Source organism: Diabrotica virgifera, chromosome 9, assembly GCF_917563875.1.
Source record: "Diabrotica virgifera virgifera chromosome 9, PGI_DIABVI_V3a".
NCBI lineage: Eukaryota > Metazoa > Arthropoda > Insecta > Coleoptera > Chrysomelidae > Diabrotica > Diabrotica virgifera.
This window is the reverse complement of record NC_065451.1, coordinates 225,744,933-225,889,111: the sequence shown is the minus strand read 5'-3', so window position 1 is coordinate 225,889,111 and position 144,179 is coordinate 225,744,933. Positions and strand designations below refer to the sequence as shown.

General features: G+C 33.3%; 3 protein-coding genes across 3 annotated transcripts; 1 reads left to right on the top strand and 2 right to left on the bottom strand.

Annotated features, from left to right (window-relative positions):
- Nucleotides 1-30,488: 30,488 nt before the first annotated feature.
- Nucleotides 30,489-58,523, bottom strand: LOC114335162 (uncharacterized). The gene is made up of 5 exons (XM_028285341.2): nucleotides 57,868-58,523; nucleotides 50,785-50,978; nucleotides 50,405-50,679; nucleotides 46,923-47,216; nucleotides 30,489-36,619 (listed from the first exon to the last, which is right to left on the bottom strand). Exons 1-5 carry the CDS (start codon nucleotides 58,393-58,395, stop codon nucleotides 36,426-36,428), a joined length of 1,485 nt encoding a protein of 494 aa, XP_028141142.1. The 5' UTR covers nucleotides 58,396-58,523; the 3' UTR covers nucleotides 30,489-36,425.
- A 1,161-nt stretch (nucleotides 58,524-59,684) lies between these two features.
- Nucleotides 59,685-105,336, top strand: LOC114335164 (valine--tRNA ligase). Its single transcript, XM_050662648.1, has 14 exons — nucleotides 59,685-59,931; nucleotides 65,649-65,822; nucleotides 65,880-66,007; nucleotides 71,332-71,496; nucleotides 76,504-76,705; nucleotides 77,412-77,602; nucleotides 79,278-79,500; nucleotides 79,739-79,884; nucleotides 81,125-81,338; nucleotides 86,657-86,955; nucleotides 91,689-92,018; nucleotides 94,655-94,862; nucleotides 98,027-98,357; nucleotides 102,136-105,336. The coding sequence occupies exons 1-14, from the start codon at nucleotides 59,770-59,772 to the stop codon at nucleotides 102,516-102,518; spliced, it is 3,156 nt and encodes a 1,051-aa protein (XP_050518605.1). The 5' UTR covers nucleotides 59,685-59,769; the 3' UTR covers nucleotides 102,519-105,336.
- Nucleotides 105,337-110,251: 4,915 nt separating this feature from the next.
- On the bottom strand, nucleotides 110,252-129,457 carry LOC114335160 (uncharacterized). The gene is made up of 3 exons (XM_028285340.2): nucleotides 129,307-129,457; nucleotides 120,783-121,959; nucleotides 110,252-110,724 (listed from the first exon to the last, which is right to left on the bottom strand). Exons 2-3 carry the CDS (start codon nucleotides 121,957-121,959, stop codon nucleotides 110,363-110,365), a joined length of 1,539 nt encoding a protein of 512 aa, XP_028141141.2. The 5' UTR covers nucleotides 129,307-129,457; the 3' UTR covers nucleotides 110,252-110,362.
- Nucleotides 129,458-144,179: the final 14,722 nt, after the last annotated feature.

Genomic DNA, 144,179 nt, shown 5'->3' with positions numbered 1-144,179 from the left:
TTGATTTTAGCAGTTAATAGTGTGAGGTAGGAATTTTTGTGTTGTACGTTTCCTATTCCGAATGTCTCGAAAAAAATCTCGCGAGAGCGAATGTAGTATACTATGTGTTACGTGAAAGCACTGATGTGTATCGAGTTGAATGAAAATTTTTGAAAGAATCTTGTAGGATGATTGTTTAGATAAATATTACCTTATAATCTTTTACAAACTTCCAAAAATACATAGGTCCGAAATGTTGATGACACACTTGTCTATTGGAATAAACTGTTTCAGTATCTATTATATTGTTTTTTTTAATGTGGAGAAACACAACACGGGATGATCAATGTAAACTAAAAATTCTACTCATAAAAATGGAGAGGAGGTTAATACACTTGATTAAAATTGTGATTAAATCTAATTAAAAACGTAACACCACTATAATAAAATAATTAAGCCGCCACAAACTGTAAAATAAAAAGTAAATAACAAATTAATTTAATTGTCAACTGTCGGTCGTTAAAAATATGACAAGAGAATTGACTGACAGCGACATCTCTGGATTGGAATGGTAACTAATTTGCTGTCTTGACCTTGACAATTTACGTGAAACGTCAATAGCTTTGATCGCGCAGTACGTCCTGGGTATACCCAGAGGGAGAACGCCTGCGCATTACAAAATTGGGCGTTCGCGGAGTCCAAATCTTTCCCTCTGAACGCCCTCCGGATTTTTAATTCCGTGTTCGCGCAGTACAGAAAAAAGATCCTGAACATGTCCGGGATACGCTCTCGACGTTCGAGGATTTTGTTTCGGATTTTAAGTTCGCACAGGCGCACAAAATATTTGGGAAGAATTTCTTGACATTCTGTTCTTACTCCTTCCAATTCTTAACCTAAAATATTGTTTTGTTAAACAGCTTGTAGATGTAGATTCTGGTTTTTAAAGTTTTAAATTTTAATATTTTTTATATTAAAGCTTTTTTAGTTGTTTTGTCAATGTTTTCCATTTCGTATGTTTATAAATAAGTAGGTACCTTTTCTAGTATTATTTTCATTCGATATTCGATAATTATCTATTACGGTAGTATGTATTACAATAAATTGTACTCTGTTTTTACTTAATTTCTTCTATCTAAATGAGCTTATAAGTATCTACCTATTCTTGTGGTTTATTTTTCAGTTTAATTTATGAGTTAAATTAGTCTCTTATTGAATATAATGAAACATAAACAATACATCACACTTATTCTGAAACTGCTTCTTGTGTCTTGTTATATTTCATTATTTTTGTGGTGTAATAAACCACAACACAATGCCACAACCCATTAAATTCAATACATAGATATCAAAATTGGAAATGATTGTTTTACTAAATTATTCCTTCCTTCAGATAATGTTCAACCCCCATGAAGTTAAAGGTAATTTTTATATCTAAATTATCAACAATCTTTTACTCTCTACAAGAATGTAAGCTGGATTTCAGAGTGGAAATAACCACTGTGGAAATAATAAAGAAAGACTCGTAATCAAATTTTTACCTTCTAAGAAAGGCATTGAATTATTGAATAGAAAGTAGAAAGTTAATCGTTTGCCTGTTGCCTTTATTCTCTTTCTCTTTGTTGACATACAAATTTGTTGCATTTGCATTTTTTTTGACATTTATTTCGAAATAAGAAAGAGACAACAAAAGGCTTCCTTCTCTAACCTTAATGTATGCAACCCGTCATTACATTGCGAATCCGAAAATTGTTCGCGGAGCAAAAAATCCTGAGCATGTCCAGGATAAGTTTACGTTGACGCCTGCGCATTGGAAACTAATCCCGAACTTACTCTGGGTATGTTCGATTTGTACTGCGCGAACACTACTTATGAGTATGTATGGTTTGTGAACAAACCAAAAACTGGCTTCACTTTTGGAACGTGTCATAGAGAAATAACAACAACTTGTTATTTCTCTATGGAACGTGTGTTTTAAATGAGTGTTAGTGTTACCCGTCCTCTCTTTTTTCCTTGTGTAAGCTTATACCTATTTTAAAATAAAAACAACAAAAACCAATTTTATTTAAAATATAATAATTTTATATTTACATAAACAACATAACTGAAGCATCTAAATTCTAAAAAAATAATTTAAAAAAATGTTAAATACTTATTCTATAGAAAAATATATCCTCTCTAAAGTGGTGAAAACAAGAGAAACAAGTTTGATTTAACTAATACAAATTCAGGCCAATACCATTGCTTGTACCCTTTTTTAAACAATGCTAATACATTTTGTGCATTTAATTTTTTTTAAGTCACTTTCTTGTGCTTAACACAGTTTACTATCCAAAATTTTACTTCAAATTAAGTTAGTTTAACGTTTCGAAATACATATGTAAAACTTATTTTAATGTAAAATTATAGCGTATTACCAGTAAAAATAGTGAATTAAAGTTCATTTATAACTCTCAATAAACCCCAACTGATAAAATGCTGCAAGCATTGGCAATTTCATCTGATTGCACATATCACAAAAATATCCTCTCCAAGAAGAATTTGGTAAAAATAAGTTTTATTTAACTGAAAGGAAAGTTCTACATATATAAACATGTAAAAGACAACTATAATTTCTAGGCAAAAAATATTAAATAGTATATATTTTGTAAAAAGTTGATTTTTAACTTAAAATATTTGCGATTTTCTCTAATTCTAAACCTGCAATGTAATGGTATGTTTGCTGTCTTTTGTAATGTCTATAAAGGTAGGTATATCGGAATTAAAATAACATTTGTATATATTTTTTTCTCCTTATGAACTTGTATTTACAATCAATTTCTTAAAAGTTTTAAGCAAGTTTGAATGAAATTTTAAGCAAGGAAGGAGGAGCATCAAATGATGCTTCGCCTTATAGGCTTATTTCACTGTTGTATTAAATCTTGTAGCCACGTTCGCTTGAGTCTTCTGAATTATTGGTCCATTGGGAGAAATGTTTGATCAGTTCGTTGTCTTGGTTTCTTGTTCCACTTTCATGGTTGGTTGCTGTCCGCTGTATTTCATCTCTTACAAAGGGAATATTCAGATCAATGTGAGATTACTGACATACTAGGGTGTGCCAGTAATTGATCTATTTTGGAATAAGACACACAGAATTTCGAAATTGTAAGTAAATTATTTACAAACGTTTTGCCACTGTGATAAATTTATATACAAAATTGTAAAGTCACACATCTTTATTTGTTAACTTAATTTTATTGAATAAATATTAATAAAAGATATTTTTGTATTATCCTATTTAACCTTCCTAACACCAAGTCAATAATAATAATAGTATGTACCAAGTGTTTTTTTTTTTGTATATTTATACAAAATTATTATTAAAATGATTTAAAAGCGATAATATTTTAAGATGTTATAATTTTGAATTGTTTATTAAAAATTATGCTTTGTTTTTAAACCAGGAGTAAACTAAAAGACAGATTCACACCCAAGAAAGTTACTAAAAAGCACATTAGGTACCTCGTACAGCATCTTTGATGCAATATTCGTGTTCACGGACCTCAAAAACCTCGTGAAAATAGATTTCAGCTATTTTCATAACGAATTTTCACAAAACTTCAGGAGATGACTTAGATACCGGGCACCAGGTACTTCGTACAGCATCATCGACAGGACTAGTCAACACAAATGGAAGAAATGTTGTTCTGAAGCTATTTTCTTGTGGCATTTTTACAATTTTAACTATTTAGAATGGGAAATAAGCCACAATATTATTAAAAAATGATTTTTATTAACGTTTCGACGCCCAAATCGGGTGCCGTTGTCTAAATACAAAATACTATTAATATAAACAAAAATGTTGTTGCTTAGTAAAAAAATTCTTCTAATAATTTATTTAATTTGACTCATTTATATCGGCAATTCAGATACATATGATACATTTTAAAGTAGAAGACTTTAAAATGATATTGCCAATATTTATGAGTTGCGTTCCTGGGACGACTTTACTGAAAGATAGTTCATTCGATTACATGAAATCAACCCCAACTCAAGAATATCCGTCACAAAAAAATCATAGCATGTGATCTGCCTTTAAAAAGACAACCACATGCAACGGTGACATTAAAATTCTCGCGTTAGAGATCTCATAGTAAATCACGAGGGAAAACCAGGAAAAACCTCGTGATACTATCCCGACATCGTAAGTATTTGGTCTTACATTTAATTTATTCTCAAAATTAATACCAAATTCTGACTTTACTATAATTTTGTTTAAATTATAAATAATATCAATAATACATGGGTATATAAGTAATACTAAAATATAAAATATGTACTAACTCGACTATTGACTTACTAATTGTGGTATTTTCTTTCTATTGACTTCCTCTTTCAGTATGGGTATCCACATCCTACTGCATTCCACCGAGGAATTTGCGACACAATTGGTTTCGTTTAGCATAATTAGAGCCGCTTCTTTGATTTTTCTCTTTTTACTATCTGTTTCTTTCAGGACTATACTTGAATCTCTCCACTGAACTCTATGTTCATTATCCCATGCATGTTGACATATTTGAGATCTATCAAATTCTCTATTTTTAATATAAGATTGATGTTCACTTATTCTAACGTTTAATGGTCTTGATGTTTCACCTATATAAAACTGTTCGCATTCACAAGGTATTTTATAAATACAATTCATGTAATCGAATGAACTATCTTTCAGTAAAGTCGTCCCAGGAACGCAACTCATAAATATTGGCAATATCATTTTAAAGTCTTCTACTTTAAAATGTATCATATGTATCTGAATTGCCGATATAAATGAGTCAAATTAAATAAATTATTAGAAGAATTTTTTTACTAAGCAACAACATTTTTGTTTATATTAATAGTATTTTGTATTTTGACAACGGCACCCGATTTGGGCGTCGAAACGTTAATAAAAATCATTTTTTAATAATATTGTGGCTTATTTCCCATTCTAAATAGTTAAAATGGAAGAAATATTGATGGTAACGTAGGAAGTTTAGAAGTTCCTGAAAAACATAATATTTTAATTGGCGATAACTTGGTGAGTGTGTTCCATGTTAATGTTCAATGTTTAGCAAATAAAATAGAAATGATTGATTTATTTTTGTTGGAATTTAACTTTGACGTTGTCTGCTTCTCAGAGCACTGGCAGAGTGAAGCAAATCTCAGATACATAAATATTGATAGGTATTTACTTGCTAGCAGTTTCTGTAGGAAGAATAAAAAGAATGGTGGTACTGTAATCTATGTTAATGACAATTTAAAATTTGAAGCTATAAACTGCGATAGTTTTAATATTGAACAAACATCTGAATTTTGTGGAATTTTTGTTCAAGATATTAACACTGTTGTATTGGTAGTGTATAGATCTAGTAAATGTAACGATTTTAAGTCTTTTTTTCAAAAATTTTGAAAATCTATTGGATCACATTATGAGGCCAAATTTGAATCTAGTGATTTTGGGAGATTTTAATATTAATTTTAAAGGAAAAACGCCAAACATTAGTGAATTGACTTCTATAACATCATCTTTTGGTATAAAACAAACAATTTATGACTATACTCGAGTTACTGCTACATCTGCCACTTGTATAGACAATATTATGACAAATTTTGAAGAAAATCAGTTTCAGACAAATGTCCTTGAACCTTGTTTTTCAGACCATCGCGGACAGTATATTAAGTTAAGCAAATCATCAAATAAATTAAAATCAAGTGTTTGCACTAGAGACTTTACACAGGAAGGTATTTTAAAAATGAGAAACTTTTTATCAGAGTTGGACTGGAACATTTTTGATAGTGATTTTGATGTAGATTGCTTAGCAACGTTTTTAATAGATAATTATAATTATGCAGTATCTCATTATTGTCCACTAAAAACATTGGTTATTAAAAATAAACAATGTCCTGTAAATTGGTTTAATGACAACTTAAAAAATATGAGAAATTATTTGCACTCTTATAAAATACGTGCTGATTCTACTAAAAATCCAATACATTACAAAGAATATAAAAAATACAAAAATCATTATAATTCCGAGTTGAAAAACGCGAAAAAGATGGCTTATGAGAAATTAATATTAACATCAAAGAATAGATCCAAGACGTGTTGGAAGATAATTAACTATGAGCGTAACAAAACAAATAGTTCACATAATATAACAACCAATTTATCTTGTGACACTTTCAATAACTTTTTTGTTGAAATTGCTGAGAACATTATAAAAACCCTTCCTAATACATCAGACGACATAATCTTGAACTATCAAAACTTCCCAGCTCCATCGAGTTCATTCTTTCTATCTCCAACTACTCAACAAGAAGTATCGGAGGTTATAAATTCTAAACGCTTCTTTTATAAAAAATACTTGTGAAATAATTACTGATCCTTTAACACATCTCATTAATAACATTTTTTCAATCGGGATATTTCCAACTGGATTTAAATACTCCAAAATTGTTCCTGTATTTAAGAAGGGCGATCGTGATCTTGTAGACAATTATAGACCAATTTCTATCATTTCCATATTCAGTAAAATAATAGAAAAAATTCTGAAGCAACGCATAATATCGTACTTTGAAACCAATAACTTTCTTACCAGTTCACGATATGGGTTTAAAAGGATCGTGCCACAACTCGTGCACTCTTAGATGTGATGAGTGGCATAGTGGATGGCCTGGAGAAGCATAACCAAACTGCTGTAACGTTGTGTGATCTTTCAAAGGCCTTCGACTGTGTTTCTCATGAAATTTTACTAAAAAAACTGCACTTTTACGGCATCAGAGGTACTCCTCTAGAACTAATTAAATCTTATCTAAGTGATAGATACCAAGCAGTCAGATACGGAAATTGTCTCTCTGAATTTAAGCATGTTAAGCATGGAGTTCCACAAGGTTCTGTTTTGGGCCCTCTATTATTTATTATGTATGTGAATGACTTGCCCAATTTTATGGCTCCATGTAAAACAGTACTATTTGCAGATGACACTACTTTTATTTTTTCTGACAGAAATCGTTCTCTTTTAGAAACCAATTCTAGGAACATAAATTCAAATGCTCAATCATGGTTCGCAGCAAATAAACTTAGACTAAATGACACCAAAACTCAAAATTTATTCACTTCAACTAATCCATCCGATGCTCATGTGGAAAAAAATACTGTAAAATTGCTGGGCATGACAATTGACAACACACTGACTTGGTATAACCATATTGACCATCTCAAAGGCAAACTTTCCAGTAGGTACTTTATTTTTACTTAGACAACTAAAACTTGTTACAAGTGTTGATACCTTAAGAACAATTTATTTTTCTCTCTTCCATTCGTTTTTAAGCTATGGCGTTATTTTGTGGGGAAACTCTTGCAATGCACTAACAATATTTAAATTGCAAAAAAAAGCAATTAGAATAATTGCAAAAGTTGGTTACTAGGAATCTTGCAAACCATTATTTATTAAATATAAAATAATGCCCTTGCCAACACTATGGCTATACAATGTTCTCGTGGAAACACACAAAACTGCAGATACTTTAGTTAAACAGTCTGACTTGCATAATTACAGCACAAGAGGTGCAAATAATATCAGAACAGTCAAATATCGTTTGAGTAAATCACAAAAAAACTCAATTGATTTTAACATATATAATGTCCTACCTATAGATTTTAAAAACCTTACAATCAATAAATTTAAAGTCATTCTGAAAAAATATCTACTGAGATTTGCTTTTTACTCTGTTAGTGAATATTTCGATCATTTTAAAGCAGTATCATGGACATGAATATTACTCACTATGTTTTCCGATGTCATATTTTGTAAATGTGCGTGAATGTAATTATATTTCTATATGTTATATTGTATATATTTACACATTATCTCATGTATTTTATATATATCAAATTGACTTGCTACAATTCAAAAATTTTTTTTGTAAACGTAGTCAATAAATTTTTGAATCTTTTGAATCCTTGAATCATCGATGCAATATTCGTGTTCAGGGACTTCAAAAACCCACAGATAATAAATTTTAATTATCTTCATAACCAACTTTCATAAAGCTCCAGATGACATAAATAACGAGCACCAGGTAGGCCAGATACCTCATACAGCATCTCTCCTATGGCCACTATGGCGCTACAGCCGAAGTCGGGCCAGCATCCCCCAAGTAGCTCAGTCTCTGGCTGCTCCCCTCAATATCTCTTTAGCATCAGTTCTCACTTCGTCTATCCACCTCTTCCTACTGGCCGACATCCTACCATAGTTCCGCTAAGCGTTCTATTAGGTATTCTGTCGTTATCCATTCTTATAAGGTGACCTGCCCAACGCAATCTTTGTAATTTTGCATAGGTAATTTACCATAAAGGGGTTCTCTGTAATATTGGGGTCTAGGAAAGTTGGTCGACAACATTTGGTTGACAAACAGTTGGTCGAATACACAGTTCACAGGGCCGTGCGGTGCTATGATGCGGTGAGGCAGCCGCATCAGGCGGCATCACAAGGAGGGCGGCATAATCAGTAAAATCGAAATATAAATTGAGCCATTCAATAATTAAAAATATATAGAATAGGGCCAAGTGTCAGCCGAAAATATTTAACTGGTGAATGTTTAACAGAACTTATTTTGGAAAAATTAATTCTTGATTTAAAACGGCTCCGAGGACAAGACTATAATAACGGGGTTAATATGAAAGGAATGTAGGGTGTACAAAACAGAATATTATTTCTTCTACAGAAACAACAACCCTTTTTTGTATTATACAAGAACTGTGCGCTTTTTTCTGGTTTTACAAAGCGTTGAGAAGTTCTGAAAAAAACATGTTTCACAACAACACTAAAACCGTTGAGTACTACACCAGATGGTTAAGTCGAATAGATTCATCGAAACCTATAAGATTTCAATTTTGTGAAATATAATATAATTCTTTATTCGAAATAATAGAAGACGTCAACAATGATTCAGAAACTAAACTCAAAGCACGAGTATTAGTAAAAAATATTAAAAATTATAAATTTATATGCGGTGTAGTTCTTGGCATGATATTTTATTTCATATAAATTCAGTCTCGAAGATGTTTTAACATGTAACTATAAATTTGACAGATTGTGTAAAAATGTTATTAGAAACTATGGAAAAAATTAAAGTTTGCTGACAATTTGGCTATGACCAAATGAAAATTACATGAAATTGCAGAAAATCTTGTAAATAAGTTCCGAATTTCCTGATGAAAATGAATATTGAGGCAAGAGAAAAATACGTCAATTTGATCTGTGGATCAGCTCTCAATAGAGGAAGATAAATTTATAGTAAATTTTTTCATCTATATTTAAGACATTGCCTTTAATTCTTTGATTGATCGATTTTCGCTTTTAGAAACTCATAATAAAAATTCTAATTTTTTATATGATATTTTTAAATTGAGGTAAATATAAGAAAAGAGAAAAGGGAAAGATGATAAAATACTAGAAAATCTTCATTCAATACTTTTCATAGAAAAAGAATCGGATATAGAGGAAAATGATTTTCTAGAAGAATTATTGCACGATTTATCCCAAATGATACCATACTCTATGGAACCTTTTGAGCTATTTGTACCAAAATAACTTAATTTCTTTATACCCAAATATAGTTGTATCACTAAGGGCCGGTATTATCTGTCCCGATTAAACCCCGGTTAGAGGAATTTTGTCATGCGAGGCGTAGAAAGTACCGGCCGTAGAATTTTATTAACACTCTCTGTCTCGGTAGCTTGCGGAAAGAAGTTTTTCAAAATTAAAAATGATTAAAAACTATTTACGAAGCTCCATAAGACAAACAAAACTAAAAAAAAATTAGCACTTATTTCAATAGAGTCCTCACTAGCTGCTACTTTAGACTACACCAATCTGATTGACGAGTTTGCCAAAATTAAAATCAAAAGGATAAAATTGTAATTTTCATAAATGTTATTTAATGTTAATACATATTTCATTTAATTTAAAGTATGTTTTGTTTTTAAAACAAAAGTTTTCGTTCATTTGGTGTAATTTCATTTAAGAGGATCGGTACGTATTTTCGGCTGCAATGCTATTCAAATGGGGATTCATTTTTTTCGAATCCTGAGAAAACTAATAAGTATTTTTGAAAAATTTAAACGCAGAATGAAAGATTACGTTATTAGCGAGGGCCGAAAGTCCCTGAGAACTTCTATAATGTTTATAAGTTACAGGGGTGAAAAACTAAGAGAAAATTTAGTGTGATTTTTAATTTCAAATGTATAATTCAAAATAAACTTTTTATTTCTTCTAAGGGACTTTCGGCCCTCGGTAATAATTTAGTCTTTCATTCTGCGTTTAAATTTTTCAAAAATATTTATTGATTTTTTCAGGATTCGAAAAAAATATACACAATGCCGTGGTAATATTTTCCAAATCTATCTTTGTCTTACAACGCACTCAGCCGAATATAATATTGTCAGCATATATTGTCAGTCAGACACTGACAATCAGTGACAATTTTAAATATTTGACATTGCATCGGGCATATGTTGAGTTATTGATTAAATATTATTGATATATAGTGTATTTGATAAATAATTGATTTAAGACGTGAACTTAATAAAAAGTTATTTATTGTGTATTATTTGTGGAAGATCCAAGCAGAGAATACATCAGGATAACATATTCTGTGATCCAAGTATTTTGTTAAAGATGTTCAAAATTGTAAGCGTTCCATAACAATATATTATTAAAAAATCACTTTAACACTTTTCCTCTTTTCTCGATTGAGTATTAGTCTTTGTTGTTCAAATAAATTATTACAATCACTGAATACATAGTTAGTGAAAAAATTATCACATTTATTAACTGAATTAATAATTTGCAATTATAAAAATAACAGTTATCCAAGAACATTCAAAACCCATCTCTTTAAATTAAGGATGACATTTTCAAGTAGAATGACATTCTAGCAATGTTTACATATCCATACCAGTGTGAATTTTACTACACGTAATTTGCCGTGTAAAGACAGAAAAATTAGGGATACACGTAAAATATTTGCGAATTATGTACCCATAGCCTTAATAAAAATAACTACTAATATGTAGTATGATTAATTAACTAGTTTTGATGGAAAATAAGCCACAATTTTACTAAAAAAATGATTTAACGTTTTGACGTCCAAATCGGATTTTGACGTCGAAACGTTAATAAAATCATTTTTTTTTTATAGTAAAATTGTGGCTTAATTCCCATCAAAACTAGTTAATTACAAAAATGACACAAGAAAATAGCTTCAGAACAACTAGTATTAAGTTTCAATAATATTTATGGAGCGGCATTTAGAAGACTTGCATCATATTGAAAAGATGTACCGCACGGCTCTGACAATTCATCGAATGTACATTGTACATACAAATTGTACATACAATTCGTCGACGAACATTTGATCGAATGGATTTTTCGTCGACAAACTGTTATTTATCTTTAGGATAAAGGGATTAATGGTGACAAACGACGGGTTGTTGGTTTTTATTTTGTTAACAGGAATATTGTATTATACATATCTGAATTTATTTATTTTTTGGGGTTTTGTTAATTTTTTTTTCTAAATCTTAATTATTTTTAAATTTAATGAAAAAATTGCCTGCGGTGGGAGAGTAGACAGCAAATATAAACCGATATTTTAATTAGTGATGTTTGATGTACCGTTTTTCTTTTTGGTGTCGGCGCACTTGCAAACGGAGCATTTCCGGACAATTGATACTTATCAACATTTTAGACACCAAAATCTTGAAAAAAAATAAAAAATTAATAATCCTTCAATTGTCACCATTATTCCCTTTGGGTACTTTGTCGACGAAAAATCCATTTGATCAAATGTTCGTCGACGAATTGTGCATTCGACCAACTGTTTGTCGACGAAGTGTTCTCGACCAACTTTCAGACACCGGTAATATTAGTATAACTCGTGGTTAAACCTAATTCTCCATATACCATTGTCGCAAATGGGTCCCAGTATCCTCCTTAATATCTTTCTTTCAAAAGTATTAATAAGGTTTATTGTCTTTTCAGTTATGATCAACATGATGCACGTTTCTACACCACATGTTGCTATTGGCCGTATGATGGTTTTATACAGGGTGAGTCATGAGGAACTGTACATACTCCTACCTCATATAGAGGCTCCTATGGGGAATAACAAATGGCCATTAAAAAGTGTCTGCTTCCATTGTTTATTAATATACAGGGCGAGTTTCGCATTTTGACAGAAATTTGTATTCGTCATAATTTTTGAACAGTCAGATCGATGTGTCTCTTATTTTGGTCAAACCTTACACTATTACCACCTAATCAACTGATTTATTCAAACTAAAAAAAATCAGGTCCGGCTTTAAAAAATTAGTTCGTTTGGGTCTTAGAAAAAATTTTACCCTGTATACGCTTTTTGAAAACTCTAATATGAATTTTACAAATTAGACAAATAGGCAATTAAAATGGCATATTTATTTTTTTCCGCACACGATTACTTAATTTTTTATAAAAAAATCAAATTTGACTATGAATTAAAAGTTTGGTAAAGTGAACCATAGATTTAAAAAATTAACTTGTATTACAAAAATTAATTTTTTTTAAACAAATATTTAATTTATGTTACCACCCAATCAACTGATTTATTCAAACTAGAAAAAAATCAGGTCCGGCTTTAAAAAATTAGTTCGTTTGTGTCTTAGAAAAAATTTCACCCTGTATACGCTTTTTGAAAACTCTAATATGAATTTTACAAATTAGACAAATAGGCAATTAAAATCGCATATTTATTTTTTCCCCACACGATTACTTAATTTTTTATAAAAAAAATCAAATTTGACTATGAATAATTAAAAGTTTGGTATAAAGTGAACCATAGATTCAAAAAAATATACTGTTATTAAAAAAATTAATTTTTTTTTAACAGATATTTAATTTATGTTACCATCCAATCAACTGATTTATTCAAATTAGAAAAAAATCAGGCCCGAATTTAAAAAATTAGTTCAGTTTTGGTCTTAGAAAAAAATTTCACCCTGTATACGCTTTTTGAAAACTCTAATATGAATTTTACAAATCAGACAAATAGGCAATTAAAATGCCATATTTATTTTTTTCCCCACACGATTACTTAATTTTTTATTAAAAAATCAAATTAGTCAAAATCGGAATCTTAACCTAAAAATGAAATCACGGTTTAACTCGCTACAATTCTGTGCCATTTTAATATTTTTTTTCTGAAATTTTTACAGCACATATCTGTTACCATTTGTCGTAGACTTTTAGTCTTTTTCTCGTAAAAGTTATGAATTTTTAAAAATAAAAGGTGCAGATTCGTGAATTTCAAAGTTAGATCGCAAAAATTAAGTGAAAAAATTTAAAATGATTAGATCATAGATGGTTAGATCAAAAAAATTTGATCACGTCTATGTTAAACTATAGAGTCCACAGAGAAGTGTTATGGGGAGTTTTAGATCTAGACGTGTTATAGAAAAAAAAATGGTGAAACTTTTAATTTTAAGAATTTTTTTTTATTTTTATGGTAAAATTGCGATTTTGACAAATTTGATTTTTTAATAAAAAATTACGTAATCGTGTGGGGAAAAAAACAAATATGCCATTTTAATTGCCTATTTGTCTTATTTGTAAAATTCATATTAGAGTTTTCAAAAAGCGTATACAGTGTGAAATTTTTTCTAAGACCCAAACGAACTAATTTTTTAAAGCCGGACCTGATTTTTTTCTAGTTTGAATAAATCGGTTGATTGGGTGGCAAAATAAATTAAATATTTGTCTAAAAAAAATTAATTTTTGTAATAATAGTTAATTTTTTTAAATCTATGGTTCACTTTACCAAACTTTTAATTCATAGTCAAATTTGATTTTTTTATAAAAAATTAAGTAATCGTGTGCGGAAAAAAATAAATATGCCATTTTAATTGCCTATTTGTCTAATTTGTAAAATTCATATTAGAGTTTTCAAAAAGCGTATACAGGGTGAAATTTTTTCTAAGACTCAAACGAACTAATTTTTTAAAGCCGGCCCTGATATTTTTTTAATTTGAATAAATCAGTTGATTAGGCGGTAATAGAGTAACGATTGACCAAAATAAGAGACACATCGATCTGACCGTTCAAGAATTATGACGAATATAAATTTCTGTCAAAATGCCAAACTCGCCCTGTATATTATTAAACAATGGGAGCAGACACTTTTTAATGGTCATTTGTTATTCCCCATAGGGACCTCTACACGAGGTAGGAGCAGGGGCGTAACAGAGGGCCCCGCAGCATGAAGCTTGCGGGGGGGCCCCAATCGCTTAAGGGCCCCATATTGTCATCTGATATTATGTAAAAATCTGTTATTGTTATATTATTTTTACGTTGTCTGTTTAAATTTAAAAACGTAAAAATTTCTAACTAGACGTATTTGCCAAGTGAATCATCTCAGAATATCTAGAAACTTAATCCCTTCCGGCCTACCGAAATTTTATGGCAGCGACAATAAACAATATAATGCTTTGTACGTGACTATTGAAAGATATTAGAATTGCAATTTGCCGAGTTTAAGAACAACATTTTTAAATCTAAAAATGGGTTTTCTTTCTCTCTGTTCTTTACCTACTTTTAGTATTCGGATACAATATTATCGCCAGTAATTTCATATTGGTTGTTTGCATTGAATGTTATTTATGTTTGTGTTGTTTTACGGTTATAGTTAGTTGCATCAGTTTGGTACGCATTTATTTAACATTATTGACGACTTTTCTTGTGTAATCATTGGACAATCTCCCAACAGATGAACGGTAAGATAAGGAAATTATAACACTTACGCTTTAGGGGAGTCAATGTAGAAAAACTTGCATTGTTTCGGTTTCGGAAAAAATCAAACAAGCTTATATTTTTCTAAAACATTTTTTGTTAGTTTATATACCTTATCATAAAGTGAAAAGTTCTACTGACAGATGCCTCTAATTGTTAATTAATTTTTTAAACAATAAAACTTTTTTATATTAAATAATTTTAAAAGATATCGGTGAATTCATCATTTTACTTTGTTCAAAAATGTTTCTATTTGCTTTTTGATTATGCTGAATTCGAATATGTCATTAAATCAGGGCCATAAGTACGATGTTGGGGGCCCCGGGGCAAACGTGATCTGGGGGCCCCCTACCGGGGGGTCTGGGGTTAATCACCCAGCGGAAGGAGTCCCGAAAAATTGATATTTAACCACTTGAAAACGCATTTTAATGTACTCCATGACTGAAGTTTCCTGTACCTACCTACATATTGCTATTTTAGTTGACCAACACAAAAAAAATTTGAAATCACATTATTTTAAGCTAAATATTTACCATCAATATAACATCTTTTCTGTTTTCATAAAAAATATACTACATAATGTTACTTACATTCTTCGGCTATACTGTAGGTTTTTAATCGCGTTATATTGCCTATTGGCAGTATAACGCGATTACAATCGCAGGGCCCCTTCGCCGGGGGCCCCGAGGCACTGCCTCGGTTGCTCCATGGTAGTTACGGCCCTGCCAGACATTACAATTTGAAAATTCAAAATAAATTTTTTTGAGCACTTATACAGTATGTCTGCGTGGCTTCGAACCATATGGGGAACATTGTTATTATCATTTTTACGAAAAAAGTTATTCTTCGTGAAATACTCTGAATGGTCTTAAATCTGAGATAAAAAATAAGCCAGATAAACCATCCGATATCAAAACTTATCAATTTTATACGAAGTAAGTCAAAAAATAGGAATTTAACTCAAGGATAAGGTACTTTTATATTTAACAATATACGATTTTAATTTTAATATGTAATTACATCCTTGTAAATAAAAAATTAATTTTTCCAAATATTTCTCAAATTACCGATAACCAACATCATTTTATTACAATTATAATAACTATTTTATTATTAATTGTTTAATTTTACGAAAAAATTCTTTATAAAATTCTTATCAGATTCTTTATAAAAAGCCCTGCATTATCTCAAAACGAACATTCAATCGTAATATATCACATTTTACCAACTTTATACCAGGTATGTCGAAAAATATGAATTTCTCTCTAAGAGTTAAGTACCTTTATAGTTCACAATATTTCAACTGGAATAATATACATATAATATATAGTCCGTCCGCTATAACTTTTCCCATGCGGTACGATTCATTTTCAATCAAATTAAGTCAAAACATAAATTGAAACGAACGTCGATGTGTATATACATTTTGTATACTGTATACTATATACTACACACATCGGCGTACGTTTCACTTTCTGTTTTGACTTAATTTGATTGAAAATGAATCGTACCGTATGGGAAAAGTTATAGGGACGGACTATAATTGCATATTTAAACATACCTAGTTTTTAATTGCGAACAACTTTTTATAATAAAATTTTTCAATATTGTAAAATATAAAGGTGGTATAGGTACTATTGAGCGAAATTAATATTTTTTGATATACCTCGTATAAAATCAATAAAATTTAATATCTGATTATTGCAACTTAGGTTTTATACCATGCAGAGCATTTTATGAAGAATAACTTTTTTTCGTAATATAGATATATGTAATAAAAAAGTTTCCCATAGGTTCCAAGCTACGCAATCACACTGTATAAGAACTCAAGAAAGAATTGTTTTAATATTTACTATTTTTAAAGCTGGTTATTAAATGTATGGTCTGTATACCAATAAAGATGAGAAATGTAAGTTGTTATGAACAGTGAATGATAACGCTAACATAAAAAAGTTTTTGTTAAATAAGTCGTATTTATAGGTCTGGATCCCGCGTATGAAAAAAAAGTTGATTAATAGCAAGCTGAAAATTTGTTATTAGCTTAAGGGTGTCTAGTCGGACAAACATTGATATATGGGAACACTGGAACAGGGGAAGTTTTAACTGTGGAACAGGTTAAAAATTTGGTACAGTCAGATTACGAAAACGGCACATGTATTTTGTCCGACAGAACAGACTTAAACTCTCCGAACAGAGATTGAATTCTGATGCAAAAATCAGACTGCTATTTATCACCAAATGGGCGTTTTAATGAGTGGAACATGTAGAATATGTCAAATGACAGGAATTATGACAGGTGATAAATAGCAGTCTGATTTTTGCATGAGAGTTTAATCTCTGTTCGGAGAGTTTATGTCTGTTCTGTCGGACAAAGTAAATGTGCCATTTTCGTGTTCTGACCGTTCCAAATTTTTAACCTGTTCCACAATTAAAACTGCCCCTGTTACAGTGTTCCCATATATCAAAGTTTATCCGACTAGACACCCTTAAGCTGTTAACAAATTTTCAGCTTGCTATTAATCAACTTTCTTTTCATACGCGGGATCCAGACCTATTAGTAATTGTTTAACGCGGGAGCAGTCGCGCTCACTTCTGTCACGTAAGCAGTCGCGCGTAGAACAAAATCTAACAATACGAATTTAAAACAAATTTCAATTTCATAATATTTTTATTTGCTTGTTATGTTAAAAATATCTATTTCTAACAATTTTAAAACTAATTGGTTCCCAACAAAGCCATAAATTCCACAAAAAAAAATAAAAATGAAATTAAAAAAAAATCCTACGCATTACTACAATCTTCTTCGAGGCACTTACAGGTGAAAAGTTATGTTGAAAATTTTTCATTAAGTTATCACGGAAAATGATAAAAAGTTAGATTTTTTCTAATGGCGCGACTGCTCCTGGATTAAAAGGGGCCCCATTTCAAATTCTGCGGGGGGGCCCCGACGGAGTTTGTTACGCCACTGGGTAGGAGTATGTACAGTTCCTCATGACTCACCCTGTATATTTTAAACTTTACTTCCCTATGGATATCTATGGATCCAGACATCTGCGACAGAGAGAAGTATGCTTTGTTAGCAAGAGCTTTATTACTCTGGGCAAATAGCAAAATACAAGGAAAAGTTATTTACCAGCAATTTTATTGCTGGAATCGAATCTTATTATTGTATGTACATATTAATAATATAGATATGCAAAGTCCGCAGATAGTGTGCTACTTTTTTTATAAACACAATGGCGCCCGAAAATCGTGTTTTTTTCAATTTTTGCTCTATAGCTCCAAAGATTTTAACTTTAGACCAAAAACACCCAAATAAAAATTCACCGCAATTAAATTCTGCATAGAGACGTGTTTTTTACGGTTTACTTCGACGAAAACTTTCCCCGGAAAAAGCGGGGTTTTCCAACAAAATCTTTAATTTTCAAATAAAGTTTTAGATAAGTAGTTGTTAATCAATAATTAAATAACTTGGTAACATAAAAGCCCTTTCCGTATATATTATAATTTCAGAAGTCTATGGAAATTGAATGAACAGTTTCGAACGGAAATTGAACGCTATAACGACAATAATTATGATGCATAAGAATAACTATGATTTTTTCATAAAAAGACACTATACCTATCTAATGTAGGTACTTTACATAATTGAAATTGGACGATTTAAGCGGCCTCAGGAATATTTTAAAATTATAAACAATTTTTTGGCTTATAAACAAATAGAATATCTCGGGAAATATTAAACCAAATTAAATTGTGAAAACGGTATTCGAAATACAGCGGCATGACGCTTCTTTTAAAAGAAAAAACATTTAATTATGACGAGTGGTTCCTGAGATACAACCGGTCAAAGTTGACCGAAATTTACGGCAAAGATTTAAACAATAGGATCATAATTTTCAAACCATCACCTTTTTATTTTTGTCCTCTTTCTCCACACCAATTTTCATATCTTTAAAATCCTCATAACATATATTATTATAATAAAAACTATCGATAATTCGTGTGAAAATTGCCAAAAATAGCAAAATTCCAATCAAAATTAGGTTGGAGAAAATGTAACCCTCAAAGTTCAAAATCGGTATACGTTAACAAAATGCATTTTCTCGGCTTCCCATGGAGCAATTTTATTCATTCTTTTTTTTGTTCCCTAATAACTCGAGTAGAGCCATCGAACTAACGCATTATTAAATGTCAAACTTGCTTTTGTTTTGTTATAGATTAATTTATTTATAAGACCACAAAATTACATATTTTTTCCAGTTGTAGGCTTTTTTTTAGATAAACTTACTACAAGTGTACCTTTTAAAGTTAAAAACATAAATATTCGCATTTGAAAGCTGTACAATTATTTAAACAATTTTTATTTAAACAAATTAAAATATTGTGTTATAATAAATAAATTAATTTATTATAACAAAACAAAAGCAAGTTTGACATTTAATAATGCGTTAGTTCGATGGCTCTACTCGAGTTACTTGGGAACAAAAAAAAAGAATGAAGGAAATTGCTCCATGGGAAGCCGAGAAAATGCATTTTGTTAACGTATACCGATTTTGAACTTTGAGGGTTACATTTTCTCCAACCTAATTTTTGATTGGAATTTTGCTATTTTTGGCAATTTTCACACGAATTATCGATAGTTTTTATTATAATAATATATGTTATGAGGATTTTAAATATATGAAAATTGGTGTGGAGAAAGAGGACAAAAATAAAAAGGTGATGGTTTGAAAATTATGATCATATTGTTTATATCTTTGCCGTAAATTTCGGTCAACTTTGACCGGTTGTATCTCAGGAACCACTTGTCATAATTAAACGTTTTTTCTTTTAGAAGAAGCGTACTGCTGCTATCTTTCGAATACCGTTTTCACAATTTAATTTAGTTTAATATTTCCCGAGATATTCTATTTGTTTATAAGCCAAAACATTGTTTATAATTTTAAAATATTCCTGAGGCCGCTTAGATAGTCCAATTTCAATTCTGTAAAGTACATTAGATAGGTATAGTGTCTTTTTATGAAAAAATCATAGTTATTCTTATGCATCATACTTATTGTCGTTATTATAGCGACCGTAAATTTTTAATTAACATTTTAATTGTTGCTAAACTGTTCATTCAATTTCCATAGACTTCTGAAATTATAATATATACGGAAAGGGCTTTGAAGTTACCAAGTTATTTAATTATTGATTAACAACTACTTATCTAAAAGTTTAGTTGAAAATTAAAGATTTTGTTGGAAAAACCCGCTTTTTCCGGGGAAAGTTTTCGACGAAGTTAATCGGAAAAAACACGTTTCTATGCAGAATTTAATTGCGGTGAATTTTTATTTGGGTGTTTTTGGTCTAAAGTTAAAATCTTTGGAGTTACAGAGCCAAAATTGAAAAAAACACGATTTTCGGGCGCCATTTTGTTTATAAAAAAAGTAGCACACTATTTGCGGACTTTGCATATCTATATTATTTATATATACAATCATAGGATTCGATTCCAGCAATAAAATTGCTGGTAAATAACTTTTCCCAAAAATGGTCTATTCTCCGATAATCAGCCCAGACTATATCCAGTGGCGTGCTGGTCATATAAATGAATCGGTGCAATCACCGAGAGGCCGCGGCCTCTTGAGGCCGGTCGAATAAATTTTTCCCCAAAAAATTTTGGACGTAACAATTTTTTTTTAATTTCTAATCGAATGATATTAACAAAACATTTAAAAAATATTTTATTTCCATACATAGTGATCGATCCATTTGAATAATATTGCATTAATTCCAGTTTCTGTTTTATACTTCTGTATTTCAGAACGGTTAAAATTAAGACGTTCAATTGAGCCATGAATAGGTATTATTCAGCTGATAATATAAACACACATTTTTACACAAAACACGACTCAGCAATTGTATATATTTTTTTAGATAAATATGTGTTTCTGGGAAAAGTTCGTTAGGTGTTTTTGGATGTTTTCGGTTTTGCTGAGTGGACAGAACCAGGCGATATATTGCGGTTATCTTGAAATTAGCGAGGATAGATTCATTAGAGATATATGTTTAACATAGATTTTATAATATTGTCTATAAATGGAGAAACAACTTAAAACAATCTTAAAACAACTTAAAAAAAGGCAAACACATTGTTAAATATATCACTTGAGAAAGGCACTTTGCCGAAACAGCTGTAGTAATAACATAGTTGTAATAAATTTTGTGGAAGTATAGAAAAACAAACGTTTTTCAGTGTTTTATTGTGAGTTAAAACAATCTGCTATGCAGACGATGAAATACTAATGTCTCAAAGTGAAGATGACTTACAACGTATCTCTCTCTCTCTCTCTCTCTCTCTCTCTCTCTCTCTCTCTCTTGTCGTTTCCCCATTACTGAGGATCGTGATTTCTTCCAATATTCCTAACAATTTTATTCCATTGGTCTCTATCTTCAGCTGCTCTAAGTGCTTTGCAGAATGAGTTTCCAGCTGAATTCTTAATTTGGTCGGACCATCTAGTTGGTGATCGTCCTCTTCATCTTCTGCCCGGAAGGTTTCCAGAAACAATTAATATCTCCAAACTATCGTCACCTCTGTGAACAACGTGACCGAGGAATTGCAGAATTCGTTACAGACATAATGTGGATAGACTTTTTTTAATTTCGAGTTGGTTTAGAATGGAAACGTTTGTCCTATGAGCTGTCCAAGGTATGCGCAGCATTCTTCTCCAGCACCACATCTCAAAGGCATCCGCTCTCAAAAGCACCACACTTGGACTCAAAGAGTCCAAGTCTCTGTCCCGTATAGAAATATTGAGAGTACAAGGGCATTCACCAGTCTCATCTTGATATTTTGAGACAGAGATCTGTCTTTACAAACTTTAGTTAGGCGACTCATCGCATTTTTTGCAATACCAATACGTCTCCTAACTTTTGCTTCACAGTTACCATCGTTAGTTGTACTAGACCCGAGATAGACAAAGGTGTTTATTATTTGGTATTCCTGTAACATGTTAGTCAGTTGAATAGTGTCCAATCTGTCGACCACCATTATTTTTGTCTTAGCTTTATTGATTTTCAGACCAACTTTACTGCTTTCTTTCTTTTCTTACAACGTATGCTGCAACAATTTAACATAACCGCCAGAAAATTTAACATGTTAATTTCCCCAAAAAAAGACAAAATGCATGGTTATAACAGCAAATTCAATAATATGTAAAATGGAGCTGGAGGGCTAATAGAACAAGTGATGGAGTTTTAATAACTAGACATCACATTATGTAGCTACGAAAGGGTCTAAACAGAAGTGGAAGATCAAGTGAATAGAACAAACAGAGCAGCAGGTTGTCTGAATGACACAATATGGAGAAATAAAAATATCAGAAAAGAAATGAAAGGCAGAATTTACAAAACAGTCATAAGATCAATAATGACATACGCGGCAGAAACACGACCAGACACAGAGAGGACAAAAAACCGTTCGCAAAATCGATGGTAAGACTCTATGGGACACAGAGCTAGAAGTACAGATATACAGCGGAAATTCAAGGTGGGCAATATTAATAACTGGATAAGAAACGGAAGAATAGAATGGAGTGACCACATACGCCGAATGACAAAATAGAGTAGTAAGGACAGCGAGAGACGGTTCCCCAATAGGAAGACGATCAGTGGGAAGACCACGAAAACGATGGAACGACAACTTACTAGAGGCACATTGAAAAAACAGACAGAGTCATGTTTATACAAATAGAAGAAGAAGAAGAAGTATTTTTGTCTTATAAATAAGAAATAAAAATTCTGATAATAGAAGATAAAATAAGGATGGGAGGCCGCTTTTCTATAAAATCACCGGGCCGCTTTAAAAGTTCCAGCACGCTACTGACTATATCCGTTTCCGTATTTCTTCCTCCTCGCTGCCATTCTGTTATCTGTACATCCAAGTATGTGAGCTGATCTACTATTTCCATATTAGTATCGTCTATTGATAAATTCTGCAAGTTTCGTTGGTTACTTGCTTGTATTAGGGCTTTAGTTTTATCTACGTTGACAGCCAACCCTATTTCTTTCGCATTTGCTTTAAGCTCCACATATAGTTGTGTGACGTCTCTTGCGGTTCTTCCCATTAAGTTTACATCATCTGTGTACATTGCAATCTGCTTAGACTTTTAAACAGTAATTTTTTTGGGTTTACGGACGTTTTTCTGACGACATATTCCATACATATATTAAACAGCGTCAGTGGTTCAGTTTAAACAGTTCATGGGTTTAGTATACACTCACATTATTTCCAATAATTCTTTTTTTAGTGAAAGATTAAGTTGATTTGAGCAGTTAATAGTATAACACCTGGGACACGTTTCCAGACGGTCTTGAGAAGATTCCCATGAGGTAGGAATTTTGGTGCTGTATGTTTCCTATTCTGAATTGCTTTTTTTATTATTTCATCCATGATCAAGTTGAACAATAGAGGACTCAGGGAACCCCCTGTCCTATCCCATTGCCAGCTTTAATTAAGTCGGTTAATTCTACTTTTGTTGTTTTGTTCTGGTAAATATTTTCGATCATTTTAATTATTCCTGGAGGTATCTCTCTTGCTTACAATAAGTGGGTCTTCTTTTTTACGTGCCATCTCCGCGACAACGCTGGCAACCATCATTGCTATTCTAACTTTTGACACCATAGCCCGAAAGATTTCAGTTGAGCTAGATCCAAACCATTCTCTGAGATTTCTCAACCAGGACATTGTTCTTCTACCTATGCTGCGCCTTCCTTGAATCTTTCCCTGCGTTAATTTTAGGAGTTCATATCTGTCACCACGTGTTATATGACCCAAGTTTTGCAGTTTTCTTATTTTGATATAATCCAGTATCTCCCTGCTGTTCTCAATTCTTCTTAGAAGGGTCATTCCATATCAATTCAACACACCTATTTTCCGCCCCCTCTTCAAATTTGGTTATAATTTGGAATACTCACAGTGGCTAATAAGAGCAACAAAAATACAAAATTTTAAATTTTTAATTTAAAAATAAAAATCGACCTGTTCCGGAATTTTTCCCTTAACTTATGACATTACGAATTTATTCCTTTCATTTGCACAATACTGTATATGTGTGAAATTTATTTTTTTATGTTGAACCCATCACCATCCCATGATAAAATTTTTATATGTTATTAACAACAGTACTATGTATTTGTAGGAATATTATGAAAATTTTAAATTATGTACTTTTTGGAAAAAAACTTACATCAAAATATATTTTTTTTGTTTGAGAAAAACTTGTTTATCGTAGCATCATGCTGTATATATCACTGTAAAGAGCTTTAAAAATGCTGCAAAATGACACCTCTCCCAGCATTCTAGCTCAATTAGGTCAGCTTCTACAACCATTCCAATAAAGTATGATCGGGGTGTTTTGGACCTTTTTGAAAAACTACATTTCGGAAACGGCTCGAGATAAAAATTTAAAATTTTGTATTTTTCTTCGCCTAATCATCTACTATTAACATAATCTAAATAGGTCAGGAAAAAAATTAATTCAAAGTGTGTTGATTTGACCTGGAATAGCTCAGTACTTCTTCATTGGTTATTCTGTCTGTCCAAGAGATTCTCAGCATTCTTCAATATGTCCACATTTTAAATGCTTCCAAATTAATTGAGACATTGTTTTTAGAGTCCGTGTCTCCACATCATACAAAAGAACAAAAAATACATAACACTTTAGTATGTACTCGTTTTCTAAGGTTTAGGCTGAGGCCTCTACTGCATAATATTTGTTTTATATTATTGAATGCACTTCTAGCCTGTTCTATTTTAACTCTAGATTTCTATGGTATATACAATCGTTTGTTTCATTAATATTTGTCCCTAAATGCACTCCTGGCCAAAAAAATCGGGACACCTTAAAAATGGGTCATTTTTGATGTATCGAATCTCCTAAACCTGTTGTCCGACTTTAGTGATTTTTTAATATGTTATAGCCTTATTCTCTAAGAATATGGATGTAGTAATAGTGTTGCTGAACAGGTAAATGTCATTGTATACCGGGTGTAACAATAATACTGTTTTTCCTGAAAGTTCGTAACACCCTGTGGAATATTATAGCATAGATAAAATTGAAAAATAGAATTAAAATTAAAACTCAATTGTAGCCTTAGCCTTTTTTAACATTTTGTTTTTGACTCATTCACTTATGTTGGATAATGAAAAAGTTAGGTACTTTGACAACTAGCCATGTTCTTCATCAATACAGGGTGTTTCTAAATAACTGCGACAAACTTTAAGGGTTAATTCTGCATGAAAAAATAATGACCGATTGCTTTATAAACATATGTTCGCAAATGCTTCGTTTCCGAGATACGGAATGTTGATTTTTTTCTTACAAACTGACGATTTATTTATTTCCCTAAAATCGGTTGAGATATGCAAATGAAATTTCGTAAGTTTTAAGAGGTAGTTATTTCATATTTTTTGGCATACAACTCATCATTCTCTTTGCCTTATCCCTATGCGGGGTCGGCTTCCCTAATTGCATTTCTCCACCCAATTCTGTCTTGGGTCATATCAATGTTAATCCCCTTTACCAACATGTCCTGCCTTATCGCCTCCCCCCAGGTCTTCTTTGGTCTTCCTCTCCTACTCCTTCCAGGAATCTGCACTTCAGCTATTCTTCGTATTGGGTGATTAACGTCTCGACGTTGAACATGACCAAACCATCTTAACCTATGCTCTCTCATTTTGGCATCAATTGGTGCCACACCTAGACTTCCTCTAATATACTCATTTCTAATTTTATCCTTCTTTGTCACTCCACTCATCCATCTAAGCATTCTCATTTCCGCCACATGCATTCGTTGTTCCTCTTTCTTTTTCACTGCCCAACATTCAGTTCCGTACATCATAGCCGGTCTTATGGCTGTTTTATAGAATTTTCCCTTCAGCTTCATTGGAATTTTTCTGTCACACAACACACCACTCGCTTCTTTCCACTTCATCCATCCAGCCCTAATTCTACTGCATGCATCTCCATCTATTTCTCCATTACTCTGTAATACCGATCCTAGGTACTTAAAACTATTGCTTTTCACAATCATTTCACCATCCAAAGATACCATTTTATTTGTAGTAGCTCCATCTTTAAATGAACATTCCAAATACTCTGTTTTTGTCCTACTAAGTTTTAAACCTTTTTCCTCCAGAGCATGTCTCCACTGTTCCAGTTTTTGTTCTAAGTCTCTTTCACTATTTCCTACTAACACGACATCATCAGCATACATTAAGCACCATGGAATGTTACCCTGTAGTTTCGCTGTTATCTGGTCCAAAACTAATGAGAATAAATACGGACTAAGCACCGAGCCTTGGTGCAATCCTACTTTCACATTAAATTTATCAGTCTCTCCCACACCTGTCCTAACACTAGTCGTAACTCCCTCATACATATCCCTCACAATCTTTACATATTCACCAGGGACTCCTTTCGTATTGAGTGCCCACCACAGAATCTCTCGAGGAACTCTATCATATGCTTTCTCAAGATCAATGAATACCATATGAGCGCTTGTTTCTTTACTCCTGTATTTTTCCATCAACTGCCTTATAATGAAAATTGCATCTGTTGTTGATCTACCCTGCATAAAGCCAAATTGATTCTCGGATATTTCGGTCTCTTCACGTATCCGTCTGTCAATTACTCTTTCCCATATTTTCATGGTGTGGCTAAGCAGTTTTATAGCCCTGTAGTTTGTACATTGTTGTATATCTCCCTTGTTTTTGTAAACAGGTACCAGTATACTGCTTCTCCATTCGTCTGGCATTTGTCCGACTTCCATAATTCTATTAAATAGACCTGCTAGCCATCTTGTTCCTGTCTCTCCCAATGCTCTCCATACTTCCCCAGGAATATCATCTGGTCCTACCGCTTTTCCTTTCTTTATTTTTTGAAGCGCTTGAGCCACTTCCTCGTTGGTTATTTTGGTGACCATTGCTGCTACTGTCTCCGTTGACTCTACAGGCTGTCTGTCAAATTCTTCATTTAATAAGCTGTCAAAGTACTTTCTCCATCTCTTTTTGACTTCCCTTTCGTGAACTAGTATTTTATTATTTTCATCTCGGATACATCTAATCTGATTAAAATCTTTTGCTTTCTTTGCTCTCTGTTTGGCTATTTTATATATCTTCGTTTCGCCTTCCCTGGTATCAAGTTGATCGTATAGGTTTGAATACGCTTCTGCTTTGGCTTTTGCTACTGCTACTTTCGCTTCCTTTTTCGCCACCATATAGTTTTGAAGATCTGTGTCGGATCTGGTTTCTTGCCACTTTTTATATAATTTTCTCTTCTCTTTTATTTTTCCTTGTACTTCGTTTGACCACCACCAAGTCTCTTTATCCTCGAACTTTTTTCCTGACGTTTTCCCAAGTATTTCAATAGCAGTCTCTCTAATACTACTGGCCATTTTTCTCCAAATTGTATTAGGGCTTCCTTTCATGTTCCAACATATTTTTTCTACTATTCTTCTCCTGAATAGACCTTCTTTCTCATCTTTCAGCAGCCACCACTTGATTTTTTGTGGTCCTCTCCGATATTTTTGTTTAGTTTCGCTTTTTACTTCGATGTCCAGAACAAGCAGCTTATGTTGTTGGCTTACTGTCTCACTCACTATTACCTTGCAGTCCTTGCATTCACGTATGTCTTCTTTCCTTATCATGAAGTAGTCTATTTGGGATTGATGTTGTCCACTTTTGTAGGTAATAAGTTGAGTTTCTCTCTTTTTAAAGAATGTGTTAACAATCACCATATCCAATGCTGTTGCTAATTCAAGCATGTCATCTCCAGCTTCATTTCTAGTTCCAAAGCCTAATCCCCCATGTATTGTTTCATATCCTGTCTTGGTTTGGCCCACATGTGCATTGAAATCACCTCCTATTATAACCTTCTCTTCTGCTGGAATATCACTCAGTACGTCTCCTAATTGATCATAGAAAGCTCTTCTTTCATTCTCACCCAGACCTGTTTGGGGAGCATACACACACACAACATTCAATACCTCTTTATCAATTACAAATTTCACTGAAATCATTCTATCACTCGTTCTTACAACTTCTACTACGTTATCTTTCATTTCACTATCAGCAATTATACCAACTCCATTTCTAGTGTTACTACTCCCTACATACCACAATTTGTATCCTTCACCTAGTTCTTTCGCCCTTTGTCCTTTCCACCTAGTTTCTTGAATACAAGCAATTTGGACTCTTCTTCGTTTGAGCGCATCCACTAACTCCAGACTCTTACCTGTAAGACTACCAAGATTCCAAGACCCTATCCTGATTTTTCTAACCTGTAATGGTGTTCCCCCTGAGATAGTCCTCACCCGGAGATCCGAAACGGAGGCTCATTTTACTTCCGGAACATTTTACCTCAGGAGATGCCATCATTTCAGTATAAGTTTTTATTGCGTTTGGAGAAGGTCTTTTCATTATTATGGCCTGAAAAGATTTTTGGATATTTGATGCCTGAATGCCTTTTCTATCAGCACCATACCCTGCCCTGCACGTTTAGCCAATACACCACCAATGCAACCAAAGTGCAGTATTACCCCACACCCGCCTGCATTTTTCTGTATAGGCCAGGATCCCTACTGTAAGGACTGCCCTATAAGCCAATGTATTGTTGCCCGTATCCCGCCGCTAGGAGGCACGTACTTTGGTTATTTCGGGATTTTTTGGCATACAACTAAAAATTTTATATTCGCCATTGGCGTGCATACAGGTAATATGACCTGTATGGTCGCCAGTGGTGAATATAAAATACATAATTGTATGCAGGGCCGCTCCGTCCACGTGTGCAATGTGTGCGGCGCACACACGCCAGCTATTAAGGGGCTCCACTAGAGTTGTTACAAAAATTTTACGCGGGTCAAAACAACACTTACCCTTTGCCGACCTTGCCACCCTGTAGGTATATCTCAACTTCAAAGGTAGGCACATTACGTATGAATTTATAATCTGCATAAACAAGAAAAATCTTGTAAAGACATGCAGCCAAAAAAACTTTAGGAGATAAAATATATCAACATTTACATTCATATGCTCAGTCCACATATTGTATGAAGTTCTGATGAAAGTTAACTTCGTTATCAAAATTTTACAAACAGCTGGGCTTAAATGCTTTACAAGAGTTAAAACAATTCTTGCTCGAGTTTCGGACAGATAGCAAATTTAATGAGATTATTACTACAGCAAATGAAACTGCGGAGAAACTGGATGTGGAGCCCAGTTTTCAACCAGCCACACAGTTACGGCGTCGGAAGAAAAGCAGACAGTTCGATTACGAACATAAAGATGAACCAATTTTGGATCCTACCTAAAGCCTAAAGATTTCCGAACTGAAGGCGCTAAAAGTGAATTTTTTATAAAATAACAATTTCATGTTTAATATGAAATGATTTAATGCTCGAATATATGAATTTTATGATAATAAAAGGCAGATATCAAGCACTGAATTTATTAAGTCCTGTCCAAGTCTATTTTTGCTCCTAGAGCATCATCAGGGGCGTTTTGTCAAATTAGGAAGGTATCGTTGTACTTCGATATGTACCTAGCGTAGTACCGGTATTTAATTTTTAATCTATTGGTCCTTTGTCCAGTGTGTGCTATATGTTAATTTCTGCCATTATTTAATTGAATCAAATGTTACGACATACAATCATACCTTCCAATTTCGCGACACGCCCCTGATGATGCTCCAGGAGCGAAAGCTGGGCAAGATTTAATAAAGTCAATGTCGATATCTGCCTTTTATTTCCATAATATTTTATGTTTACCTATATCTTTACTTTTTTATGTTGTTACGCCAAATATTTATTTTTATTTAATTATTTTAACTCATTTTATTTTCCTGTTGCATGTGTGATAATTTTTAGTTATTTTTGTTGGGCTGTAATAAATAATTGGTCAGTTTCATTTACAAATGCTCAATAATTGCCTCTTAAAATCCACCAAAATTCATTTGCATATCTCAACCAGTTTTAGAGCAATAAATAAATCGTCAGTGTGTAAGAAAAAATTCAACATCCGGTATTTCGGAAACGAAGCATTTGCAGACATATGCTTATAAATCAAACGGTCATTATTATTCATGCAGAATTACCCCTTAAAGTTTGTGGCACTTATTTAGAAACACCGTGTATTGATGAAGAACATGGCTAGTTGTCAAAGTACCTAACTTTTTCATTAGCCAACAAAAGTGAATGAATCAAAAGGCAGAATGTTAAGAAAGGCTAAGGCTACAATTGAGTTTTAATTTCAATATTTTTTAAATGCTAGAATATTCCACAGGGTGTTACGAACTTTCAGGAAGAAACACAGTATTATTGTTACACCCGGTATAAAATGGCATTTACCTGTTCAGCAACACTATTACTACATCCATATTCTTAGACAATAAGGCTATAACATATTAAAAAAATCACTAAAATCGGACAACAGGTTTAGGAGATTCGAGACATCAAAAATGACCCATTTTTAAGGTGTCCCGATTCTTTTGGCCAGGAGTGTAGTTATAATTCTGAACTCATAATAAGTGGGTAACATCTTTTAATTTGGTCTTATCAAATGCCTTCCCAGTAAACATAAATATGCCGATTTGTTGTATTCTAATAATTTAATTGATTGGTAGGAAATACATAAAAGGATACATTTATTTATATTAAATCAAACTGACAAACTTACAGAAATGTAAAAAATGTTATTTATATTATAATATAGTCCACAGTACATCATCGTTTTTCAGAAATGATTACAAAAGTCTTAAAAATGGTTTTAATTGCTTCGTTTGAATTAGTCTACCACTTTTGAAAAATTTCAAAGAGCAGGTTGGGCGCGTTTCAGCACGCCCCACGCCTAAACCTGTAGCTCTAACGCGGTTAGGTTTAATTGCAAAGCTATAATTTTTAATTTTAATCCAAAGATTATGCGTTAGAATAAAATAAATTATTTTTGTCGGACAAAAAAAGAGTCGAATATGACACCCTCAAGATGTCACTCTAGCGCGGTATAGTTTTGTTATTACAAAACTCTTAATTTTCAATTGAAAGTATTGATAAATTACTAACTATTGTCGACCTCTTGTCCGACAAATTTACAGTCTCGTTTATTTAGTCGAACAACGTAAATTCGTCATCCCGGCGAAAAGTCACTAACTGACATTTTGTGAAAAAACTCATTAATTTCACCGATCGAATGAAATTCACTATATCTTTCTATTATAAAAGTCACTACTTGCTAAATGTGTTTCTAAATGATTATTTCTGTGTGGTGAAAAATCACTAACCCGTTAATACAGAAAATATTAAGTAGCCAAAAATACCTGACTTAGTAACTTTTTACATACGAATAATTTGTAGAGATATGCGTTAAAACTCATTAATGGCACTTAGTGACTTTTTCCATAATAATTTTTTTTACATGTTTATTAGGCAATCTGTTATAACATATAACAATAGGCACATTTTATCTTAGAAATAATGACATGAAGAGAGATTGTGACCAGCGTCACACATCTCTACAGAGATAATATTAAATTACTGTATTACATAAATATATTAACTTAGCTACTGTAACAATGTTAATGTCTATGCGGTAAATCTAATGGTGTCTGTCTCTTTAACCGCCTTGTTTCCTGACTGTTGTCTAACAAATTAATTGCAAGCACATTCGCGTGGCTTTCAAGACGTACGATGTATTTTGCACTTAACTCCACTATCACTTCACTGACGGTTTTCGTTTCCAGATCATTGTAAATATCCCTGTTAGTAACAAACCACGGAGCATCGATTATTGAACGTAACACCTTGGACTGGAATCTCTCAATTATGGATACATTCGACTTGGATGCTGTTCCCCAGAGCTGCAGACCATATGCCCATACTGATTTGAATATTGTGTTGTAGACTAGCAGTTTATTTCTTGTCGTGAGCTTAGACTTACGCCCTAGAAGCCAATAATGCTTACTAAATTTTATGCCCAGTTGTTTCCGTTTGTTCCATATATGGGTTCTCCAGGTTAATCCCCTGTCCAAGTGCATGCCCAGATATTTTACAGAGGTAACTGAGGGAATTGCCTTATTATTTATTGTTACTGTAGGTGATTCACCGTGACATTTTGTAAAAACAATATGGTTTGATTTTTGTTCATTCAATTTAATTCTCCAATTTTGTGCCCAAGTATTTATTTGTCCATAATAATAAACCACTGCTGTGTTTGATTTTACTCTTCTATTTCTCAGTTATTGATATGCAGTTAGTGAGTGAACACATATTATTTTTCTAAAAAAATATTCCTTGGTGACGTTACTTGTTAGTATTGTTATAACAACTGATTGTTGAAGTTTAATAGTTAAACATATATAATTCTGTTGGGAATAATGATGAGAATACACCTCTAAAGAAAGTTTTTTCCCGATGTAGAAAAGCTGATCCCTCTAAATGGTCAAAAAATATTGAGAAGAATAATAAGTTTAACTGTTTGCCCTATAAAACAACGAAGTGTGTAAGGGTATAAAGGTTCCACAACGAGTAAACTGTCGATCTTGTAAATTTAAATCTAGTCAAAATTTTTCGGAAATGGATAGGATCAGCATTTGTAAAAAGTACTGGTCTCTTTCTAATTATAAAAGAAAGAAAGATTTCATTTTAAAAATGGTTCAAACAAAAGAACCGGCAAGACCTTTGGCAAATGTTTCAAATAATAAAAAGAGAAAGTGCAGCAGAGCATACTTTCTTATAAGCAATGAATATGAAGTCTGTCTGAATTTCTTTTTTCATTTTTCTTTCTGCAATTTTTCATTTTTCGTGTCGAAAAAGGATCAAGGTACCCTCTGTAGTAAATTTAGGGACGCAAAACAAATAGATTCTGTAATACCTGAATTAGAACAAAAATACAATGCCCACTTAGAAAGAAAAAGGCAGGCCACAATTGCTAAAGAAAAAGATGAGATCCGATCTGAAAAGTGACTTACAGAGTGTTCTTCAAATACCGACTGGTGAAGAATATCTGTTATATTACTGTCGTAAACTCTGCCTTTATAATTTCACTGTTTATGAGTCACGGTTTCCAAATGAAGCATATTGCATGCTGTGGTCTGAGGTGAATGGTAAAAGAGGCAACAATGAAATTGATACAGCTTTAATGCAGTGGATTAATGGACTTCCAAAGAATATTACAGAGCTTTCATTGTTTTCAGACACATGTGGGGGTCAAAATCGCAATCAGCACATCTCTTCGCTTCTGCTGTATTTGACCCAAACTACTCATATTGAAATCATAGAGCAGAAATACCTAGAATTCGGCGATTCTTTCATAGAAGTTGACAGCATGCATAGGGTCATTGAAAGGGAAAAAAGGCATGTGTCTGTTAGTTCTGTTATGGAGTGGATGAACATACTAAAAAAGGGTAGATCGAACAGAAACAAAAGCTCCGACAATCCCCACCCTGTCAAACAGCTGCATTTTTCTGATATCTTGGACCTTAAAGACCTCTCAAAACGCACAATTAAAAATCGTCTGAAAATCTTTGCGATATGGAAATGCCAATCCAGACATAATAAAATTTCGCTACAGTCACACAGAGTCCTACATTGTACTAAATGTACACGGAAGAGGTCGACAAAATTGTGTGAATGAAATTAAAGCTTACAATCAACTGCGGCCTATTTGTAACCAGAAAAAGGAGAATTTGATGAAATTATGTAAAAAAGAAATTATACCAGAGAAACTGCATGGATAGTAGGTATGCTTCTCTACCAACAGCCAATAATATACCAGATACAATAACCGAGCCAGCCGTTGCATAGGCGTAACTAGGGGGCGGTTTTGGGGTTATAACCCTCCCCCCCCATTTGGATGTACTTTGGGCTCTATACGTTTAACACCATTACTATTCCATACCCCCAGAGACCATCAAGTTGTTGTAACCCACGCCCCCTTAGGATCATCCTGGTTGCACCTCTGAGCCGTTGAGGATGACGAAGAAGAGGAACTTTTTTGATATTTTTTTTATTTTAACTTATTACGATGTTTTATGTAATAAATATAATAATATGTAATAATTATATTATGTATTATGTAATAAATAGTTATTACCAAAATTCATTATTGTTGTTTATGCAAAAGATCACTAACTGATAGTATTGCACAAAATACATAGTAGAGTAGCTTCAAAGTATTAGTAACTTCAGATTAATAAATATAACAGCAGTAAATACACCTTAAACCAGTTTGTGATAGAAAATTTTAAAAACCTGATTTATAGTGAAGATTTTATATTTACCTTCAAATATCTCCATAACAATAAAATGTTAGTTAGTGACTTCTCACCGGGATATGACGATATGTTAATTATGGCAGGTTATGTTTTGCGATTACAAAAGTCATAATTTAACTTTTTGTTAGATCCTTGTTGTAGTACTGTTCGGTAGTTTGGTGCCCTTACTATCAAAACCATATCGATACGGTCGAGATGATCCAACATAAATTTTTACGTTACTGCGCATTCAAATCTTATCTAACTATAGTTAACCATGATTACTCAACTGTTGAATCCCATCTCTCTCTACTTCCTCTCAGATTACGTCGTGACATCTCTGGTGCAATATTTCTACATAACGTCGGTCTAATAAGCAAATTGCCTAAGTCACAAATCGAAAATTTTACAGGAGAGACAAAACACTGTGGAACTTGCCATGTCCAAAAAACAACAACAGTATTAAAAAAGAAAATTGCCTAACTCCGTGAAATACATAATTGACCAAAATTAATTAAACAAAATATTTACACAAATGTTTTTACTTATTATACTATATCTTAAGGGTGTCCCGGAAAATAGTGCGTTCCTTTAAGGTATGTAGAGAATACACAATTTAGAACAAAAAAGTCCTATACCATTTTTTTCTTAAGTTAACCGTTTCCAAAAAAAAGATAACATTGTTTTCCATATACCTGTATTTTAATGTTTAGAAATTTTAATAAACCGGCAACATCGTACGCACTACGGAATATTAACAGATAATAAGAACTCGTTTGTGATTTACAGTATTTAAAATAATCCAACCTAATAGTATTTATGTATCATTTTTACTATTTGTTTACTAAAATTATTTTTTTGAAATGTATTGAAATACTTATTGCATAATTTTAAACGAATTACACATCTTTTAACATAAAAAACAAATCTTTTAACTGAACAAGGATTATGTATTTAGTAAGCTCTAAAGGTGTTGAATGCTGAGGGCTTTAACTGAATGACATAGTTTACAGTGGAACTTAAATAATTAAGTTGTACTTACTTGAAAATAATTATTATACCGAATAGATGTTCAAAGTATCCCACTTTCACAAACACCATTCATACGACGAGAAATACCGGCAAAACATTTTTAAAGAAATAATTATAGTATGCCTCTCCATTCAGTGATCTGCCATAAATAATCAACATAATAATATAATAGGTAATACACTCACGATTCGAAAACATTTTCGGCATTGACACTAAACAGGATTCTTTAAAACTATCTGTTTACTATCTGTCTTCTAACTATTTACATGGAACTGTCTATGCTTAAATTTGCGTACTTCACATAGTTGTCAGATTTAAATTTGCATACCAAAATGTATTTTAATTTTTTGGTCAAACGGTTGCATTTAGAAAAAAATTTTATAAGAGTTTTTTGTTCTACATGGTGTCTTCTACCTATACCTTTAAGGAACGCACTATTTTCCGGGACACCCTGTATATTAATAACAATATCATATTTATTTACTTACATTTTCTAACGTTTTCAATCAAAACAACTTCAGAAACACTGTTACATGCAAGTGAACACGTGATCAAACAATGGACATAGGCAATATTCGTATGAATGTGAACAGAACGTTGGATTTCAGCAAAATTTGTTTAGCGAAATTGGCGCGAAATAAAATAATAACGGCGGTTTTGGGAATTGCCAGGCTGTAGCTTTTACCGTCTACTACTAGATGACACCAAAAATCACTTTTTGCAAAAAATGGACTTGGACAATTTGCGTATTAGATCGACGATAAGTTGATTAACGCACAAATTGATTGTCCAAGTCTCTTAAGCCAAATTGATTGTAATGTTCTCTATCAGGCCATGCGCTATCATAAAACATTGAGTGTCTCTTACCACAGAATATCCTATGGTTTTCATAGCCCAGTCGATAGGTATATGGGATTATTGAATAGTAGTAATGTTGATGTTTTCAATATTTCATTGGATCAACTGAAGAGATCTCTGGCTTTATGATGTTCACTGTTGTAAAAACGTCTGTTTCGTTATTGTCAATACGTCTTGTTAAATTTACTGTTATATGATATATTTGTTACATTTTATATTTTACATATATTGTGATTGTTTGTATTATTGCATTGTATCTTCTTGTGAGAACTACTTTTATTGTGTTGATGCTAGTTATTATTATTATTTACTTTATAATTACACTATGAATGAGGTTTTCCCGTATGATTAATAAATAAAATAAAATAAATCATTTTTGAAAAAGCATGATGTACTGTGGACTAATAGTTCTTATTAAATAAAAGATCTACTGTCTTGTAGTAGTCGGTGCATCTCTAGCTGGCCAAGACCTCTTGAGAGCATCCATGAATTTATTGTCCGGTGCTTTTTCGAAAGCATGGACATTCAAAGCATCCAAATCCAGGTCGTTTCTTTGCAGACGCTTCTTAGTCACATCACTGGCCAGTTTATGTTGGTTGATATCCAGCAACATAGTGGGACCTAAAACAATGGAACGTGAAAATTTAGCATTTCGCCATTTCGCTCATCCAGAAGAAAAGTGACACAACTCAAAAAAATGCAAAATGCAAGTTATATTGTTAAATTAACTCCACTTTACTAGGAAAAGTGTCACAGATGTTTACTCCCAACTTCGTAAGATGGCGGTAGTGTCACTATTCATTTGACGGTGAAATGAATATTTTTATTCTGGAACAATGACAGTTTCCGGTTATGCTCTGATGTTCGACGTAAATGTATCGTTATTTATCACGAAAGCTGTTATATTTCTAGAAGTGTCCTACGTATGTTTCCTTAATGTTTAAAAAAGTGACCAATATTTTAAGAGAAAAGTGACATAACACAAAATGTTAATATTTTTCTTTGTTAAATCAGATATCATAGTTTTTTATTTGTTTTGCTGCTCATAAAGTATCTGTTCGTTCCATAGTAACAGTGTATTATTAATATCATCACTTTATCTCTTTTCTCGATTATTAGATTTTATTGTATAGTATATAAATTATTGTAATCACGGTTATCCAAGAAGATTCAAAACCTTAACCAAATAGCCACGTCGTTCGTTGCTGGTGACGACACCGCTGTCAACTAATGTTTACATCCAGTACACAATGTGGTATAAGAATAAACGGTAGATGTAGAACTGGAGGACAATAAGTGGAGCCAATTTTTTTAAAGTTTAGTGCGTGTGGGGTCTGCTAGTTGGACACAAATAAAAGGGCAAAAAAATTTAACAGAGATAAGACATAATCTTTACAGTCAACCAGATCGACCATGTTTTAATTGAGAAAAACAAAGAACACTGCCTAACAAAGGTGAGAACATATAGAGGACCCGATATGGACTCAGATCACTATTTGGTCGGAATATGGATGAAACAATTAGTACCAACTCTTCGAAACAAAAAGAGATTAAAATACGAAAGAAACAAATCAATCAAATTACAGACAGAATGTGAGCAAACGTTGTATGGAAAAATTATTAACAACAAATTAGAGAGCATAGTAGATGAATGGAATGTAGAATGCATGTAGGGAACATTAAAAGATTTAATTAAAGAAGCAGCAAATATTTCCAGCACCACTGACAACACAAAGAAAAAACAAAAAGAATGGTTTGATGAAGAATGTGAACAATCATTGGAAGCACGGGCCAAGCTACGATTAAAAATGATGACTCAAAGAACAAGAGAAGCGCAGAAAAATTACACTAAACAAAGAAATAGAACCAAAAAAATACTACGAGAAAAAAAAGGAAACATTATGAAGCTAAACTGAAAAATATAGAGGAAAGCTACAAAAATGATCAAATCAGGAACCTGTACCAAGGGATAAAAAATGAGAAAAGAGGGCACCAACAGAAAACTGTACATTATAAAGACAAAAATGGAGAAATGATTATGGGTGAACCAGAGATATTAGAACGCTGGAAGCAGTACTTTGATGAGCTTCTAAATGGACCTGAAGAGACAGACGATAATAACGAGGAAACAGAGGATCTAGTAAATGAAATACAAAATCAACAGAGTGAAGAGCAGGCTCCGACTATAAGCGAAATTCAGAATATCATCGATAAATTAAAAACGAACAAAAGCCCAGGAAGCGACAGCATAACGGCTGAAATGATTAAATTTGAGGGAAATCAGTTAGTAGATAAAATCCTTAAACTAATTAATAATATATGGGAACAAGAAATACTACCTGAGGAATGGACAGAAGCAATACTGTGTCCTATTCACAAAAAAGGAAATGTGGCTGATTGTCAGAATTATCGAGGCATAGCGCTGCTAAACATAACATATAAAATATTGGCTATGCATATTAAAAACAGATTAACAACGAAGGTTGATAAAAGCATAGGAGCATATCAATGTGGGTTCAGAAAATGCAGAAGTACTGTGGATCAGGTCTTCACACTATGAGAAATACAGACTGAAAGTTACGAATGTAATAAAAACACCATGGTTCTTTTCATTGACTTTAAAAAGGCTTTGAAGAAGCGAATTATTCACAGCATTGCAAGACATGGACGTTTCTCCAAAGCTTATTAGAATTATAAAATTAACTCTCCAAAGAACAATGAATAAAGTCAAGATAAACAATACTATAACAGAAAGCTTTGAGGTCAAACAAGGAGTGCGGCAGGGTGATCCATTATCGTCTATAATGTTTAGCATATTACTAGAAAAGGTATACACAAACAAACATTAATAGAACAGGTCTGATCTACCTCAAAAAACATCAGTGCTTGGCATTCGCAGACGATTTGGTAATCTTGACTAGGGTCAAAATAGAACTTATAGAAACAGTCATGAAACTCAAGGAGAGGGCAGCAACCAAAGGATTGTATATAAACGAAGTAAAAACAAAGTATATGGAATGGACAAATAAGCAATTCGTTCGGAGGCAATACATAATAATGACAACAGAGAAGGGAACACAGTATAAATTCGAAGAAGTTGAGAGATATGAGTACTTAGGAACTGTCTTCACAAGAGATCCTAACTGTGAAGAAGAAATACAAAAGAGAGTTATGTCGGACAACCGATATTTGCTCTTAATGGATTGTTAAGTAAAAATATATCACGAAGAGCAAAACTAAGAACTTACAAGACCGTAATAGGGCCGATAGTAACGTATGCTTCTGAAACATGGGTCACAACAAAAAAACACCAAGAGTTGTTATTAGTTTGGGAGAGGAAAATACTGCGCAAAATCTTCAGTGGGAAAAACTTAAATGGACAATGGGTAAGAAGAACAAATAAGGAACTAGCTGAGCTCTATCAAGATCCTAACATACTAGCAGTAATTAAGGCGCAAAGACTTAGATGGTTGGGCCATGTACAGAGGATGATTCCATCTAGAATTCCCAGAATGGTACTATCTAGTGCATTGGCAGGGAAAAGGCGAAGAGGAAGACCGAGGTCACGATGGAGTAATGGAGTTAGAGAAGATATGAGAAAAATTAACGTAAGGAACTGGGAAAGAAAAGCGACTGACAAAAGGGAGTGGAAAAGAATAGTACATCAAGCCATGAGTCTACTAGGCTCGTAGTGCGTACATATTATTATTATAAGACATAATCTTTGGATTTGTGGTTTAGAATAATTTCTGAAAATGAACAAATGAATTGACTAAAACTAAATTTATGACTAATCTGATTCCTAGCAGACAGCCGATTATATGTGAACAAGAAATAGAACTAGTGGAAAAGTACATTTACTTTGGTCATGAAATCAGAATTGGTAGAGATAACAAAACATGCGAAATAAAAAGAATATTAGGTCTTGCTTGGGCAGAGTACGGAGCGCTGAGAGACATATTTAGGAGCAGTATACCGATCATTTAAAAAGACAAGTGTTCTACCAGTAATGACATATGGAGCAGAGACATTGATCCTAACCAAGGCAACAGCGTCGAAAATGAGGGTTGCTCTGCGAAAATGAGGCGTATGAAAAGATCCATGATTGGTGTAACCCTACGGGATACAGACCAAGGCGCATCTGTAAAATTATTAGTACATTTGGACATTGAGAGGTGAATTTTTTTGCAGAAATTGCTTGAAAATAACTCAAATAATAATATTTGAGTTATCCTCCATCTCAAAAAGGTCCGGAAAATTGTATAATCAAAATGTCAAAAAATGAAGGAAAAATTCGATTTTTGAAGTTATACTTCTTTAGGCGCGATTGAGAGTAAAATTTCATAATTCTGAGCGCATGCGCACACAGACAGTATGGTATAAATGTTATACGGGATCTGATTGGATGTTAAAATCATCTGTCAATAATTGTTCAATATGGAGATTTTGGATAAACAAATTATTGTTGTGCATATTAATTTTTATTGTTGTGATGGCAGAGAAAAATGCAAGTTTATAATATTGTAATGACTTTTTAAATAGTTTTTAAAAGCGACAGGTACGTAATAATTGTAAATGTTTCAGTATCCTAATAAAACATTTCATAGGTAGGAACTACCTATTTGGAAAATTTAAAAAGAAGCTACTAAAATAGTATGTAATGCTTTGATTTACATAATTTGATTACCATCAAAATGTCTATCAATATTCACCCAATATATTGTTTTCTTACTCTATGTTTTGTTGTATTCTAATATTTCTTTCAATTCTAAATAATTTCGTCAGAAACCGTCAAAAGTTTAATACGTTTAGTTAGTTGATCTTCGCACATTATGACACATCGTCTCCGTGGGTAAAAGTTTAAGGTGAATGAATTTCAATACTAACTGCGCTGATAAGCGGGTTCGAACCCCAATGGAAACTTTTATTTTTTTTTATACATTTTATGATTGTAAGTTTATTATATAATTTTTTTTTCAGAAAATACGTATTTGGTTAAAATTTTTTCCTACATTGTTCAGAAATCATTTGTGGCATTTTTCAATGTGTTTGTTTGTGTGTGTTTTATTCTTTTATTATTTTAATTTTTGGCACTGTTTTAATAAAAATTTTTGAGTAGTAATTATTAAAATTAGTTTAATATTTAAATAAAATATAAATAAACTGTTTAAAGCATATTAATTTCGTTGAAATCATATAATATAAGTATAACTTCTTACGTGCATACAAAGTACACACACATTCTTTTTTTTTCTTCGTTTTTTGATTAATTTTTCCTTCGTTTTTTGATTATAACTTTAAAAGTATTCATTTCCGAGAAAAGTTGTACTGATGTAAAAGTTGCGTAATTAAATTTCCTACAATATAGAATTAGTTAAAAATTTAAAAAATAGTCACCCTTGTTGCAAAATAGCAATAATTGCAAAAAACCGTACGAAAACAAGTATTCGCATTTTACGTTTTTCATCCATTTATGCTACACATAGGACCTTCATCTTTTACCCAGAAAAACTTTATGATACAGTAAAGCAATACTGTAAATTTTATTAAGATCGGTTCAATATATTTTGCAAAATAAATTTTGCAATCCAGCTTTCGCAAAAAAAATTCATTTTTTTTTTTCAAAATATTACAGGACTAAAAATAAAGGATCCCCCAAACCGACGCGAAACTTTTGCGACGCGAATTTTTCGTTGCGGAACATTCGCAGGCGAAACGGTAGCGGACAAGGCTTTCCCACATTGGCGCGGAACCTGACGCAACTGTTCGCCATGCAAATATGAACAAATTATAATTTTAGGGCGGTCTTTTCATCTCCGGATAACTAATTAACGAGAAGTTTATCTGACAGATATTTAATAAAACTGTTAGATAAACTTCCCGATAACTACATAGTTACCCGGAGCACAATGGAAATAACGGCAACCGCATTGCTGACCAGCTATCTAGGAAGGCAGTAGGCGTAAGAGTTTTAGGCCTGCTGATCTTTTTGGCTGGTCAATTACAACAATCTAGGAAATTGCCAAAATGTCACTCCCGCACGCAAACCGTGAAAAGATGGGAACAAGGGCCTGAATGTAGACTTGTAAGGGAACACTAACGAACCTTGAGAGGTCAGCATCAGAAAACTACTTGAGAATGACCAGGAAAAATCTACGCTTGACAGTTGGTTTTTTAACTGATGTTATCTTTATTGATGTTATTATCTTTATTTCATAATCATTAATCAAATATTATTTCTGAGAATGGATGACTAGTTCATGAAAATTCATGCATTTTTACTAATTTAAAATATTCATTTTAATTCAATCATTTTCTCCTAATTCTAACCCTATACTATCCTAGATTTTAACCTTTTTCTTATATTTTTCTAATCTTTACTTAAATCATATATTATAGGATATTGTTTCACAATTTCAATGAGTTTTTCTGTAACAGACATTTTAATTCACGCGAAACTACAACGGCAGCGGAAAAAACCGTGCATGCAGCGTTTCATGAAAACAACGCTGATCTATCGCGACCGTTGCGGATACCGCCCCAACTAGTGTGAACACGCTCATAAGTCGCCGTGCCTATCGATTCGCCGCGATTCCGCGTAGGTTGCGGCTGCGAAAGTTTCGCGTTGGTGTGGGGGATCCTTAAAGCAGATAGCAAGTTGAAATTTTTTTTTGCGTATAGAAATGTACTGTACCTTTTATTTGCAATTTGTAATATTAAAATCGATTAACTACCACGGCGTCAGGAATTTTTTTAAATAAACATTAATTATTGGTGCTACGCGCAGGACAGCGGATAGTTTGCTCTGATTGGGCATTCCAATGACCTTTGATAATGACTGATACATTTTAATTTTTATTACGTTTCGATATAAATAAATAAATTTGTTTATTGCAAAATAAAAACACATACTCTATCCTTTGAAATAACACTTTTTTTAGCTAAAACTTGCTTTGTTCATATATTTTAACTTAGAGAATAAAAGTTTATTATTTTTAAACATATGCAATTATTTAAACAATATTTCACAAACAATAATAAAATTAGTTTGATTTTTGTGGAATTAAAATATTAAAATACAACAAAATATAAAGTAAGAAAATAATATATTAGATAAAGATTTGAAGAAATTTTGGTGGAAATCAACTTGTGTGAATCGAACACCACTGTCTTGCGCGTAGCACGAAAAATTAATGTTTATTTAAAAAATCTCCTGACGCCGTGGTAATTAATCGATTTTAATTTTGCAAATTGCAAATGAAAGGTACAGTCACTTCTATAATCAAAAAAAAAATTCAACTTGATATCTGCTTTACTTTCAGTCCTGCAACATTTTAAAAAAATGAATTTTTTTTGCGAAAGCTGGATTTATTTTGCAAAATCTATTAAACCGATCTCAATGAAATTTACACTGTTGTTTTACATCATAAAGTATTTCTTGGTAAAAGATGAAGGTCCTAAGTATAGCATAAATGGTTGAAAAACGTAAAATGCGAATACTTGTTTTTGTATGTTTTTTTTTGCAATTATTGCTATTTTGCAACAAGGGTGACTATTTTTTAAATTTTTAATCAATTCTATATTGTAGGAAATTTAATTACGCAACTTTTATGTTAGTACAACTTTTCTCAGAGATGAATAGTTTTAAAGTTATAATCAAAAAACCAAAAAAAAAAAATCGAATTTTTCCTTCATATTTTGACATTTTGATTATTTAAACAATGTTCCGGACCATTTTGAGAGGGAGGATAAGTCAAATATTATTATTTGATTTATTTTCAAGCAATTTCTGCAAAAAAATTTGAGTCACCTCTCAACGTCCATCTCAAAACAGATGCGCCCTGGACTAATAAAATAAGAAATGAAGATCTCAGACAAAGAACTGGTATCACAGATATTATAGAACGTGTCACCAAGCTCAAATGTAATTGGGCAGGACACATCTCCAGGCTGAAGGGCTCAACGAAAGCTAATGGATTAGAGACCAAGGGAAGATAAACGCAGTAGAGGAAGGCCACCTACGAGATGGACAGATGATATCAGGCGGATTAGTAAAAACTGGCAACAATCAGCACAAAACCGTGAAATGTGGAACACGTGTGTGCAGCAGTGGACGTAAATATTTGTTCACATTTCAACTGGCAGGAAAAATATTGTTCTGGGTGCAGTTTATATCCCTCCAGGGTCACCGGTGACTGTATATGAAGAATTTTCCTCGGCGGCCTCAGATCTTGTGGGTGTTTATACAAATTGTGAATTTGTGATTTGCGGTGATACCACAAGCTATCTGGGTTAATTCCGAGGATGGTTTGCAGGTTGAGGGAGCAGCATCTATAACATCCGCTAATATTTTGTGTGCCTTAAGCTAACTATCTTAACCTTAAGCAGGTGAATTCCTTATCAAATAGTTTTGGTGTGTTTCTAGATCTTATTTTTTCAAATATGTGTAGTGTTGTAGTTAATTATGCTTCTGAAAACCTGTCCACCATAACAGAGCATCACCCAGCATATGAGTTTATCATCCCTCTTAAAAGTGATTTAGATTTAAAATATGACGTTTTTTACTACGATTTTAAGAACTGTGATTTTAATGCTATTAACAACTATTTAGCTAGCATATCCTGGGATCATGCACTTGATCATGGTGACATTAACAAATGTGTGGAATATTTTTATAATGTTTTGTACTCTGCTATTGATCATTTTGTCCCGATTAAACATTTTAAGTCGTCTAACTTTCCATCTTGGTTTAGCAGGGAATTACAGAGGCTAATCATTGATAAGAAAAAAGCACATTGTAAATTTAAGCAGACTAGGAATTATGAGGACTATCAATTATTTTCACAAAGTAGAGATAGATGTAAAATTTTACGCAATGAATGTCACAACAACTACATAATGAGAATAAATACAGAATTGTCCGTTAACCCTAGTCTGTTCTATAAACATGTGAATAATTTACGGAGATCATGTGCATATCCTAATAGTATGTTTCTTGATAATGAGACTGCCGACAGTGGTCAAGAAATTGTAAATTTATTCTCAAAACATTTTGCTTTATCATATAAAAACAATGATGGGGATATTCCTGACTATAACTTTAATTATAGTTTGGATCTTAATACAGTGCAATTTTCTTTAACAGAGGTCTTTGATGGTATAAATAGTTTGCAGAGTAGGTATTCACATGGCCCAGATGGTATTCCCTCTGTGCTGCTGAAGAAATGTGTTTGTATGTTGAGCCAACCCTTGCTGCATGTGTTTAACTTGTCCATTTCCACTGGTATTTTTCCCGACTTTTGGAAAGTCAGCTTTCTTACACCTATCCATAAAAGTGGCAATAAGAGTGACGTTCGTAACTATCGAGGGATTAGCATACTATCAGCTATTCCTAAGCTTTTTGATAAATTATTTTCCACCCATCTATCCTGGCACTGTCGCAAAATATTAAATGACGAGCAGCATGGATTTTCTCAAGGTAGATCCACCGTGACCAACCTTTTAACGTATCAGTTTGACCTGTTGAATGCCTTTGAGAGCTCCAAACAGGTAGACAGTGTTTACACGGACTTCTCGAGGGCATTCGATAGAGTTAGTCATAAACATATTGTTGCCAAACTAAGTGCAATGGGTTTGGGTGAGAGCCTTGTAAGATTTTCTTATAGTTTGTTAACTGGGCGTACTCAGTTCGTTCGGATTAACAATTACTTATCTAGCGAGATTCAGGTGCTTTCAGGTGTTCCACAGGGGTCTCACTCAGGCCCTGTCTTGTTTAACTTGTTTATTAGAGACCTGAGTACTATAATATTACATTCTGCACTTCTGGCCTTTGCGGACGATTTCAAATTTTATAAGGTTATTGAGTCCGAACTAGACACTGTACTGCTACAAAAGGATCTAAATAACTTATGTGTATGGTGTACTGATAATGGTCTGGAATTAAATGTTAAAAAATGCTTTAGTATTACCTTCAGTCGCTCTAACAATACCATTGTAAAAACGTATATATTGAACAATACTGTTATTGAATCTGTGGACTGTATTAAAGACTTAGGTGTTTTGTTTGACAAAAAATTAACTTTTATACCACATATTACAGACATGATTAATAAGAGTATGCGAAATCTTGGATTTATAACACGTAATAGTTCTCAACTGTCACCGAATTGTTTTTTAAGGTTATATGTTTCTTTTGTGCGCTCATTGCTGGAATATGCCTCAATTATATGGTCACCTTACTATGATTGTCACATTAGAAATATTGAGTCCGTCCAGAAAACATTTCTTCGTTCTTTGGCATTTCGAGCTCATATCAATATTTGTCAGGGTTTTAACATTAATTATGATCTGGTTAATCAAACATTTAAATTGGATAGCTTGGAAGTAAGAAGGGCTAAATCAGATTTAACAATCATTTATAAAATATTAAATGGTCTATATCATTGCCCAACTATCTTACAAGCTATAAGCCTCAATACTGTCCAAAGATGGGTTTCCCCAATTTTTCTCGCATACCTTATCATAATACGAACTATTGCTTTTACTCCCCATTGTCACGCACCTTGCGTCTAATTAATCATAATCAAAACAGTCTTGATCCATTTGTGGACAGTCTTCGTGTATTTAAAAGAAGCATACATAATTCAGTAACTGAAGTAAAGCACTAAGTTCCTATAATTTATTAATTATTTATTATTGTTACTAATTTAATTTTGTTGGTTTTTATTGTTGTCATTGTTGTTATTTTTATTATCTTTTGTTATTTGTTATTTTAGGTTAAAATTGGTTATCTTTACTGTTTACCATAATATTTCATTTTTTTTTTATACATTTTTTGTAAATTGGCTCTGCCGTTTATTGAATAAATAAATAAATAAATAAATAAATAAGTTGGATGATGTGTACTAAATATCTGCATACTTACCAAGAGTTGTCCCTGTTTTTGAACCAGGATTTTCAATTATCAAACTATTAAAAAAATTGCTGAAATCATCTTGTTTGATTTTTTCCTTTGGACATTTCGGTTCCTCGAACTTATGTGGGACTGCGTAATCCCCATACGGCAATTGAGTCATTGTGAGGCATTTTGGCTTATAGTCCAAATTGGGGATGAGGGCAAAATACTTTGGCTTATTTCCTCTAGCATAGACTCTTTTACATATACCATATTTATTCGTTTCTGAGAGAACCTTTACCAAGTGGGTAAATGCTTGAAAAGCTGGAAAAAGAAACAAATAGATTTATTTATTTTACTTTATATGTACAGCATTTTAAATTCAGCAATATCTACAATGTGTCCTAGTCTAAGATCCGAATATAGATCGACCTGCACCCATATAAAATCATGTCATACCTATCGTTAAAAGGGGGGGCGTAGGGGTTGAAATCAACATTTCAAGCACATTTTAAAAAAAAAAGTAAAACCGGGCAGCCCTATACTTTATTACCAAAATGTTAGAGGACTAAGAACTAAACTGTCTGACCTCAGCTTGAATGTCAGCAACTGTTCCTATGATATCATTATCTTAACTGAAACCTGGCTCACACCTGAAATTACGGATGCTGAACTTCGGCTTCTCAACTACAATATCTACAGAACCGACCGCTCTAAGAACTCCAGTGTCTTCAGTAGAGGTGGGGGAGTATTGATTGCCATTAAGAACTCAATTCCTTCTTATCAAATTCAGTCTGATCCTTCTATTGAACAGTTGTTTGTTCTCTTTAATAACAAATCTATAATCGGTACAGTATATTTTCCACCTAAATCTAAACTGCTAATGCAGTTTGCCACTCAAAATCACAAATGATCATTCATCTGGTGAAGAGTATTATTATGACTTTGTTCATGCTGACTATGCAGCAATTCGTTCTTCCCTTGAAGCAATTAATTGGGATGGTGCACTTCAAGGAAAAGAGCTCTCTGACATGGTTTCTGTATTTTACGACATTTTTTATTCCATCATTGATCGTTTTGTTCCGCTAAAAAAAATCTGTGATAAGAAATATCCATGCTGGTACTCCTCTGAGCTGAAAAAGTTGCTTCACGAGAAGAAATCAGCGCACAAGATATATAAGAGCACAAGGTGTCCAGAAAGTTATGCAGCATTTAGTAACTTAAGAACTAGATGTAAATTTTTATCAAGACAGTGTTATGCTGATTACATTCAACGTACCGAATATTCTATTGTTAATAACGTTAAATCCTTTTGGAAATTTGTAAGTAGTAAAAGGGAAAATAACGCTATACCTAATACAATGACTCTTGGAGATCGTACTGCCTTCAATGGAACTGATATTGCTAACCAATTCTCTTCCGTCTATACTAACCAATCCTTACATACGCATGTAATCCAGATTTCACCTTTGGTTAATCTGTCTAATTATCACAATGAAATTTCAAAAATCTACGAAAAACTGTCTGAACTCAATACCAACAAAGGTCCTGGTCCTGATGGAATTCCCCCCACTTTCCTTAAAACATTCAGCTTCATTCTATCTCGCTCACTTTTTTATGTATTTAATAAGTCTTTATTAACAGGGGAATTTCCAGACTACTGAAAAAACTCTTATGTCACTCCAATACATAAATCAGGTCGAAAATCGGATATAGGTAACTATCGTCCCATTTGTATTCTTAGTGCTATTCCTAAAGTTTTTGAGAGCATTATTTCCGATTATTTAAGTTATGACTTCTCGCCAATTATAGGGGCCCAACAATTTGGATTTTCATCCAAAAAATCAGCAGAATTGGGTCTCATAACATATGTTGATTTTTTGACAGATGCTCTTGAGAGGGGTTTACAAGTTGACTCTGTGTATACTGACTTTTCCAAAGCTTTCGACAAAGTTAACCATGAGCTCTTGATTCATAAATTTTATTTATACAGAGTTGATGGCCTTATATTGAAGTGGCTCAAGAGCTATCTTACGCAAAGATCACAAATTGTCAGGGTTAATCATCACTATTCTCATACCATCTCTGTTACCTCAGGTGTACCACAAGGATCACACTTGGGACCTCTGTTGTTTAATATATTTATCAATGATTTAATACCCTGTTTCCAAGTAAGTGAAACTTTGTTATTCGCTGATGATTTAAAATGTTTTAAAATAATCACATGTGAGGCTGATTCACTTAGTCTACAAGGTGATATTGATCGCCTATCTAACTGGTGTATGCAAAATGGTATGTGTTTGAATGCATCCAAATGCCATATTCTTCGTTTCCACCGAACTCATCATCCAATCATCTTCGAATATAGTATAAATAATCTGACCTTACATTCTGCCTCTGAAACTAGGGATCTAGGTGTGATCCTTGACTCCGCCCTTAGCTATAAATCACACATTTTCAGTACAATACAGAAGTCTATGAAGATGCTTGGCTTTATAAAAAGAACCACCAGAGACTTTACAAACATCTCAGCTATTAAATCCCTTTATTTCTCCCTGGTTAGATCTCATTTCGATTACTGTTCCACAATTTGGTCCCCCTATTACTTTACTCATAAACTGAAACTTGAGGCTGTCCATCACAATTTTCTGAAATATACTGCCACTAAGATGCATGTATACTACGACTATTCTGTATTAGAGCGCATACTGAACTTACCTCCTCTTGAGGTACGCAGAAAACAAAGAGACTTAATAATTTTATTTAAAATTATCAACGGGCTGTGTAACTGCCCCGAGCTTCTCTCCAAAATATCTCCATTTGTCCCCAGTCGTTCGACTAGGCAGGTGCAAACCTTTCATGTCTCTTTTCATAGATTGAATTATTCTTACAACACATTTATTCCTCGAACTCTTCGATTAGCTAACTCATTAAATAACCTTGAAATTTTTAATATATCAGTTTCCCGCTTTAAAAACCATATTTCTTCCCTAACTTTTTAATATTTCCGGCCAGAGCTTTTGTATTGTGATTAGTATTACAGGACCTGTATGTATTAGATAACTCAAAACCGTTATACCTTGGAACATTTCTGAATTGATTTAAGTGATATCTTTTGTTTGTAATTGTACTGACCTAATGTTATCTTATTCTTTTTTTTTTTTTTCTTTTTTGTAACTGTACTACTCATAGCATTATTTTTTCTCAAACCACTTTATGTTATATTATGATAATTTATGTTATATAATTGGTTAACATTAATGTTATATAATTGTATAATTATGTTATATAATTTAGAACACTAACATTTATATCTGAATAGGGCTTGCCCGTGAATAAATAAATAAATATGTAATGTTCTTTTTTCCTTTAACTTATTAGCTTTGTTATCCAATATATATTATAATATTTGTTCTTCGTGTTGACACTGTTTATGGTTTTGCTTTTGCATTAGTAATATTTTTTTTGTAACAATATTTTCTGAATTGGAAATAAATAAATAAATTACTAACCTTCAGCGTTAAATTGATCGGGTAAAACATAAAATGTCTCGCCTCTTATGATTGTTTCAGGGAAAAATTTCTTATCACTGAATCCGATAATATCAAAACATCTATCAGTCTCTGTTCTAAACATATTGTCATCTACTATCATAAACTTTCCGTGACGTTGAATACCTCTTACAATTTCATCTTCTTTAACTATCACATCTCGATTTTCAGCCAGGGTTCTGACATAACTCCTTGAGGTTGAAGAAATGAGTTTCAAGTGGATCAGTTGGTCACTCCTATACAAGATAAATATGCCTATTAATACACTCATCAAAATAATCTAGGGGACCAAAAGAAAATGCTAAATGTTAACTAATATCAAAATATGTAAAATAATTCACCTAAATATTTTAAAAGTAGTCGCTGGAATGGAGAGCTTGGTGCCAAATGATAATGGTAGTTTCCAAGGCTGACCACCTGGTGAATTTTTGTAACTGAACAACAGATTCAGACCAATTTTAGTATTACACATAACACCGTTCCTGATACCAGTTATGATCTTTTTGGCAGTAGCTAAATTTTGGTTACCAGGAGGCTAAAAAGAGAAAAAAAATTAAAAAATAGTGCGATAAAGAAATTAAGAATGTAATGAATATAGTTATCCATTGATAATATCTGTACTGATAAGTAAAAAGGACCTAACATGTTTGGTGTTCATCTTGAACAAACACCACATAGCTGGTACTACACTCCTGGCCAAAAAAATCAGGACACCTTAAAAATCGGTCATTTTTGATGTCTCCAATCTCCTAAACCTGTTATCCGATTTTAGTGATTTTTTTAGTATGTTATATAGACTAAGAGCCGTATAGGAAAAATTTGCTAATCATTTTAGGCACCATAAGATTCTATAACTTAAATAGTAGAACCTAAAAGAAAACGTTTGAACACTGTGCCGTCACTTTTCAGTGGCACATGCGTCGACAGTGCCGCATCAAACTTTTCACTTTTGGACCGGATAAATAAATTATTTTTAAATTGACGGTATTAAGACACAAGGAAGATATTAAAAATATAAGACATAAAAACTATATGCCGTACAAAAATAATGGTTCTGCAACATAAAAAAAAATTTCATTTTCCGCATATTTTCATTGATAAAAAAATTATAGAAAACTGTACGGCATGCATAATATTAAGTAAATATATATATTTTAAAGTTATATTTTACTATGCCGTATGAATCTACTGGCTCAAACAGTTTCAACCCTTATGCAAATTTTCTCATTTCAACCCCAATTGACAAAAATTATTTAGAAAAGTACGGCACTGATTTCAGAGTATTACTTATGCTCTAAAATGATGAAAAACATGAGTGACGTACAAATTATTTGGCAAAAAAATAATTATTCCATAATTTTGAGTGTTCTATACTAAATGCCATTTTTTGTAGTGAAAAATTATTATTTCCTGAACGGCATAAATTTTAGAAGCTAGTTATTATACTTTATAAACTGTATGTGAAAAGGCCATACTAATATATTGACATAAAAAAAAATGATGGTGAATACAAATAATTATTTTTTTTTTTTTCAATTTTAATATTTGGAAAATCCATTTCCCAGCTACTATAATAATATTTAATATCATATTTCCACATAGTTTTAGAATATTCTATGACTAATAATGACAAAAATGTTCATGCCATACATTTTTAACTATAGGGTTTCCCAAAATAAGTAGGACTTCCAAAGTAATTTTCATCACATTATGAACTCATACATTCCTGTACGGCACACACTTAATAACATTAACAACATCAAATGATGATGAAAAAATATAATGCCGTTCATTTTTAATGGAACATTTATATACAGTGGGGTTCAAATTTTGAATTTTCTCGATAACCCTGTTTTGTCAAAGTTCCAGGCATTCCTAATATGCACACAAAAATTTGACAAATGTTTACTGTTTTTCTCAAAATATGTTTAATAATGTAATTGATCCCAGTTAATGAATATTTAAATGTGCTATTTTTACTATTAACTGAAGCAGGTTCACACCAATGCACAGAATTCTCAGATTCGTGGCTTGAGGTTCCCCATAACAAAAATTATCAATCGGTACAATTTCAAATAATCCACATAAAGAAGGTATACCTAATCCTTATTGAACACGGTAATTTAGTTTTTTTTATATGTCGATTTAAGCTCTTACCTTAGTAGGAAAGTTGGTAATAACTGAAATGGTTGTCAAAGTTAAAGTTCTTTTATTTATTCTTGAATATTTCCTGGCAGGCATGGGACAAAAACACGAAATTTCGTAAGCGGGGTTTTTTGAAACGAGAAATCTAAATTCTCTACCAAAAATGATGTATTACCCAGAGGGCGCCACATACGTCTTTCAGCGCTCATTTAATACCTCCAATTTTTGTATTTTGTATCCCGCACTCTACATACTTTTTGAGTCAAAACTTTTATTCTCTTAATATTTTTACTTAAAATAGATACCTATATGTCTACTACATTCATTTCGCTAAACTCAACCGTTTTCGAAATAAACGAATTTTAAATCTGCGATACTACAGTAGTTATATCCGAAAAATAAACTTGAAACCATAACTGTAATTACACATACTTTCAAAGTTATGCATCATCCCTCTAATTCACGATGTTTACACTTTTATAAATCCGTATCTTTATCACATATTTAATGGGTCTTTTTTATAAAAAATATACTTTTTTTGGTTTTTTATTTTATTTGAATACCCATTTAATTTATTTAATAAAAAACGAGGGTAGGTCGTCATACAGGAAGTAATTATTATAATATCAAAGACTCCTACGATTTCCTGTATGACTACCTCTCCTTGTTCGTAAAATGGACTGCTCCGGACTTACTTAACCTAGCCACCAACTAACTCCAGTGCAGCTGTACCTATAAATGCAGTGAATTTTAAAAATATTCACAGAATTCCCGCGCATCGTTTTCTTTTAGGTTTTACTATTTAAGTTATAGATTCTTACAATACCTAAAATCATTAGCAAAATGGTTTTCATCCTTGATTATTTTTTTAATTAATAATAATATTATATATAATAAATAGAATATATAATATTCTTATATTTATACAATATTATTATATAAAAAAGGAGGTACTTTGTGTATACGAAATGTGTACGAACGTAAGAAGTTGCTTTTCTCTTGATGAATAACCAATCGCGCCTAAAGAAGTATAATTTAAATAAAAATTAATATCAATTACAATACAGTATAAACATTAATCACAGGAGATTTATAACCTAACCTAAAGTAAATTTAAAAACTTTAATCATACAAACTAGGAACATTAAATAAATAACAAACATTAACAAAAAATGTACAAAACACAAGGATATCAAGTTATCACGCACAGTTTTTAAGCTGAGCTTTAAATTTATTTGGAAAACTGTAACAATCTAAACCTTCCGAATATTGGTTAGCAAATCTAGGTGTTCTGGACATGAAGGAGTTGTGTCCGTAGTTAGTGCGATGCGGTCTAATGTAAAAAGGTTGAATTAGCCTCGTTTGTCTACTGGGAACATGTAGGCTAATTTTCTCCAATAGTTGAGGACTAAAATTATTGGAGTGTAGTATATTATAAAACATTGTGAGATCCTTATGCATGCGTCAGATTTGGAGAGAGGTTATGTTGAGTGACTTTTCTATATTAGAATAGTTAATTTCATCAACCCTCTGATTTTGTTTAAATGCAACAAATCTTAAGAACTTGTGCTGAACTCTCAATAGCTAGAATATGGGTGTTATAGTGTGGAGACCAAACACATGAACAGTAATCTAGGTGAGGTCTCACAAGTGAACAATATGAACACTTATGTATTAAACACTTTCTTGTGTTGAATTATTTTAAAAATATACAAGGCTTTATTGAAAGTTAAAAAATAATTTGTAAGGCAAAGTAAACAAAATAGATTGTGAGGTAGCTGCGCGAACAAAAATTTAAAAACAATGCATGAAAAAAATTATTGCAGTTAATATGCAAACGATTTTGGAGGCTTTTTGCTTCATCGTGCCACAATATTTATACGGAATTAGCTTTTTAATAGTCTATTTTTAATAAATTGAAAAAAGACAATAATTTTTTTACTAAACATTAACCGGAAAATTAATTTTCCTACAGTGACCTCATGTGCCATTCAAAATGTATGGCATAATAATTTGGGGACTATTTTTATATATAACCTTCTAAATGTTTTGGTTTTAGGGTGCCTGAAATAAATTACCTTATTCTACGTAAAAAGTGAAGGTTGAGCAAGGGTTAAAACTGCATTTGGGCCAGTGAATTTGTACGGCATAGTAAAATATAGTTGTGAAATAAATACAGTCGGAAAAATGAAAGAATACCCATGAACGAACATATAAAACACGCTGTATTTTCCTGTCACAGTGTCACACAAAAAATTGGCCAGTGCAAGTATATGTAATAATTATTGTTGCATGTACTTGCACTGGACAATTTTCTTTGTGACACAGTGACAGGAAAATACAGCGTGTTTTATATGTTCGTTCATGGGTATTCTTTCATTTTTCCGACTGTATATTTACTTAAAATCATACACTCCGTACAGTTTTCTATAATTTTTTATCAATGAAAATATGCGAAAAATGAAATTTTTTTTACGCTGCAGAACCAATATTTTTGTATGGCATATAGTTTTTATATCTTATATTATTAATATCTTCCTTGCGTCTTAATGCCGTCAATTTATAAATAATTTATTTATCCGGTCCAAAAGTGGAAAGTTTGATGCGCCACTGTCGACGCATGTGCCACTGAAAAGTGACGGCACAGTGTTCAAACGTTTTCTTTTAGGTTCTACTATTTAAGTTACAGACTTTTATCGTGCCTAAAATGATTAGCAAATTTCACCTATCCCGGCTCTTAGTCTAATAGCCTTATTCTTTAAGAATCTCGATGTAGTAATATTGTTGCTGAACATGTAAATGTCATTATATACCGGGTGTAACAATAATACTGTGTTTTTTCCTCAATTATTTGAGTATTGTAGTATTTATATATTCTAGTATTTAAAAAATATTGACATTAAAACTCAATTGTAGCCTTAGGTTTTCTTAACATTATGTTTTTAGACTCATTCACTTATGTTGGATAATAAAAATGTTAGGTACTTAAACAACTAGCCATGTTCTTCACCAATACAGGGTGTTTCTAAATAAAACTTTAAGGATTAATTCTACATGAAAAAATAATAACAGTTTGCTTTATAAAACATGTCCGCAAATGCTCCATTTTCGAAATTCGGAATGTTGAATTTTTTTCTTACAAGCTGACGATTTATTTATTGCTAAAACCAGTTGAGGTATGCAAATGAAATTTGGTAGGTTTTAAGAGGTTTTACATTTTTTGACATACAACTAAAAATTTTATATTCACCATTGGTGTGCATACAGATTATATGACCGGGTTATATGACCCATATGCATGCCAATGGTGAATATAAAATACATAATTGTATGTCAAAAAATGCACAACAGCTACCTCTTAAAACCCACCAAATTTCATTTGCATATCTCAACCGGTTTTAGAGCAATAAATAAATCATAAATGTGTAAGAAAAAATTCAACATCCCGTAACTTGGAAACGAAGCATTTGCATACATAAATCAAACACTCATTATTTTTTTCATGCAGAATTTCCCCTTAAAGTTTGTCGCGCTTATTTAGAAACAACCTGTATTGATGAAGAACATGGCTAGTTGTCAAAATACCTAACTTTTTCATTATCCAACATAAGTGAATGAGCCACAAAGCAGAATGTTAAGAAAGGCTAAGGCTACAATTGAGTTTCAATATTTTTAAATGCTAGAATATTCCACAGGGTGTTCCGAACTTTGAGGAAAAAACACAGTATTATTATTACACCCGGTATACAATGACATTTACCTCTACAGCAACACTGTTACTACATCAATATTCTCAGAGAATAAGGCTATAACATATTAAAAAAATCACTAAAATCAGACAACAGGTTTCGGAAATTCGAGACTTCAAAAATGACCCATTTTTAAGGTGTCCAGATTTTTTTGGCCAGGAGTGTATATTTTAAATCGTTCATTTAGTAACGAAATACCACCTCCAACACTTATGTATGTTGCCAGCACCCATGATGAAACTCTTGTGCTGACACACTGTCTGCATGGGTGCCGAATGTGCTAAGTAAAGAAATATCAATTTTGACTGAGTTTTTTAGTATGTTAAAAAATCGATAAAAAGTAATAGAAATCAACTGATTTTTATCTCGATATTATTACTTCAAAAAATGCGTTGCAATTCAATTGCTTTTCATCTCTTTATCGATTTTTTTAAGGTAGAATAAATGAAGAGCATTCACTCAAAAGTTTGATATAGTCGATTCGCTAATCTGAGACACAACTGCCTACACTACAATCGCAATAAAAATGCACTATATAGAAATAAACAAACCAAGACACCAAGAGGAGCCCCTCATGCTTTTTTATTTCTAGTGCATCTTTATTGTGATTGTAGTGTAGACAGTGTCTCAGATTAGCGAATCGACTATAAGTCCAATTTCACCAATTCTGAGAAACTAGTTCTTCTGCTATTGCTCTTTGAAGCAACTGAATTTTTTATTCAGATAAATACCTTTGAAATCTTCATTACTTTGTATTCATGAAATTTGGTAGGAGTTTTCAACTTGTATATCGATTTCAAACAGGTGTTTGATGGAGTAGATCGACAAAAGATGTGAAAGCAACTGTTAGGGATATAAACTGATTGTTAATAAGTCAAAATGGTTGTAGCGCCATGGGTTGGAATAGCGTGTAATGGGTTGTAGCGCCATTAGAAGAAGAAGACCAACAGTAGGAGTTTTGATGAAAATATCGGTGGATATTTCATAGATGTTGCCCAACTTTGGATATCAGCGAATGTGTTAAAGAAAAAAATTGAATTGAAATTGAACACATTGTGTGCAGGTGTCTGATTCTAAGACTTCTACACATGACTGACAAAAAAATGTGTATAACCAATGGCATACATGAGAGGCATCATGTGGTTCACATGTATGCCATCCACACGGAACGTGTTAGCAGATACGCTGGTAATTAAATGAGACTGCATGCAACAAGGGTGAACTCGAAAATCCCTGTTTCAAGAAAAATGTAATATTAGTTGTTGCGTGAGGGTGAACTCAGTGAATTTGATTATTTAATTCAATAATAATTATGATTTTGAATAAATGAACGTGAAGAGATGAAAGTAGAAAAGAGTTCACATTGTTGCACGCATAGCCTCAAATGTATGTTTACTGTAGATATTTAGGTTTATTTTATGTTTTTGTTTTAAGATTTTATTACTCGACTAATTCTATTGAGGTTTTTAAACTGTAAATTGTACTAAAAGTGGACAAGGCCCGGCAATAAATAAATAAATATTGTATTACCAATTGTAGTTCGTTCATGCATTTTGATATACATTGGGTATTAGTTATGACAAATGGTAGCTTCACGTTGGGTCCAATTATGTACAAAAATATTTCATGTCCATTCATTCGTTCCATGAGAGAACTTAACTTTGCTGCATCGACATTTAACGGTTTTGTTGCATCTAAGGTGGTAAAAAATATCAGCTGCAACGTCACCAGGCCTTTCATTGATACAGCTTGGTCTAAATGATGCACACCCAAAGACAAGGCATCTATCCAATTTGACTGGCCAGGCTTGGCACCTTCTATTTCAGAAAAGATTGCGTTTGGTTCAAAGTCTTCTTCTTCAAGTGTGTGAATATGCGGATAGTTAAAATCGTTATCAGTTACTGCCGAGTTTACCAGAATTACTCGGTACATACTCCTGGAGTTCATGTACCACTTGTAACAACAGAATTTCATGAGCCCATTGAGGAGTTCGGTTTTTTTAGGCGATGCTACATCGAACAAGATTAGCCCGCAGTCTTTTTTCGCTGGTGGAGGCATATTGATTGATTTTTTGACGAATTTGTACTAATTATAATAAAAAATACTCAAATATTCTAATTTGTAAACAGCGGAACCGGCATTAATCGAAATAAATCGAAAATGGCGGTTGGCGTGTAAATGTATGACGTATGACATGTAATAAATAATGACATATGACATCTAGCCTTCTTTTTCTTACTCTTCTTATTGGGTTTCTATCAAAACAACAGCCCTCGTCTTAGATGTGGCAACACGGTAATGCTGTCAAATAGAGGGCCGATTTATAGATAAAATAAATAATAGTTTTTGATTTAACACAAAATATTATTTATTTTACCTATGGTTAATATAATTAGTTTATAAACATATTTTATTATATACGCTTAGAAATTATATTTGAAGATTTCTATTATTGTAAACTGAAAGAACTACTTATACCACAACTGTTTTTATTTAATTTGTATAAGTGGATTATAAAGCGTTTGTCGAAGTCAAAAATTTTTATTTATCTAGGCAAATTAAAAAATAGCAATATTAACAGTCTATTTTTTTATTTATATTTTATATTTTATCAATATTTCCCATCAAAACTATTTAATTAACGGTCTATATAAAAACACGTGCTCTTCATAGTTTGTGAATTACGAATAGACGGTAGAACTCGGAGCGGTGACGGTCACAAAAACCTGTCGTGAGTTCAATGCTTTTCCTCATTCAAAAAGTGCACAACGTCGCCAAAGAAGTTTTCATTTGTTCACAAAATTTTTCTAAAAATTGGATATACTTATTTTCCATTCGTTTTTAGCACTAGCAGTAAAGTCGACTTTACACTACATGATTTATCATGTGATTTGTCATATGATTTTTCCCATGACGAGCCGCATGACAATGCGGCAATTGCTTATGACAAAACGAGCCGTATAAACCTTAGAATATAAAAAACCTATTTTTATATTCTAAGGTATAAACAATGCAAAATCATATGACAAATCACACAGTGTAAACATGTAAATTTCACTCCATGACCAAATCATATAATCATATGATAAATCATGTAATGTAAAGTCGACTTTAGCAGTACTAGCACCATCTTCTTGCTTTGTCAAATATTTTGCAAGTCCTGGATATATTTTTGGAGCAGCATTTTCTCTAAAAGAAGATATCTTTCGTGGAGAAACACTAAACGCCATCAGAATGCTTTAATGTAAACAAACACAATTTTTTTTATAGGACCTCAATGCACGCTGCCAAATTTCAATGTTGTGGTCGTGGGTTACACCTGTCAACAGTCAGCAAATTTTATGAATCATACTTAATTGTAGGTTATGATAAACGTCACTGTCACTTTCTTTTATCGTGCTCGTGCAAATACACCAAGAAGTGCATTTGACCATGGCTGATGAAATAAAAAATGTAGTGGAAAATGGGGGCGATGCGCCTCCCAAGACAGCTAAACAGCTTGCCAAAGAAGCCGCCAAACAAGCTAAATTGGATAAACTGAAACAGAAATTAGAGAAACAGCAAAATGCAGCTCCCAAGAAGGATAAAGAAGAGGTAAGTCTGTTGGTTTAACATATGTTTATTGAATGAAAAGTTGATCGGCTTTGATCCAGTCTAATTCAGTTTTAGAAAATCCATAATATGTAGTACTTTGGTGTATATTTTTCTTGATGCAATGTATTTATTCCCTTACGCAATTTTGTTTTAAATTTTTGGGATATTCTAATCAATGTTTCTCTCCAATGGCGCTACAGTCCAAGGCGGGGGCCTTCCCCAGGACCCCACGATGTAGCTATGGCGCTACAGTGTATCTCTGTCCCTGGCTACTCTCCTCCAGTTACTGTTATTCACCCTCAATATCTCTTTAGCATCAGTTCTCACTCTGTTTATCCACCTTTTCCTTGGTACTATGTGTTCTGTCATTATCCATTCTTATAAGGTGACCTGTCCAGCAAAATTTTTGTATTTTTGCATAATTTGCTATAGATGGTTCTTTGTAATACGAGTATAACTCGTAATTAAACCTTAGTCTCCATATACCATTGTCACAAATGGGTGCCAATATACTCCTTAATATATTTCTTTCAGAAGTATTAATAATGTTTATTGTCTTTTCTATCATGGCCCACGTTTCTACACCATATCTATTGCTTGTATGATGGTTTTATATATTTTAAATTTTACTTCCCTATATTTGTCTTTGGATCCAAACACCCGCAGCAGAGCGAAGGATGCTTTGTTAGCAAGCAATATCCATTTCCATATTTCCTAATCGCTGTCCTCCTCAGTTATCTTTACACCCAGGTATATGAACTGTTTTACTACTTATTTATTTATTTATTTCAATAGTAGAACCATTGACAATAAAATACAAAAAGTAGTAAAAAGTAAAGATTATGCACAATTGTGTGTAAGTTGGAACTCCATAGTACAAAATTAGAGACCTTATGAAGGTTAATGACCAGTTAGTCCAGAGAAATAAGATTTTTCTTATGACACATCCCCCCGTGACATCTATATTAATAACCTATATGTTTCCTGCAGCCGATTTTGATGATATACATAGTTATAAACAAATAAAGATCAAAAAACAATAAATTTTCGCTTTTTTCGTCTATTACTAAAAAGTGAAGCATTCTAAAAAATGTTTTATAATTATGTTAATTAATGTTGTTAAATTGTTCCATGCTGCTCCACCATAATTCAGTGCCTAACTCGTTTGGTATTCCATTACTTCCCTGCAGCTTTTTTAGTGTTTTTCGCACTTCTTCATTTGTGGATATTTTTGGTGGTTTTTAGTTTTAGTATACTGATTCTAAAATTCACCTCTGTCTGTTTCTTATTAAAGGTTAAATACATACCCTGTCCTCTATCTTTTCAGTATCTGTATTCTTAGACCTTAAGAGGGCCTTTGAGACCATAGGCCGAAATATTTTACTGACAAAATTGTGGCAGTATAACATTAGGGGTGGAGTTTTTGACTGGCTGAATAATTATCTATCAAATCGCAATCAGAAGGTTAAATTCAATAATTTTATGTCAGATGAACTTAACATTGATATAGGTGTACCTCAGGGCAGTGTCCTAGGACCTTTACTTTTTATTCTCTACTTGAATGATATAGATCTATTTGTTGATTGTGAGTTTGTTAATATTTTTGCTGACGATACGTTAATAGCTTGTAGTGATGTATGCTTGGAAAATGCAGTGGCAAAAATGAATTAAATTCTGGAGGCTGTTTATAATTATTTAACATTAAACAAGTTAAAATTAAATGTATCAAAGACAAAAGTTCTAATTGTAACCAGTAGATATAGGTATAACAAAATCAATATAAATAACATTAATTTATCCATAAATGGTGAAAATATTGAAATAACAACTAGGATTTCAACTTGATAACACTCTTTCATTGGAAGATCATTTTTTTTATATACACAAAAAATCAGCAAGAAATTATACTTTTTTACAAGAATAGCAAAAAATTTATCTTTAGAAACTAGACTTACTGTATACAGGGTGTAACGAAAATACAGGTCATAAATTAAATCACATATTCTGAGACCAAAAATAGTTCGAATGAACCTAATTTACCTTAGTACAAATATGCACATAAAAAAAGTTACAACCCTTTGAAGTTACAAAATGAAAATCGATTTTTGGACATGTGGCATTCTTATGGCAGGAACATTTTAAAAAATAATTATAGTGAAATTGGTGCACCCCATAAAAATTTGATGGGGTTTTGTTCCCTTAAACCCCCCCAAACTTTTGTGTACGTTCCAATTAAATTATTATTGTAGTACCATTAGTTAAATTTAATATTTCTAAAACTTTTTTGCCTCTTAGTATTTTTTCGATAAGGCAGTTTTTATCGAGTTGCGGCTTCTTTTTTAATATGTTTACATAAAAATTTTATGGGGGTTTTGTTCCTTTAAACCCCCCAAATGTTTGTGTATTTCCAATTAAACTTTTACTGCGGTACCATTAGTTAAACACAGTGTTTTTAAAACTTTTTTGCCTCTTTGTATTTTTTCGAGAAGGCACTTTTTATCGAGATATTACTTATTTTTTAATACGGTTCAAAATATACCTAAAAATGTAAATCATAAATAAATTTTCATATTATTACCAAGTCTCCATAATCGTACTTAGCCATATACAAATATGTGGTGGATTTGACAAATATTCAAAATATCTCGATAAAAACTGACTTTTCGAAAAAGTACTAAGAGGCAAAAAAGTTTTGAAAATATTGTGTTTAACTAATGGTACTACAATAATAATTAAATTGGAACGTACACAAAAGTTTGGGGGGGTTTAAAGGAACAAAACCCCCATAAAATTTTTATGGGGTGTCCAAATTTCACTATAATTTTTTCTTAAGATACTACTACCATAAGAATGCCACATGTCTATTTTCAATAAAAGATCTCTAATAGTTTTCGATATATTGGAAAAAATCGATTTTCATTTTGTAACTTCAAAGGGCTATAACTTTTTTTATGTGCATATTTGTACTAAGGTAAGTTAGGTTCAATCGAACTATTTTTGGTCCCAGAATATGTGATTAAATTTATGACCTGTATTTTTGTTACACCCTGTATAATTCAATAATCGAACCTCATTTTGATTATTGTGCATCAGTCTTATATTTGTTCAATCTAAATAAAATGGGGCAACTTCAAAAATTACAAAATCGTGGTATGTGTATAATATTAACAGGTTGACTGCCACGGCAGGCGTATACACCCGCTATGCCCTTGACTAATATGTGCTTGGGCATATGGGCCAATTTTTTTATTTATATATGGGCAGTGTTAAGAATGAGCCGATTGACACCAATAAATCGAATGCTGAATACATTGAACTGGTTTTCGGTATATCAAAGATTTCAATATTTTACATTGATTTTGGTTTATAAAATTAAAAACAATATAGCTCCCGATTATTTTCATCAATTTATTAATTTTCCTAATACACACATACACGATACTCGAAATAAAAATAACATATACTTTTCTGAAATGAATTATTGGGACCGTGCAAGTTCGGCAAAGCGACCTCTATTTCTACGCTCTGTACTTTTATTCGCACTTTTAATTATATTGGCCAATTATATTAGTCCTGGTTGCTGGATAATTGTCAAGGCCATAGTGCAAAAAAATAATAAGAAGAAAAAATAAGATGCAGGTTATGCTATGCAAACGTAAACAATTGTATGTAGTAAATAAAATTAGTTATTAAAATGCAGTACTGCAAGCAAAATACAATTAATTAAATTTACCTTTATATAATAATTGCATATCATATCAATATTGTGGAGCAATATATAATTTTTCTGCTTCAATGACAGAAGGTATGAAATATACGTCAATTTGACAATTTCAATTGACAATATGAATTATTTAAGATAGTTGAAATATTCTCCGCGACTCGCGCACGGTCCTTTCTCGTTTCCCTTCCAAGTACTTGCACACCGCGAATAGCAGCTCAATGAATTCATTAATATTTAGAGGTTTCAGAGAATTTAATGAATTGCCTAATGAATTAAAAGACTGTAGGACAGTTAAAAGTTTTAAAGATAGATAAAAGGTTTTCCTTAAAAATTTAAAGTAGTATTTGAATTGGCAGAGGATGTGAGCAATATTTTTTGTTTATTTTTATTGACTTTTATTGGTTGGTGAACTTGTTAATTTGATTATACATAATTTGTTATTAATTTTGATTATAATTTGTTATTAATTTTAAGAATAAATTTAAGGTTTTTCTTGGGATAGGTATGTTGAAATAACAGTGAATGTACACAATTTTCTTGTATTTATTTTATTGAATTTTTTATTGTGAATCATTGTATTGATTGATTTTCTTTTGTTTATATGTAAAAAAAGTGTATTTAAGTTAAAAATTTGTATATTAGGTTACCTATTTGGAAATAAAGATATCTATCTTTTCTGCTTCGTAAGGATATAGTGGCATCATGTAATTTGTTTGACTATTTCTGCCCCATTATCTCTCTCCATTGGGTGTTGGTTTGCTTCGGAGAATGAGTAACCAGTCATCTTCTTTATTTGGTCCGACCATCGTGCTGGAGAACTTCCACTGGTTCTTTTACCTGTTGCATTCCCTTCAACTATCATTCGTTCCATGCCTTCTCATCTTGTTATACACTCACTGGCACAAAATTCCACCACCCAAAAAGTTTGACATTTTATAACTTTAATATTTGTACTCCGATTTTCAAGATTCTTGCATCAGTTTGTAGGTACATGTTTTCTTCTCGTTTATTATTATTTTGGTAACAAAATTTTTTTGCTTATATGCCATTATACAGGGTGAATGGAAGCATTGTATTTTCTCCTACCTTAAAAAAATTCTGTGGAAAAAATTGGAGGGCTGATTTTGTTACATACTCCTTTTGTATTATCTTGGAGGTATCCCTAAGATTTTGTTTTTTGAATTATCCGAATATCTCTTATCTTTTAAAAGCTGTATATAAAAACACTGCTTTGAAGGTTTACTTAATTAAAAATATCAAACGCACTAAAAGTAAGAACACAAAACAGTTTAATAGCGGATATGTCCACCTCTCGCGGCAACGACTACTCGTAATCTGTTTGGCATCAAATAAAGATGTGTTATCCTTGCCTGGGGAATAGTCCGATATTCCTCTACCAGGGCCATAACTGTACCAAATTGTTTGGAGGCCTAGGAGACGGTGACTTGCTATTTTTAATTCATCAAATAAATGCTCAATAGGATTGAAATCTGGGCTGCATGCGGGCCATTCTAATCTTATCAATCCAACCACTATTTAAGATATTTATGTTTATGAGTCAATCAGTGTTTTTGTTTGCAAAAAATTCTACAGTTCTTACAAGAAAAGAGATATTCGTATAATTCAAAAAGCAAAATCTTAGGAATATCTCCAGGATAATAGAAAAGGAGTACTTAACAAAATCAGCCCCCCAATTTTTTCCACGGAAATTTTTAAAGTTAGGAGAAAATACAATGCTTTCATTCACCCCCCTATAATGCCATCTAAGCAAAAAAATTTGTTATCGAAATAATAACGAACAACACCAAAACATGTACCTATACACTGATGCAAGAATCTTGAAAATCGGAGAAGAAATAATAAAGTTATAAATTGTCAAACTTAATCAAAAATTTTGGGTGACGGAATTTTGTGCCGGTAAGTGTATGTCCAAAATATCTCAGAATATTTTGGTACAACCCTATGCTATTTCACGGAAGATTTTATTTTTTAGAAAAAAGAGAAAAAGAAAGAAGTAAAAGAGGCAGCAACCTACAGTATCTCGACATTAGAAGGAGAGAAGAAAGACACCACAGTGGCTTTACCTGATGCCTATAGTCCCAAATATGTAGAAGCCGCGTGGTATAGTTGGTGGGAAAAGAAACAGTTCTTTAAACCTGAATATGGGGTACGTTATAAATAAACTTTTAATGATTTGTTGTTTCTGATTTTTTTGTAATTCTAGAGAAAGTCAATACTAGAGCCAAATGCCAACGGGAAGTTTGTTATTATTATTCCTCCACCTAATGTAACTGGGGCTCTACATTTGGGACATGCTTTGACTAGTTCAATACAGGATTCTCTAGTTAGATGGTATGTATATTGAGCAGTGTGAATAAAAAATAAGTGTTTACTTTAAGAATTCAGTTATACTATAAGTACAATCTTATTAGATTCAGCTATAAGTTTAAGTACATTCTGAAAAATTTGTGAATAATATTTTGCTTATACTTATAAGTGTATACTAAAATTTAAGTTTAAACTAACAACAGGAAAAACAAATCTAAAAAAAACTTATAAAAATCGGCCGTATTCTATTTTTGTCAACAGATTTTTCAGTTTATTTAGTTATTTATTACAACCATTAGCAGACACACGTTTGTAAAAGTGTTAAAAATGAGTTCCGAGTACGACAGTGAATCTCTTGACTTCGAAGTCGGTGAAGAACAAAGTGGCAATTTGCGCTTCATAAAGGCTTTATCTAATCACAAAGTTTTATTTGATAAATCGCAGTTGCCATTAATAAGAAAAAATAAGGAAATTTCCTTAATTAAAATGCAGCAATCATACCAAACGATTTATGGCAAAAGTGTTAATGTAAAACAATTGAAAAAAAAAGATTCAAAATATGAAAAACGAATTAAAAAAGAAAACAGATATGAAAGCAACTGGAAATAAAAAAATTATTTTGAAAGATTGCATAAAATTCCTGGAGCGGCGACAACGGGATTGAAGTCATTGGAAAATGTAGAAATGCAAAAACCAGCTAAGACAAGGCACGTTTTAGTCAGACCTCCTCCTCCTTCCTCTTATATTACACCATCACAAGCAAAAAGAAATAAGCTGGAAGGGCAAGAAACAGATGAGACTGCAAAATTATGCACAGCAGATCTACAAAGACTGGCTCTTCTTGAGCAGTTAAAACTTACGCGCATGCAGATCGAGCGAGAACAACTTTTATTGAACAAGCTACCAAGCGCGGCTCCTCCTTAGGGTCAATTGGTCAATGACCCCCCTAAAATAATCTCATAAAAATACCAATTTTATTAAAAATATCTTTTATCTAAAACTTCACTCTGAAATATAAAATTCTCTCTCAGCAGTCTGCATTGGCAAAACAAATATAATAGATATAATAACGTCGCGCCTCGCGCTATACACAAGCCCGTGGCTGGGCCGTATTTTAAATTGTCTATATACAGTTCTTATGGCTTATGGACAAATGCATGTAAAATAGAAAAGAGACGGCAGATAGCAATTTCGTGGGCGAGAGTGGGAGTGACCTTTCCGTCGTATACCTCTAGTAGAGTCGACGGCCTCACGTTTAGTTAGTTACCGTCTGCTGACCGCACTTCACGGCAGGTCTATATCGATCGCGGCGTATTTGCGTAATTTATTTTGTTTTGTTGGATTTTTTTGTGATTGTAACAAAAACAAGATGAGTGTTGTTGACGAAATAATTGCCTTAAAATCTGCTGGAACACTAAATTATGAACGGCGGCTTGAGAAAAAAGAAAGTGGTCGACCAAAACCAAACATGAATTTAAAACAAACAACAAAGGATAGGGGTAAGGACATTCAAAGATATTTTAAAGAATCAATGTACAATTTGTGTGATTGGATTTGTGGCTGCAGTGTGAGAAATGCATTTTTTTGCTATCCGTGTTTACTGTTTTCGAATGACGCTGTATGGGCGAAAAATGGAGTAACTGACATTAAGCATTTAAAAGTGAAAATTACAAAACATGCCTCTTCAACTACTCATATAAATTCATCAATGAGTTACGCAAGTTTAGGACGTGTTAACATAAGACAGCAACTTGATAGTGTATATCGTAAATCTGTGCATGACTTTAATGAATTGGTATCTAAAAATAGGTATATTTTAAACAAACTAATCGACTGTGTAAAATTTTGTGGAGTTTTCGAAATTGCATTGCGCGGTCATGACGAAAGTGACAGCTCCAATAATCGTGGAATTTTTCTGGGCCTTATCGATTTTGTTTCTGAACTGGATTTAATGTTTAAAGAACACATTGAAAAAAGTACAGTATTTAAAGGAACATCGAAAACAATTCAGAACGATATTTTAGAATCAATGTTAGCCATTGTGCATACTCATATCATGAAGGAGATTGGCCAGACAAATTTTGTGGCCATTCAAGTAGATGAGACCACAGACAGCTCCAATAAAACGCAGATGATTATCATATTGCGATATGTATTAACTGGTATTGTACATGAAAGATTTTGGAAATTTGTTAACCCCCTAGGTACTACAGCACAACATTTAACTAATGTAATATTGGAAGAACTTCAATTATTAAAAATTAATGAAGCACCTGAAAAATTGATTGCCCAAAGTTACGATGGTGCATCAGTCATGAGCGGTAAACTGGGAGGAGTACAAACAAAAATTAAAGAAATATACCCAAATGCACACTTCATTCACTGCTATGCCCATCAATTTAATCTTATCCTCCAAAAAGCGGCGAGTCAACACAAACCGATAAAAATATTTTTTGCAAATTTACACGGATTTTCGTCCTTTTTCGGCCGATCTCCAAAACGTACGATGGTTCTGGATAGAGTGGTTAAAGTAAGGCTACCTAAAGCTGCGCCTACTCGATGGGCTTTCAATACAAAATGTGTTGAAATTGTATACACTTATAAAGATGATTTAAAATCTTGCTTAGAGGAAATTATTGATGAGGAGCAAGATGGTAACAATATAAATCAAGCAACTGGTTTAAAAAGACATTTGGAAGATGAGCATTTTTTATTTTGGTTAAATTTTTTCCATAAAATAATGCCCCATGTTGATATATTGTTTAAACAATTGCAAATGCGAGACATTGATGTTATATCTGTCAAAAATTGTATCCTGTCTTTTAACAACAATATCCAAATAATTAGAAATACTATTTTGGAATCAGAAGTACCAAGCACATCAACAGCAAAAAAAAGAAAAACTACTGCAGAGGATCCAAAGCGACGAACTGCACTTGAAATTTGTGATATTATTATATCTGAAATAAATCACAGGTTTAGTTTCAATGATCATCTCATGATTTCACAGTTATTCTACATAGAGAAATTTGAAGCATACACTACCAACTTTCCGCAAAATATTTTAAAAATGGTGACGGCTAATTATCCCACAGTGAATATTTCCAAACTAAAATCGGAACTTGAAGTCTTATATTGTCGTGAGGATTTTCGCAATAGTGCTGGTGCAGTAGCCATACTTCAGCTTTTTATTAACATGAATTTGTCTGAAACATTTTCTGAAGCAGTGAAGTTATTAAATATTTTGTGCACACTCCCTATGACAACCGTGGAAAGTGAGAGATGTTTTTCTACTTTAAAAAGAGTAAAAACATTCCTGCGTAATACGATGGGACAACCTAGACTTAGTGCCTTGTCTATGCTGAGCATCGAGAAAACGCTTGTCAAGAGCATTCCAAATTTCAATGAGAAGGTCATAGACTATTTTGCAGAACTAAAGGATAGAAGAATTGACTTAAAATATAAAAATATTTAAAGTAAGTTTCGTTTTAATAAATTTACAATTTATTATACTATAAATATTCCTATCTATATATCAGTCAATAACCTGTTCATACCATTTTTCCTATATTTTTTAAAAGATTTACTCTAAAAAAAGACAAATTTAATTTTCGGAAAACTAGGGTAAATAGTATTGAGTTTTATCTAAGTCTGTATTTTTTATCTAAAATATAAATGCTAAAAGATCTTTTAAATACTTTAAAAAATCAACAGTTTGAAGTTTTCAAACCAAAATGACCCCCCTGAAGATTGACCCACGAGCCGCCGCTGCAAGCTACGTCAAAGTCTACGCGAAACCCAAGGTCCCGAAATTTCAACTTCTTTATATTTAGATAAAATATATACAATGTTATAAATTATGAAATATGATATATTTTTTAAGGTACACACCCTGTATATTTTTATTTGTTTCAACAGTTTTTGAATATAATTTTGAATTTATAACTATAACAATTTATATAATTAAATGTTTAGTTGGTAAATTAAATGTTTGATTTCTTCTCTCCGTTGGAGTCCCCTTCTCATAACATTTTTAGCGTCATTTTCTAAATTGTATTTCTCTTCTTCTTCGTCATTCATGACATCTTCTTCTTCATCGACAGGAAGTGGATCATTTAAATACTTTGATATTTATGAAGTACAGCACAACTAATAATAACAGATGCAACTCTGTCTAGTTTTACTCTAACCGTATATTGCAAAATTGGAAACCTTCTCTTCAGTTGGCCAAAGCACCTTTCAATTATGACTCTTTCTTTCATGAAAAGTGTGTTAAACGCAATTTCTTCACGAGTTTCGGGATTTCTGTATGGCGTCATCAGCCAACGTCTGATTCCATAACCAGAATCACCTAATAACACCATATTATTATGCCGCATATTATTCATTTCGACATAAATTGCAGAATTCTTTAGTATCCTACTGTTGTGTACTGACCCAGGCCACTGAGCGTCTATGGAAGTAAATTCTTCTTTTGCATTACATGTTGCCTGTACATTTATGCTAAAGTAACCTTTTTTGTTATAGTATTCGTCTCCATGCTCAGATGGTTTCGGAATTCTTATATGTGTACAATCAACAGCACCAAATGCACAAGGAAACTGATACTTAGCACTTCACTCTTGTTGTGCTTCAGCAATGTTATTTAAAGGAAAACGTAACCAAATATGTGATTTTTGAATTATTTTAGTCAAAACAAATTTCACAGTTTTACTCACTGTTGTTCGATGAACACCTTCATCCTTGCCAACTCCAATTTGAAATCCAGGATCACTTAAAAATCGAAGAAATATCTGCATTTTTTGTCTGGGATTGAATGCTCCTCCCCTTGTTTCTCCAGTGTCTTGAAGGAAATTTTCTGCTAACCACTCCACATTAATTCTCGAAAAACGATATAAATTATATTCCTCATCCCGACACTCACTTCGTTGAGAATAATATTTTCGACGTCTGATGTTCATAAATTGAGCCATTTTTAAACGTGTTCGATTGAAGTTCTATACAAGACAAATTTTTAAGCTGCACATTACCTGGCTTGAAAAATTCAAAGTTGTTACTTTAAAATTTCAGTAAATGCTGTATTTTATTAACATCTAAATAAGATTTTACTACAAAAAGACAGAACATACTTAAAGCAAACAGAATAAACTTATAAGTTTAAGCTACGACTTAATATTATTCACAAAAATGTTAGCTTTTGCTACGAAAAAGGTACTTTAAGTGCATACTACAATTTTATTCACACTGACCATATTAGCATCTGTAGTATTTAACTATCATATTCCGAAAAAAATAATAAACATGTGACATTTATTACGTTACAATACTACTATAATGTTAAATTCTAGGCATAGGATGAAAGGAGAGACAACTTTGTGGAATCCAGGCTGTGATCATGCTGGAATTGCTACTCAGGTAGTTGTGGAGAAGAAGTTATGGAGAGAAGAAAAGAAAACTCGTCATGACATAGGAAGAGAGAATTTTGTCCAAAAAATTTGGAAATGGAAGGATGAGTAAGACATAATATTACTTTTTAAAATGAAAATGAGAATCTTATATTTGAACCCTATAGAATTAAAACCTGCTAGATCCATTTTATGAAATTTTTCAGGAAACTAAAAAAACATTAAAAATGTAAATTCCAAAGAGTATTCGGCATTTCTTAATCAAGGTGGCATCAATAAATGTCATAAAATTGCGGATTTGAGCTGAAAGATTATGCCTGTAAATTAATAAATAATTGAAATTTGAAACTGTGTAAAAAAAGAGAAAACGAAAAATTTATGATTTAGCAGGTTTTTATTCTGATGGGCTAATTTCAATTCGTTCGGGGAAGACCATAAACCCTTTCTATGTTTCACCCTCATTAGGGATTGATGATCAGAGTCAGAGGTGTATATATAGTTGCATCTGAACAAAATGAAAAATAGCCTCTCCCAATGTCGAATCACAATAAATAACTTGATAGGGATGCTGTAGTGACATCTACTTAAAACAATTGGAAGTTTTATTTCCGGAGAAATAAACACTTCTCGTGGGACCAGATTTTGGTTACACCTGTATACATGATTTTTAATATTAGCGAAACAAGGCTTGAGAGAAACTTTTGAAGGCCCAGAACCTTTCTGTGGCATCGCTAAAGATGCTATGAAAAACGAGGTTCAGAAATGGCTGATAAAGAATCATCAAAATAAATGGATAACCACTCAAGGGCAAATCCAGACTAAAAAAATAATCAAGAATATTGATAAAAAAACTCTCAAACAGTTTGATGAACCTCAACAAACGAGAGATCAAAACGGTCACTGAAATGGTGACTGGACATTGCCGTTTAAGAAATCACCTATACAAACTAGGTAAGGTGAATGAACCATGGTGCAGAAAGTGCGAAATGGAAGAAGAGACTGCCATACACATACTATGCCATTGCAGTGTGCTAGAAGAGAAGAGATCCTAGAACTACCAATAAGAAAACTGTTGGCCTTCGTTGAGGCCACAGGACTTATTTAAAGAGAAGAACAGGGTTTTTTTTATTCCATTTATTAAAATACATAATAACAATATACAAAAAAAATACAAAAAAACCAAGAGCCGTAGCTATGCTGGTTTTGTGGTAACATAATAAACATAAAATAACAGATTACATAACAAAAAACTTTTTAGACTACTTTACACTGAAGGTTAAGTTTTCCTATAGAAATTCATTAAGGTGATACAGTAGCGATCAACAGGTAGCCAAAACGCGTTCCAAGATTGCGGCTGTAATTTTGAATATTTTTTCGAAATATTTGGCACACGTATTCGTAATATAATAAAGAATGGCGGTACAGAGCCCAATTTGAAAAATATATTAATATGTGGAAATTACTCTGTAATTAAATAAAATATTAAAAAAACGAGCCTGTACCGCCATTAAGAAGAACAAAAAAAAGAATGTGTGTGTACTTTGTACGCACGTAAGAAGTTATACTTCTATTATATGATTTAAACAAATTAATATACTTTTTATTTATATTTTGTTTAAATATTAAACTAATTTATACTTACTACTTCTCAAACATTTTTATTAGAACAGTGCCAAAAATTAAAATAATAAAAGAATAAAACACACACAAACACATTAAACAAGCCACAAATGATGTCTGAACATTAATTGTCGAAAATTTTTTTAACTAAATACGTATTTTCTGAAAATACAATTATATAATAAATATACTTACAATCATAAAATGTATTAAAAAAAAACAAAAAAGAAAGTTTCTATTGGGACTCGAACCAGCGCTGATAAGAGCGGTTGGTATTGGAATTCATTCGCCTTCTCCGCTTAGCCACAGACACTATGTGTCATTATTTACGAAGATCGACTAACTAAATGGATTAAACTTGTGATATTTTGATATTTTGAAAATTGATCAAATTATTTTAATTTTGAATTGAAATGATTTAGAATTGAAAAAATACAACAAAACATAGAGTAAAAAAACTATATATTAGGTGAATATTGATAGAAATTTTGATGGTAATCAAATTATATAAATAAAAGTATTACATACTATGTATTTTGGCAGATCAAATAGGTAGGTTTATACCCATGATACATTAACAATTATTACGTACCTGTTGCTTTTAAAAACTATTTAAAAGTCACTACAATATTATAAACTTTTTTGTTTCTGTCCTCACAACAATAAAACTAATATATTATACATTTGTTTACCTTTACCTCCAAACCACAGCTGCCATATCGGATAATTTTTGACATGTCATTTGAACATCCAATCAGAACAAAGTTATAATGCGCATGCGCCGGGCTGATAGGTTTTAACATATAAAAAAATCACCCTCTATCGCCGGTAAAGAAGTATAACTTCAAAAATACACTTTCTTCAAATAAACTTTTTTATTCGATGCCTAGATTTTGTGTCATTTTGGAACTACTAATGAAATAAAAAATTTTAGTAGTTCCAAATTGACACAAAATCTAGGCATCGGATAAAAAAATTTTTTTGAAGAAAGTGTATTTTTTTGTTCTTCGTAATGGCAGTACAGGCTCGTTTTTTTAATATTGTATTTAATTACAGAGTAATTTCCACATATTAATATATTTTTCAAATTGGGCTCTGTACCGCCATTCTTTATTATATTACGAATACGTGTACCAAATATCTCGAAAAAATATTCAAAATTACAGCCGCAATCTTGGAACGCGTTTTCGCTACCTGTTGATCGCTACTGTTTCCTCTTAAAGAATTGTATTAAATATTATTTATTATTAAATTATAGAATTATATTCAATTAAAGCTATCTGTTGTAGTAGTTAGTAAGAAGTAACTCTTTTAATTCAGTTTTAAATCTTTCTAGCTTGCAGTCTTTGATTGTGGGTAACTTATTATACAAAATCAGACCACTTGAGTATATACTTCTTTGTGCACCAGTAGTTCGCATTCTTACGGTTTGAAAAGTACCTCCGTGTCTGGTATTATGGTCATGCACATCTTCTATATGCCTTAGAGTAATATTTGTAAGTGTTTGAGAAAGCTTAATTTTATGAATGAATATACAAACTTGTAAAATGTATAGCGACTCAATGTTTAGAATTCCTCTCTGATAGTACAGGTCGTCAGTTGGATGAAGTCTTGATAGTTGAAATATATATTTCACAGCCTTGTTCTCTAACACCATGAGAGGATGTAGCTGTTTTTGATTTGTATTACCCCAAACGATAGTTAGATATGACAAATGTGAATTTATTAAAGAGTGATAGATCATTTTACGCTGTGGGATACTTATAAATTTCACAATTCTTCCAAGCATACCCACTGCTGGAGCTGTTTTTTGACACGTGTTCAATATATGCTGTTCCCATGTCAGTCGATTATCTATGTGTAAGCCAAGGTATTTGGTAACATTTTTTTAACGAATTTGAATTTTCCAAAGTTTAACTGTGACTCTCTGTTATTTGAAATTATTGTGTAACTACACTTACTCATATTAAGTGAGAGCTTGTGGTATCTGAGCCAGTCATCTATATCTGTCAGATCTTTTTCTACAGCATATTCTAGCTTTTTGGGATCTTTCTCGGCATACAAGAGTCCTGTATCATCAGCATATAGAAATAGCGTTGCTTTTAAAGGTAGATTGGAAATGGAGTTTATATAAATAAGGAACAATGTTGGTCCCAATGTAGACCCTTGAGGAACTCCACATGTGATGTCTTCTGCCGTACTAAACACATTATTGCAGATCACTTTTTGTATTCTGCCAGTCAAATAATCCCTCAGCCATACTAAGGACATAGGTACCAGTTATGGTTTGGTACAAAGGCCTTATGACCAAGTGCCAGAGACTAACGAGTCTCGCCTGAGTTAAGAAGAAGAAGATGGTTTTTAATACTTGCAAGCCAAATAAACGATGAATGAAAGAAGACCTGGGAAGTCTAAAAATGAAATTTTACCTAGATGAATTGACGGGAGGTGAATGCATATTGTAGAGTCCCTTTCGTCTGTTTTATTCATTTGTTTGCTTTGTTAATTGTAGAAAGCAAGGATTTAGGTTGTAACGTTGATTGATATATTGAGTGTAACCACAGTAGAGTGTTGTAATCAAAAAGTTGGTTCCACGGTAGAAGTATTTAGATTTTCGGACATTCGGACATTGTCGCAAAAATAAATGTTTTGAGTTAATACACTTTTGAACGGTATGTGCGATATAAAATAGCTGAATATTCTCTACTTCAGAAACATATTTTGTTAAAACGTCTTATTTTGAGGTAGAAAATCTTCAGTGATTCTATTTGTCTCAGTCTTAGTGGAAAAACTGTGTGTTGTATACCAAACTTCTTCTTCTTCTTCAAGTGCCGTCTCCTAATTGCAGGTTGGATATCATCATTACTATCTTTACTCTATCTACCGCTGCTCTAAAGAGTTCTATAGAACTGCATTTAACCAGTCCCTTAAATTCTTCATCCATGACACTTTCCTTCTTCCTATGCTCCTTCCGCCTCTTATCTTTCCCTGTATTATCAGTCTTAGCATTTCATATCGCTGTCTCCTCTTTACGTGTCCAATATATTGTAACTTTCTTATTTTTATTGTGTTCATTATTTCGCATTCTTTGCCTATTTCTCGCAATACTTCCATGTTCGTTTTCTTCTGTGTCCATGCTATTTTAAGCATCCTTCTGTAACACCACATTTCAAATGACTGTAGCTTATTTATGTGTTCTTGCTTCAATCTCCAGCTTGCATGTCCATATTGCAGTATCGAGAACACATAGTATCTCAAAGCTCTTACTCTCAGTTCTAATCCAAGGTCTTTGTTGCAGAGAATTGTTTTCATTTTTGCAAACACATTTCTTGCTATTTCTATCCTGGCCCTTATTTCTGTTGTTTGATAATTATTGTCTGAAATCCAGTCCTTAGGTATTTGTATTTATCAACCCTTTCTATCGGTATATTTCCCAAATGTATTATATATTGTATTATCATGTATCACACCAAATTTATATTATAATTTTTTTAGAAAAGGCGTAAGGATTTATCACCAGTTGAAAAAAATGGGAGCATCTTACGATTGGGACAGAGCTGCATTTACCATGGACCCAAAATTATGTAAAGCCGTAGTGGAAGCATTCGTGAGACTTCACGATGATGGCACCATTTACAGATCAAACAGATTGGTCAATTGGTCCTGTACGCTGAAATCTGCCATTTCTGATATTGAGGTAAGTAGAGTTCTTCTCACAACCTATGTTCAATGTATTCTCTTTAAATTTACAATCAGATCAAGAACTTTACCTTCAGTTAAAGTAGATGTCTCAAAATGTTCATAAATCATAGGGTATTTTGGAATGTCCATCATATGCTCCAGATTTTGCAGCTGCTTATTTTTTCTATTATCAAGACTGAAGACATTCCTTTCTGATCATGGCTTTTTGTCCAATCAAGTAGCCAAATTTTTTTAAAAAGAATAAATTGTCTTTTCACATCCAGGCCCAGAACTTTACCTACCGTTAAAGGAAATGTCTCAAAATGTTCATAAATTATAGGATATTTTGGAATATCCACCATATTCTCCAGATTTTTCACCTTCTGTTTTTATCTATTGTCAAAACTGGAGATATTCCTCCCTGGTCATGGCATTTTGTCCCATCAAAAGCCAAAGTTTTTTTAAAAGAATAAATTGGGGTTTTCGCAATCAGGTCAAAAACTTTACTCGCCGTTAAAGTAAACTTCTCAACATTTTCATAAATTATAGTGTATTTTGTAATATCCACCATATTCTCCAGATTTGGCACGTTCTGACTTTTTCTATTGTCAAGACTTAAGACATTCCTCGCTGGTCATGGCTTTTCACAACTAGGCCACGAATATTATCAACATAAACTTCTCAAAATTTTCATAAATTATAACGTATTTTATTATTTGTAGGTGGACAAAGTAGAACTGCCTGGTCGAACTTTCCTGTCAGTACCGGGATATGATGAAAAGGTAGAGTTTGGTGTTTTAGTTCACTTCGCATACCAAGTGGAAGGATCTGATGAAAAACTGATAGTAGCCACAACTCGTGTGGAAACAATGTTGGGTGATACGGCTGTTGCTGTGCATCCAGATGATGAAAGGTAAAGTCTTTATAACTAACCTATGTAAACTATGAAAGGGAAACTTTTATAAACTTATGTCTCTGTGAACGATAAGTGTCGTTTGTGACCTGGTCCCTTCAACCTTCAATTTTGCCTATTAAAATAGTTTTTAGAAGATTATATTTGTCGCCTTTTAAAATATGGACTAGAGATGGTACATTTAGTTGTTTAACAATGTTAAGAAGCTCTCTTTGTCTATGTTGTTCTATGTTGTCGTATATGATAGCTGTATTATCAGCATATCGCAAATTATTTATGGAAATTTCATTTATTTTGATACATTTTTCATTCTGCTGTACGAGTTGAAAGCTTTTTCTACATATATGTTAAACAACAGAGGGAAAAGAATGCAGCCCTGTCTCACGCCTCTCTTATTTTTACTTGTTCTGTATACAGACCGTTGAAGATCCGTAATTCTGCAATTTTATTGCAGTGCAACTGACGGATCATCCTTATATCTTTTCTATCAAGACCAATCTCTCTTAACGCCTGTATTAACACATCATGTCTTACATTGTTAAAAGCTTTTTGGTAATCGATAAAGCAAATCAAGACATTCCTCCTCTAGGTATAGCATTTCTGCGCCAATGACTGCATGCAAAAAGTGCCTCTCGTTTTCCTAAACAGTGTTTGAAAGCAAACTGAGTGTCTCCCGTAACTCCCGTTCTCTCTTCACGTTTGTTATAAATCCGCTTATGAATTATTTTTAAAAAGGCTTTGAATATATGGCTCATTAAGGTGTTTGGACAATGATATTGAACCAATCTGATGGTATATTTCCATTACTGTATGTACGATAACTTGTACATATGTGAGAGTATGAATATACTCTTAGAGGGTATGATTGTGGACTGTAGTTAGGATTGCTAGTTTACGGTTCAAGTGGGAGTATAAAGGTTTTATACAGACAATATTGATATGTAGATAAAGAGTCTTACCAAGTTGTGAAGCCTTGTTGAACACTAGAGCCAGTCACACACACGAGTTGACTGTTCTCGTTCCACGTGCCACTCCCGAATTAACTGTCCGTGCACGACTTTTGATTGTTCGTTTCAGCCCAAAAGAAAGGCTGTACCGTTAAGAGATGAGCGGTACCCAAGTTGAAACTTCGAAAGGTGGTAGAGAAAAAAGGTTGCACCCTCGTGGCGACTGGTACGTGTTGACCGTTCGACCGGCTGATGAGAAAGTGGTCCTTTTTGTATTCACAATTTCGCAAGTGTCCAACTATTGTCTATTGGAAGGGATGTAATTAAGTGGGGATGGACAGGACAGGGCTGGCCTGGTACTTATTTAAAATTAAGGGGTTGTGAGAAGAAATTAAACACATTAAAACATATAATAATATTTTTGATATGTGAAAATTGAAGACTGTATAATATGTGGTTTTAAAGAGGTTTCATAGGTGCTTGCCATTTCTGCATTTACGTTATCGGGTCCTACAGCTTTATTATTTTTTAAAGCTTCGTTCGCATATTCCTCTTCTGATTCTAATATTGGTGGGTCAGTTAAGTCTGTATTTTCATCCGTAGTATCTAAATTACGATCTTCAAAGAAAAGGTCTAGTATTTGTTATTTTTTTTATGAAAATTTAAAGAGTTATGTTTTGCAAGTAGTACCCGGGGATTACTGTACCTGTACCTAATCTTGTTTTTAGGTATACACACTTACACGGAAAATACGTGACCCACCCATTCTGTGATAGAAAACTACCAATAGTTGTGGATGATTTCGTAGAGTTAGGATTCGGTACTGGAGCTGTTAAAATTACACCTGCCCACGATCCTAATGATTACGAAGTGGGGAAAAGGCACAACTTACCTTTTATTAACATCTTTGATGACGAGGCAATCATCGTTGGAGATTATGGAAAGTTCACAGTGAGTATTGTCAACAAAGTTATAAAGTAGGCAAAAAATAACCTTTGTGTTTGAAAAAAAAACGTTTAACATCCAAGGTGTCTTCAAAATCGCGAGAGAGTACCGCGTGACCTACATATAACCATAACACAAAGTTATAATCAAATATGTATTAGAGAGCTAAATATCTCGGTTACAATAACTTCTTGCTTACTGAATGATTGAAATAAACTTTTTAATAATTATTTCATCTTTGTAGGGAATGAAACGATTCCATGCCAGAAAAGAAATTGTAACAGCTTTAAAAGAAAAGGGTCTTTATATAGACACGAAGAACAACCCTATGGTGGTGCCCATTTGTAATCGTAGCAAAGATATTGTGGAACCTATGCTGAAGCCTCAGTGGTAAGCAGAAGATCTTGAAATGATTTCTTTACTTAATTTATTAGTCTTTATTTTTAATTTATTTACACACACTTGACTAAAAATATAATTTATAAATATTTCAAAAAAGAAAATAATCGTTTCGTTTTGATTCAATTCGAGTCTGTTGCCATCCTCTGACACCTGATGTTTCGGAATCTATTCCTTGTCAAAGAGGCTTTGCAAGAATACTGAATTGTACCCTAACGAAACGAAGAAGAAGTGCAAATATTAAAATATTTGCACCTCTGGGTATGGTTAGACTGTCCTCTAACGAGGAATGATGAAATGAGTGAAATTATTTTTCACTCATTTTATAAATATGTATTTTACAAAGTTTTCCCGACAAAAATCAAACGAACAGTTCACATAATAATCGGAAAAGGAATGAATAAAAATGTAAATTATTCTGTATATACATATATGTACAGATATATCGTTGGAAGCCGGTTCTGCAAACAATGCAGACAAAAATTCTGCAAACAATGTTACCCTCGCTCATTTTATAAATCTTTACCTGGCATGTGTGGAACCTTCTTTAGTGAAGCTTCTATGGTGGGGGGTGTCTTGCTTGGGTTACAATTGTTTGGGTTGACAAAATCGTATTTGGCGTCATTAAAAAATCATGACGCGAGTGGTAACCTTGCGGTATACCGTAATATAAATATCTATACACTTATTTTAACTTTCTTAGTAAACTAAGTACAGATTCTGAATTACCTATTGTTTGATTGGTTTCAGGGTGATTTCAAATATGAATCCCCTGAATTTTAAATAATTGCCTGGCTTCAGGGTGGTTTCCAAAAATAGTGCGATACATGTTTTTGTGGTAAAACTACCTATGTAAATTAAATTAAATCAATTTACATGAAATTAGATAAACAAATATAAAATTGAAAAAATTAATCAATTTACATGAAATTAGATAAACAAATATAAAATTGAAAAAAATTAATCAAAACTACAAAAAATTAAATAAAACTACAAAAAAAATATCCAAAATTAAATAAAGTTACATAAAATTAAATCAAATTAAATAAAATTCATCCAATTAAATAAAATTGCATAAAATTAAATGAAATTAAATAGCAATAAATAACATTAAATAAAACGAAATAAAATAAATTAAATCGGATCGAATCTAAAAGAAGTATACTTCTGTCGGCACTCTTCATGTGCCACGCTCTCTTTCTTATTGTAGTTATATTGATTATATTTTCAGGTATGTACGATGTGGTGAGATGGCTCAGGAAGCCGTAAATGCCGTTAACAACGGTGACCTGAAATTAATTCCTGAAGTGCACGTAAAAATCTGGCATCACTGGATGGAAGGTATCCGCGATTGGTGTATATCAAGACAGCTGTGGTGGGGTCATCGAATTCCTGCGTATTTCGTCACTATGAAGAGCAAACCACAACAAAAGCTTTTGCCAGGAGTAAGTATTAAACAATTATTGTGTTTATTTTATAAAATACAGCAACAAATATTACTAATTTTCTTTCTTTCTTGAATTGCTTTATAACTCGGGTTGAGTTTTCACCCTATCCACTATAGCCCATCTTTTACGATCTACAACACTTCCATTTTCCATTGTTGTACCCCTTCTTCTTCTTCGTCTAGCCATTCACGTCCACATCTGAACATAAGCCTCTTCAAGTCTTCCTTTCCATTGTTTTTTGTTGTACGCTACTTGTAGCCAATTTTTCCCGGCAGTTCATTTCAGATCATCTGTCCATCTCATAGAAGGTCTGCCTCTGGGTCTTTTGTGTTGGTATGGTCTCCAGGATAGAATTGTTCTGTGCCATTTGTTAAGATGGCTCCTAGCTACATGTCCAGCGTATTCCCATTTCAATTTTAATGATTTTTGTACCACATCGGTGACTTTGGTTTTCTGTCTTATCCATGTGTTTGTTTTCCTGTTCTTAAGTGATATGCCAAGCATTGATCTTTCCATCGCGTGTTGAGTGACTGAGTATGTTCATATTCTTTTTTGTGATTGTTCATGTTTGTGCCCCATATGTTAATATCGGAATAATGCATGCATCAAAAACTGTTGTACCCCAATCCTAGATAAATCGGCTTCAACATCATTCTTCCATCTTTTTCTAGGACGGCCTACTAATCGTCTACCTACTGTTCTCTCAAAAAAACACTGTATTTAACACTCACTCTTCCTCTGGTCTTACCACATGACCTACACATCTTATCAGGTTAGCTTTTATATGTCTGACGATGTTTTCAGTACCAAACAGAGTCCCTAATTCAGCATTGCGGCGCCTTCTCCACTCTCCTGTCAATTCATCTCTTTGAGGACCAAACATCATTCTGAGAACCTTCCTTACAAATACCAGCAGCTTATTTATTTCCCGCTGATCTTTCACTTCCATATGTAACAACTGGGCCAATAATTGACATGTACTGTCGTAATTTAGATTGTCTTTTTAGCAGCTTAGATTTTAATAATGATGATGGGGAGTGTAATGCTCTATTCCCCGCAGCTATCCTTGCTGAGACCTCTTTTTCTATGTGGTTGTGATCTGTAAATACCACCCCCAGATATTTAAACTCTTTTACAACTTCGTTGTGGCCATTAATTGTTATTTTATATAAAATAATAATTAGAAATAATAACAATATCAGAAAATGTTTTTATAACAACCGTGATTAGCGAAAAGTGCGTGTTTCAGACGTATATATAACAACAATAATAAAAATAAAGAAATGACGATTAACAGAATAAACGTCAAATGGATAAAAAGTATGAAAAAGGTATCAGAAAAATGTTTTATAATAACTGTCTAATTAGCGAATAGTGCGTGTTTCAGTCGTTTTATAACAACAATAATGATAATAAGAAAAAAAATTGACGATTAGTATAAGCGTCAAATAATGAGAAAAACTATTTAGTTGTGTTTATTGATTTCCAGTATAATCAATATTGAAATATCGAACAGTATTCAATAATAATAATAAAAAATATAATAATAATAAGATGCGAGATCATTCAATATTAGACTTACATTAAATCCAAAAACATCTAGTCGTCTTGTTTTTGAAAGCTTCTCTACCAGGGGCTTCACCAGGCGTTACTAATCCGTAGATATCTGCAAAGTGATGACGACTCTGCCTTTTGGATGGTTCCTTTTGTGAATCAAACGATTGGAATCCACCGTTGTCAATTAGGCTTTTCCGTGTTATAACAACGTTTCCAGATCCTACTGACTGCGCCAATTTTTATATCACAAAACTTTTTTGACTTAAAAAAATATTTTATTTTGAAAATACAAGAATTAAAGTTACATGTACTAAATCTAAATTATTACGAACCAATATTAAACACCGGCAAATGGTTTTATATGATTTACAAAATGCTGAGGTTGTGAGAAAGCCTGGACGTAGTAGTTCTCGCTGACATTGACATTGAAACTGGATGCGTCGGTTCAGATGGCTGACACCTAATATCTGCTGATGGGAAATAGGTAGGTATTTCATCATTAAGGTTGCTTGGTATAAACGGATATAACAGTAACTGTTATGTTCTGCCTAACTCTTGGTCTTGGATTTATTTCGCACTAGCATGCATTTCGTCATCTCTTCATTTATTCGAAGACCCAGATTACCTGTTTCCTCCTAGAGTTGTGAAAACACCTCTCCCACGTCTCTTGTAGAATGAGCGACTGCATCGAGATCATCAACACCAACAATAGTTTTGTTCCTCGACTCGCAAATATCCCTGTCAGTTCAGACGATATTTTGGATTAGATTAGATTATGTGAGGTCGTTAAGGCTATGCAGCCTCTCCACACTTCGACCTATAGAGATCTTTTGTGCATAAGTACCTTAATCTAATTAAACTGTAGGATGCCAATACTGCCGTCCTCAAATAAAACGCGGTATGTGCAGTCAACTTAAAGCCGAGAAACCGGCTCTCAAAGTTTTTTCTTAGGACTTTATATGTTTTGACAACTTTGTAACTCAGAACATGTTCTAATGTTAGTTGAACATTATTTAAAAATATATTCTTAAAAAAATCATGTTTTTATCAAAGCTGTAAATAAAAAGTCATATACCGCGTTTGAATTGGGCAGCGGACGTATTACTGGATCAGAAATAGTGCCATATCAGCATTTTATTTACAAATAGGATTTTTTACAAGGAATAATAGTTATCAAAAAAGAAAAATAAATAGCTTATAATTTTTTATTATATAGGTACGCAAAATACCTACATGTCATAAATGTTCAAAATACGAGGTCGCAACACGAGTCTCGATAAAAACGCGGTAAATGCGATGTGCTCAATTAAAACGCGGCAAGTACATGATACTCGCTAGCATATACCGCTTTTTAGATGAGTACTCTGTAGATACCGCATTTTAATTAAGCAACTATTGAAATTTAGCACATACGGCATAATCCAATTTGTTTATTTTGGTAGTAAATAAAATGATACCGCTTTCAGACATTGCAGAAGCAGAAATAAGGTCACAAGGAAACCACATATAGCAAAAACTCGATTTTCAATTTTTTTTGCAAATACCGCGTTTTAATTGGGGACGGCAGAATACTTCTGATGAAGTTGACAAAAAGAAAATTTAAATTTAAGGGATGAGGTCAAGTTTTTAAATTCTCGAGTGGATACACTTGAGCAACAGTTAAGAGCCAATGATGTTGAGATATGCGGAGTTCCTTTTAAAGATAACGAGAATGTTTTAAAAATAGTTTCCGAAATTGGTTCGGCTATCGATCTCCCTATAACCGAAGGTGATGTTGACTCTTTTTACCGTTCCTCAACTTTTCGTACAGATTTACCTAAGCCTATTATTGTAAAATTTTCTAAAAAAATTAAAAAGGATGCATTTCTGGCTGCCGCAAAAGCAAAACGTCGTCAAATGGTAGTTTTAGGGGATTGAAAATAGCAAATATATCTGACCAGTTATATGTTAATGAACACTTGACCCCTAAAAATAAAAAACTTCTACGAGATACGAAACTAGCTGCGAAATCAAAACAATACAAATATATTTGGACAAGAAATTGCGTCATATTTGTGCGAAAGGATGATAGATCCCGAATTATAAAAAATTCATGCGATGGGGATATCGAGAAGTTGGATTAAACTACATATTTATTTTTTTGACATTGTTTTTTGTATTTTTTTTATGGATATGGCTGGTGTTTCTAATCTGTCTTTTTTGTATCAAAATGTTAGAGGATTAAATTCAAAAGTTAGCATTTTATTTCGCAATATTCTTAATTGTGAACAAAACATAATTTGTTTAACGGAAACGTGGCTGAATACATCAATTTTAGGTGAAGAAATTTTTTCTTGTTATAAAGTGTATAGACGGGATAGGGAGACAAGTTCTTCTAGCAATATCCTGATAGTGATAGACAACGCATTCGCTCTAATTTAAAAATAATTTCTCTTGAGCATAGTAGACAAATTGTGGATGTCTTATTTGTTCACAAGGTCCTAAATAATAATGTAGATTGTATTGACCTTATAAATTTCCTGAAAATTCGTACTCCAAGCCACACTACTAGAAATAATTATACTTTTGTTACGGACCAAGCATGCACAAATTACTTTTTAAATTCACCTGCTCATAGAATGACAAATACTTATAATAAATTGTCTAGAGTTGTGGATATTGATATCTTCTTTCATAAAGCGGATATGATTAAAAAACTATTGAAGAATCACTTTCTTGAAACTTAGTCTTTTGGTGTATTCAGTCTTGTTATCGCTTATTTTCTCATTTTTTTTTCTTCTCTTTTGTTCATACATATTATATCATTTTCTGTATTTATGTTCATACTTCAATGAATATTTTTACTTTTAGTTTGTAGTTATATATCAGTTTGTAAAATTGTAAATGTATCTGAAATTCTGTAGTGGATACTTTTATGGGTTTGTCCTGTCTGTATCCCAAATAAAATAAAAAAAAAAGTTGATTAGGATACTAGGTGACTTGTTTCCCATGTCAGAGGGCGCTAAAGCTTCTAAGAATTTTAGTCGTTTGCATAGTGCTACGCAGTTGCATAGTATCTGTTCTACCGTTTCTTTTTTGTTGTCACAGAAATGACAGTTCTCACTATCTGATTTGCCTATTTTTTTTTGAGATGATATCTCAGAGAGCAGTGACTATTTTTATATCTGTTTTACTCATTTCTAGTAGGCGGTTTGTTGCAGTATTCGACACTTTTATCGGCCTTTTTGCTTGCCTTTGTCCTAGTGTGTTAGACCAGTATAGTGGTAGTTGATTGAGTTCCCAGATCCGGAGTTTCACTCACAAGTAAATGACTTTAGAGCCGTTAAGGTAGCTTTACTGTCTGATAAAATAGAGACTTTTGCCCTACGAGTGTCTCGGTTGAGACATTCTTGGGCACTAATGTCTATGGCATGTATTTCTCCCTGAAAGATAGTTGGGGCGTTTCTAAGAGATTTGGATAACCCGAAATTGGGCCCAGTAACTCCCACTCCTGCCCGTTCATCTATCTTAGATCCATCCATATACCATACGAGTGAACCTTCTTCCAGTTTCGGTTCAACTTCTTCATCCATTTGGTGTTTTTTTATGACCACTTCAAAGGGTGTTTTCAAAAATCTGTCGGCCTATCCTTAGAATTCAATGGAATTTCTTTCAAGATTTTTAGATGACCCACTAGATCGCCAGGTTTCGTTATTTATGATATTTTACCAATTGCATATTCTAAGAACAAATACTAACTAATCGGTGTTTTTGTTTAGAGCGATGATGGAGAATTTTGGGTATCCGGAAGAACCAAAGAAGAGGCATTAAAGAAGGCTGTGAAAAAATTCAACGCTAAAGAAGATGACTTAATCTTGACTCAAGATGAAGACGTGTTGGACACCTGGTTTTCTTCTGGTTTGTTCCCGTTTTCGATCTTCGGATGGCCTGACGAAACTCAAGATCTGCAAGCCTTTTATCCTACTTCTTTATTGGAAACTGGCCACGATATTTTGTTCTTCTGGGTAGCTAGAATGGTCTTCTTGGGCAAAAAGTTGTTAGGAAAACTGCCGTTTAAGTAAGTGTAATATACAATTGACTAAACTAAAAGTCGAAAGGCATGCACATCATAGATTTAATGACATCATAATCCACCTGGCTAAACTTTACGGCAAGCAAATTCAACAAATTTTTTCTCATATAGTAGTTTTTCGCTACCGTCAAGTTTAGCAGGAAAGCGCTGTTGCCAAATAAAAAACATATATGTATTTGCCACAGCAGCTACCGGCTACAATGTTTCTCTTTGTCTTTAAGAGTGTAAAACAAAAATAATACTCTGTAATATTAGTGTCAAAGTCCTCTTGTCCTATAGAAGGTTATGTAAGATTTTTGTTTATTTTTTCTTCTTCTTTTTAATCGACCAATCAAGGATAGGGAAGGGACGGTCAAGTTGGTTAAAAAATAAACTGTCGTTAAAATATAAACTAAATAAATAAAATAAAAATGTATACCATTTTTATTCAGTTGCAATGCGAAGGCAAATCAATCTTACTTTTCAATTAGAATACGGAGTGCAATCCAACTCTCTGAATCGCGATTTTCGATTATTATTGGAATCTCATCGGAGAGAGCGCAGGCTTGTTCTCCATATCCCAACTGACCAGCACCGAGACCTTTGTCCACACATTGCAACTGAAACAAATAGGGTAGGTGACTAGCGTCCTCTGGCAGTTGAAAGATGAAGTTTTTCAATCCTAATAGCAACAAATAATATTGAAAATATTAAAAATATTACTAAAAGATTTTTAAATTGAAAGACATATTGGTACACTTTCCTGGTGACACCTCCAAGGCTTCTACAATTTGCAAGCCAAATGGATGCTGCAGTGAAGACAAAGGGAAGGAATTCTACACTATGCAATTCACATCCCCCGTCTGCAGCTTGGAAATTTATCCCTAGAGGTTGTCGAACTGAGTACATAGCGGGGCTCAATGAAGAATCTAAACCCCTACTTAAAAGATACGAACAGCTATATGAAGAAGACCCTTTCTCGGAAGCGATAATACAGGCTGGGGAGGAAATGTTACATGCGATATCCGCCAACAGAACGGAAAGGTGGTGCAAGCTGGTCACGAGTCTGGACATGAAACAAAACAGCAGACGTGCCTGGAAGCTGATTCGGAATCTTGGCAACGATCCTGCTGCTCCAGCAGTCAACATGACAGAAGTCACACCCGATCAGATAGCCCATCATCTTCTAATGAACGGTAAGACGACATCAAGAAAGAACAAGGTGAGAGCTCAACGGAATATCGACGAAGAAAGAGATGTTCTAGGTACCTCTTTTTGTCTAGAGGAGATGAGAGGCGCGATCCATCAAATGAAAGATAATAAAGCGGCTGGCCTGGACGACATACGAACAGAGCAAATAAAGAACTTTGGACTAAAAACCGTAGAGTGGCTCGTAAAAATGATGAATTGCTGCATCCGTACATTACAAATCCCCAAAATCTGGAGAAAAGCTAGAGTGGTAGCCCTCTTAAAACCAGGGAAGGATCCGGCGGATACAAAGAGTTTTAGACCTGTATCTCTCTTGTGCCACCTTTTCAAGGCCTTTGAAAGAATGATACTGAACCGGATCGCAGAATATGTGGAGACTAAAATTATTCCAGAACAAGCAGGATTCAGGCCCGGAAAGTGCTGCTGCAGTCAAATTCTTAATCTCACCCAACATATTGAAGATGGTTTTGAACGGAAGGAAATAACAGGAGTAGCGTTCATAGACCTAACTGCCGCCTATGATACAGTTAACCATCAACGGCTACTCGCAAAACTCTACGAAACTACAAAGGATTTCCGACTAACAAGGTTAGTGAAATGTCTCCTCCAGAATAGACGCTTCTACGTAACGCTCCAGTCCAAGAACAGTCGGTGGAGGGACCAAAAAAATGGGTTACCACAGGGAAGTGTCCTCGCGCCGATTCTATACAACATATACACCAACGACCAACCCATACACCAACAAACAAGGCAATTCATTTACGCTGATGATACAGCGGTGGCAGCTCAGGGAAGAACCTTCAGTGAAGTCGAAGTGAAACTGACAGATGCCCTGGGAGACTTAGCTCTATACTATGATAAAAACCATCTGAAACCCAATCCCACAAAAACCCAGGTATGTGCTTTCCACCTGAGAAACAAGCATGCCCGAAGGTCGCTGGAGGTGGAATGGCGTGGTCAGATGCTGGAACACAACAAGACGCCAAAATACCTTGGCGTCCGTCTGGATAGAACTCTGTCTTACCGATACCACTGTCAAGATGTCAAGAAGAAAGTAAGTGCCAGAAATAATATCATCCGCGAGCTAACTAATACAAAATGGGGAGCACAACCACACACTCTCCGCACTTCTGCCTTGGCATTATGTTTTTCAGCCGCGGAGTTTGGAGCACCAGTATGGGCAAACTCTGCTCACGCAAAGAACGTCGACGTGGCTCTAAATGAAACGGTCCGTATAATATCGGGTTGCCTGAAACCGACACCTATCGAAGAGGTATACCCCATTGCTGGAATTGCTCCACCACCTATCAGGAGGAAGGTCACGTCAGAGGTAGAACGGAAAAAGCAGGAGACGGACCGAAGACACCCCTTATATGACCACCAAACTCAGCCAAGCAGACTAAGATCTCGGAAAAGCTTCCTGAAAACATCAAGATCCATCCCCGAAGCGCCAGAGACGCGCCGAATACACCTATGGCAAGCGTCAGCTACCGCGACACATTTTCCTCCCTCGGAGGAAATGGCTGCTGGACACAATTTACCGTATCCGACTTGGAAAGCGCTAAACAGACTAAGAACCGGCGTTTCACGTTGTGCTAGTAACCTGAAAAAATGGGGATACCAGGAGGACGATACCTGCGACTGTGGCGCGGTTCAGACCAGCCGGCATTTACTATCATGCACAGAGATGAGAGAGACCTGCACAGAACAAGACTTAATTATAGCAAATAACAGGGCCATCTATGTGGCCAACCATTGGAAATACAGAATTTAAAGTTGTTGGTGTTCCGGACACGGAAAGAAAGTAAAGTAAGCTTGGTAAAGTTCCAACGGAAAATGCTAGTTACTCTACGGAGTAATACGACTATAAAATAAAAATGTATACCATTTTTATTCAGTTGCAATGCGAAGGCAAAACAATCTTACTTTTCAATTAGAATACGGAGTGCAATCCAGCTCTCTGAATCGCGATTTTCGATTCTTATTGGAATCTCATCGGAGACAGCGCAGGCTTATTCTCCATATCCTAACTGACCAGCACCGAGAGCTTTTCCCACAAAAATGGTATACATTTTTATTTTATAGTCGTATTACTCCGTAGAGTAACTAGGTACATTTTTCGTTGGAACTTTACCAAGCTGCAGACGGGGGATGTGAATTGCATAGTGTAGAATTCCTTCCCTTTGTCTTCACTGCAGTATCAATTTGGCTTGCAAATTGTAGAAGCCTTGGAGGTGTCACCAAGAAAGTGTACCAATAAGTTTTTCAATTTAAAAATCTTTTAGTAATATTTTTAATATTTTCAATATTATTAATGTTGCTATTAGTATTGAAAAACTTCATCTTTCAACTGCCAGATGACGCTAGTCACCTACCCTATTTGTTTCAGTTGCAATGTGTGGGAAAAGCTCTCGGTGCTGGTCAGTTAGGATATGGAGAACAAGCCTGCGCTCTCTCCGATGAGATTCCAATAAGAATCGAAAATCGCGATTCAGAGAGCTGGATTGCACGCCGTATTCTAATTGAAAAGTAAGATTGTTTTTCATTGCAACTGAAAAAAATGGTATACATTTTTATTTTATAGTCGTATTACTCCGTAGAATAACTAGGTGCATTTCCCGTTGGAACTTTACCAAGCTGCAGACGGGGTATGTGAATTGCATAGTGTAGAATTCCTTCCCTTTGTATTCACTGCAGCATCCATTTGGCTTGCAAATTGTAGAAGCCTTGGAGGTGTCACCAGAAAAGTGTACCAATAAGTTTTGCAATTTAAAAATCTTTTAGTAATATTTTTAATATTTTCAATATTATTAATGTTGCTATTAGGATTGAAAAACTTCATCTTTTAAATAAATAAAATATAATTTGAAAACAATAATTTGACATTAAAATTTAACCTCCAATATTATGACAGACGTTAGTTACCATTTACCAACTCACCAAATATATTAATGACGTAATATATACTCGTCACTACTTCTAGCCAATGAAATGCTCGCTGTAATAAGAATGGCATGTCAAGAAAATCTGATTATTGTTTAATATATTTTTTCAGATTTAAAATATGGCAACAAGGGAAGAATTGCATGCGAGCCTTATCGTTTGATTTCGACCATAGCTCCGCGGAACAACGTTGCAAGTGACAAAATAACAATATTTCAGGAAACACAACAAATTGCTTTTATTGATGAATAATTCTGTAGGATAAATATTTTTTCCATCAAAATGATGTTATGTTTCAGTACAAACTTTTTGTACGTTTTCATTCAGTTAAAATATTATCATTGTGGCATGTGACGGCGCTTGAAGGGAGCAAGTGTAATTTGGCCTATCGAACCATTTAATTGAGTCAATAGAAAAAAAGTTATCAGACGCAATTTGGGCTGTGATATACATTGGATGTTTGTTTATTATATTTCTCCTCACGGTTCTTATTGTAAACAAATACTGTGTTTTTTCTTCCAAGGTTTTAAGATGTTTATAAAAAAATGTTTTTAAATAAAAATTTGATATTTTTTTTCTGTTTTTAGAGAAGTTTACTTGCATCCTATAGTACGTGATGCCCACGGAAGGAAGATGAGCAAATCCCTAGGCAACGTAATTGATCCCATGGACGTCATAACGGGGATGTCACTGGAAGGTCTTCAACAACAACTGATCGACGGCAATCTAGACGCTAAAGAAGTAGAGAAGGCTAAACAAGGACAGAAACAAGACTACCCTGATGGAATACCTGAGTGTGGTACTGACGCTCTTCGGTTCGCGTTGTGTGCTATGTGTTCTGGAAGAGACATAAATCTGGATATTATGCGTGTTCAAGGATACAGATTTTTCTGTAATAAGATCTGGAATGCTACAAGGTAATGACTTGATTATACTTTTATATCTTTCATTTTTTGGCACAACTACACTACTCCGATAAATTAACGCACCGTCGTAAAATTGGAACATTTTTTATGTCTCGAATTTCCTAAAGCTGTCCGATTTGAGTGATTTTTTTAATATGTTATAGCCTTATTCTGTAAGAATGTCGCTGTAATAATGCTGTTTCTAGATAGGTAAAATATCATTGTATACCGGGTGTAACAATCAAACTGTGTTTTTTTCTCAAAGTTCAGAATACCCTGTGGAATATTCTAGCGTTAATAAAATGTTGAAATTAAAACTCAATTGTAGCCTTACGCTTTTTTAACAGTTTATTTTTTGATTCATTCATTGTTACCAATATAAGGAGCCGACATCATGGTAGCTAAGTCTTTCGCTATGTAAGGTGACTGTTTGAACACACTCATCACGAGTCAAATTCGTTGTAGCGCGTTCCATTTCCACCAAACAACAACAAACATTACGGATTTAATTGAAACTTTAAATAATAAATCTACTACTTTCCACAACAAACGAGACACTTTTTGTCTGTTAACAAATTGAAATTTATCAAATTGTTAATTTTTTTTAACCTGATTTAGGTTTGTTTATTAAAATAAGCAGAAAATTAGGATATATTGACGAAAAACATGGCTAGTTGTTAAAGTACCTAACTTTTTTTTATTATTCAACATAAGCGATTGAATCAAAAAACAAATTGTTAAGAAAACGTCATACTATAGTTGGATTTTAATTTCGGTATTTTATAAATGCTAGAATATTCCACGGGGTTTTGCGAACTTTGAGAAAACCACAGTTTGACTGGTACACCCGGTATACAATGACATTTGCCGGTCTAGCAACACTATTATTAGAGCGATATTGTGAAAGAATAAAGCTATAACGGTACCCCGTCAAAATAGCCCCGTGAAAAAAGCTCCGACAAAATAGCCCCGACATAATATCCCGCACACAAAGTAGCTCCGAAAAAATAGCCTGCAGACAAAATAGCAGCGGAATAATAGCCCGCCGACAAAATAGCCCCGACAAAATAGCACCGACAAAATAGCCCCGAAAAAAAAGCTCCCTTTAGAATTCATCATGAAATAATTCCTTAAAAATACATTTTTCGGAAATGGTAATTATTCTCTATTCAGATGTTTATCTTAACCACATTAAATAAAAATTGTCTTTTCAGAGAACTCGAGTCCTGTCTTTCCTGCCTCTTGGAAGTTTGAACATTTAAGTTAAGCGAAAATCAATGTTAATTTATGATATAAACATTTTTTTTCTGTTTTCGGGCAACAGTAAAATACATTTTAAATTAAATAAATTAAATATATTCTTCCTTTTTGTCAAATAATTTAAATTAAAAAAAGTTTTTGGACACCTTGTATAAATAATTATGTAATTGTTTATAAGAGGCTGTTTTAGCCGGGGCTATTTTGTATGCGATCTATTTTGTCGGGGCTATTTTCTTTGCGGGCTATTTTGTGTTCGGACTATTTTGACGGGGCTGTTTTGACCGGGCTATTTTGACGGGTCACGAGCTATAACATATAAAAAAATCACTTAAATCTGACAACAGTAATTCGAAAGTAATTCAATTTAAAAAAAAACTAAGTTTTCAATATAATAGCACAAAACAACACCCAAAATTGTTATTCTACATCCCACCAGACTGAAAACAATGGGAACCTTCTCTGATAAATAGTTCAATCAATTTTTTAATTAAATCAATTTTGTTTATTTGCTCAACTGGTCTTAAGGACAACTTTTGGCAACTAGGACGTATGATCCTTTTTTATAATATTACACCAACTGACCAGGAACTTGATTGATTGATTATTTAATCATTTATAAGATTTAAAATAATAAAAGATAAAAGTACATAAATGAAATTAAAAAAAGACAAGATTTCTCCTCTATGGAGAATCGAACCACGGTCCCCACGACATGTAGACATACTCACCACTTTACTGTTGAATATGACTTTTGAATCGTGGTAACTGTCAAGTTATATTTGTCAGGTTGTCAGTTTGAGCTTGTCAGTTAGTAGTTCAGATTTCTTTCCTAGGTGGCACTAGGAGTTATCGTCCCGGAAAAACTGCGTTTCCGCTTGACGTATCGTCCCAGCATTTTACTAGATTCTTCTTAAGGTGCCTTTCTCCATTACTGAAGGTTGGCTATAACTACAGCAAATTGCTCTCTATCTTGAGCGGTTCTTAGTATCGAATGTGTGCCCATGCCCTCCCAGTCTGTTACATTCTTCAGCCAGGAGCATTTTCTTCTTCCTGGACCTCTTCTTCCTTTCACTTTCCCTTCCATTATGAGTCGTAAAAAGTTTTATTTTCCTCCTATGTAAATATAATTCGGTTTTCTGTTTTTTACAATATTTAGGAGTTTTCTCTCGCTCTAGCCATTACTTTTGTTTTATTTGTGTTTATATTCAGCCCCAAGCTATCTCCCTCTCTGGTTATGACATTCAAAAGTCGTAAACAATCAGCACTGTCCGCAAGAATAACGGTGTCGTCTGCGTATCTTAAACTGTTTACGTATTCTCCGTTGATTTTTATTCCTTCTTCAATATTCCTTTATTAGATTAGATTAACTAAAACATTATTTTTTTTAGATTCGCCTTGACATATTTTGCCGCTGATTTCGAAGCTCCACTCGATAATAAATTGATCGGAAATGAAAGTTTGATGGATTTGTGGATGCTTAGTAGACTAGCAACTGCGATTACTGATGCCAATAGAAGTTTCGCTGCTTATGATTTTGCTGCAGTTACCACAGCTATATATAACGTATGGCTATATGAACTCTGTGATGTATATTTGGTAAGTTTCCTAAATTTCACTCATGTATACTGGATGTGCTATTTATATTTGTAAATAATTTGTGTATATTGGAATAGCAAGGGGAACCATTATTAATAGGAGTGTACAAATACTAGCGCATGCGGATGACATCGATATCACAACAAGAAGAAAGGCAGAACTGGTTCAATTGTTTATGGCGTTGGAAGCAGCAGCAAAAATAATGGGGCTACACGTTAATACTAGTAAAACTAAGTATATGAAGGTGACAAATAATAACCAAGTAGCTGAAGATCTAACTGTTGGAATATACAGAGTGTCCCCGAAAATAGTGCGTTCCTTAAAGGTATAGGTAGAAGGCACAATGTAGAGCAAAAAAGTCTTATATCATTTTTTTCTAAATTGATCCATTTGACCAAAAGTCGAAAATACATTTTAATATGCAAACTGAAGTCTGGCAACAACGTGTAATTCAAAGACAGTCACAATACTAGGTTTGTAGGTCAGTAGTTGTATCCGATAGGTAAAATAATGTAAATATCAACCAAACCTTCTGCAGGGGTCTAGTGTTTACATTTTTTCACCGTCTCCGTGACCCTTCCCTCACATCAAACAAATCAAGAATTTGGTTTGTTTGATGTTATTGACATTTAATATTTGGCATAATTGGTTATCTAGTTTTATTCTGTACGAGAGTATTTCTTATTTCTTAACAAGTAGGTATTTTGGGTATTAAACAATTATATCCATTACTTTGTAAAGGATACAAAATGGGTAAAGTGTGCAATATTTTATGAATTACCCAGAGCACTAAATAGAGAGGCCTATAAATTTCTTGTAAAATGTTTTGCCGGTACTTCTTGAAGTGCCTTTGCAAACACGACGTGAAATGTGGTTTCGTCACGACGGAGCCCCAGAACTGTGAAAAATCTTCTGGATACCACGTTTAAAATTATTCCATATTTCAATAGATTTCAGAAAACCATTACGTAGGTACAAATAATTTTACCTAGGTGCATATACATGTAATGATATTTATAGGAATAAGGACAGCTGTGTTGCTCTAGAATAAAGTATTTTATTAAAACATGTTTTAATACAACATTTACAATATTTACCTAGAATAAAGAAATGACATTTAATGTCAATATTCCCAATCTATGATTATTTCTACAAATAAGTGAAAATAAAAGTTTCATAAATGCTTGACATTTCATAAATGACGACGTCTGTCAATCCAATCTCTTCTCAGCTAGTGACGGTTCACACAGACCATATATACTTATAGACGTTTCACGACCATGTTAATCTTTCGGATCGAATTAACGCCATCTCTTGATTGGAATGGGAACTAAATTGACAAATTTTAGTTACGTGGGAATTTCAACTTATAAATTTTGCGGGATTTTTGATGACATTTCGCAGGAAATTAAAACAACAGAAAGACAATTCAATGTTTTATTCAATATTTTACTGAAAACTTCAAATATTCCAATTTGTTTTCAAAATGCTAAACACTACTGCCATGTGTCACGTGAAAGCACTGATGTGTAATATTGAGTTGAATGAAAATTTTTGAAAAAATCTTGTTGGATGATTGTTTAGATAAATATTACCTTATAATCTTTTACAAACTTCCAAAAATATATAGGCCAGAAATGTTGATGACACACTTGTGTATTGGAATAAACTGTTTCAGGATCTATTATATTGTTTTTTTAAATGTGGAGAAACACAACACGGGATGATCAATGTAAACTAAAAATTCTACTCATAAAAACGGATGGTTAATACAATTGATTAATATTGTGATTAAATCTAATTAAAAACGTAACACCACTATAATAAAATAATTAAACCACAAACTGTAAAATAAAAAGTAAATAACAAATGAATTTAATTGTCAACTGTCAGTTGTTAAATATGACAAGAAAATTGACTGACAGCGACATCTCTGGATTGGAATGGTAACTAATTTGCTGTCTTGACCTTGACAATTTACGTGAAACGTCTATGAGTATGTATGGTTTGTGACAGTTCAGCAGGCCAGGAGTGTGTTCCGAATTTCTAACGTTGGCTGACTGCGTTCCAATTTGAAATTCCAATTTGAGATGACATCTTGGAGCACAGCAATATTAAAATGATGAAAGTATAATATGTAGTTTCATTACATACATTTTAGGAATTAAACCATAGTTATTTAAGTAAAAGTTATAATTTATGTAAAATTTCGAGCTCTAATTATAAAACCTTAATTAATTCAGATAATAGCAAAAATGCCACATTATTAAAGCAAGAAATAATTATTTTGCAGGTAGGTACCTACCAATGTCAACAACTCCAAAAATAACACCTCAAATAGTAAATATACAAGGGGTTCCATTAGGTTCAACAGTCACAATAAGTTCTTCTGCGCCCCGCTGCCACGTCATTTAAATTCATGAAAATAAAAATTCACTTATATGGAGAACAATGTAATTTTTTTCTTGGAAACGGTTAACTTTAGAAAAAAATGTTATAGGACTTTTTTGTTCTAAATTATGTATTCTATCCATACCTTAAAGGAACGCACTATTTTCGGGGACACCCTGTATACTTTCGAAGGAATAAGAGAGCTCATATATCTAGGCTCACAAAACAACCAGAGGTTAACATACGTGTATTCTAGCAATTACAGCATACTATGGATCAAAGAAACTTTTAACGTCACACATAGTTACAAAAAGAATGAAAATATTGATATACTGAACCCTATTGATATACTGAAGCACGTCCTCACAGAAAGCGTCAGAAACGTGGACGATAACAAAAAGCGGTAACAACGCTTAGGCTATTTTTGAGACGAAACGAAATGAGATGAAACCTTTGAAACACATTTATAACCAAAGACCGGATGGAGTGAGAAAAAAGGCAGACCTAGAGCACGATTTAAGGACCAATTGAAAAGACGACTTACGAGTATTAAGAGTACAAAATTGGAAAACCAAGACGAAGGATAGGAAGGAATGGAAGCTGATTATGGAACAGTCTAAGGCCCACCATGGAGCCATTGATGATGGTGATGATGATGATGACTGTGAATTGCCTGATTTATTCCATTTCTTACTATTCTATGAGCGTATACTCGATATATGCATTGAAACTTTGTAATGCATATTAACTAACCATGTATTTCTTATTTCTAGGAAATCTTGAAACCCGTGTTTGCCAGTGACGACGATGAAGCCAAAAAGACCGCTCAGATTACCCTGTACAGAGCTTTAGAAATAGGTCTACGTCTTCTATCTCCCTTCATGCCGTTCATCACCGAGGAATTGTACCAGAGACTACCCAGGCCGAAAGAGGTTGCCCAGATAGTGCCGAGTATTTGTGTAGCTTCGTATCCGAGCGAGAAGGAGTATTACAGGTGGAAGAACGAAGATATCGAAGACGAAGTGGACTTTGTACAGCGTGTGGTGAAGAGCATTAGGTCCATCAGGGGGGATTATAATCTTCAGAATAAAACAAAAACTGAAGGTAATAATATATGCATATTCTTTATGTTCTTCTCATCCAAGCGCTGTTCTCTATTTTTCCTCCAAATATGTTTATTAGTACTTTTCGTCCCCATATCTGCACCATTTCTTGTAGTTTTGTCCATGTCTCTAAGGCATTAGTTACTATAGGCCTAATAACCGTTCTGGGGGCAATGCTTTTAACCACTTTGGTGGCACTTAGAACCTTAGTAATTCGCTTAGGGAATTCTTTGTAACATACTTAAACCGTGTACCAAATTTCATTAAAATCGACCTAATAGGTTTTGCATAATAAATTTGCAATCTAAATGTTTTTAAAAAAGTTCAAATTTTTTAAAATCTTTCTGAACAAAAAGTAGACCATTTAGAAGTTGTCTAATTTTTTTACATATAAAGAGGTGCTCTACCTATCTAATACACTTTACAGAATTAAAATCGGATTATTTAAGGGGCCTCAGCAATGTTTTAAACTTATAAACATTTTTTTGGCTTATAAACAAATAGATTTGTTTAATATTAAAAAAATTAATTTTTAGCAATGCAAATAATTAAAACCGGTATAATTTGACTTAAACTTTCAAATGCTGTCAGCAGAATTGCTATTTTATTTTTTAATCAAAAGTTATTCGCGTTCAAAAATTGCAATTTTTCGAATTTTTGAAAGTTCCACTGCGCTTATCTCGAAAACTATGCATAATACGAAACAACTTGTAAGAACATTTTTTGCTTAGAATTACCCAAGAAATACAAAAAAATGTTTTATTTTGCGAAAAATCGATGTTATGTAATTCCTCAAGTTCTTTGTTTATAACAATCTTATCGACATCCGGATCAACTGTTACCCAAAAAAATCGTGTTCTACGGGTCAAAAAATACATAAAGCCCGTAGGAGGAGCCCGTACGGTACGGCCCAAAGGAGCCCGTAGCACCCCCTCCTGGCCACAGGACTAATTTGTTTATAAGCCAAAAAATTGTTTATAACTTTAAAACATTGCTGAGGCTGCTTAAACAATCCGATTTCAATTCTGTAAAGTGGATTAGATAGGTGGAGTGCTTCTTTATATTTAAAAAAATTGACAAATCTTTGTATGTTCTAGTTTTTGTTGTGCAATATTTTAAAAAATTTTAATTTAAAAAAAAAGTTTAGATTGCAAAATTATTATTAAAAATCTAGTAAGTCAATTTTAATGAAATTTGGTGTACGGTTTTAGCACATTACAAAAATTTTCTAAGCGAATTAGGAAGGTTCCAAGTGTAACCTAAGTGATGGAAAATCATTGAATAAGGACAGGCTTGTTTTGCCACCTTATTTTATATTTATTGCTATTTTGCAGCAAGGATGATAAATTAAGACATTATTAACCAATCGCTCTGATAGAAAATTTAATTGTCTTTGTTTTATTCCTATACGACTTTGTTCCGAAATGAATCGTTTTAAAGTTATAAGCAAAAAAAGTAGAAAAAAAAACGAAATTTTTTGAAATTTTTAAATATTTTATTTTTTTTATTAATGTTTCGGGCATATTTGAGAAGGAGCATAAATCAATTATTATTAACGAAATTGTCACCTAACTTTCTCTGCAAAAATCTGAATGCCACCTCTCACATCCACCTAAAAACAGATCCTTACTGGTCTACAAATAAAGAGAGAAAAATAATTTATCAGTATTACATTTTGCAAAAAAAACATGTTTGAAAAAATTAGAAGCTACTTTTAATAAAATATTTTTAATATTTATGTACATAAGGAGTTCAAAATTCCCTCCTAACACATTTATGCAAGCCTAAAAACGATCATTGAATGAGCTACTTACTCTACGAAGCATTTGTAAATTAACACATCGAAATACACTTTGTATTCTATTTTTCATCTCATCCCTTGTTGTTGGAGGTATTTTATAAACTTCATTCTTAACGTAACCCAAAACAAATCAGTCCAGTTTATTAAATTCTGGTGATTTGGGTGGCCACGCTACTGGTCCATTGAAAAATGAAAATATCTCGAAAACTAATAAATTTAGACATAGGGAATGTTATCTAAAAATGAAAGTACGGTAATGGTACTTTTCAATAGTGATATAAAATACAGGGTGTTCCATTTAAAATTACTGAGCAAATAATGTACTTGCGTTTTGACTCAACCTGTATTTGATATAAAGAAAATTAGCAATATCAATCATTCTTGAACATTTTGACAATACGTTAAAAAATATGGCATTAATAAACCATTGCTGTTTTGCTTATTTTTATTTATACAGGAAGTTGAACTTGTTACGATTTTCATATAAAATTGGTTATAACTTTGTAAATACCCTGTATAACATAACAAACCTTTATATTTTTGTGATGGAGAGGTTAACAGTATTTCGAATTTAAAATAAAATTTAGGGTGTTCCATTTAAAAAAACATAAGTTTGGTCTGCCACTGTGTTATCGAACACCCTGTAACATTCTAACTAATTTTGTAATGTGAAGCTCAAAGGTGGCTAAAATTTTTATTATTAATTTTTATTGCTATCTATTACTATAGGGGATCTATTGAGCTTTATCCCACTAATCAATCACCCTGTATAACGAAAAAGTCAAGAAAAACCCTTAAAATTGATATTTTCTTCAGAGAACTTCCAAATATCTGCTTTTTAATTTGACGTTTATTTGACAGTCGAACTTATTGTTTGTATAATAAATTTTATCAAAAATGGTAAATAAATGTTACATTAAGTCAAATATGTCGTATTTGTATCATATGTTTAATGTCAAAAATTTCAGGCGACTACGCTAGGTGTCGCGTCAGTCATGTACGGAGCGAGGCATCAACGCCAGGCATTGATGCTTTTTATGATATATAATTACTTTTCTGTTTATATTAGCTTGTAGCATCACCGTTTCCGGGAGGAAACTAAAGAGAATAGATGAAAGTGGATCGCCCTGCCTCCTTCATTTAATAGGAAATTGTCTGATATTTCATTATATAGTTTTACTTGGTTTTCTGTTCTTCGTAGTGTTAGTTGTATCATTCTAATAATTTCTGCTTATTTCTGCTTCAAGTAATTTACACAGGTCCTTTCTCTTTAGGATAGCTTTCCTCTAGTATCTCTTTGAGCAAGATACTTTCATTAAGTTTTTCCCTTTTGGTCGTATAAAAAATGGGGGTTTAACGGTATAACACAATATCTTGACTTTTCATATTTTGTCCCCCTATTACAGATTTCTTATAATCTTACTTTATATCTTTATTTTTGTAATTTTCCTAAATTTCTTCCAAGTGTTTTTCATTATATCTTATTTTCTTTTCTCTTAATATTTTTTTAGTTCTTTTTTGTTGTTCAGTGTACTAACTTTCAGCATCTTTTGATCTTAATTTCAGCATTCTTGCTCTTAGTTTACTTCGCTCATTTAATTCGTTTCGACATAGGCCATCAAACCATGTTTTCTTCATTTTTTAAATTTCTTCTCTACTGTGGCTGATTTTACACTACGTCTCTTAATTCTTCCCCGCATTTATTCTGAATTCTCTTTTTTGGTTTTGTCCATTTCCTCGTTGAATCCTTGTTCAGTCCTTTGAACGGAAAATAAAAAGGCTAACACAGCAGTTTAAAATTCATAGGAATCTGAGGCTTAGACTGGAATAAGCTGGCGTCTGATTGGCCTATGGGGGAGCAGTATGGCAAGAGCTTTTGGCTCAGTGATACTCCCCCATAGATCCCTACTGGAAGATCGTTGACGCCTAAATACCTGTGTATATAATTATATATTCTAATCCTTTCTATTTTTTACAGTATATATTCAGTGTAACGACGAAATGACAGCCGAAATCATCCTCAACTACGAATCAGCCCTTCAAACCTTAGCGTACTGCTCGAAATCACCGGTAAATGAAACAGCGCCCCCTGGCTGTACCATAATCACCGTTTCCGACAAATGTGAAGTCAATTTACTATTAAAAGGTCTCATCGAGCCTTCCAAGGAAATCACGAAGATCCAGAAAAAACTAGACTTCTTACAGACGACGAGAGAGCGGCTGAATAAAACCATGGAAGCTCCAGATTACGAATCGAAGGTGCCTTCAGAAGTGAGACACTCCAACGAGGACAAACTTAGCCAGACTAGCGCAGAAATTAGCCGACTAGAGGCCGCGCTCAGTTCGCTGAGATTAATGTAAAGTTTTTTATACCGTTTTATACCAAGCTTGTTAATATGTTTTTATTTATTTGTAGCATAATGAACAATGTTGCACAAAGAATATTGTATTTTCTTTAACCCGCTACATAGACCAGGGCATTTAGCTCAAAATAAATTGATTTTTAAATAGAGCACCTAGAGACTTACAAGTTTTTGCATTGGGTTCAGGATTATGTCAGGAAAAAGTCTACTATAGAAAACTGGGTGGAAATGCATAGTTGCATAAGTGCATAAATTGAAACCATTTCCTCAGGTTTGAAGGATTATTTTCAGTAATCTGTATTTAGTGCCGTTTCTCATTATGTGTCCGTATACAACTTTCTCCTTGTAATCGTATACATCCCTTCTCTTTCTTTCCCCATTCTTTGGTCATTTGGATTTGAATGTATAGTCACACCTCGAAGGTTTTAAGTTTTTCTCCATCGCTTCAATGAGTGTCCAGGATTTAACTCCGTAGTATAATATTGAGAAGATATAACATCGTAGGAGCCTTACTTTTATCTCGAGATTGAGGTTGTGGCTTTCAAAGAGTTTGGACATGCTTTTGAATGCACTCCTAGCCTTCTTTATTCTACATTTTACTTCTTGTGAGTGATCCCATTGTTCGTTTACTATTGTTCCAAGTTAGGTAAACTGTTTTACTCGGTCCACTGGCGTATTCTTGATAAGCAGTTGGACGTCTGTAATTTTATTTTTCCTGATGACCATAAATTTAGTTTTTGATATGTTTACTTGTACTTGTAGTCCAAATCTTTCACTTACGTAATTTACTTTGTTGATTAGTTGCTTTAAACTGTCTGCAAAAATAACGCTATCATCTGCATAGCGGATGTTGTTTAGGCGTTCTCCATTTAGAAGTGTTCCATGGTCGAAATTTTCCAAGGCTTTGTTAAATATTTCCTATGAATATAGGTGAAAGTATACATCCTTGTCTAAGCCCTCGCAGAATCTGGATCGCTTCCGTCGGTTCATCTTCAAGATTTGTTCTTATTGTGGCTGATTGGTTCCAGTGTAAATTTTGTATTATACGCCGGTCTTTAACAACCATTTGAGCTTTTGTTAGAACATCCATCATTTTTCAATGTTGAACTGTATCAAATGATTTTTGGTAGTACACAACCCAGGCAACCAAACAACGTTTTTATAACGTAGATAACACGTCGTAAAAATGACCAATTAACGTGTTTCTAGACGTAGTACTGACGTTGAAAATTACGTGTATTTGTCTCATCGATTTGAGGTCATAATTGTGACGATTTTAAAACGTCATTGTACCTACGTTTTTTTCACGTCGAGATGGTGACGATTTTCAAACGTCAAAAAGATGACGACTTTTACACGTCGCCGTCGGTAAAATCAAGTCTTTAATACTTTCAAAAAGTGACCTCTTTGAGATGTTTCAAAATAGTATAAAAAATAGGTAACATGAAAATGTAGGCTACAAATTAATTTAATTAAACTCGATAACACATAATTAGTTCATTAACAGAAAATATACATCAAAAACAAATAAGCATAACCTCAAATAGTTGACAAGAAGAATTACTGCATTAAACTAACTCGCTAAGCAAAAACGAATAAAAAATTAACACGTTTCTTCAAATATCTAAATCTAAATATCTAAATGAAAAGTCTTATTTTATCACACAAGACACAAACCACGTAAACAATAAATGAGAAATTTCTTATTAACAACGTTATAAACGAAATTGTTTGGAGTCAATACAAACTTGAATACAAACAAGCTTTTTAAGCTCCTCCCAATTTTGTGACGTCAGACTTGGCTGTCTAAAATGAAAACTTTTTTAAACGTATTTTAACGTGATTAATCTTACGTATTTAAAATCACCTACAAAAGACGTATATATGACGTAATGTTTAAACACATGTATATATTCAACCAAAGTTGACGTTTCCTCGACGTTATATGAGGTCACTTGGTTGCCTGGGAAAGCAGGTGTAGATATGGAATGAGTAGATTATAATAATGTGCCTCTCGCAATGTTAACAACAGCGCAATGTCACTAACTGTACTAAAAACTGTTAAAACTTTTGGTTAGTGTACGTAAAAAGCTGTAGCTCTCTATTCTATAGTATTTTTACTACAAAAGCGATATTACGTAGGTGAAAATTTTTAACGTAAGAGAACTGTCAAAACATTAGAATGTGACTTTTAATTATTGCCATGTTTATAATAAACATGGAAATAATGAAAAGTCACATTCTAATGTTTTGACAGTTCTCTTGACTTTTAATTATTGCCATGTTTATAATAAACATGGAAATAATGAAAAGTCACATTCTAATGTTTTGACAGTTCTCTTACGTCAAAAATTTTGACCTACGTAATATCGCTTTTGTAGTAAAAATACTATATGTACCTATTATGCAAAGTTGATCAAATCAAAACAACCTACTTCTTTGCCTAAAAACATGCGGGATATATTTTACTTTCACCTGTGAGAGACTACGACGTATTCTTTGCGCAATTTTGTTCAAACTGTGACTATAGAGCATAATAATTATATGTTCCCTCGTGGCTATATAACTGATATTTTGTCAAAATTTTAAAGTTTAAAATTGCTGCAGGCAGCAATAGTTTAGTAATTCAACGTTTTGAGCTATACAGCCATGTTTTAATAATATATTTATATATAAGTTGCTGTAGTAGGATGATAGCCTTGTTCACTGAAACCACTTTTCAATTTTTATACTAAATAATAGCCCCAGTATTCTGCCCATACCAAAAATGTATCCTTTCATAACTGACACAATGCTGAAATAAATATTTATACACATTAGTTGTTTTATTTTGGACACTAGATCTTACAGAGGGGCAAACGCGGACTCTCTTCAATCCTGACCCCCGGAGGGAGTGTAGTGATGTTGTGTATTGTACGTCTCCAAAGATCTCTATCTCAGGTCATTTCTTTTAACTCATGCTGGCGCGGATACAGGTGGGTCAACGGGTCCATGGACCCCCCTATTGTATTTAGTCTTTAAGTATTTTTTTATTATTTTTTTCTGTTAACTCTAAACTTTAAGCCATCAGTACAACACTAAATTACACGACAACCGTTTCGAAAGAATTGAAAGAAGCCATAAAATCTAATAAAACACCCTTCTCTGAAAAATCATCTGCAGGCGCATTTGTTTGGGTACCAGTGGAACCATAAAAACGGAAATATTTTTCTCAATTCAAAGAATAACAAAAATGATATTTTAAAATGCAAATACATTACACTGGGTATAAAACTTATCTCATGAAAAGTCACGTTTCAAATTTGCGATACAATAAAGATATAAAAATTTGTATTACTAGATAATCCAGGCGTACCTACCCATTGATGGTAGAAAGGTGAATCTTTGCGGTAAAGAACGACCAGTGAGATTAATAGTCGTAAATAATTGTCTTTCAATCGATGTCTATCAATCCTTTTGATACCGTATGTATCTGGGATTATATAGTGTATTTTATCCTTAGCCAAGCCGCACACCAAAGAAACATGAAACGAAAAACATGAAACATGAAACGAAAAACATGTTTCATAAAAAGAAAACACTGCTAAACAAATCTCAAAGTCCGCCTACCAATGAAACGAGTGTGATTCATGCTCATGACACATTTTTATTTTCGAAGAGTTTCATAAATGGCCGGACATATATTTGTTTAGCAGTGGTTTATTTCCATGAAACGTAATTTACGTTTCATGTTTCTTTGATGTGCGGCCTGCCTTAGAGGGGAGCCCAAGCGGGGATTTTTGCAATTACTCGAGCGCGTCAGATTATTACATGGGAGAAACCCATGTAAATATTGCACCCTGAAAATGTACATCTACCATATATTGGCTCTTAATGCAGGGGAGTTCGTTAAGGGGGGCCGAAAAAAAATATATCCTTAGAACAACTCGAAATCGTCAGATTAAGATAAGGTAAGTTAAGTATGTACATGCAAAACAGTGTATATTTCAAAAATCTGACGATTTGAGCGGGCGACGTAAGGAAATGGGTGTCCCAAAGTTTCACAAGAAAAAAGCGAATATTTCGCGAAATCAATGACAGATCGAAAAGCTAAAAAATACGTGCTCAATATTTTTCAAAAATCTACCGAATTATACCAAACACGACTTACCGCGGAGAGGGGTGGGGACTAAATTTAATATTTTAAATACGAATCCCGCGATATTTCGCGAAATGAACATCAGATCGAAAAACTGAAAAATACACTTATTCAATATTTTTGAAAAATCTATCGAATAGCACCAAACACGACCCCCCACGGAGGTAGGGTGGAGGGTTACTTTAAAATCTTAAATGGCAGGCCCCATTTTTTATTGCAGATATGGATTCCTTAAGTAAAAATAAGTAACTTTTATTCGAGACATTTTTTCGAATTGTGGATAGATGGCGCTATAACCTAAAAAACGATTGTTGGAAATGGAAAGTTCCCACTAAAATGGTAAACTTTACTTAACTTTTTTTGGTTTTAGGACCTACTCTTCACAACCCAATAGGTCCCCATAACGCTCGAGTGACTGCACATTTAGCATACTTTGCTCCCCTACCATGAGTCATATGGCTAAATCTGGACAATATAATATTTGAGGTAAATCTCCCCCTCCCCCCATTAGGAACTTCTAGATCCGCGCCTGAACTCATGCATAGGTCTCTTTTGCATCTACCTGAAATTTGATCGATCCACCTTGTTGGGGATCTTCCTCGTGATCTTTGGCTTTCCACCTTTCCTTGTATAATAAGTATTTCCATATTTTCTGTATTTGCTCTCATATATATTTTCAAAAAAAAACCTTTTTACCACATAGTGGTGTAAGGCACTTGCTCTCATAACATGTCCAAAGTATTTTAATTGTTGGAAATGGACTTTACTGGAGAGTCGTTGGCTAACTTTTAGCTATCTTAAAATTGAATTATTTGTCCTATGGTTGGTCCAAGGAATTCGTCTGCAACCGAATATTGTAGTGGAGTCTATCTTTCTTTTTTCCGATTTTCTCAGGGTCCAAGATTCACATCCGTAGTTCAGTATTGGGAATATTAAGCAGTTGATTAACCTCATTTTTAACGCTCTTGAAATTTGACAGTCCTTCCATATTGTGGTCGTTTTTGCTTTGGTAACTTTTGCTCGTATCCCATCTACGTTTTATTTCTTCCTGTAGTGACCCTGTATTTGTGATTAATGATCCCAGATATAAGAGCCTCAACCCGATCAATTGTGTTTAGTGTGGATGATTGCAATGTAGTCTATCCACTATATGATCTTTGTTTTTGATATGTTTAATTGCAGACCAAATATTTCACGTTCGTTTTAACCAGTCTTGTAACATCAACAGCTCTGCTTGACTACTTGCAAGAAGGGCTGTGTCATCTGCAAAACGCGGACACCTATGTCCAATAATACAAGATAACGACGAAGCAGGTCAGATGTTCCCACAGAAGTACAAAAAGAAAAAAAAAGCAGCAGAAGAGGAACCAGTGGAAAAAATAAAATACGGAGGAAGAGAATTAAACCAAGACATAAACAGGCTGATACAATAAATATGGACACAAATCTCTTGTTTATAATCAAGTTGATTATTGAACCAGCAACCAAGATATTTGTATTGGCTTACGTATTCAAGCTGTTGGTGTTTCACATATATTGGAAGAGCATTTTTGTTCCTTGATATTTTCATAACTTTGGTTTTCGCAGTATTGATCTTCATCCCCATTTTTTTTCACAACTCTCAGTAACCCTATCCAACAGTATCTGCAAACTATGGTCCGAATCAGTCATTAATACCGTGTCATCTGCATAGCGGATGTTATTTACTCTTTGACCGTTTATCCTGATTCCTTCTAAAGAGTGCGATAAAGCGTTCACAAATATTACCTCAGAGTAGACGTTAAACAGTATGGGTGATAGCACACAACCCTGTCTAACACCTCGTTGTATTTCAATTGGCCTTGACGTGTTACCATTGGTCTTTGTAATAAATATTGAAACTAATTTTATCAAAACAAAAATAAAAGAATGTGTGTGTACTTTGAACGCATGTAAGAAGTTATACTTCTATTATATGATTTTAACGAAATAAATAAACTTTTAACAGTTTATTGCTATTGTGTTGATAATAACAAAAATTTAAACAATAAAAGAGAATTATGAGGGCATTAATTTCTGAATACAAAAAAAGATAAATTTAATTAGGTTTTTCCATACTGTATAAGTATTTTTTTTTTCATTTTAAGTTCTGTTGTTTAAGCTAAATTCAAGAAAAATATTTTTTGTGTTTTTTTATTTAAAAATAAATATTTGTTTTATTTTGAAATTTATACCTTAATTTCACCTCAGGCTCAAATGGAACTGGGCAGGACACGTCGCCAGGCTGAAAGATTCAAGATGAACACGAAAGCTGATGGAATGGAGACCAAGATAAGATAAACGCAGATGAGGAAGGCCGCCGGAAATCAGCACAAAACCGTGAAGTGTGGAAAAAATTGGGGGAGACCTATGTCCAGCAGTGGACGTGAATTGGTTGGATGATGATTAATTTCACCAATTGCGCTAAGCATTTTTAGAAAATTTAAAATTTTTTATGAAAGGTTCCAAGTACACAACAGACGGCAGTAAATATGTTACAAAATTGGACATTAGAATCTTATTTATGACATTAGCTAACGTGAGGCGTTATCACAATTTACCACAATGTAGTATAAAATAATTTTAAGATTTACAGTCCTTCAAATAACGAAGTTATGATAGTTTAAAATTAGAAATTTGTGTCTTGAAAAATTTATGAAATGGCGCTTGGAACCTTATTGTTCTCAGCCCTCGATGTATTGAGATAATTGTGGGAACTGAGCTCTCTCGATGACAATATGGTTATTAGCATTAAGGGGCATTAACCACAAAATTGACAAATCATTCGACTGACACACATAAATGTCAAAATATGACAATGTAGTAGCTAAATATTTTTGGCCTAAGGGGGTGGGAAAACTGTTTAGTTTTGAAATTAGTTTTTAAATAAAAAATATTTTAAAAATTAAAGTAAAATTATTAGTTCATTAATCATAAACTTTGTATTTGACTTATTTCTGCCGTGCTTAGCAAAAACGCTGTATCTACAAAAATCTGGAAAAATTAAATTTTTACTTCTTTCTAACCCAAATGTGCATATCAATCTTATTTGCTTACTAAGAATGTTAAGCCAAAACACATTAAACACACCGCATCTTATGCCGTATCCTGTGTAAATGTATACGAATACTTCGAACAAAAATCGATTTTATTCAAATGTGATGTCTCTGTAGATACGGCGTTTTGGCTAAGCACGGCAGATTTATGGACAGCCATGCTTCAAAACTTATCCATTCTGTTCGTTCTAATTTCTGCAGCTCTATTGGACCAAAAACTCATACTCGAACAGAAGCTTCAACTAGCACATGTTAGCGCAGTTGCCACAGTTCTCTCAATGCATATTTCCTATGTCCAGCTGAACGATTTGCGTACTGTATATGAAGATTATAAAAACATTCATTTATTTTTATAGAAATTTAGTCAATCGGCCCCCACCTCTTAGCGACGCTGGAACCGCCACTGGTAATAGTAATGAAGCCCCCTATGATACAGATATTGAAATCAAAGTTTATCAAGGTTTATCAAAGTATGAAAGTAGAATAAGAAATTTATCGGAAAGAAGAAAAAGACAATAATAAAATGAAAGCATCTCAAAATTATATTTAATTCAATTTTTTTTTTTCATATCAATGGAGAAACTAAACACAAAATGGTATAAAAATATTTAAAAAACACATTTTTGTTGATTATTTTCCTCTCTTGTTTCTTCTGTTGTAATGTTGAGGGGCTTTCCTTTTGAATGTATCAGTCAACTGGAACTTTGCCTGTATTTCTGCTACTACTTCCTCAAGAACTCCATCTAATGCGGTGCTATCTATTTCAACATTATTAACTGGCTCTGGAAAAATGTCCAGTAGTTTTGCTTTGATGTAGGCCTTTTTCTTTTGCAGATTGACATCTGGTAACATTTTGAGATTAAAGTCGAATGTAAGTTTCTCGACCAATTGTTCTATGACAAGTTTTCTCTTGTCATCAACTTCTTCTTCGGGCAAGGGGAAAGGATATTTAAATGGCATTACTATTTCATTTCCGAATGGTAGCCGTTTTTCTAAAAAAAAAAAATCAAGGAATAAATCACTACTACTTGACCTGCTGTGTAATTTGGTTATTTTAACATGTTTCAATTTAATTCAATTAAACTGTGTTTTAACTAGGAAAGTTTTGGGGTAGTTCTGATATCTTTTAAGACGAACGTTTCAGTCTAAAGTGCAAGTTGAAAATTGCCAATTTTTAACAGTCTCTGCAAAACCCACTTTTTAAATTTCAAAACTTTATTTTTTATTAGAATGCTGTCATTTGATAAATTTACATCCTCCATCCTGTGGAGGATACTGATATTCTAATTATCACAACAGATCTTGAGATGGCACCGTCAAATGAACATGTGACAGTGGTGGGGGAAGATATCAACCTTCTGGTCATTTTGATTGGCCTGTGTAGTCCTAACACAGAAATTGTATTTTTTCTGAAACCAGGAAAAGTAAAGGTTTCGCAAAGCTTCTACAACCCTCATCTGGCTGCTGAAAAAATCCTAATGGAGCAAATCTTATTCCTAGATGCGATGAGTGGTTGTGATACTACTTCTGCATTGTTTAATCAGGGGAACCTGAAATTTCTTAAAGTCCTGCAGAAGAACACAGACTTGCAACCAACCTTTGAGGCTTTTAAAGACCCTAATGCTAATGTACATCAGGATGAAGTTGCCACAGCAGGAAACATGTTTCTCATGGCTCTATATGAAAAAAAGAGACCAGTCTGAACGATTTGAGATACGGACAATACATATTTTATCATACAAAAATATAGTAAGACCAACATTGTCTCATTACCCCCTACCGAATCTGCTGCACGAGAACATTCACTTAAGAGTTTACTATCAGGTGCAGCAATGGTTATCTTTATATCAAGCCACACCTGAAGAGCAACAAAAAGATCCAAGTTAGAGGGGTCGGAAAAAAACTACTAGTGGTCTCGTGTCAGTGCCAACCACTTTGGATCCTACACCAAACTCACTACTACAGTATATTTCTTTTTAATCAATATCAATTTGCACATCATGCGAAGTACTGTGTGACAACGTTGAGCCCCTGGAAGATAGCTCTGATATAAGACGTAAAAGAGATTTAAGAAAGAGACAGAGGTATGTAGAATCTGACAAGTTATTTCGTAATCTTTCATCTCTCCTTGATAAATGATCACAAGTAAGTATCTCACTACCTCTTTTATTTTCCAGGAGAATGACCCCTGAGGCTGATGATGGAGCAATCAGACCCTGAGCCAGGACATGATGCCAATGAAGAACCTCAGCACAATGCGGAAGGTATGTTTAATCTGACAATCTATTTCGCAATCGTCATCTCTCCTTTAGAACTAACACCATCTTTTTTATTTTCCAGAACAAGCAGAATATATACCGGGACTCATCGCCACCGGAGAACCACAGCCAGGACCTTCTAAAAGACAACGGCTCATATAATTTTATATTATACAACATTTTGTATTAAGTTTTATTTTGTTAGAGTCCTACCTTTTTTGTGATAATGAATTTGTAAAATTTCGACCTTTGTTTTAATTATTTGTGCGGAAAACTAGGAGAAATTTATCAAATGACAGCATTCTAATAAAAAATAAAGTTTTGAAATGTAAAAGTGGGTCTTACAGAGACAGTTAAAAATTGGCCAATTTCAACCTGTACTTTAGACAGAAAGCTTCGTCTGAAAAAAAATACAGTGCCGGCAAAAAAAAATCTTTACATTGCCAAATAAATCACCAAATTTGCATGCGTTCTGTCTGCGCTTGGAGGGGGAAGGGTAGGGGAGGGGATAGCGTACTTGCGACAGCAATCATCTGTAGTTTATGGACCCCTTGGCTAATTTGGGGTATTCTGCGCGTTTGCACTGTAAACAGTTGGCTTTGTGCGGGTAGTCAGTGTTAAACGTCTTCTCATTTATCGTGTAAAGTTTGAGATCGTCAAATTCTAAATTGAACTGACAAATGTGGGTCGAAAGAAACTTACAAAAGAGGAGAAGGTTCGTGCTTTAACATTACTGGAGAATTAGGCTCTGTAATTACTGTAGCACGTGATATTGGTGCTTCAAGAGGGGCTATTTATCAACTGAAACCTTGCAGCCGAACTTTCAGTTGATAAATAGCTCCTCTTGAAGCACTAATATCAGAAGCTACAGTAATTACAGAGTCTCCTTTCTCTAGAAATGTTAAAGCACAAACCTTCTCGTCTTTTGTGAGTTTCTTTCGACCCATATATTTGTCAGTTCAATTTAGAATTTGATGATCTCCAACTTTACGCAGTAAATGAGAAGAAGTTTAACACTGACTACCCACACAAAGCCAACTGTTTACAGTACAAACGCGCAGAATACCTTAAATAAGCCAAGCGGTCCGTAAACTACAGATAATTGCCACCGCAAGTATGCTATCCCCCTCTCCTACCCTCCCCTCCAAGAGCAGACAGAACGCATGCAAATTGTCTTCAAATTTGGTGATTTATTTGGTAATGTAAAGATTTTTTGCCGGCACTGTAGTGATATTTGTAGAGAATTTTAAGTACTTTAATTTCTGATAACATGACCATTTACTAAAAGTTAATAGTTTTCGAAATATAAGCAAAAAAGGGGGAAAAGCAGAAATTTTTCTCTTTTTTCGTGATTTACTCAATGTTCCGTCATAAAATTTTGTCCGCATACCTCATATTCGAATTCAGCAGCCCAAAATACATATATAATGAAAGAAATCCCCAAAGTAGGGAGCTCGTAGAGTACAAATTGACTGAATTAATTTAATAATTTTAGTAATGGCCGGTTTCACCAACAACAACAAATAAATCAGTGAATAGTTATTCGTCAAATAAAATTTGTTGTTGTTTATTTGGGTTTATATGACTGCAGGCACTAAATCCAAAATAAAATTTAGTAGTCGATTATATTTTTATTGTGTTTCAATACAATTTTGATAATTTAAAGTTAAACTTACGAATTTTGTTTGTTATAGATATTTAAAGCAAGGTTAACATGCCAATTTATTTGAAGAATAAATATTTATTTCATACATAAATAAACTAAGTCCTATTTGACGTTAGTGAAACATAGATGTGTCAGTTTTATTGGTTGAATAACTTTATTCATCGAATAGACTACTATTTGGCATTAGTGACAAATAGTGAGTAAACATTCTCGCAAACCAAGTTCTTGGGAATTAAATAAGCTACAATTTCATATGTAAACATTTTTTCGTATCTCTGATGCTAATCTTTCTATTTTGAAGAAAAAGGTATTTTTTTACAAAACTACAAAAATTCGTTATTCGCTTTTAACTCCATTTTTTTAAAAACTTATCATTCTAAGCCAGTAAAACTTCTAGAATCTATTAACCCTTAAACGCCCAACCTTTTTTAGGTTCCATGTACGCCCAAGGATGGGTAAAAAATGTCCACCTCGAAAATAGCTAATATATTTATTGAGAGTTGTTGAAAATGGATTAACGACGTTCTACACCTTCGTTGCGGGGTATGCCTCTCAGAGGAAAGGGGGGAAACTTATATGCAAGCGAAAGTTGGTAACAATGCATTTATAGCAGATTACTCAAATCATATGTTTCAGTATTGAATACTTTATAAAAATAAATTATAATAAATTACGGAAATTGCGGAATAAATTACGGAATTAATTATAATAAATAAATTAAAAATAAATGGTACGGTAAACAATCCTCATTTTTGAATATGTTATTCCTTACAAAAAACCTTTAATTTAAGCACAAATAATTAAAAATCGTAAATTTGGGTCAAAAGTTAATAACTTTTTAAGAATTCCCATAAGAGCCCATGTTAAAACTTAACTTTGACCCTTAATAGTAATTAAACGGCACGGTAAAACAATTTTTAAAAAATCAAGTTTTAGTTTTTTGAAGTAAACTATAACATACTAAAATTTCATGCAAATCCTTAATTCTTTGCCGAAGGTGTAGAACATCGTTAAACTTAAGAATCTTATGCTTAATAAACACAGCATCTTCTAAAATATTTATATAAACAATTTACAAACGTTACAACAAAATTACAATGTACATCAAAATTAACATACCAGTAAAAGCCAGTAATTCAGATTTGTCGATTTTCTCCATATTCTTTCTTTCAGCCTCCTCATTGGCGGATAATTATGTAGATTATGTAATTATACATTGATAATTATATGGATTATCTTCCTACCAACGAGAAATTATATAGAAACCTTTAGTAACAAGTTTTGCCAAGGGTGTACTTTTTATGCCCATCCATATTTAACTTAAGATGCTGCTTTTATTTTCAAAAATATTGGTAGAACCAAATTAACATTCGATAATGGGTTTTTTTAACAATAAATAGTTTTTAAAAAAAATTTAAACACTTAATAAATATGTTACAAGGGAATACGCATTAGGTGGACATTTTTTACCCACTCTTGGGCGTTTAAGGGTTAACAATACATAAATAAAGAAGGCAGAATAAGGTCAATGACTAATTTTAATTAGGATGGTAATTAGGGGGTTGTTTCCAATCACTTTTTTGCTGAAAAAATAGGGATTGACATTCTTTTCATTATAAGTCACTTAATTTTGAGCTACTTTTTTTTTTATTTTTAAACATACAGTAGAACCCCGTAAATCCGAACCCCGCGAATCCGAACTTTCGGCAAATCCGAACCAACGGAAAGCGAAAAAAATTTAAAAATTCAAGACAAAAACTTAAAAACATGTTCATTATACAGAGTAAAGCCAGAAAATTGGACAATGTAGGATTACTAGGACTTTGACATTTAAAATTTCTTAAAAATAAATATTATACTTTAATATTTTTAGGTTTATAAAGTATTTATAAAGGTTAAACACAAACTTGCTTTCTTTCTCTCGTAGTCAACTTGAGTCCAAAAATATTGTCCACACCCTTGCGAGACCGTTTGGCTACTCAAAATCACAATGAAAGCTTTGAACTACTAGTTAAGGCTAACTTTCGGATAATCCGAACTTTTCGGAATCCGAACAGGCTGTCCCCCCAATTAGTTCGGATTTGCGGGGTTCTACTGTACATCTTTTATATACATATTAGTCTTATCGAGTCCCTTTTACTTTTCAGTGTCGGGACTACATACATCTTTTTAAATACTTTAAATTAGTTTTTATAAGTTATCCTTGAAAAATGCATAGTTATCCCGTCTTTTGATTTTGAAACTACAATATTTAGCATTTGATGAAGAAGAGCTAACATATAATAAAGTATAGCTCGATTACTATTGGTCGTAAAGAAAATTAAAAAAGAACAATTTTGTTTATTTTTTCATGTTACATTTTTGTTAAGTAAGGTTGTTTTCTTAAAATGAAAACTTTTTGAATTATTAGCAGAAAATCTGATTAAAAACATTGATTTTTTCTATATAAAAAACACTTTTGATAGCGAATAAATCGAAAACTATTAATTTTATCAAAAAAATGTATAGAACATTTTTGTTTAGAATGAATGTTTGGGTGTCCGGTGGTTGCCACCCGACATGGGGTGGCAACCACCCCCATGGTAAAAGTGCCTTTCGGCATCATATAGATTTCGATCCTTGTACTATCCACTACTTATTCTCAAATTTTCAAGCAAATCGATCCATTCTGTAAAAATTGCGAGGCGAAAAGCTTGGGTGCCTGGACTAGTATACATAAATAAATACACTAAGCGTCAACATTAATGCAGCACCTTACAAGTGGGACATCTTTGATGTGTCGTATTTTCTAAACCTATTGTCCAATTTGAGTGATTTTTTAATATGTATGTTATAGCGTTATTATTCAAGAATATCGATGTAATAATATTGTTCAAATTCAAAATATCTTTTATTAAAAAAAATTGTAAACAGCACACTTGTTTAAATTACAACTACTATGAGTTAAAATGTGTGATTTAAAAACTCATACACAGAATATGGTTCTAAATCCAATAAAATGCTTTTTATTTCAGTTCTAAATATATTAAAAGTCTGTTGCAATTTAATTCTAACAGGTAATTAGTTAAAAAATTGTATACACAAATATGTAGGTCCTCTCTCTGTTGCGACTAGCCTATGTATAGGAAAATTGAGCTTTACATACCTAGTGGGTATGCTGTGTTTTGGCTCAGAATGTGTAAACCTATCCCTATTCTTGAACAGGAACAGTAAACACTCATAAAGCCCTGCCACCGTTAATAATCCGAACTCCTTAAATTTTCCCCTACAGGTCCTTCGAGCTTTTATCTTGAGCATTGTTCTTATTGCTCTCTTCTGAGCAATGAATACTCTATCAACATCAGTTCCTCCGCCCCAGAAAATAATACCATATCTGAACACTGAGTAGATGTTTGCAAAATAAACTGTCTTAAGGTGTTGTAAATTCAAATACTTGGACATTACTCGTAATGAATGAGCATGCCTTGTTGATTCTTTTGCGAACAACACACAGATGCTCTGACCAATTCAGATGTTGATCTATGTAAATACCCAAGAATTTTGTATTTGTTGATAATACAACAGTTTGATCATCCAACTCAATCTCCTCTGGAATTATCTCATTATTTTGCTTTGTGTGAAAACAAACACAGTTAGTCTTCTCAGTATTTAAAACCAATTTATTTTTCAAGAACCAATTCTGAGCTGTTTTTAAGTGATCTGAAGAAATACTCAGAAGATCCTCAAACATTAATGCTAATGTTAATAAGTTTGCATCACCTGCAAAATTTACAAGGTGAGACTCACTGCTCGGTATTTCACTACAAGATTGTTAATGTAGAAAGCAAAAAGAAGTGGTCCCATGACACTGCCCTGATCAATACCAAGTTGTAAATTCCCTTCTTCTGAAGAAAACTGTTGTCCTTCTCGAGATATAATAAACAGGTCAGTGTCATTGTATACCGGGTATAACCATGATAGTGTTTTTTCCTCAAAGTTCGGAACAGCCCATGAAATATTCCAGCGCATATAGAATATTGAAATTAAAACTCAGCTGTAGCTTTGGCTTTCTTAATATTTTGCTTTTTGATTCATTCGCTTATGTTGGATAATAAAAAAGTTAGGTACTTTAACAACTAGCAACGTTCTTCATCAATACAGGGTGTTTCTAAATAAGTGCGACAAACTTTAAGGGGTAATTGTGTATAAAAAATAATGAGCGTTTGCTTCATAAACATATGTCCACAAATGCGTCGTTTCTGAGATACAGGATGTTGAATTTTTTCTTACAAACTGATGATTTACTTATTGCTCTAAAACCGGTTGAGATATGCAAATGAAATTTGGTATTGACTTACAACTAAGAATTTTATATTCACCATTGGCGTGCATACAGGTAATATGACCGGGTAATATGACCCGTATGCACACCAATGGTAAGTATAAAATTCTTAATTGTGTCAAAAAATGCGCAATAACTACCTCTTAAAACCTTCTAAATTCCATTTGCATACCTCAACCGGTTTTAGAGCAATAAATAAACAATCAATTTGTAAGAAAAAATTCAACATCCCGTATCTCGAAAACGAAGCATTTGCAGACATATGTTTATCAAGCAAACAGTCAATATTTTTTCATGCAGAATTACCCTTTAAAGTTTGTCGCACTTATTTAGAAACACCCTTTATTGATGAAGAACGTTGCTAGTTGTTAAAGTACAGTGGAACCTCGATAAGTCGGATTAATCGGGACTGTGGCTGATCCGGGTTAACTTTTTTATTATCCAACATAAGCGAATGAATCAAAAAGCAAAATGTTAAGAAAGCCTAAGGCTACAGTTGAGTTTTAATTTCAATATTTTATATACACTGGAATATTCCACAGGGTGTTCCGAACTTTGAGGAAAAAACACACTAACATTGTTACACCCGGTATACAATGACACTTACCTGTTTAGCAACAATATTATTACAACGATATTCTTGAATAATAAATCTATAATACAGGGTGTCCAGAAACTCTACCGACAAATGAAGACAGGAGATTCCTCAGATAAATTTAAGACATTTTAACCCAATTCTTCTAGTCTGAATATGCTCCCTAAGGGAGCTAGAGCTCTTTAAAAATGGCGTCTTGTAATTAGTTTTTCTTAAATAACTCCAGAACGCTTTTATTTAGAAAGATGAGAATTGGTACGCATATTTATCATTCAGAGATAAATCGATTACATTTATTGTGAACTTCTAGTACCGGTCATAGGCGTCCGTTTTGGGTAGGGCAACAGTTATTTTATCACATAACTTTTATGTCTTTAACTTTTAAGCATTTTTGACACTGGATTATTAAATTATGAGGTGTCCTAGTACTAAAAGGTACTCTTGATTTAAGTCGGTAGAACACACCGTTTTCTAAAAAAATCGATTTGAAAATTTTTCGTTTCTTGAATTTCCAAAAAAAAATTAAAAAAAAAACCAGTTTTTTTTCAATTTTTTTGTCAAATTCAAAAAACGAAAAATTTTCAAATTGATTTTTCTAGAAAACGGTGTGTCCTACTGACTTAAATCAAGAGTACCTTTTAGTACTAGAATATCTCACAATATAATAATCTAGTATCAAAAATGATTAAAAAGTTAAAGATAAAAAGTTATGCGATAAAATATCCGTTGCCCTACCCAAAACGGACGCCTATGACTGGTACTAGAAATTCACAATGGATGAAATCGATTTATCTCTGGAAGATAAGGATGCGTACCAATTTTTGTTTTTCTAAATAGAAGCGTTCTGGAGGTATTTAAGAAAAACTAATAGGAACTTGCATAAAATTTTAAATTCGAAAAAAATGTTATAAATCACAACAGAACATAATTTAAAACATGTATCAAAGATTAAAAAGTTTTGTTTGGCCCCTAAAGATGATTAAAAATTCAAATTAAAACAGGTGGCACAAAACGCGTCGTGACGTCATTTGTTTAAATTATGTTTACATTCTTCCAAAAAAGTAAACAGAATTTAAAATTAGACATTATAAACGTCAATAGAAAATACAGTTATGTAATGTCACAAGTGTTTTTGATCGTTTGAACTATTTTAAATTGACTAAAGGTTCTCTAAACCAAGGCCAGAAAACAAAAAAATATATATAGATTTTAAATTTGTACCTACTTGTTATTATGAGGTTTTAAGGCATGAAATTTTGGAAATCTTATTTTTAAAGGAAACTGTAAAATAGTTCAAACTATCAAAAACACTTGTGAGGTTACATAACTGTATTTTCTACTGACGTTTATAATGTCTAATTTTAAATTTTGTTTACTTTTTTGGAAGAATGTAAACATAATTTAAACGAATGACATCACGACGCGTTTTGGGCCACCTGTTTTAATTTGAATTTTTAATCATCTTTAGGGGCCAAACGAAACCCAAACAAAAATTTTTAATATTTGATACATGTTTTAAATTATGTTCTGTTGCGATTTATAACATTTTTTTCGAATTTAAAATTTTATGCAAGTTCCCTATTACAAGACGCCATCTTCAAATAGCTCTAGCTCCCTTAGGAAGCATTTTCGGACGATGAATTGGGTTAAAATGTCTTAAAATTACATGACGAATCTCCTGTCTTCATTTGTCGGTAGAGTTTCTGGACACCCTGTATATTAAAAAAATTACTCAAATCAGACAACAGGTTTAGGAAATACGAGACATCAAAAATGTCTCATTTTTAAGGTGGTGCGTTAATTTTGATGCTTAGTGTATATAAAGAAGTTCCCTCCAGAAGTCTGACATGTTGATTTGTTTTATATACCTTTTCATCGAACAAACTGGTATGCATTCGCCCATTGAGTGAACACTAAAAATTATAAATGAGAATAACTTGGAAATGTTTGATGTCTCCTTGGCTGCATTTAAGAATCGGATTAGAAGAGTTTGACAGGTACTTTTTTGTTTTTTGTTTATTTTAACTGATTTGTGTAATAGATGTAATATGTGTAATGGATAACTATTAATATTTCGTTTTTGTTTAATGTGTAATTAAGATTTATTTTACTCTAGTTTAGTAGATATTACAGAGATTGATTTTATACTTTATGTTTTGTAATGGGGGTAATCCCGTATATAAATAAATAAATAAAGTTAAAAAAATTACCCAAAAACATCTGCTGCCCATTACACAAGACTGGAATGAGCTCCACATATCTCGGTCTATCAGGCTGTCTAAGTTTTGAAAGACAAACCAAAACTTTCTTCGAATTTACACAATGATCCCAAAACTTATTGAAGTACGGCAAGGTCTCTGTTGGATCAACTTTCAGTATTTGTGTATTAAAGAACGTATGGCCATAACCGATTTGTCTATCTCCAACAAAGGCTAGAGTAAGACCCTTGGGAGTTACACTGTCCATCAAACGCTCCTTCTCTAGCGCATCGAATCTCATGTGTTCTTGGTTTGGATCCTCAGACTTGAGTCTAAAGTATTCTTGGTCATCCGGAGGAGCATCTGTATTGATGACTTTCTTTCCATCTTTTGTCATGTACTGATTATACAGCTGAATGTTTGTAGTATAAGCGAATCTTTTACATTTCAAATAGCGCTCTGTATCATCTGGAAACGGATAGAAAAGTATTCTAGTTTCCATTATAGACACCATTAATAAAGAAGACAATTTTTCTGCTAATCCTTCTTTATCAGTGCAGATTTCTTCTCGTTTTGGATTACCGATAATGCTGAACAATTCATTGTAAAACAACTTGTACTGAAAATCTTGTATTGTAGGAATAATCTGAAACTCTATTTGACTGGCTGCAAATGTCTTGATCTCGTTAAAGGCTGTAAAACGAGCATTTTTGTCAGTTACAGGTTTATCATCGTTGCTCAAATAAAGAAGGGTTCTTTTATGAAAAACAGACTTGATTTCATGGAATAGTTTCTTGCAGGTAAGAAAAAATGAAGACACATTTAAAGATGTTTTTCTTTGGTGCTGAGAGGTCAATTCAGCATCTGTTTGTCTACATTTTACTTGTAGAAACTTAACAGTATCCAATACGCTTTGGTTAAAACTGATTAAGGGAGTAGCTGCACCAGCTAGAACAACAGCAAATGGACTCCACATTCTGGTGTCTTTTTTGAAAATCAAGGTTTCCATAACTTCTGCCAAGGCTTCAAGGCATATACGAAATGGCATTTGTTCCTTTTCGCTCTTTTTTTTGAACATGCATGGGTGCGTATCAATGGCCACTATGACATAGGACGGTTTGAAAGAGGAGCTAAAGATTTCACTATCGCCTTCCTCATAGTCACTCCCGTATTCATCTCCTTCGTACATCTAAAATATAGAATTTAATGTATTAGTAGTAGAAAAGAAAGATTCATAGTCATAGTCATACTTTATTGATCCTTTAAGACATTCAAAATAAATGTATAGGATACGTCAATACAGAATTCAGTATAAAAAAAAAAACATCAATGTGTATAATACAATATTCACAGTGTAACAAAATTGACAAAACATAAAATATATAAATTAACATTCTTACAAGTAAAATATGAAGCTACTGCAGTTTGTCCTCCAGATATTCATTTATCGAATAATATGCTTTTCTTATGAGTAAATCTTTAACATTTTTTTTTAAATTAAGTGGAGGTGGTATTTCTTTCACAGCTTTTGGCAAATGGTTGTATAAGGTCAGACCCGTATATCTGAAGCTATTTTGAAATTTGGATGTTCTGTGTTTAGGAACTCGTAAAGATTCAGCACTTCTTGTATTGTAATAGTGATTGTCTGCATTTACTGGAAATGTATTTATTTCCTCTTTTACATAGAGTAAACATTTATAGATATATAGGCAGTAGAAAGTTAAAATTTGATGTTTAATAAAAATTGGTTTACAAGATTGTTGATAATCCAAATTAAAAATTTTACGGATAATTTTTTTTTTGGGTAATGAACACTTTGGCACTATCTACTGAGTTCCCCCATAAAATTACATTATAGCACATGTGGCTGTAAGCAAGGCTATTCGCGGTGTGCAAGTACTTGGAAGGGGAAACGAGAAACGACCCTGCGCGAGTCGCGGAGAAATATTGCAACTATCTTAAATAATTCATATTGTCAATTGAAATTGTCAAATTGACGTATATTTCATACCTTCTGTCAATGAAGCAGAAAAATTATATATTGCTCCACAATATTGATATGATATGCAATTATTATATAAAGGTAAATTTAATTAATTTTATTTGGCTTGCAGTATTGTATTTTAATAACTAATTTTATTTACTACATACAATTGTTTATGTTTTAATAACATAACCCGAATCTTATTTTTTCTTCTTATTTTTTTGGACTATGGCCTTGACAATTATCCAGCAACCAGGACTAATATAATTGGCCAATATAATTAAAAGTGCGAATAAAAGTACAGAGCGTAGAAATAGGGGTCGCTTTGCCGAACTTGCACGGTCCCAATAATAAAAGTTTATTAATACTGATATGGGTAGTGTGTTTTTAATTTTAGATATAGCATAAAAAGCTTTATTCAATTTCATGTTCACTGAATTCACTTGCTCTGACCATTTCAGATTACAATCAATGAACACACCCAAAAACTTTGTAGAGTGAGTGGAAGATAACATATTGTTTCTATCATGGATGGTTAAGTTATAGTCATTGGTAGATGAGTTGTATGAATGAAAATAAATAATTTCTGTCTTGTCAATGTTTAATATTAGTCTGTTGGTATTACACAAGCATCTAAAGCAGTCAACAACAGTCTTCATTGTCATTTTTAATTCCTCGAGTGTACGTGCAGAGACTATTAACGAAGTATCGTCAGCAAACATTGATATTATAAGTGCCCTTATGTGATCTGGTAGATCGTTAATAAAAATTAGGAATAATAATGGTCCCAGCACGGATCCCTGTGGTACTCCTTTGTTTGTCGTGTACGGTTCTGAGCTTGATTCTTTAATTTTCACAACACTCTTTCTGTCACTTAAGAAATTTATTACCCATTCTAGAAATATCCCTCTAAAACCAGCGTTATATAATTTATTGCGAATAAATGTTATGTCCAAGCAGTCAAAAGCTCGTGATAGATCAAAAAATAGTCCTGCCACGTGGTTTCTACTATCTAATTCATCATAAATACGCTCAAACAAGTTGCATGCGGCTGCGAGTGTCGGCTTTTTTGGTCTAAATCCCTGTTGGTTTGGAGTTATAGTGTAGGAAACAGAGGTTGAACCTTGCAAAATGGACACAAGTCCGGTTTTATTTTTTTTCTGGCATATCAAGGGGTGCTTATTATAAGACTAACTTTTTCTGAAAAAATTTCGCCCCGGAACCCCCCTTTTCACCCCTTTAAAGGGGGTAATTTATGGTTTTTGCAGAACGTAGCCCTTCCTGTACCTTTTACAAAAAATTTCTTTTATAGAAATATGAAGAGGATTATATTTTCTACGATTTATTTCCGACAGCATCTCTCTATCATCCACCGTTTAGCAAGGGTGGCGCCCCAAAGTTGACAAGTTTTTAAAAAAGATGTTTTAAAAAAATATATATTTTTCCCTAACTGTAACGGAAATTAAAAAGAAATGCTGCGGAAATTATTCACAAATAGATGATTGATTTTTTCGTATAGGTTTCACTTAAGGGTAATTGCCCTTTTTTTAATTACAGGGTGTTACATTTTAAAAAACCCCTTTTTATACCATCTGAACCGTTTATGCTAGACTAAAAAGACTTTCAGCGATTACCCATGTACTGGTGTTATTTACAAATTTGTATAATGCACCCCCATTTTTTCCCCGGAACCACCAAAAAAAAAAGAAGAATTAATAAATAAAGTGATTTTCTTGGAATCCTTCACACAATGCCCTTCATTAATATGCTTCATATATCATTTTGTGCAAGTTATTATTACCCATGCATGGACACTAAAAGCGATTTCCTAGTGCAACCCCTGTAGCCAAAAACAATAAATAAAATGGGGGATTGAAATTTTTTTTTTGTTTTTTGCTTTTTGATCGATATGGGCATATGCTTCATCAATAGTGCTTTTCAAAAATATATATGGTTATTGCAACATCCCTGCGCAAACCACCCCTATCCTTGAAAATATACTGCAGAAACTACCCCTATACCTTATCCAGCATGTTTTTACGATTTTCTCATTACCTATTCATTTTTTTTTCACAAAACTTATACAAGGTTAAAGACCATTATTTACTCTAAAAATTAGGTCCTATTCATTTTTTTCGTTTAAGCAACCGTTACGGCACAGTGGCGCCGTAAACCTCATATATACTTTGACGGGCTCCAGTTTTTGTTTATTTTTTCGTCATCTGTTTGTTTTATTGATAAAGTACTTATGTAAAATAAAACAACACAGTGTAACCTACAAATCATGACCTATGCACATTTTACATTCTTTGCTCCCCAAAGCTACAGTGGTGGCCCAAAATAAATTTTTTTCATATTTTCGCCACCTACACGCATTTTATTGCGTTAATGCTACCTTAATAGCACAATATTCACCCCCTAAGTGGTCGCTAAGCAGTGGCGGATCCAGAGAGGGGTGATGGGGGCGATCACCCCCACCCCTCTCAAACCAAGTGGTATTATATTTGAAGATTATAAAAATATTCATTTATTTTTATAGAAATACTTATATTATATTAATATTATTTTTATAAGAATGACTTTTTATGCTTTAGCGACAGTGGCGGATCCAGCATCGTTAAGAGGGGGGTGCCAATTGGTTAAATTTCTATAAAAATAAATGAATATTTTTATAATCTTTGAATATAATATCACTTGGTTTGAGAGGGGGGGGGGAGGTGATCACCCCCATCACCCCTCCCTGGATCCGCCACTGCGTAGCGACCACCTAAGGGTAAATATTGTGCTGTTAAGGTAGCATTAATGCAATAAAATGCATGTAGGTGGCGAAAATATGCCAAAATTTATTTTGGGCCACCACTGTGGCTTTGGGGAGCAAAGAATGTAAAATGTGCATAAGTCATAATTTGTAGGTTACACTGTGTTGTTTTATTTTGCATAAGTACTTTATCAATAAAACGAACAGATGACGAAAAAAAAAACAAAAACTGGAGCCCGCCAAAGCATATATGAGGTTTACGGCGCCACTGTGCCGTAACGGTTGCTTATACGAAAAAATGAATAGGACATAATTTTTAGAGTAAATAGTGGTCTTTAACCTTGTATAAGTTTTGTTTAAAAAGAATACATAGGTAATGAGAAAATCGTAAAAACATGCTCGCCAAGGGATAGGGGTAGTTTCTGCAGTATATTTTCAAGGATAGGGGTGGTTTTCGCAGAGATGTTGCAATAACCATATATATTTTTGAAAAGCACTATTGATGAAGCATATGCCCATATGGATCAAAAAGCAAAAAACAAAAAAAAATTTTCAACCCCCCATTTTTTTAATTTTTTTTTGCTACAGGGGTTGCACTAGGAAATTGCTTTTGGTGTCCATGCATGGGTAATAATAACGTGCACAAAATAATATATGAAGCATATTAATAAAGGGCATTTTGTGTGAAGGATTCCAAGAAAATCACTTTATTTATTAATTCTTCTTTTTTGGGGGTGGTTCCGGGGAAAAAATGGAGGTGCATTATACAAATTTGTAAATATCACCAGTACGTGGGTAATCGCTGAAAGTCTTTTTACTCTAGCATAAACGGTTCAGATGGTATAAAAAGAGGTTTTTTAAAATGTAACACCCTGTAATTAAAAAAAGGGCAATTACCCTTAAGTGAAACCTATTCGCGGTGTGCAAGTACTTGGAAAGGGAAACGAGAAACGACCGTGTCGAGTCGCGGAGAAATATTGCAACTATCTTAAATAATTCATAATGTCAATTGAAATTGTCAAATTGACGTATATTTCATACCTTCTGTCATTGACGCAGAAAAATTATATATTGCTCCACAATATTGATATGATATGCAATTATTATATAAAGGTAAATTTAATTAATTGTATTTTGCTTGCAGTACTGCATTTTAATAACTGATTTTATTTACTACATACAATTGTTTACGTTTGCTAAACATAACCTGCATCTTATTTTTTCTTCTTATTATTTTTTTGGACTATGGTCTTGACAATTATCCAGCAACCAGGACTAATATAATTGGCCAATATAATTAAAAGTGCGAATAAAAGTACAGAGCGTAGAAATAGAGGTCGCTTTGCCGAACTTGCACGGTCCCAATACCAAAAAATCAGTCAATTATTTGTGAATACTTGTCGCAGGATTTCTTCTTAATTTCCGTTACAGTTAGGGAAAAATATATTTTTTTTAAAAACATCTTTTTTAAAAACTTGTCAACTTTAGGGCGCCACCTCCGCTAAACGGTGGATGATAGAGAGATGGTGTAGGAAATAAATCGTAGAAAATATAGTCCTCTTCATATTTCTATAAAAGAAATTTTTTGTAAAAGTTATAGGAAGGGCTACGTTCCGCAAAAACCACAAATTACCCACTTTAAAGGGGTGAAAAGGGAGGTTCCGGGGCGAATTTTTTTCAGAAAAAGTTAGTCTTATAATAAGCACCCGTTGATATACCAGAAAAAAAATAAAACCGGACTTGTGTCCATTTTGTAAGGTTCAACCTTTGTTTCCTACACTATTAATAAATTGAATTCTTCTATAAAATTTAACATTCTGTTATATACAACCTTCTCTATTACTTTGGGTCTAATTTGGGTCTATTACTTTGGGTCTCTAAATATCATGAGGGTCATTCTTTTTGAAGATTGGAATAACTTTTGCCATTTTAAATATGGATGGAAATTGGCTGGTTGTTATTGAGAGATTAACTAAATGGGTTAAAGGATTCGATATATGCTCACTAATCAGTTTTATTATTTTTACAGATATGTTATCAATACCAGTACTAGGCTTATTTTTTAATTGATCGATTGTATTTTTTATTTCGATTGGAGTTACGGGTAAAAAGAAAAATGTTTGGTTACACATTTTTGAGGTAGTACAAGAAGAAGGCAACGATGTGCCAAAATGAGTTTGAAGATTGTATTCTGTAATTGTAGCAAAATATGAGGCAAAAGAATTAGCAATATCACAAGACTTGGTAATAATTTTATTATCATAATGCAGAATAATATCAGACCTGTTCTTTTGTCTATCAGTTTCCCTGTTTACTAAATTCCAAATTGTTTTTGATATATTGTAAGATTGATTAATTAAGTCAATATGAAAGTTTTTTTTAGTATTTATTAATAGAGAATTATTCTTTTTTTGCCTGTTTAAAGGTATCTTGAGACTCGAGACTCCCTATATTTTTTGCTATCCAGTGTAGATTTTTTAGCTTTTCACTAGCATGTCTTACCTCATTTGTTACCCATGTAGCCTTATTCGTTTTGTGTGTTTTATACTGTGTTTTTATTGGACAATATAAATTTAGATTGTAATGTAAAATGCCAACAAATGAATTTGTGGCATATTCAGCATTCAATTGGGAATAAACTTCATCAAAAGCTGTAGAAGAAATCCCTGCTTTAAACATCATCATATTTTCATCTGACATATCCCTGTAACTGATGGGTTTTTTATCTTTTTTCGATACTTTATTGGCTTGCAAATTTACACTAAGTGAAAATGCTTTATGGTCACTGAAGTGCTCCTCGAAAACATTTGACTTATAAAGATGTGGTTCGATATTTGTCAATATGTAGCCCAATTTAGTAGATGATTTTTTACCCACGTGATTCTCACACAGACGTGATTCTCAGATTATAACTTACTAAAAACTCGTTAAAAGATTGCTTATTATTAGACATGACAAGATAATCAATGTTTAGATCCCCACAAATATAAATATTATGATGTGACTTACTGCATAGCTCCAATATATTATGTAATTTATACAGAAAACTCTGAACTTCTCCTGATGGCGAACGATAAACACTAATAACACAAATTTTCCTATTGGCTATAAACAGAGAAATCGCACAGCACTCACACACCATTTCTTCACTGACACATCTAATGTTTTGAATTAAGTAATATCAGATTTGATGTAGATGATGGACCTCCATGGATATGGAATTTTCGACAAAAATAAGAGGCGATGTTGTATCCATTCAGGGTCATAAATTGGATGTTTTCTTCAGTGCACCAATGTTCTGATAGTAAATACATAATACAATAACAAGACCAGTAATAACCTATGTAAGTGAAAATTGGACAATACAGAACAAACATGAGTCAAAAATAGAAGGCCATGGATACTTAAGATGGCAAGAAAATCAAAATGGGATAGAATAAGAAATGAAGAAATAAGCAAAACGGAAATAGAGCCAATATTATATCACATTCAAAATGAAACCAGAAAGGATACCCAGGAAAATTCTGGAAATGGGAAACACCACAAAAAGGAGAAGACACAAAAAGTAGATGAGGGCGTCCCAGAAAGAATTGGAGAGATCAAATAGAGGACATAGGAAATGCACAAGGGAAAACGAAAGAAGAAATGAAACGGCTAGTCAAAAACAGAATAGAGTGGAAAAAATGGGTGAAACAAACAACCGCCATAATCGGACGCCAGACGCCATAATAGGCATAAAGATAAGACAAGAAGAAGTAAGGAAGGTTGTTTTATAAATGCTAATAAGTACTTACCCTTGCGATATCGTTTTGTTGAATCAGATAATTTTCACAATTTTACCTGTAACTTTTCTATAATTATAATTCCTTCCTTCGTCCTGCCGGCAAAATGAAAATGGCAGCAAGGCAAATATTGATTGACAGATAGCTTGTCATTTATGTTTATTGATCGAGTTGTCATTCTTCTTTTTTATTGTTGGTATAATGTAATTTGTATAGAAATTGCAGCTCGGAAAATTGAATGTTCCCTGATTAAAAGTCCATTTTACCACTTTACTTGTCTTTTTTTTAAACGCAAAAAGTTTTCAGATGTGTAGGAGTCCAAGCGGGGATTTTGCGCGTTACTCGAGCGCGTCAGAAAATCACATGGGGGAAATCTTGTACCCTGTACCCCTACCCATGATACTATAAATAACAAGATAATATATTGCACATCCGGAAGTCGTGACGTAACTGGAGACCGGCAAGTTCGTAATGGTTCGTAATCATTCGTAATGCCGATTACTTTGAATTGTTGTTCTGAAGCTATTTCCTTGTGGCATTTTTATAATTACGTATTTTTTATGGGAAATAACCACATAAAATTTACTATGGAATCTCTAACGCGAGAATTTTACTGTCATCGTTGCATTTGGTTGTCTTTTTAAAGACAGATCACATGCTATGATTTTTTTGCGACGGATATTCTTGAGTTGGGATTGATTTCATGTAATCGAATGAACTATCTTTTAGTAAAGTCGTCCCAGGAACGCAACTCATAAATATTGGCGATATCATTTTAAAGTCTTCTACTTTAAAATGTATAATATACGTCTGAATTGCCAATATAAATGAGTCAGATTAAATAAATTATTAGAAGAATTTTTTTACTTAGTAACAACATGTTTGTTTTATTTTAATAGTATTTTGTATTTTGACAACGAAACCCGATTTGGTCTTCGAAACGTTAATAAATTCATTTTTTAGTAAAATTGTGGCTTATTTCCCATAAAAAATAAGTAATTACTTTGAATTGTTCGCGGTTGTATTTTATATTTTATCTTTGACAGTTATTTTGACTGGAATCTCGACACTAAATTCTTTTCGAATACATTGAAGTTTAATGTTATTTTGCTACCTAATTGAATAATTTTATCACATAATGCATACAAATCCCATTTAACTTTAACAAGAATTCAAATTCAACTTCCGGTCTCCAGTTACGTAATCAATGCGCGAACTCGGACGTATTTGAGCTACGGGAAAATACTATCTCTTTATTTATAGTATCATGCCCCTACCATATATGGACTCTTAATAGAAGGGTGTGCGTTGGGGGCAGTCCGTAAAAAAATCTGGTGCGCTACGGTTCGCACCAAAGGCAGAACGGATAAGAGGAAAATACCACGCTGGTTTCAGAGGTGGTAATCGACAATTCCTCTGATTCTCTGCAACCCAGAGACAAATTTTAGAAAAAATCACTGTATGGAATGTGTACCTACTCTCCACATATTTATAGACTACAAGGCAGCCTCTTCTCTTCTTCGTCAGCCTGTTTGGATCCACTCGTGGACAAAGGAAAGGCTTTCCCATGTGAGTTCACCACTTTTCTCCGTCTTGTGATATTTGGTGCCAGTTTCTCCCCATTTTTGCTTTGATGTCGGCTAGCCATCGTTTTTGTAGTCTTCCTCTACTACGACTGTGCTCAGGTGGTCTCCAATGTACAATGTCACTAGCTCATCTTTCATTGTTTTGTCGTGACACGTGTCCTACCCAGTTCTATTTCATTTGTGCAATTCTTGCAAATACATCTTCCACCTTCGTCCTGCTTCGCACGTCCTCGTTTGGTATTAGGTCTGGATCCCGCGTATGAAAAAAAAGTTGATTAATAGCAAGCTGAAAATTTGTTAATAGCTTAAGGGTGTCTAGTCGAATAAACTTTGATATGTGTGAATACTGGAACAGGGGTAGTTTTAATTGTGGAACAGGTTAAAAATTTGGAACGGTCACAGCACGAAAACAGCACATTTATTTTGTCCGACAGAACAGACTTAAACTCTTCGACAGAGATTAAACTCTCATGCAAAAATCAGACTGCTATTTATCACCAAATGGGCGTTTTAATGAGTGGAACATGTAGAATATGTCAAATGACAGGAATTATGACAGGATAAATAGCAGTCTAATTTTTTCATGAGAGTTTAATCTCTGTTCGGAGAGTTTAAGTCTGTTCTGTCGGACAAAATAAATGTGCCGTTTTCGTGCTGTGACCATTCCAAATTTTTAACCTGTTCCACAATTAAAACTACCCCTGTTCCAGTGTTCACACATATCAAAGTTTATTCGACTAGACACCCTTAAGCTATTAACAAATTTTCAGCTTGCTATTAATCAACTTTTTTTTCATACGCGGGATCCAGACCTAATGTGTTCTCTCAGAGGAACTCCTAACATAGCTCGTTTGGTGGCCCGCTGTGCTGTTCTTAATCTATAATACTGTTTATCTGACGACTCTGTAAGTGTCAGGGTCCACATTCCATAGGTCATACATAGGCGTAACCAGGGGGGGGTTTGAGTTTATAACCCCCCCTTTATAATGTACTTTGAGCTCTATACGCTTTAATACCATTACTATTCCATACTTCCCACAGACCATCAAGTAGTTGTAAGCCCCTCTTAGGATCATCCTGGTTACACCTCTGAGGTCATAATTGGTAGAATGCAACTGTTGAATACTCTTCTCTTTACATTTTATTGACATGGTTGAAAAATTGCTGTTTTTAATGAATTCTTTCTTTCTTTCTCCCCTTCCTTGTACCCTATCAGAGTGTCGGATTTGGGATCGCTATTTTAATTTACATTCACCCATCTCTTCCATTCTTTTCTGTTTTCTGCCATTATTTTTAATTCCTCGAGTGATTTTCCTTTAACTTTTCCCGCCTCTACTATTTGCTGTATCCATTTTTTTCTTGGTCTGCCTCTTTTTCTTTTTACAATGTTCTTTGCTTCGTGGACTTTTCTCATAATTCTGTTGGGGTACATCCTCATCAAATGCCCATACCAATTCATTTGTCTCTTTTTTAGTTTATTCATTATTGGTTCTTGGTTGGCCATTCTCCCAATAGTATCGTTGCTTAATCTATCCCATTTTGTCTTTCCAACTATCGTTCTTAAATGTCTCATCTCCATTGCATATTTATTCTGCTCTTATGTTTTTCCAGAATTGTCCAGTTTTTACTTGCATAGAGCACGGTCGGTATCACTACTATTGTGTTATATATGTTTATTTTTATCTCTCTTGTAAGTTCTCTTTTTCCCAGTATTGAGGCTAAGGCATAGTATAACTTGTTTGGTCTCATTGCTCTATTTGTTATTTCCCAGTCTATTTTTCCGTCGTTATCTAGTAATGATACTTCCCAGGTATTCGTAAGTTGTAACTATTTCCAGTTGTGAGTTTTTGCATTTTACCTATCTTTATTTCATTATCTTCTTTGCCGTTGATTATCATTATCTTACTTATTTCCTCGTTTATTTCCATTTTTAGCTCTTCTATTTCCTCTACCCATATATTCATTAGTTTCTGCATTTTGTTCTCGGAATCTGCTATTATAAGTACTATGTCGTCCGCATACATTAAGGACTCTATTGTTTCCGGTTGTAATCTATGCTACCCTATTATTGTCTGTAGTTGGTTGGTTCTTGCTCTAGTTTTTCTTATTAATTCGTTCATTACGATTATGAATAGCAAAAGGGCTGAGACTATATCTCCTTGTTTAATACCTCTATTCCAATTAAATTCTTCTAATCGTTCCCCTGTTATTTGTACTCTTCCTTTTACTTCTTTGTAAGTACTTTCTATAATTTTTATCAATCTGTTCGGTACATTTATTTTCCTCAAGTATTCCCCTATAATTTGTCTTTTTTATCGTGTCAAATGCTGCTCTTAGGTCTATGAATGCTAATACCAGTTTTCCCCCGTGTCTAAGCATCTTTTGCTAAGGTTCCTGATTATACAGGGTGTCCCGAAAAGATTGGTCATAAATTATACCACAGATTCTGGGGTCAAAAATAGGTTGATTGAACCTCACTTACCTATATACAATAGTGCACACAAAAAAAGTTACAGCCCTTTGAAGTTACAAAATGAAAATCAATTTTTTTTCATATATCGAAAACTCATAGAGATTTTTCATTCAAAATGGACATGTGGTATTCTTACGGCAACAGCATCTTAAATAAAAATTAAAGTAAAATTTGTGTACCCCATAAAATTTTTGTGGGGGTTTTGCTCCCTTAAACCCCCCCAAACTTTTGTGTACGTTCCAATTAAATTATTATTGTTGCACCATTAGTTAAACACAATGTTTTTAAAACTTTTTTGCCTCTCAGTACTTTTTCGATAAGCCAGTGTTTATCGAGATATTTTGAATATTTGTCGAATCCACCACATATTTGTATATGGTTAAGGACCTATGATATACCTGTTAATAATCTGAAAATTTATTTATAATTTACATTTTTAGGTATATTTTGAAGAAGAAGCCACATCTCGATAATAGGTGACTTATCAAAAAAAGACTAAAAGGCAAAAAAGTTTTAAAAACACTGTGTTTACCTAATGGTACCACAATAATAGTTTAATTGGAACGTACACAAACATTTGGGGGGTTTAAAGGAACAAAACCCCCATAGAATTTTTATGTAAATATATTAAAAAAGAAGCCGCATCTCGATAAAAATTGCCTTATCAAAAAAATACTAAGAGGCAAACAATTTTTAAAAACGTTGTATTTAACTAATGGCACCACAATAATAAATCAATTGGAACGTACACAAAAGTTTGGGGGGGTTTAAGGGATCAAAACCCCCATAAAATTTTTATGGGATAGACAAATCCTACTATAATTTTGTTTTAAGATTATCCTGCCATAAGAATGGTACATGTCTATTTTCGATAAAAAATCTTTAATAGTTTTCGATATATTAAAAAAAATCGATTTTCATTTTGTAACTTCAAAGGGCTATAACTTTTTTTATGGGCACATTTGTACTAAGGTAAGTTAGGTTCAATCGAACTATTTTTGACTCCAGAATGTGTGGTATAATTTATGACCAATCTTTTCGGGACACCCTGTATATATGTTGCCATTTGTTTGTCTTCCTGGTCTAAAGGCCGCTTGTTCATCTCCCAATTTCGTTTCTACTTATTGCTTTAGTCTCTTCTCTATTATTTTCGTATACATTTTAAAGCTTTTAATGAATTCAGTTAAATAAAATGCAAACTATTTGTATAAAATTGAATATAATTTATGAATCAACTATGTTTACAATTTTAAACAATAATACAATTTTGCTTATATACAAAATGTACAAATTTATTTAAATAACAACCTTTGTGCTGGGATTTGTACAGTTAGTCCAGAAAGCCACTGCGCATCCGCTAGGAAAAATATTCTAATTCAGATTTTTTGCACAATCTTACTCAAAGAGGACCCCTTTTAACAAATTTGCATGTTGCCAGGACCAAAAGTTGGTCAAAAATTTTTTAAACGTTTTTTTTGTTTTTTTCCTAAAATTATTTTTTTTGCATGGAACAATTTTTTTTTAGGGTTTTTGGATCATTCCAAACAGAAAAGGTCTGTAGTGAATTTTCTCTAAAGTTGATAGTTTTTGACATATAAGCGATTAAAAATTGAAAAATTGCGAAATCGACCATTTTTAACCCTCAAAAACTATGTGAAAAACTGAAAATTTGAATGTTGCCAAGGTAGGTAGATATTCTTTAAACATCGATTGATGAAATCCCGAAGAGTTTTTTTGCAATACAATATTCAAAACTCCTTTGTTTTTTAATTGCTAATCAAGCGTGAGCGACACTATTTTCCACCGACAGTATGGTGCAAATGAAAGGAATAAATTCGTTCTTTCGTAAACTGGCGACTTTAAGGAAAAATCCCGAAACAGGTCGATTTTTATTTTTAAGTTATGATATTGTGACATATATGGTATACTAGTGACTTCATCCAACTGGGCGTGATGACGTAATCGATGATTTTTTTAAATGAGAATAGGGGTCGTGTGCTAGCTCATTTGAAAGGTTCTTCAATTCTCTATTCAGTAATATAAACATTTACATAATTATTTATACAGGGTGTCCAATAATTTAATTTTTTTTTCAATTTGCCAAATAATTTAATTTAATAAAAATTTTTTGGACACCCTGTATAAATAATTATGTACATGTTTATATTACTGAATAGAGAATTGAAGAACCTTTCAAATGAGCCCGCACACGACCCGTATTCTCATTTAAAAAATCATCGATTACGTCATCACTCCCAGATGGATGACGTCACTAGTATACTATATATGCCACAATATCATAACTTAAAAATAAAAACCGACCTTTCTTGGGATTTTTCCTTAAAGTCACCGGTTTACGAAATAACGAATTTATTCCTTTCATTTGCACCACACTGTCGGTGGAAAATAGCGTCGCGCACGCTTGATTAGCAATTAAAAAACAAAGGAGTTTTGAATATTGTATTGCAAAAAACTCTTCGGGGTTTCATCAATCGATGTTTAAAGAATATCTACCCACCTTGGCAATGTTCAAATTTTTAGTTTTTCACATAGTTTTTGAGGGTTAAAAATGGCCGATTTCGCAATTTTTCAATTTTTAATCGCTTATATGTCAAAAACTATCAACTTTAGAGAAAAGTCACTAAAGACCTTTTCTGTTTGGAATGATCCAAAAAACCTAAAAAAATTTGTTCCATGCAAAAAAAATAATTTTAGGAAAAAAACAAAAAAAAAACGTTTAAAAAATTGTTGACCAACTTTTGGTCCTGGCAACATGCAAATTTGTTAAAAGGGGTCCTTTTTGAGTAAGATTGTGCAAAAAACCCGAAGTAGAATATTTTTCCTAGCGGATGCGCAGTGGCTTTCTGGACTAAGTGAGAAAACGAGATCCCAATGTTTGACCCAATTTTTCATAGCTAAACAGTTGTTCAAATGATTCAGAATATTAATATGAACTTCTGGACAAAATGATAAGATTGCACTAACATTTTTAAAAACATTTGGATATACTTATGTAATAATAAGTTGACCGGGTTCTTGAATCCTTGTAAGAATACGATAAAAATTAACCCTTTGACTTAGTTTTTTTATCAATATAATTTATTATTTTCTTAACATTCCTATATTATTATTATCGATCCTTTCCCCATCCCAAAACTTGGAATATTATTGGTTTTTTACAATACTTTCTAATCAGTGTCTTCGCGCCATTGAGATTAGAGAAATATTGATAAGTAACATCATTTTGGGTTCTTCTTCTTCTTACTCTCTTTCTTGGCTTGCATCATTTTGGGTTTGATTTTCAACGACTGTCATTTCATCACAAATCGAAGGTCTTTCCCTTAGTGCCAGGGCAAGTACTATTGAAATCGAAAAATCTCCTGTCGTCATCATCATCATCATCACGTAGCGCGACAACCCTGTGTGGGTCCTGGCTGACTGTACAACTTTTTCCAATTGGTTCGGTCTTCCATCAACCTAGGGTCAAATGGAATGCTCATTTTCCGGAGATCTGCTTGGATGTTATCTCTCCATCGCATTTTGGGACGTCCGAGTGGTCTGCTTTTGCCTGTAGGAATCTCCTCCCACACCAGTCTTAAAAGTCTCTCGTTATGAAGTCTGTTCACGTGACCTGCCCATCTTAGTCGTTGTGATTTAATATATATATATATATATATATATATATATATATATATATATATATATATATATATATATATATATATATATATATATATATATATATAATATCGGTTTACAACGTTCTTCGACGTCTTCCGATTTCCAATCTCCATCTCGTTCTGTCATTCCATAGATCGTCCTCGAGTTCTCTGTCCCTGATTTCTCTATCAACTCCTTCTCTCCAACTTCTTCTAGGCCTTCCTGGTCTGCGCCTTCCTCTTGGTTGCCATTCGAGGATTTGTCTTAGTATTCTATTCTCCGGCATTCTCCTTACGTGTCCGTATCAGCTATCAGTTGTTTCATCCTGATGTCGTCAACAATAGTATGTGTAACTCCCATGATTTCTCGGACTCTCTCGTTTGTTATTCTGTCGCGTCTAGATATTCCCGCCGAACGGCGCCAGAAGTCCATTTCTGTTGCTCTAAGCATTTTCTCTGTTCTGTCTTTTAGGGGCCAAACTTCGCATCCATATGTTGTGATGCTTTTTATTATAGTGTTATATATTCTTTTTTTATTTTCCTTAGAAATATTTTTATCCCACAGTACGCTGTTCAGTAAGGATATGCCTTTCCTTCCATAATTTTATTTCTTGGTTTTCCTCTACTTGGAGGCTATGTTGGTCTCCTCCGATATTCATGTATTCAGTTTTTTCCATATTCACTTCTAGACCCCACTCTGTAAACTCTTCTAATAGTTTTCGCATCATGTAACTAAGATCTTCAGAATCCTGTGCGATGATCACCTGGTCATCCGCAAAGCACAGCGTGTACAAAGTTGAGTCCGTTAGTGGTATGCCCATATTCGTACATTTTTTCTTCCATTTGTTGAGTGCTGCTTCGAGGTATATTTTGAATAGTGTTGGTGAGATACAGCATCCTTGCCTTAGTCCTTTAGTTACTGTGAATCCAGGTGTTATGAGATTTCCCGCTTTAATTCTTGTTGTTTGTTGGTAGTACAACGTTTTTACGGCTTCAACCAATTCTATATTTACATTTGTTTTCTCCAGTGCCTCCCATAATTTAACCAGTGGGACACTATCATACGCTTTTCTAAGGTCTACAAACATCAGATGGACTTCTTGGCCACGAGCAACTTTCTTTTCAATTATCTGAGTAATGGAGAAAACATGATCTATTGTAGATCGACCTGCGCGAAAACCAGCCTGTTCTTCGGCTTCCATATTTTGGTATTCTTCTTCTATTCGATTTTTAATAAGTTTTCCATATATTCTGCTGATACTACTAGTGACTGCAATTCCTCTATAGTTTTCAGGTTTTGATTTATCTCCCTTTTTGTGGATAGTGCTCAGATGTGATTCTTTCCATTCTTCAAGTATTTCATGGTTATTCAAGCATTGCTGGAAAAGTTGTCTTAGCCGCTTAATTAGAACTTTAGGTCCATATTTGATGAGTTCCGGAGCTATATTTCCTGGGCCAGGTGATTTGCCATTCTTCAACTGTTTGCATATGGTTTCGACTTCTCTCTCATTTACTCTGATTGGTGATCCTATCAACCTGACGCCTTGTATACCGTTGGATTGTATCTGTTTGAAGGGCTCTCTTGTCTCTGTTAGTAAATCTTTAAAGTATCCTTCCCAAGTTTGTGGTGATATAGACTGAATAATGTCTTTCTTTCTGTCGTTTTTTAAATTTTTTAATAGTTTGTGATTTAATTTCTTGGATAATATCGGCGTCATTGTAGAGTGCTTTTAATTTGATATTGGTTCTGATCCTATACTGGTTTGTGTTGATGTCGTGGTGAGGACCGAAAATGTTTCCAAGTATTTTTCGATCAAAACGTTTTTCTTTTCTTCGTTTGCTTTGGTCATGGTCCACGTTTCGCATCCATATGTTAGTACAGGTCTGATGATGGATTTTTAGATTTTGATCTTGGAACTTCTTGTAAGATTTTTTGATTTTATAAGCTTATCCAGTGCGAATAGACAGCGATTTGCCGGTTGGATGTCATCATCAATCTCTTACCTTTGTTTCAATGGATTTGCATTTCGAGAGAAATAGTCGGTGATATCAAACACTATCAGGCATACGAATTAAAGAAACAGCCAATTTTCTATTAATATTATTCGCTGAGGATGGAATGAGAAAAGGTGCCAAGTCGTCTTTATTTAATGTCTTTACACCAGTAGAACGACCCTCTAATAACAGTCACAGAAACCTTTTTGCTATCGATGGTGGTTTTCTGTTATATAAAGTGGTTTCGGATTGGAATTCGTCTTTGAACAACATTCTTGAGAAGTATGTTGGTTATGTACAAGAACACTATGGACTATATGCAAGTATAATATTTGATGGCTACTCCGAAAACCCTGATATCAAACAATCAATAAAACAAACTTTATAGAACTTTTCAAAACAGCTGTATCAGAGATGGGTTTTAGTGTCAACCAAGCTGAAGGAGATGTAGATGCAGTCGTCATCCATTCTGCACTTGCTATGCCCAATCTTATGTAACTGTAGCTATCGTAGCAGAATACATTGCTATTCTTGTCTTGCTCACGGCATTAGGAAGAAAGCAGTCCAATATATATTTTTAAAACCTTTTAAGTCCGGTCCATTATACTGTCTAAGTTTTATATATGGTGACGTCATTGCAGGGAATTTGCTATTTTTCCATGCTTTTTAGGATGCAATACAGCATCAGCAGCTTATAAGATCGGTAAACTTGAAAATCATCAAAACGTTACAGAAACATCCTGACTTAGCTAGCGGATCAGCAACATTTATCTTATCATCGCTTCCTCCAATACAAGATGCAGCCCGTTTCCAGTCTCCGAGTTTATCATCAGGTTCAATCGTGGCTCGGCAACCCCTGTGATCCTGAAGATTGGGGCTGGAAAAAGCATGAGAAAAAAGGGATACCAATCCAAACATCACACGATAGTAAGAATAACTGAGAAAATAATGCTCCAGTTTATTTCTCAAACTTGTTGCCATTCGGCAATAGTCACTCGAGCCCTGCGGGGTCGACGATTGTCAGGCAACAAGTTTTCGAAAAATTGTCACATTGTTTTCAAGTTATTCTCATTCTCTTGTGATATTAATGTTGATAATTTTATTTCCCTCCTTTAGACGTATCGGAGTCAAACTGTCAGGAGAATTCTATAAAATTCTCCTGTCACAGTGGCAGTTGCCACTGTGCAAACTCCTCCGATACGCCTAAAGGTGGGAAACTTTAAATATAATGTAAATTAAGAGGTTTCTATTGATAATTTCACACCTCTACCAGCTTTCATCTCTTTTTATTTCACAACGTATTGTTTTCCGTTTCAATACAAAAGAAGAAATATTGAAAAGGTGGGTGGAACACTATAAAGAACTACTTACTATCGAAGTAGAAGATCCAAATCAACCACCCCCAGGAGCAAGCAACAATACACCATTAGAGCCTCCATCAAGTCAAGAAGTATGGGATGCAATAAAACACCTAAAAAATAATAAATCTCCAGGAAGTGATGATATACCTGCGGAACTTATTAAATATGGAGGTGCTACTCTGGCTAATCAAATATATAAAATAATACTGAGAGCCTGGAATGAGGAACAAATCCCGGAAGAGTGGTGTGTTGGAATCGTTTGCCCGCTACACAAAAAGGGTGATCAATTGGAATGTAGAAACTATAGGGGAATTTTAATACAGCTTACAAAATATTTTCGAGTATCTTATATGGTCGCCTAAGTGCACATTCAGAGGAGCTTCTTGGAGAATATCAAAGTGTTTTAGGCCTGGTCGATCAACAACAGACCAGATCTTTGTGCTAAGGCAAATACTGGAAAAAACTAATGAATTCAATATCGACACATACCATTTTTTCGTAGATTTTAAATCGGCCTATGATTGTATGAAGCCATGGATGAATTCCACATCCCTGATAAACTAATAAGGTTGGTTAAGGCTACAATGCGTAAAGTTGTTTGCAAAGTCGAAATACAGGGCGAACAATCACAGGCGTTTGAAACGCATGCTGGACTGCGACAGGGAGATGCGCTGGCGTGTCTCCTCTTCAACATAGCTCTGGAAAAGGCGGTCAGAGATGCGCGAATAGACAACAGAGGAAATATTTTTAATAGATCATCCCAAATTTTGGCATATGCAGATGACGTGGACCTAGTTGCCCGCACAACACGCAAACTAGAAGAAATGTATACCACCTTCTCAAATGCCTCAAAAAATATGGGCCTGCAAGTAAACGAGGAGAAAACTAAGATGATGGCATCAACACCCAACAACAGAGCCAGAAACATCGGTCACCAATTCACGGTTGATAACTCTACCTTTGAAGTGGTGGACAAATTCACATACTTAGGCTCACTGATCACAAAGGAGAACGTCATGACGGAAAAAATCAAGCGAAGGATAATCCTAGCAAACAAATGCTATTTTGGACTGTGCAGAGATATGAGAAGCAGAAACTTAAGCCAAAAAACAAAAATAACCATATACAAAACCCTTATACAACCAGTGTTGACATATGGATCAGAGGCATGGACCATCTCCAAGGCAGATGAAAACCTGCTTATATTTGAACGAAGGATCCCGAGAGGAATATTCGGTGGTATCTGTAAAAATGGTGTTTGGAGGAGGAGGTACAACTACGAGGTATACCACAGATATAAACAAAAATTAGGTGGTAAAGACGTAGTATCTCTTATAAGAATAGGAAGACTAAGATGGGCAGGACATCTAGCAAGATCACAGCAGAACAACCCTCCTAGAAGAATCCTTTTGTCACAACCTGTGGGAAGTAGAAATAGGGGTAGGCCAAAACTCAGATGAAAGGATGGTGTAGATGAGGATGGGAGAAAAATAGGCGCAGCAAACTGGCAACGGTTGGCAATGGATAGGACTGACTGGCGTAATAGACTTAGGAAGGTCGAGGCTCTTTCATAGGGCTGTAGCACCATTGATGATGATTGTTTTCCGTTATTTTGCAGATTATTAGCGCACTCATCGCTGTATTTCGGTCATATTTATAGTAAGAGGTCCTCATTATAGTCTGCTGCGTTTGATTATACGGGGCAAAATAAAAGATAAAAGAGATGTAGGAAGAAGACGAACCTCCTGGTGGTTACGAAATCTAAGGGAATGGTTTAGTCTGAGCTCTATCCAACCTTCGATAGAAGATGGAACCTTAAGAAGAAGAAACACCTTCGTAGGTTGTTATTGACTCGGAAAGCATGCTTGGAATCAAACAAAAGATAATCTGGAAAACGGTTCTTTTATTAATTTAATCATATTTATATTCTGTGTATCATGTAACATGAATTCAACAAATGGCTTGTGCTATAATACTTGCAGTAAAAAAATGTACACAACACTCACAATAATACAATAAAAAACATATCAAGATATAAAAAAATAAAACTATGATACATATCTATATAAAATTCAATAAAATCTTTAAGTATTAGACTGCATTGTCCTGGGACAACCAGTTAAAAAATATATATCATACATAATTGCTTATTTGTTTTTCAACAATTGATCAGTACACAAAAATATCTTCTACTAAAATTATCAGTCTCTAGAGTAGTGGGTATTTTAAATAATTTCTACAAAAGTTAAATTTTGCGATAAAAAATGGAATAAACCAGCAATCTTTTGAATGCAATGCTTTAATTGCTCTATCTTACATGAATGTCTATTTCGCGAGAACCAACACCCGATAGTGTGGCAACGCTGCATTTTTTGTGTTACGTAGTTCAAATTGTCGCTGTTTACACTACTTGTCACTCTCCAACTGCGCAATAGATGAGAAACGTCATCAACCGGATATACATCGACCATTCACTGTTGCCAAACTGTACAAAATACTTCTATTTCTTGCAAAACATAAGCTGCGCAGATAATTTAAGTACCCGATATTATTTCTGGTGGAAGTTGCTGCTATTAAAGTTGTGAAATGAATATGATTGAACGACAGATAACACAGTCAAGTAGCCTTAAAGCACTCGGTTCTATATATGTTGACTCAAAGTTTATGAGGGACTATTTGAATGTCTTTAGACGGTTTGGAAATAGATCGTCAATAGTCTGGATAGCAGGCAAAATGAAACGACTAGCTCAAAAAGAGTAAGCAACTCTACTGGATAGTCACGCAGAGAAAAGTCAGCTATTGATACATATGCGCAAAATAAGTGCTGAAGGGTGGAGCCAAATATACAGCAGACCTACTAACCCACAGTTGAAACAGCAGACCTACTAACCCACAGTTGAAAGATTATTTGGATATTAATGGTACTGTTGATTGGGCTGTGCAGGCTCAAAAGCATTCGAGTCCTATAGACTTGAAAGAATAGTTTTTTTAGTTCTGTCTGGAAGGTGTGAAGACCGCATTGAATGCCACTGCTGAAGAAATTGAAGAAACAAGATATCTAGATTTCGGGTCGGAAACATCAGAAGCATCAGGCTATATGCAGAGACTATCAAGGCTGTGGAACCACATCAGGAGGGTAGTGTAGGACTGCATGATGTTTAGCTCATCACAGGTGCTACAAAAATGACTAGTTTCAAATATATTTTAACAAAAGTACTGCGAGAAAAGTGCTTCATTATACTTTGTTTTTTGTACGTACTTTCGGTACTTCTATTTAATGTGAATTTAAAAAAAAACTAAATTAGTATGAATAAGGGACTTCAATATAGAAAAGACAATAGTCGACAGTGTTGAGTTACCGGAAAGAAAGAGTTAACGGATCTAACAGGACACAGTAAGGCCAGAAAGGGAACACATGTGCTTACCTACTTGAAAAATCCACTTAAAACAGATTTTTATGGAATTTAGAACATTTTTGTTAAGAAAATGATATCAATACCAGTAGATAATAATTGCGGTATAAATTATTAACTAGTTATGGAAGATGCGTGTATTTTTAAAGATCCGGACAGTTAAGAGACTTGTCCAGATCTCGTGTAAGTTGGAACTTTACTGTCTACAAAATATAGACTTTCGTCAATAAATAAATACATATCAGAAGTTTACCAACCTCTAATACTTATAAATGACACTTAGCTAGGTAAAAAGGGTAATAAAACCTAACAAAATGGTAAAAACTAATAAAAATAATTTTTTAGGTGTATGAATTGTGCGCAAAAATAGCTGCTTTAAAATTATTATTCTTCCAATC

Coding starts and splice junctions, on each gene's coding strand:
- LOC114335164 (XM_050662648.1), top strand. CDS start 59,770: ATGGCTGATGAAATAAAAAATGTAGTGGAAAATGGGGGCGATGCGCCT. Junction 59,932..65,648: donor CCAAGAAGGATAAAGAAGAG/GTAAGTCTGTTG, acceptor TTTATTTTTTAG/AAAAAAGAGAAAAAGAAAGA. Junction 79,885..81,124: donor CCTATGCTGAAGCCTCAGTG/GTAAGCAGAAGA, acceptor TTATATTTTCAG/GTATGTACGATGTGGTGAGA.
- LOC114335162 (XM_028285341.2), bottom strand. CDS start 58,395: ATGCCTCCACCAGCGAAAAAAGACTGCGGGCTAATCTTGTTCGATGTA. Junction 50,979..57,867: donor GCATGAACGAACTACAATTG/GTAATACAATAT, acceptor TTCTCTTTTTAG/CCTCCTGGTAACCAAAATTT. Junction 50,680..50,784: donor ACTACTTTTAAAATATTTAG/GTGAATTATTTT, acceptor TATCTTGTATAG/GAGTGACCAACTGATCCACT.
- LOC114335160 (XM_028285340.2), bottom strand. CDS start 121,959: ATGTACGAAGGAGATGAATACGGGAGTGACTATGAGGAAGGCGATAGT. Junction 110,725..120,782: donor TGGGCAGCAGATGTTTTTGG/GTAATTTTTTTA, acceptor TTTTTTTTTTAG/AAAAACGGCTACCATTCGGA.